General features: G+C 37.5%; 1 protein-coding gene and 1 pseudogene across 2 annotated transcripts; both read right to left on the reverse strand.

Moving 5' to 3' along the window:
• Positions 1-657: 657 nt before the first annotated feature.
• On the reverse strand, positions 658-76,009 carry LRP12 (LDL receptor related protein 12). Of its 2 annotated transcripts, XM_010955821.2 has the most exons (7): positions 74,286-75,998; positions 37,333-37,389; positions 20,940-21,075; positions 13,744-13,946; positions 11,162-12,266; positions 9,755-9,887; positions 658-5,875 (listed from the first exon to the last, which is right to left on the reverse strand). In XM_010955821.2, the coding sequence occupies exons 1-7, from the start codon at positions 74,362-74,364 to the stop codon at positions 5,009-5,011; spliced, it is 2,580 nt and encodes an 859-aa protein (XP_010954123.1). In that variant the 5' UTR covers positions 74,365-75,998; the 3' UTR covers positions 658-5,008. The 2 variants fall into 2 exon arrangements, with proteins under 2 accessions (XP_010954123.1, XP_045373214.1); XM_045517258.2 differs by lacking the exon at positions 37,333-37,389 and having other exon boundaries at positions 74,286-76,009.
• Positions 76,010-106,088: 30,079 nt separating this feature from the next.
• Positions 106,089-113,824, reverse strand: LOC141574960 (pancreatic progenitor cell differentiation and proliferation factor pseudogene; annotated as a pseudogene).
• Positions 113,825-129,079: the final 15,255 nt, after the last annotated feature.

Raw genomic sequence — 129,079 nt, forward strand, 5'->3', positions numbered from 1 at the left:
ATGACAGAGGAGCTGAGTTACTCTGATGTCCTTTCTAGGAAATGAGCTTCTTACTGGGACTGTAGCACTGTTTTTCTGCTTAAAATATTAATTCTGGCAACTTAGTGTTTCCTATACAGCAGGTACTGTCCTGTGGTAGATTAAAGACAGCACAAATTCTTTGCTAAGTCTGTCTGCTATGGAGAGTGGAGTCTATTTCCCTTTCTATAGAATCTGGGTTGGTCTTAGTGATTTGTTTGACCAACAGAACATGGCAGAAGTGACATTCCGGGCCTTCTGAGACTAGGTCTTAAGAAGCTTTTGCAGAGACGTCAATTTTCAAATAGGGGCCCGCATGAGTAAAACAGGTCCTATCGAGTGACTGTCGTCTTCTCCCTGCAGGTCAGGAGGAAGGAGCTTGAATGGAGCTTGCAGGTGCCTGCTGCCAACATGACTGGGTCTACAGTAGGGACTCAACAGACACCTAATGAATACAGTCTGCTCTTTTGTCCTTTATTCTTTTAATCAGTCCTAGGCATTTATTTCCAGTTTAACAGTGGATGATGGCGTTAAGCGGTAACAGCAGCTAAAACCCCAACAGCGCTTCAGAAGACTCCCCTCACCACATGCTCAGTCCCAGTGAAGGACACTAGCCGAGGCAGGGCTGCTGCCCTCAGAGCCAGGCAACACAGCCCTTTATTCCCTTTTTCTTCCTTCATCCCAACACCAGAGCTCTGACAGACAGACTGATAAGGCAGAATACAGTGGAGAAGATCTAAATGACACATGATAAACTGAGAAATACCTACTACAATATATATCCCGTAAACAGAGAACACATTTTTTAAAAAAGTGATCCTGAAATATTTTTAAAATTAAGAAAAGACAATAAACTCCCCACAACAGATATAACACACATAACATTCTCTGGTCTTGATGCCGAAAGATGAAAATTAATAAAAGAATCAGAAAACAAAAAACTACTACCCACACCAAAATGCCATTAACTAGAAAAAATCAGCAAAGAAAAAAGGAAAAAAATCTTCTTTTATATAGTTTGAGTTAAAGAGGAAATAAAAACAGAAACTTCAGAACACCTAGAAGATAGAAATAATGACAACACTAATACATTTAAGTGATTCAGCTTAAGCAGTGCTCAGAAATAAGTCCACATCTTTAATCTATATTTATAATTAAGAATAAATAAAAATGAATGAATTAAATGCTAACTCAAGGAGGTAGGGGGAAAAACAACAAAATAAAGTAAGGAAAGCAAAAAGTAGGAAATTTATTAAAGAAAAATTAATTGGAAAACAGAAGAATTATAGAAGAGACATTCAAAGCATACCATTAGGGGGAAACAAACAAAAACCAACAAAAATAAATCAACTATTAGTTATCTTAATTAAAAAAATTAGGGAGGAAGCATAATACATATTAAGGTGGAAAGAGCCACAGGCACAAAAGAGGAAGGGTAACTCTGCTCAACTCTAGGCAAATAAACTTAAAAACTTGGACAAAATGGATGATGATCCCAGCTAAGACATAAAAACTACACAGACCACGGCAGACACCAAAAGAGCTGTTTACCAAACATCCACCAGACCCAGGTAGCTTCACTGAAATTTTAAGGAAGAGAAAATTCCAATGCTTTGTAAACTGTTCCAGAGCACAGGAAAAGGAAAAAAATGTTTCCAAATTTACCAGCATAAAATTAATAACAAAACTTCTTAAAGATAGTGACCCCCCCCTCCACTGGACTAATCAGACTAATGAATACAGATGCAAATATACTAAATAACATATGAAACAATCTGGAAATATATTAAAAGAATAATACATATGGTCAAGTAGAGTTTATTTCAGGAATGCAAAGATGGTTCAAAATTACAAAATATATTAATAAAATTCATCATATTAAAAGATCAAAGGAGAAAAATCATATGATCATCTCCATAGAAAATGAAAAGGCATGTGATAAAATTCAACATGCATTCTTGACTAATTCTTTTTAAAATAGGGATCAATGGATACTCTTTAACATGATTTAATGTATATATATCAACCCAGTTCATTATAGCCAATATATTTTAACATTATTTTTAGCAGTACTAAACAATGCAACTTAGACATAAAGAGGTATGCAAATTGGAAGACATGACTGTAAAACTGGAAAACACAAAAGAATTAACTGAAATACTATTGTAAACTATAAGAAAATATGAGTCTGGTAGCTGGGTAGAAAATTAACAAAAAAATCATTAGCTTTCCTATATATAGGAACAGTATAGTAAAATCAGACTAAATTATAAACAAAAAGGACTTCCTTAATAATGGTAACAAAAATAATAAAATTTCTTAGAACTCTTGAAACATGTACAAGATCTCTGTAAAGTAAAATGTGAAGCATATCTGAAGGAAACAACAAAAACAGACTTTAACAAATGAGAACCATTTTCAGAAAGGGCACCGTGATTAAGACAGAAGCTCTGTTAACATGGTAATGATGTCACATTTCCCTAAATTAATCTATAAAAGTAAAACTGTCAAAAAAAAAAAGTACTATGGATTTGTTTTGTGGCACATAATGAGTTGATTCTAAAGTTCAAATGGAAAAATAAGCAAGAATTTTTGAGCATTTAAAAATTACAGTTATTAAGACTGTGTAAGACACATACTAAAAAAGAAAGGCAGGTCAATTGAAGACAATGGAATGAGAGTCTGGAAACATATCCACATAATATGAAAATCTGATAAAAGGGCCATCTCCAATAGTGATGAAAGGATAGATTATTTAATAGACAACTTTGCAGTAATTAGTTACCCAGGGGAAAAAAGTGGAGCCTTAAATTCAGGATATATCAATTTTTAAAATGTCAAAAATGAAGTAACAGTTAATACTCAACTTTAAACATTTAAACAGTAGTAGATACACTTTTTTTCAAGGGAAAAAAAGTGCAGAACAGTATGCATAGTATATTACAATTTGTATTACAACACAGAGCATTTATACATATGGATACACTTATGTATCTATATGGTGCTTCTGGGGAATATACAAGAATATGGTATTGGTATCTGTCGCCTTTTGAAAGGGAACTAAAAGACCAATGTCAGGGGTAGGAGAGGGAGTTATTTTTTACTGTTTGAATCAATTAATTAAACAAAAAGTTTAAATAAAGTTAATTAAACAAAGAAATTAAAACACACCCCAGGAAACAAAAACAAAAAACCTATACATGATGGAATATTATTGGACCTAAACAAGGTTAATTTAGTAACCCAAATTCTGCCAGTAAAATGTATAGGGGTCTAAAATGTATCTGAAAATAATATAAAGAGAGAACTGGTTGAGTTACTGCATCTTGTAAGATACATCAACTAAGAGACAGTTTTTTCAAAGGCAAAATAATCCTCAGGTCCTTAAGGATTTTTACCCTTAAGAACTGGTATAAGCTACTACTTTACGATAAGGGAGGTAAGAAAGAATATCCCCCCTTTGGTTTCTCTTCTAGACATATTGCATATTTCATGGCCTGAATTTGTATTTACAACAAATGAACAAAATAAAGAACAACTTGGATTTAAAAAGTACCTCAAGGCAATACAAAAAAAAAAAAGTCATTTTAATTTCTGATACATATTAAAACATTTCAGTCAGTTCTTCCTGACAGCATAACACGACAAATACACAAGACCTCAAACATGCTTTAAAATGACATTCAGCAAAGTATTTAAAATTTAATAAATAGCAATAATCACACACAAATACATTTTTCATACTCAATCATTAAGCTATTCAAACAGACAGCTAAAGAATAAATAAATGGGAACTGATAATAAAAAAATATGTGGGGTTTTGCAATTCACTTTACTTAAAAAAGGGAGGTGATATGAATGATTTAATTTGCTTTTCAACATGTAGCATGATCCTCCCTGTGAATAAAATTTATTGAAAAAAGTCACTTACTTACAATAATGCGATCTTTAAATACAACAAATAAATATGAACCCAGCAAAGCAACTTCAAGTTGTAATAAAAATGCCACCCTCACCCCCCAAAAAGCTATGGAAATATATAGTCATTATGATAGCAATTAATAGTATTTAAAGTGATAGTGCTTGTGCACTAAACTCATCTGAGACCTTGATATGATTTTAGTGCAAATCCCTAGGGTCCAATACAAGCATAACCCTGTATCAGGGAAAGATACTACCAGCTGGAACATATCTTGTACAATTTTTGTACATATCGTATAAAGTTCAAGATTTAATGCATAGTAGAACATCTTCATTTGCTTAATTCTGTCCTTAAATAGAGATGAAAAAAGAAATGACTTGGGATTTTTACCATTTGGTTTGTACCATATTTGAGTATTAAAGTCAACATTAGAAAATCTATAAAAGTTTTGTTTTTGCCATTAATTTATCTAAGTCTAACTAAATTTCACATCACTGCATGTTAAACATAGAAGAAAAAATTTTAGACAAGGTTTTTCCTTTGACAAGCTCGTATCATGATGAAATCCAATACTATTTAGACATGTTATATAAATAAAAACAGGTGAGTATAAGGGCTTTTTTCTTTTTATATTAACAACCTTAACATCTAGTATTTTAAGTTACAAGATGTATTGGCAAAAGCATAAAGGGTTTAATTAAAAGAAGGTATTATTTTGTACAAAGAAACATTTTAACATAGGATAGATAAACTGACAGTCAAATGAGTTTGAGCAGCCATATCTCTACTGTGAACTACAGTACCAGGATGAAAACAATTAGAAACAAATGGAAGAACATTACTGAACAACATGTATACATAATACATTTTTAGCTGCTAAAACGGTAAACTCTAAAGTTCATAGAGTTACAGTTGTTTAATTTAACCATGCAGGCTAATATACGATAATAAGAAGTCACCCTGCATCTTTTTTCTTTTTAAATTAAAACTAGTTTAACTGTAAAGTTAACAAAACAATGAATGGATATTGCTCCGACTTGAATCCAGTCTCCCTGGTGGGACCCGTACCTAACAGAGTAACAAAGCTTCGTCATCACTCGTTTCATTTTTCAGCGTTGCTTCCATGCAGGTGTCCGGTATCCGGGCAGTGTGGACAATACCACAGCGCTCACAGGGGCCATCGCGATTACTTGCCCTCACTGCAGGGTTTGTCGTGCTATAAGGCTGTCTGAACCCCTGCCCTTGATCGGAGGCAAGATCGAGAAGGGGTCTGGAGCAGTCATTCACATCAAAGTCTGGCGCTCCTTCAGAAACTGGAATTAGCATTTCGACATCATCGTCTTCTTCTCTTCCATTTACCCCAGTATCAAGCTGTCTCAAAGGGCTCTGGTTCTGACTTACGGAGCTTGACCGCCCTAGTGTGAAACGTACCCAGCGCAGCCCCTGAGTCACACGACTGAGCGCGCTTGTGAGCTGGTGACGTGCTGGACTCACACTTGGTGGATCCACACTTGTCACATCCCGTCCAGGATCTGTGTGACCACCTCGGGTACTCTGAGTTGAGGAGCTTCCACTTGCTCCCACTGTTGCTTCTACAGCTGTTGTGGGAGGGACTTTTTGGGGCAAAGGAGCTGCAACCCCACCAGATGCTCCTGCCGTATCTCTTCTCTCATTTTCTGTGTCTGTGTCGTCAGACTCTACGGAAAACAAACTTCTGTGAGTATGACTTCTTTCAGGTTCTCTGCTGGTACTCTGACTAGGGACAACCTCATCTCCATCTGCTGAGACCAGAGCCAATGACCCTGAATGGCGTGATCTTGCAAAATTAAAAATACGATTCCAGATATTGCTGGATCTTCCTGCCATAGGAAGCCTGATTGAAGTAAATCCAAGCTGAGATCGTACAGCAAGCCTCAGGTTTTCCAAAACAGAAGCCTGCAAAAAAAGAAAAAAAGAAAAGAAAGAAAAAAAAATCATAAGACAGCTAACAATTGAGGTATTAAGATGGAAAATACCCTTCTATTAAGAATGCGTTGTGGCTAAAAATTCTATTACTGAGTATCAGGGTCTATGGAGGATGAATTAAATTCTCTCATTGATACAGGTTCACCCTACTCCAGAATCTAACCTGTAACTTGAATCATTATTCACTGTGTTTAAGATTTCCTTGATGCTTCATTTCATATATGCAACTTTAAAATGATACTTGATGTCAATTATAACAGTTATTTTGTTTCAAAACCTCACAGAGTAATCTAATCCTAGAAGTGTATGGAAGCTGGAAAATAAAATTATTTGATACTTCTTTAGCTAGGAAGATAGAAGAATCTCTACCATAATTCACTAAATGACCTAAAGGAGTGTGAAAACTAGGCCTTTTATCTGTTTGTTTGTTTTTTAAATATACAACAAGTTAGACTTGATTTATAAGGTTAAAACATTCTAAAACACGTGAAAGTTATATTTCACAGTTGGTTCTCAAGGACTTATTGAATCAGTAGATACTGAGGACTGATTTATATTGTCATAAATAAAGGAATATTTGTAATGCAGCACAGGAAACAAAAAGCCAAAGAAATTAATTTGTTTACAGCACTATACAACGGTATCTGAGACATCTGGGTTCCTTCTCAGTCTTAAAGGTTAAGCCTTATTTTCTATCAGCTTAATGTTAAACATAAATTATATCCTTATTCTTTGAAAAAAATGGTAATTTTTAATTAGTACATATAGGAGGTGACTACATTGTCCAACTGAAAGAAAAATCTACTCTCTCTTCTAGATGATTGACTTTCAGTTTTGTTTTTTTTATAAAAAAAACTACAGCATTTATAAAAAGTCTTTAAGCGCCATCTAGTGGTTATAAAAAGTAGTAATCAAACTTAGAACAAACAGAGCTTTCATCAATCTGGCATTTAGTATTTAAAATACAGTATTCCTAAGAAATAATGATGAGTTGATATACTCCCTTTTACATGATACAGTTTCCCTCGGCCAAAATGAATGACTCTTGCCTTTCCCCCTCACAGAAGAAAAAAAGAAGGGAAAAGAGTAAGATGTGATAGCATACGTTCCCCATCTCTCTTTGTGACTGGTATTGCATTTATTCTTGATTTCCATATAGACCTTTGAACACAATCCCTAGAATATAATTCACAAAAGCTAATAAGCTACTATCACCAGAATATTTCATAGTCTAGCCTTAGTAAACAACAGACTGTCAATAAGAAATCTGAATATCAGCACACATAAATTTACTATACAAATGAGTAAGATTTTCTACCACTTGAGAATAAAAACAACAAACAAAAAAAAAAGTTCACACCTCTATGAACTTCGCCATAGACTTGGTCCTCTTCATTTGGCATTCAAGTTCTCAGGCTTTGTGTGAGCACTGTCATTACATTCAGCAGTGAACAGAAGGCTCTCTAGATATCCTCCCCTTTATGCAGCCAGTCACCCATCAAGATCAAGAATGCCTCCTGCACACTTTAAAGCCAACTTTAACAGTGCAGTCTGTCACAGTGAGGCGAAGCTCTCTACTCATTTCAAAGTCTGTTTAATTAAATGATTGCCAGTTTAACATTAGTGTCTACAAGGGGATCTTATGATTGTTCTAGGAATACTTCTATATACTTCTTCAGTTTATGAAGCAGAAGAAAGCATTCCTCAGAAAGGATTTCTATTTTGAATGAAATGGTAATTCAGAAGGTTATTTTTCTTTTTAAAAACTGCTATGGAAATTTTGATAATTTATTTCCAAAAGTTTCAATATAATGAGAATATAATCTCATTAAATGAATAAAATGTAGTTTACCACCTGCAAACGTATTTTATTTTAAAACTGTTGAAACAGAATTCCCTCACAGGGGCAAATTATGACCCTAGAGAAACGCTACAGTAGGTAGTGAAGAATGAAACCTTACCCAAAGTGAGGTCTGATCTGTGCCCTTTACTTCTGGGATGAGATCTCAGACCTTGGAAGGTCATCTCTGATAGAAGTGTTGCTGCATGGAGCCCTGGACCAGCCAGACAGTAACACTGTGTTTTAGGCGGAGGCTCTGAGCCACACCAACAGTATGAAGTAGCGTGGGGGCTTTGAGTCAGCAGTATCAGTCAGTCTCTGGAGGAGCCAGAGACCGTGATGTGCAGTTAATCATGCCCGTGTGATGGAGCTCCAATAAAACCTCGGACACTGAGTCTGAGTGAGCTTCCCTAGCTGGCAATGTTCCATGCATACTGTCACACATCTGTGTTGAGAGCAACGTTGGAAGGGTGGTGTTTGATACCCTCCTGAACTCTGTCTTATATGTCTCTTCCTTTGGCTGATTTAATCTGGGTCCTTTCCCAGCAATAAAAGTTATACCTTCTTATACTATGAGTATAATAGCCTTCAATGAGTTCTAGTCCTTCTAGTGAATTACCAAACCTGAGGATGGTTTTAGGAGCCCCTGAACTTATAACTGGTGTTAGAAGTGTAACTGATGTTAGAAATGTAACTGGTGTTAGAAGCGAGGGCTCTTTAGAGTGGATTGTGCTCCCTCTAACTTCACAGTTGGCTAAACTCTAGAAGGTAGCCTTAGGGTTCAGGGGTGGTGGGTGATAGGTGGGAGAGTGGGTGGGTGGAATTAATCATCCTCTGAATTCCTGCCTAAAAAGAAACCTTCCCAGTGGCAGGACTAACAATATATAGACACCACAAGGCAGGTTTTTCCTATGTTGCACACAAAATTCCAACCAGTGGAACTTCTGAATTATTTACCTAGCAAATAACATCCAGAGAAATGTTTTAAAACTACAGATTCTCACAAAGATTTTCTAAGACCTTGTCACAAATAAGGTGACAGACTGTAATCAGAAATCTCATTAACCAAAAAGGAAATGGTCTTCCATTTTGAACAGAATTAAATCACTGGGAAAACAATATTTATCAATTTCTCTTAATTCTAAAACTGGAGACAAATTTTAGAAATGTTTCTGGATGAATTTTATATTTTAAATGTATAAACCTTTATGACCTTATGAGCCCTGCTACAATTTTAAGCACTGAAAAAGAAATTTAAAAAGAAATCACTAACAAAAATTTAAAGAATTCAGAAACCTTAGTAAAGAATGAATTATTATTTAAAGAAAATGATACGAATTTTTAAGCACTGTAAAATCCAGCTGTGAAGTTTTCTCTCAAGTCAGGTGGAAATGTTAACTTCATTTCAACTACTTTCATTTTAATCTAGCATGTTACTAATCTATTACTAGGCATATCAACTTTGGTATTCATTCTTCAATCTTCTAAATATTAAGTTCACGTAGAAAATAAGTTGTCAAACTTTACTTTTGAATTTTAATGCACTAAATTATCCTAAGCAGTAAAATGCTTAAGAATCACATAATGAAATCAGAAGTAAAGAATGAAAAGTATTTGAATTTTGTAGTATTTGTTAAAATACAATGAAACAATTAAGAGTTGATCCTTGAACAACATGGGCTTGAACTGCCTGGGTCCACTTACACGTGGATTTTTCTCAACAGTAAACTTAATAGACAGTACTACATGATCTGTGGTTGAATTTGTGGACGTAGAGCCTGGACACAGAGAGAGGGCCGAGTTACATGTGGATTCTCACCTGCATGGAGGGTTGGTGCCCCAATCCCCATGTTGTTCAGGAGTCAACTGTATAATTTCAAGTCCTCCAAATATTTAATTCTTGACTTGACTGCAGAAATTCTGACACAGTCAAGGACCTTTACCATTACATGCAAGTACAGATTTTATTTTAAGAGGTATTGACATAGAAATCATAAATTGTAACATACTTGATTAGGTGAACAAACGGGAAAATCTTCAACTGGTGGAATTAAACCCTGAGCAATCAATTGTCCATAAGAGGGAGGAGCTTCTCTTCTCAACAATTCTGCTTCCACTCTTGACAACTGTGTTTCAAATGATCTTTGCGAGGAAACAGGGATTAAAAGGGTTAAAAAAAAAAAAAAAAAGACAAGCCAAAACAATAATTTTTAAATTATCAGCAATTAAAACAATCTGAATTTTAATATGTTTGATCAATTGGAAAGCTTAGTCAGCCAACATTGGCAGAATATCTACACGACCCTACACTGAGAACACAAAAATGAAGCAGACAGTCTATCCTCATGGGGTTTCACACTAGGGGCCTGTATCACTAAGTTTTAATAAATCAGACATCCCTGTAAAAGGTAAAGGTACTAAATCTTTAAACCTCTAAGAATATAGGGGGCTTGAGATGTTAGGTGAAAGTTTTGAAAACTCTTAAAAGACACTTTATTCATCAAGTCCAACACATTTATTTTTCAGATAAGGAGAAGAGTGGAATGAATTACCACAATTCTTTCTGGAATAACTCATTCTTAAACTCAAGACCTCTCGTCTTCATGTTGCAATGCAGTAAAAAATTTTCTGGCCATTGATACTTACACAAGGAAATGATGCAGCATGGTTATTGAGATACTGTGCATCTATGCTTAGCTGTGTTATAGTTGACGTGACGTTCTTTGTTGTACCTATTATTTATAACTCTCCTGGATCATGGTACCCACAAGAGCCTTCTATGAAGACCTCCCTGCCACCACTTCTCCCAGGACCAGCCTGTTGTCTAGCACATGGAGGACAACTCTCCCTGAAGGCTACCCTTTAACTCTGAACTATTTCTTAACTTAAGTGAGATTTTTGACTTTAATATCACTTTGTTTTATAGCTCTTACAACATTTATATTTTTTGTCATCTAATTCTACCCGTTAGTTCCTTCCTCCCTTCTAACTGTAAACTGCTCGGAAGGTAACTCCTTACTCATTTCTCTATTCACTTGTATACTGCTTTGAACATAGTAGGTTCTCAAATATCTGGAATTGTTGAATTAATATTTATAAAAATCCAGGTTAAATAGCTACAATGGAGAATTACAGCCTGCAAAACTCCTGTAAAACAGATTAATCTGAAAAACAGGAACATCATGATACAGATTGGCTTTTCTCACCTCATAACTCTTATGTATTTATTTATTTATTAGCCTTTTGAGTCATAAGCTTTCCACAGTAATTTTATAAATCATAAACATTATGCACCTCTTTCTACAATAATATAACAAAAATACACTGCTAATCACATTAAAATATGTGGTGCAAATATTTGGGCCATGCTTTTATAGTGGACAGCATAAGCACTGTAGTCTTGTCTTAATACTGACCTTCGTTCAAACATCCTCAGAGAATAAAGCTTACAGGTACATCCCAACGCAATGACCAGTAACAGGCCACAGATCAGGCTCCCTATGACGGCTGCAGTTATGACTCGGGTGGGCACAATCACCGGGCAATTCTCCTCATCGCTGCCATCACCGCAATCGTCCTGAGAGTCACACACCCAGCTTTCAAACACACAACGGTTGTTTTTACAATGGAAGTTTCCTGGCTGGCAAAAAAAGCAGTTTTTTTCATCGGAGCCATTTGGGCAATGATTCTGGTAGTTGCAGCGATCAGAACGAGGGTAACAGACACCGTTTCGGGAACATGGAAACTCTTCCTTTTGGCACATGGTACAGTTGACTTCATCCCTTCCATTTGGGCAATGCCAATATCCATCACAACGCTGCTGCTCTGTGTAACACCCCCAGTTCCCCCCACAGGGTATTTCCCACGGCAGACAGAAGCCGTCTACTTGGTAAGTAGCATTAAATCCCCTTGCGGCATTGACCTTATCGGCACAGAAATGTACCCTTATCTGTCCAGAAGAAGACACAACCGTGAGAGGCGCGTGAGAATCAAAAGCAGTTAACACACGCAAAAGCTTGTGTGGATTCTCCTCTAATCCATCATATATTTTAACATAATCACCGTAACCAGTACCATCAAGTTTAAAGTCAGTGAAGCGCAAGATGACTTTACGATGATCACCAGTGTCTATTAACCAGGTGCAGTTGCTTCCAGGAGGATAAAAGTCTGGATAATTGGGAGAATTAAAAGTACCGTAAAAATATTTTAACCACTGCCCACAAGTTGGCACATCACAGTCTATCTCATCTCCAAGGTCGAGGCAGTCAATGTTCCCATCACATTTTAAAGATTCGGGGAGGCAAGTGTAAACTTTGGTAAACCGAGACAGACACTGGAACTGGTTGTAAGCACAGGGCTGGAAAGAAGCAGATGTTGGAGGATTAGCTTCTTTGGCACAGACCTCTTCATCAGAACTGTCTCCACATTCATCCATGTTGTTGCATTTCCAGGCTGCTGGTATACACTTCCCATTACCACAACGAAACTGGTCACAAGCACAGTTTGGTTCCTCAGATTTCCCTGGGAGGACATCGCGAAGAGGGAGATGCGGAGGTAAGGAGAAAAAAACATACTTTTAAAAAGATATATAACAGCAAGTGGTATTTTTATAATAAGTATTGATTAAGCCCAAGGAATTGTTGGGCTTAATCAAAAAATAAGTTAAGTTCTAAAGGCAAATACTGGCTCACTGATTACTCAACAATTCGATTTATTAAACATTTATGATTTGTTCCATGAAGATCTCTGCAGCTGATCTAAAGAGAAAGGGCCAATTCAGTTCTTTGCAGAAGCCATTTTATTGCAGAATATTTACTAAAATGATGTAAGAAATATGAGCCACTATGATATATTGCCTAAGAATTTCAAATAACCTATTGTATAAACATTTTGAAATGAAGAAAAATTTATCCACAATAATCACTTTTTCAAATACATTTTAAATATTCTTCCGGTTATTTATAGATATACATATACACAGTATTTTGCTATGTATGTCATAGCGTATTTTGTAAGCCCATTATTTAGGCTCAAATTTTTGCTAAGATTATCCTAAGGCTAGTTTACACTATTTATATGTTTCGTGTAACCACAACATGGTACTTCCATTTTATAATTTCTATTATTTTGATACAACTGCAAAATAATTTATGAATCTAAGCTGAAGGTATAAATTTACTCATCAAAATACTAGTGGGAAGGAGAGAGAACTGAAATGTTTATAGAATTCTAATTATCTTCATGTTCTATCCTAAATACATAACAATAAAGAGGTAGGGGAAGAAAATCAAACATTAAAGAGTCCTACGGTCCAAACTGACAATGATGGCCAATACTTACCTTTCCATTAATATTTACTGGTAATAAGTAACAGAAAATGTGCTTCAGAACCTAAATAAATATTACAAAAACTGTGTTTTTAATTAAAAAAAAAGGGAGAAAGCAGCATATATTTGCTAAAGGAGACCATGTAATTTCAGAAAATGTAAAATGATTTTCACCAAAAATGGACCTGACTCTAATGCTCTGAATTGTTCATATTTGTCACTTTTTGGGATAAAGTTTAAGAACAGCAAAAGATGACTTCTGATGCTACAAACTATGAAGGATAAATCGATTATGTCTTTTCTTTGAAGGTGCCAAGACAATGCTAATGCACATATACAAAAATACATTCTGAAGTAACTTTCAGGATCTGGATAAGCACTTGAGGGAAAAAAGTTGCTTTTCAAATACATGTATTTAAAATGTTCTTAAAAAAAGAAGATTGACTTTAGTTTTTAAAATTAATCATTTTCCTAGGATTATACGAAACTCCTTTTTGAGATCCAGCTCTAGGGCACCTGAACACTGGGCCTCTAATTCATCAATCTCAGATGTGTTTTTAGGATTTGGTCACAATTAAATGGATATTGTTTAGAAGACTCGTCTTAAAGTGACTGAGCAGTTAATACTATGGAATCTTGTTCCACAGCTTTCTTCTTATTTAAAAACACACCTGAGAAATACGCCAGTCTGAAACCCTTTCTAGAGACGCTGTCATCGGAGTGGAACCTGATCCAGACGTGGTCTTGTGAAGAAATATACGGTGGTGGGACTGTGGACCCACAGGCTCTGTAACTTTCAATATTCTTGTATGTTTCTATCGTCAACCAGTCCAAACTGCATCTTCTGGACCCTTGAATATCAAAATCCTGAAAACTACAAATAAAAAGTCAGAAAAGGCTATTGAAAGGGGAATTTTGGAAAAATAATTCATAATACAAAGTGAGTGAGGACTTGATTATAAGCTTCCACACATTCACTGATTTTCCTGGGTCTTCCCTGCATATAACTATATCATCAGCCAATATTACTGCTTCTAGGCTCCTAATATTTATACCTCTTTCCCAGGTTCCAGAACAATACTTCGTAAGTAACACCAGACTACAAAATAATGCTATAAAACAGACGATAGTTGGCACCTTTTTTCTTCCCGCTTCTCCCTGTCTGTGTTTAGGAAGGACAACTTCTAATTTATAACACCCTAAACTGTTCTTGGCTTGAACCAGAAACATCTTTCCATAATCCAATAAACTGAAGAACACACACTGTCACTGTCTTCTCTTAGATTAGACTGGCTCTGTTTACTTAATGAAAAGTTTACAGCTTACTTTTTCAGGAGAGCAAATAGCACAAAACTGAGCAAAAAAGGTTAAAAATGAACGAACAAAAAACTTCTTCAGAGAAAAGTCCCTGAGTTTGAGAATACATTTCTACATAAACCATTTATAGCCGAACTACAAGATACTGTTTGGCTATACATACAAAATTAGCCACTGCTATAAAAAAAAAAAACAAAAAACCCCAAAATATCATTTATCAGTAACATTTCTCCCCTAAAAGTGAGATTATTTACCTCTGCCTTAAACCAAACGATAATAAAGTTAATTATCCAAGGATTTTTATACCAGGATATTTCCTCTTTAAATATTCTGAGTAACTATAACAAAGGCTGACAGACAATCTGATTGCGTCCAGTTTTTTCACTGTTATGAACAATGCTTTAAAGAATCCGTATTCATGTTCTCTCCATGTAAAGAATCCTATATACATAAGTAAGTGTTTCTCTAGGACAAATTTTTTGAGAAGTAGAATTGCTAGGTCAAAAGACACAATTCCACTTTAAATTTGATAGTGACACTGAGAAAAATGTTTATACCAACTCAATTCCACTGACTGTGTATGAAAAAGTACCTTATACCCTGTAACTTTGGCAAAGCAAAATATTCTATTTCTAAAGATTCACTGCCAATTAGGGAAGGATATGGAGAAAAGGGAACCCTTGTACACTGTTGGTGGGAATGTAAATTGGTGTAGTCATAAAGAAACAGTACGGAGGTTCCTCAAAAAATTAAAAACAGAACTACCCTATGATCCAGCAATTTTACTTCCAGGTATTTACCCAAAGAAAACAAAAACACTAGTTGAAAAAAGTTTTATGTACCCCAGTTTTCACTGGCAGCATTACTTATAATAGCCAAAAATGGAAGCAACCTACTTCCATAAAGTATAAAAATATACATTTAATCAACTAAAATGTTTAAGATTCATGAAATGAGGGACCTGGTCCAGAAAAAAAAGAGTTAATAAACATCTAATTGTGTATGTACTATTGGGGATTTGGTCTGCTAATATTTCACTTAGGATGTTGAAAATATATTTATAAGTGGCAACGGTGTTTCTGGTTTTTCTTTTTTTATGCTTCATAATAGTTCATGTAACAAAGATATGGTTTACAAACCTGTGCTTGTGCTTCTTCAGAGTACAGATGATTTAGGTAGAGATCTTCAATGTCTTCATGTTTTTTGGTTTAAGCAGCTTTTCCTAAACTTTCATTAAGTCAGTGTTGATAATTTAAATGCTCTTAGAAATTATCATTTTATCTTGAAAGTAAAATTTATTATTGCAAAGCTATACATACTACTTTCATACAATTGTTTAAATTTTCATATCTGTGGTCTTTAAATTCGTTTGGATTTTCTACATAGATAAATGTAATACTGGTAAAAAGAGTTTCATCTCTTTTCATTTATTATACCACTAATCACTACTTATTGGAGTGCTGCATTGACTGAAGGTTCAAGTCCAAGCAGTGAAAGCATGTTCCCCTGTCTTGGTCCTTAGTGCTAAAATTAACTTCAATGTTAAGTTTGGTTTTTAATTTTTTTTTAACAGATACCTTTTATCAGGTTAAAGAAATTCCTTCTCTATTCATTTGGTAAAACTTGCCTGTAAAACTCTCTGGATGTAGAATCTTATTTTGACTGTTGATTTAATTTCTTTAACAGCCATTGCATTAATAAGTTTTCTAATTCTTCTTGAATCAATTTTGGTAACACACATTTAGAAAATGACTCATTTCATCTAATTAAAGTATTAATATAAACAATTCATGATATTCCTTTATGACTTTTAAAATCTCTCTCATTGTTTTCATTATTACAGACACTTTTGTTCTTGAGATTTGGGGGGTTTTTTGGGGTACCTTTCCTCTTTTTTCTTTACTGTTGTCTTGAAATTTGTCTTTGTCTATTTTCCCCAGTCTTTCCAAAAATGAGTTTTTGGTTTTTTGAATCATTTTTTGTTGTTGTTGTTGTTTAATTATTTTCTGATTTTAACTTTATTTTTTCTACTGAAGATTTACCCTGTAGCTGTTCTTCTAAGCAGCTGAGAAAATGCTGAGCTTATTTATTTCCCATCTTACTAATTTTTAAATCAATGCATTAAAGCTATAAATTTCTAAGTACTCTTTCAACATGTTCCAACAGTTTTAATATATAATGCTTTCATGATAACTATTTTAAAATATTTTAAGTTCCACCATAATTTCCATCTTTAATGCAGGAATTATTTAGGAAAATGTTTCTGAATATATGGGCTTTTAATTGGTTTCTAATTTCATTGCATTGTGGTCAGAGAACACAACCTGAAGGAAGTAAAGGCTGGAAATACAGTCAGAATTCCTTTGTGATTTAATACATATTCAGTTTTTTAAAAAATAAATGTTTCACATGTTTTTGAAAGGAATGTGTATTCTCTGTTCACTGAAATAGGTATAAACATTACACACATATATAATTATGCTTCTACTGGATCCAGCTTATTAATTTTATTGAGTCTTCTCTATTTCTACTAATTTTTTGTGCTTAATGTATTAAATTCAGATTAAAAGTATGTTTATAAACTTCCACTATAATTGTGGACTAGTTACTTTTTGTTTGGTAATTTCCCACATTTTGCTTTGCTTGTGTTTCTAGGCTGTTTAACACAATGTTTAACCACGATTATACCTAGTGGATTATTCCATTTGTTACTAATATTTTGTGTCTTCAGGTCAATTACATCCGTTGTTAACCTTTCTACACTAGCTTTCTCCTAATCAGTACTTCCAAAGCTTATCTTTCCCTAACCCCATTTTTCAGACTTTCTGTGTTAGTGCTGCTTTAGGTATGTTCCTATAAGACCATTAGAGGGGTTAATAACACTTAACCAACCAATGAACCTGATCAGTTGGTCTATCTTGCAAAGGTTAAGTCAGTTTTTTTATTTGAATAGTATTGCTATTTGGGGGGGGGGGAGCTCTCATTTTCCTCCTTTATTGTTTTCTTCTGTATTAATAGGTTTCTATTTTTTTTTATTTTATTTTCTTCCACTAGATGCTCAATTTTGTTCTAATAAAGTCTAAGTAAGAGTATTCAGTGTTTCTATTCTCCTCTCAAATTCAGTAGAAAAATGTTTAACTTTATTTTCACCAATCTGTAACTGCAATTTTAACATTTCCTACACTTAACGACTATAAACAAGCCATGAACAGTATTTACAGTCTTTCACATTGTCACCAACAGAAATCACAGATAATTTCATATTACATTTCAGTTTTAACAGATCTCTAAAATAACTATTTACACTCAAAACCACTTTGAAATTACACTAATTGTTAGAACCATCGCTTGCTCACTAATATGTCAACAAGCATATATGTATTATGTTATAAATCTGTAGAAATGTCGGATAGCTATATTTCAAGAATAACTGGTTCCCTCTGTAATGCTATATATTTTGTTTTATAAATTTAAAAACATCCTGGGAAAAGATCTATAGGTTTCATCAAACTACCAAAGTATTCATGGCATAAAAAAAGTCAAGAAAAAAATCCCCTATATAATAAAGCATATATTGTCTGTAGTGAATTTGTGTTCCAGCTTGATTTTGTTGGCTGTTTTCATTAATATTCATTTTTTTCACACATTCTAGAAATTTGGGTTGCAAGCTTTTGTGGAAGTTTTAAAAAAAATCTTCTCTCCCCTTACATTCCCCCAAAGCACCTTTTTTGTGGCCACCTCTACTAAGCCTCCATTGCAAAACCAGCCCTAGCATGGTGGTTCCCAGTGGTATCACCAGTCAAGCTGCAAAGTCAGCTGGGGGCTTAGCTAAATTTCCAATTGTCATGGTATGCCCAGGCAAACTCTCAGCCCCATGAAAGTTCTGGCAGAGGTTAGAAGTTCTTTTAGCTTCCTTTCTTTCTTTCTTTTTTTTTTTTTTTTTAACATTTTTTATTGATTTATAATCATTTTACAATGTTGTGTCAAATTCCAGTGTTCAGCACAATTTTTCAGTCATACATGGACATATACACACTCATTGTCACATTTTTTTCTCTGTGGGCTACCATAACGTTTTGTGTATATTTCCCTGTGCTACACAGTATAATCTTGTTCATCTATTCTACAATTTTGAAATCCCAGTCTATCCCTTCCCACCCTCCACCCCCCTGGCAACCACAAGTCTGTATTCTCTGTCTATGAGTCTATTTCTGTCCTGTATTTACGCTTTGTTTTTGTTTTTTTGTTTGTTTTTTAGTTTCCACATATGAGCGATCTCATATGGTATTTTTCTTTCTCTTTCTGGCTTAGCTTCCTTTCTTGAGCAAAATATCCTGACCCTAGTCCTTGGCTTCAAACAGGGAACAAGAATCCAATCCCCTATCTCCTATGGGTAAGATGGCCCTTGTGTATTCTGGAAGATTTCAAGGGAGAGGATAAAAATGCTTTTATATTACTATCTTTAGCCAGTTTATATTGTTTGTTTATAGCAATTTCATTTCCCTCTTTCATCTAGATTTTAACTATTTTAAATTCAGAAATGAATGCAGTTCTTTTTTTTTTTTTTACCAAAATGTTTTAAAACATCTTAGTCTAGATAATCAAGTACCTTGCTTTGACTTGTTAATATGGTAAATTAATACTTTCCAATATTGACTCATTTATATGTCTAAATGAGCTGCATTTGAGGATGTATAAATTTCTTTTGAATGACTTATTTTAGATTTAACACCAATAAAATGAATTTGTGAATTTCATTTCACAAATGAAACGTGACTTTGTGTATTATGTGGGTCTGTCATCTTCTTAAAGTTTGGTATCACCATAATGATTTCAGTAAGAACTAGGACAATTACTAAAATTACTCTCATTTTATGAGGTTGACTGTGTAAATCCAAATTCATTTACTCTGTCCAGAATTTAGGAAATCTTCTTAGATGTGGGGCTCACCCTCTAATTTTGTCTGCATTTCAGTATTGTGCTTAGTTTTTAGTAAAGCTTTGTGAAATCTCAAGGATCCAACACATGATCAGAACCAGATGGCAGTATTCCATGTAACCTCCTCTGTGCTGCCAAGAATTTCTGAGTTTTACATAACTGAGCCGGCAGGCTACAAATTTAATTTGGGGTTGAATTTTTAGGTTAAAAAAAATTTCCAAAAATTCTAGTTTTATGTTTAAAAGAATATTCAGAATCCCTGTGGTAAAATGTTATTTTGAGCGCACATCTGTACTTAGTCATATTTTAAGTAACAGAAAATTGTTCAGATTACAACACTGGTACTGATGCAGAAGGATAACCTTAATGGTACATCCTATCCATCCATCAGGCAAAGGAATTACACTGCTCACAGAGGAATGTTACAGCTTCTATAAAAGCTCAGCTCCAGTGTTCCAGATGACATGACCTGGGGCAGATGCAAAGAATAAAAAGAAAACAAACCATATGTCCCTGTTTTATGGCTTCCACATAGTAAAGGGGACAGACTGCAATTGTGTTTCTCCAGAGACTGGTTTTCTCATTAGTTAATAAATATAAAAAAGGAGGATGGAAAGAATCAAAAGTAGGCTAAATTTATAATCTAATTTTTTAAAAAATGTAGAATGAAGGGATTTGTGTCTGTGATCTGTAAAGTCTCTCCTAAATCTTAAGTTCCATGATTCTTACCTATAAAAGTGTAACTAATGGAAGCATGTGGAAGATGCCTTTGTGCTGGGTCTGTGACAGGACGGCATTCTTAATTACGTTACAGTCCTTGTTTAGGTACACTATTTTTTTTTCTTCTCCCCTTCAGGAAAATTTTCTTTCTAATACCTTGATATAATTTCCTTAAGCAAGCAGTATCTAGTTACACTGAATATTTCCTCCGTAGTATCTTATTCCCACAGTTTTTCTTTGCAATTTTAAATGTCTTTAAAATAATCTTAATCTTCCTTATTGGTATTTATTCCCAGAATCTTAAACTTCTGTTTATTTTCCCTAAGAATATCTTCCACTTCGTATTCTTAACAAACGTTCTTTTGTTTCATTGTTATGAAAAAAAAAGACTTTTCTAGAACACAGTATTTATCCATCATCAGCTTGTTTCAAGTTTTATACACACATACATACACACAGACGTAGCCTAAAACATGTTTTTACTCACTAAGGTAGAGGGCTCTATTAACAGTTAGACCAAGATTATGGGCTAGATCTCCAAGTGGATTAGTGAGTTTTGTTTACCTGTCTCATGGCCAAAAATTATACTCTTGATCCTAATAAGCTATTTTGCAATTGTGTACCTTTTGTTAAAAAGTGGCCTAGAAGAATATGGATGGTTTGGTGCAAATTCATTACCACCATTAGAAAATATTCCAAACATATGCCCCAACAGAAGGATAAGAATGGGCTGTTACTCTTAACCGCAAGATGGTATCGATAAATATAATTTATTATATTTTCTGAAAATCATCTTTTTATATTACTGCATGATGAGTGATGATACCTAGAAACTGAATTTATATTTTGTAATAAAATATCATGTAATAATACAGAAGGGTATCAGAATTACCTTATAGTGATGATTTCCCCTGGGTTTGCCCTTATGAACCAGCTACAGTTAATTCTGTCAGGATATTCAGAAGGCCAGCCTGGGCTCGTGATTATACCACTTGGTGCTCGGATTTGTTCTGGAGTCTCTCCACAAGCTGGAAGACAGCCAAAGCAACGTTAACTAATTATTACACTTTAAAATAAAGCATTGAATAAATCAGTATTTATTTAAAAAAAAAACCACTTCAAGACATCAAATCATATACAATAAAACATGGTATTACCAACCTTCAAAAGATTTTATTAGTCTAAGGAGATTATTTTACCTTCTTCCCTTTTAGTCAAAGTATCTTATCCTATTTAAGTACAATGTTTGGAAGGCATGGAAGTTTTCAAATTGCATCTTTGAATAACAACGTAAGAGTCAGAAGTGCTAGCTTTAGCCATGGAGATCAACTGGTCCATCCATCTATCTATCTTTCCAAAATGCATCCTTTAAATTTATTTTATTATAAACTACATAAAGTTCAACTTTACTGAACTACTTTTTGTACACCTTAAATAAGGGAATATCATACAAATAGTGTTATGAACAAAATAATTAAAGGAAAGTACATATAAACATATCAGTAAGATGCTGGGTTGTTAAGAAGTTAGTGGATGATTGGATAAAGACAGCAAAACATTACTTCAAAATTTCTTCAAAGTAGTTCTTTAATTTATTCCATGAATACTTCCAAACTTTATTACAGGATCATTAATGATTCCTAAATTTTAAAAATAAAAGCTTGAAATAGTGATTAAAGTATCATTATGTGATTAGATATCTAAATATTACAGAATAAACATAAAATAAATTCAAACTATTGCCAACACTTTCCTGTTATTATTTTCGTTTCATTATCCTGAACTTTCACAGTAATACAGTTAACACTTTATCAATCCAGAATTCAGCCAATAATCTGACAATTTATACTCCCTCAATTTGTAAAAGAATCACTGATTATAAAAAAAAAAAAACGTGATGAATGTTTAAATCGTCAGTAAAATTTAAAATCTTGGAACCTCTTATTTGATACAATTTTGACAAGCTGGATTATCTGATTTTTAGAGTAAGAGCAGGTCAGAAGGAGTAAATCAGAAGTGGGGAGATTAGCTGCCAAAATGACTTTTGTTTTTTGTAACAGGGTATATTATAGTCTATTCAATTTAGGTTAAGTATGCTAGGAAGTATACTATGGGTATTTTACAAAGTTTTTATCCATAATGATCAAAATAAAGCAAGCTATATTGCTCAGAGTCAATCTTCTACAGCATTACCCATTCTCTGATGAAAACATGCAATCGATGTTTTAAACCTCTGTAGGTTCATGCCTAAAATGGGTCTAGCCTGCAACCAGGGTACACTGCCAGAGGGATCTTGTTTTTAATTACTTTTCGAACACAGAAACTCACGGCATAGAACACAAAGATATAATATACCAAGAGCCTAGCATACATCTTAATTGCCCACACACAATCAAAGCTTCGAATTTTTTGTTGTTAAATTTCATTAAGAGGAAAATTTCCCTTGCAAAAATGTTTAATTTGATACTTTAGAAAAAGACTAAATGTACCAAATGTGATTCTATGTTGAGCTTATTAATAATGAAGTGCCAGAGTTTGCTTCCAACTTTGCTCTGAGTTATCATCATAATAATTAATGAAAAGGTGCCCTAAGTCATTTATAAGACCTTTTTTCTTTCTTCACTCTTGCCAAAGCATTCTGCAGCAGTATACAGAATGAATTCTTAAGTTCATGAAGATACAAATATACAAACAAACTGGCAAAAACTATCATGACCTCTTCCCCAGAAAGTAGAAAATTGTTCGTTTTCACTAAAAGATTCACTTACATTAAAGAGAATAATACAAGTTTGAGTTAATCTATACTTAACTTATAATTGACTTATAATACTGTAATGGCATGTAAGTACTCAAATATTTATTAGCTGCTCAAACAGCAGTGGGACACATCCAAAAACTAGGTGGGAATAACTTATGACAAAGCTGATAACTCTTAACCTTTAAATAAATGGAGAGACTAGTTATTGGGAAACACTAGAAAGAATTTTATTAGGTTTTTGTTTTATTAGGTTTGCTTAAAATTTCCTCCCCAAATACCTGATAAACCCATAGGTGGTGCTCTCATACCAAAAACTAAAGAAATTATGGTCTGGAATGGATGCTCAAAAATACTGTTGTGAATATTTTATTTTCACACAACTGCCAAAGGGTAAGACACACCACTCGTAAATAAGAGTGATTATTTAAAAATTCCGTAGTTTACATTTCTAATTCACTAAGTACTTTTATAACATTATCTTAAAATATTAATGATTCTCCCCAATCAAAAAATTATTTTCTATTTATTAGTTATGAATACATTTTGTTTTAATTTTGCACATTTGCAACATGACTGAGTTTGGCATTTTGCTTCAGATGCAGCCAGTGGCTTTTTATCAACACATTTTTATATGTACAACACACAGGGCATGCAGATTAATATACTCTAGCACAGCCATAACTTATTCCCTTCTATATGTGACAAAGAATAAATTCCAATGCCCAAAGAGTATGAGAAACATTAGAAACCATTAAAAAATTTCCCTCCCTTTTGAGTCTACAGTTTGCCTATATATCCTGGCAGATTTGTTTGGAGTCAGAAGACCTAGATGCTGTTTGTCCTATGTGTCACTACTTGCTTTGCCATCACATAAACTACTGAACCTTTTTGGGTCTTGGTTTCCTCATGGGTTAAAATAAGGAGTTGCTATTTGAATAACTCTAAGTACTATTTCAGCCTTAAATCATGCTCCCCTTCATCATATTTCTGCCATATTTCTGATACTTATCAGGATGCACTGATACATTTCAAATGCCCACTGGACATTCCAACCTTAAATTCAACACGATCAGAACTGTGCGTTTCCCAAATCCTTTTCTTTATCCTATATTCTCAATCTTTATTGTCTTAGGTATCGTATTTGGTGAAAGGAATAGTTGTTTCACCTAATTCAAGTGAAAAGGAAACTTAAAAGATTACCACAGGCAATCTCAAGGATTTTTAAGCACAGGAAATAAAGCTCACAACAACTAAAACTAGAAATCTTAAAGTCAGAAGCTGAAGTTGCCTGCATCACGTCTTAAGGAATCAAGGTGTGCTTTATGACCTGCACATCTGCTCCAATCTTCCAACTGGCTTTCTGAGTCCTCTATTTTTTCATTATTTCAGTGTCTTATAATGATGTCCCATTCCCAACTCATCATAACACTTCAGCTCAAGCACCTTCCATCAACTGTAACTTCATTTTTTTCTTTATTACATTTATACTATTATTCATTTTATATTATACCCTTTTACAGAAAGAATTGGAGGTAACTGATTATTGCAATCAATTTGATAACACTTAATCCTCCATTTCCTCTCTTGTAAATGGGGATTAAAGCACTACCTACCATGTAGGGTGTTGCAGGAATCAAATATAATTATTTTGGTAAAGGATTTAGCACACTGCTTGGATTATGGCAAGTTGTTAATAAATAATATCACATGATATGCCAAAGCAGACTAGTTAGCAGCAACTGAGGTGATTACTAAGGCTGTGTTCAGGCTAAATGGGAAAGAGGGCAGTGATCATTTAATATGTGCTGGGTATCATTATGCTAGGAAGAATGAGAAATTATGCCACAACTAACTGGTTATCTGACATGGGTTGGGATACACAAAAAACATTGATTTAGGGAATGAATTTTTGTTTTAAACAAAATTTTTATATGGTTCTGCTAGTTTGAACCTCATCTTTCTAGATTTTGACTACACTCCAATTTAGGATGTACCAAACTTGACCTTTCTTTACCTCCATTTATTCTACCCACACCTTCTGACTGTTTACATACAGTCATTTTAGCTACTGTCTGGTTATTTCTTCAATAGAACTAGTTTATGTGTAATTGGCAAACAGAGGAATCTCGTCAATATAATGCTAAGTAGTGGAAGATTTTATTCCCAGGATGTTAATGATTTGAAGTATCCAGGGGCAGGAGAAAACCCCTACAGCATCACCTTCCTTACTGCAAGAAGGGGTTAATTTTACTGGTTTAAAACTGAACTGCTTGACCTTTCTTTATATTAAGCTATCTTGGGAGACTGCAAGTATAGATGGAAATGGTGCACACATTTCCCTAGAATCAAAATAAAACAGAACACCTTAATTGATGAAGGGTATCTCTGAATTATGTTTTTAGTTTTGATTGAACTGGTCTCCATTAGAAGCATCTACCTTCAAGGATGAAGAATGAACCCCAGAATATATGGCTGCAAAGAATGGGCTGAGTCCAGGTGTAAATGTCAGGAGGTATTAGACTGTGTTGGCGTCTGGATCGATATTTTGTTTGTTAGGGCTATGCTTACAAAGTTACATAGTTGTAAGCACTCTGTACCAACACCACCTTTCTCATAAGCCCTGTCAGTTAAGTGGTCACTTTCGCAGAATGTGAGATTTCCCAGGAACACGTCCATGGCATTATGGCAGAAATGACTGTATTTTAGTCTCTGTTCATTTTGCTTCCTTAATATCTCCCTTAAAAACCAGTGTCATTTTTTTGTCCTCAGAACAGAAATATCTACAAAAAAATTATCTATTTAACTTGCTTTAAATCAGTATCTTAAATAAATGTCCACGTATTTTGGATGATAATGATATATATGTCTACTTTTGATAAATTTCCACCTAACTCCAGAAATAGAAATCCCCAAATTAAAGGGGTTGCAAATGTTCAAAAAATAGTAACTTTCTGGGACATTCTGCTATACAAGAGAAATTGATACACCATAACTGACTATACTTTAATTTTAAAAACCCCAACAAAATAAATAAATAAATAAATTTGAATCAGTGATCAGTGGGAGAAAAAAATAGCAACTTTCGACATGGACAGCATCTTCTTCCTAGGAGAATGCAGTGATTAGGTTATCTGATTAGCCCCCAAAGCCTATTTAATTCACAGTGCACTAGTGAACAGGACATCTGGAATGAAAAATAAAAGAAAATGGCATTACTACGAGGCCAGTGGTTAAACTACACTAAAAGGCTAAACTAAATACATACAGTTTTTAATTCATCATGTATGTTCTCAATTAAGAAAGGGAGAATTAACTGAAGAATAAATAGGTAGAGATTCTCTGGAGTTCTCAATAAGACTGATAATTTCCAGGTTTAAAGTACAAAGATCTCATTGTATAGTTTAGAAAACAGGGCAAAACTGATTGAGAAATACTCTAGACTTCTTCATGTTTATTCTAATACTAGTTCAATGGTCCCACAGAAAAGCAAAAAGCTATGGTTCTAAAACTAGATTGATACACCACACCTATTATCTTTAAAGCAATCATTTAAAACACAGGATGTGTTCAAACAACCTCTATTTCACAAGACACATGGGAGAGAAGAAGACGACTTCAAAGTAATGTCAAATGAACTGCCCTTACTTTGGGATTTCATGGTTTTTAAACCCTGAAAAAACATAGGCACACAAGGAAATTTATGGTTAGAGCTGAACCACTTGTAAAAGAAAAAGAAAAGCATAATTTCCTGTTCCACATATGAAGAATTGGGTTTCTTTTCAAAACTGACAAGGGTTGTTGACACTTTATGACTAAAAGTGACATGAAATCTTTGTGCCTTTTGTTTTAATAAGTCACAAAACTGAAATGCAAGTAAAAATCAGCTATGCTTACTGGCTACCTAAGTGTATACGATACACATGAAAAGCACAAAAGAAGAGCATGAAGAAAATTCATGCTCTCCTGGAAACTATAGTTTTGTAATAATGAGACAGGCTTATTAACTGAATCCAAGAAACATATAAGCAGCTATGAAAGCATACAAGATAATATAGACCCAAGCAATACAATGCATATTTAAAATAATTTTAAACAACGTATATCATATGGCATGGAGTATTACTAAACAGAGACAAAGGCCCACCTTTGGGCCTGCATTAGGTAAGTCAAGTTTACTTGACTATTAACATAGTATTTCTTTCACAGAACTGAAGTACACAGAGCCAGCGTAAAGGGCACATTCCAAATGAGAAGAATTTAATGGCTCAATTCTGTAGATACTAGCCAACTCATGGTAGGCTACTATTAAAAGAAGTGATATGATTCAAATATTTCATAAAGATCTCTTTGCTGTCCTATAACCTACGGGAAGGGAAACTGGCGAGATAAAGAGATTGGCTAATAAGCAAACACAGAAGCTCCTTTCCTTGTAAAAACTGTACTTTATGAAAGTTTCAGTGTGGAACAAAAGCACGCTCACCCTGTTCCCAAGCAAAGGACAGCATTTATAGTCAATGGTGGTCATCATTTGGCTATCTCATTTTTCAGAGTAAAGAGTGTTTTATAAATAGGAACTCCACTGTGGCTGATGAATACAAAAGCAACTCCAAATGTTGAAAATATGAATAAGAAGGGTTTGATTCCAATGAAAAAAGTGAACTTAAAAAAAATCTTCAAAATAAAAAATTAGTAAGCAAATGGTGACTGTTGAATGGCCATGTGGGATGAGAGTAAGAATCATTCTGAGGGTAATAACTGAATCACACAATACTTGGAAAACACTGTGCCCATACATGCAATAAAAGGCATTTAGACACAGTTAGAATGCAGAGTTAGATGATCAGCACAGAAACCAGACACCTACTGGCCCACTGTTAATTTAGGAGAAGGGTACCAGTTTAAAAACTGACAGCTGAGTATGGCGCACAGTGCTGAAGATGAGATTTTTGTTGCAAGTCAGAAGCTCATGGTTCACAAGTTCAAGGCCTGTGAATATACTCAAAGTGAGGAGTGTGTGGTCAGGTCTGTGGAGCCCATGGCTGATGATAATGTGAACACCTGTCAGCTTCTTCCTCTTCTCAGGTCTTTTTGCATTTAATTCTTAGTATCATTATCCCTGTTTAACTGATGAGGAAAAAAATGGAAGACAGAGAAACTAAGGAATTTTCCTTAGGTCACAATAAGGTAGTAAGTGTCACAGCTGAGACTGGAACCCAGGAAACAGGCTTCAGAGCTGCACACCTAACCACTAAGACATACTACTGCCCTCTAGGGGACGCCCTATGACACCTGGGATAATTATCAGGAGGGTGCCTCAGCAGAATTTCAATAAAGGTAAAGTTGGTCTATTACGGGAAAACAAAAACAAACTCTTGGTCTTACACTGAAGTGGAGAGAAAAGGTATAGAATCTACAATGACATAGAAAGAGGGTATAATTAGATTTAAATCAGCTAAGGACTGATTCCTATCTGCTACAAGTCTACTACAGGGCGGGACAAAATTGCTTCTTAGTCTCTTTGGGAGTAAAAAAAAAAAAGACTGTATAAAAAGGATTCTAGAAGTTCCTGTGATAATAAAATATACACACAGACATTAAGTACAGGTAGGCTGATGAGGGCGTGGGCAGAATGGAAGCAATAAGCGTATGCAGCGAAGGCTGAGGAAGCTATTTCAGAGGGAAGAGAAACAGAGAAGGCGAAAGCAGAGCAGGCCAGGCGACTAATGAAAAGTGGTGGTGGTCTTAAAGATGCTTAATACTGGGCAGATGGTAGGCATTTAGACAGCAAGCATGTTGAGTATGAAGTCGATGGGTCACTGAGAACACAGGGTAAGTACCAAGTGAGCGTGAGAATCTGCAAGGTGGATGACACTGAAGTACAATGTTGGAGCCGTCCCCAGTGACACAGCTAAGCCCTGCAACTCAACAGGGAACACAAGAAGCCATGGCCAGGAAGAAACTACTTCAGTTTGAAAGTCCCCTTCTTGCAACTTGACTGGGTTTGTTGCTCACATGTAGCGTCTTGATTTCTTTGACCCTTTGTTGTCCAGACTCCTTTCATACCTGAGCTCTGTCATACTGGAAATGTCAGAGCAGTCAACACACTGAGGATGGACTAAGATAGAAGGAGACAGAGGCTGGACATGCGTAGTACTCCCTTAGAATTATTCCGAATTTCTTTCTAATTTTTTCAAGAAGTCAGCAAACTGAACTTCTTAGGGAAATAATCACTAGCACTCTTAATGGCAATATTTACTAGTCCAAGATGGGAAAGCTTTTAATTATCATTTAAAAGGTAAGAATCAGTGCAAGCAGAAAAATGTATATTAATCTATCACTCACACTCTGGAGACTCATTACTCTCAGACCTATTACTAGAGATCACACATTTCTATGGCAAGCAGGAAATCCTACATCCAGCTGCTTATAGTTAAATGAATATTCCTCTGCATTAGCAGAGATACTTAAGAATGAATGCAGCAATATATTTATTCCTATTAGTCTCAGTGATCTTTTTAAGGACCAAAATATTTCACTTGGTCATTAGCTCTAATCAAGGCAGGTAATCCTTTTTTTTTTTCCAAGGTCACTAATGCACAGAACAAACAAGTAATAATCAGAGGCTACACAGCAGTAAAATAAAATATATTAAAAAGTCAAAAGAGGCACAAAATACAGAAAAAGAAAAAAATGGGAAAAAAATACAGTTTTTCCAGGTCTAATAGGGTCACAGACACAATATGAATACGATGAGAGTATACTTAATGGAAAGATATGACTAGCTTTATCCTAAAATTTCTAAGGGTAAGAATAATTTTGAATTTTGCTAGCAAAGCATAAGATAAAATGAATACAGAAGGTTCAACCTTTTATACCTTTCTAAAAAAGGACATAAAAGGGCAATTTCTTCCTGTAAGGGCATAAAAACGATTGATATGGTACCCATTTTCTAAATTTAAGCACTCCAGATGACTAAAATGCTAAGTAAGCTACTGCTTCTATTTCCGAAATGGGAAAAACTGTTAACTTTTGAAGTTTACTGTGATTCTTGCTGGAAACACAGAAGGGGTAAGGCAGAAATCAGCACCTGAGTGAAGATGAACTGGCCTTGAAGTTCACCATTTTCCAAGCCATTTCTGCCAGCTTTCACATAGTTTTCAGTAACTCACAACTTCCTCTAAGAGTGTTCCAGTCTTAGTGTCATCTGTAAAGGGTGATACCCAAAGATAAACCTAATACTCAGACTATGTTTAAGGGATGTACTTTGTTCTGGATACTGTATTTCTATTACTGCAGCTTAAGATCAAATCAGCCCCTAACCTGTATCGGGCTACTAGTCAACTTGAAAACCAAAGCTGAATTGCTCACCTGCTAAGTGACTAGATTTTGCACAACAGCTGCACAGTACCTCCACTTCAAATCCATGTCTTAGCAAAATCATAGAAAATCAACAAGATACCACACTGAAGAATTATTCTCAAAGTGAAAAAAGGATTATTCTCAAAGTTACAGAGTGGAAAAGAAAATGTCAAATGTTTGAATGCAACTTGTTTTTTTACCTCCACTCGATCTGGTCCACTCACTGAGCAGATAGACTTCACTTCCACCATCAAGGCATCACACACATCTGTCACATCACAACCTGTTCTGTCTAGGGTCCTGGTACATTGAATGTTCTCCTGCTCAGTTCATTTATTGTTTATTATAGTAATATACAATTATAAGATATCATAACCTTGCAATAAATATATAATTGTTCAATAAACAGTTGATAATATATGAAATGCTATGATTATGTAGTATGCTTCCCATAAAATATATTATTGTATAATAAAATGTTATAAAGATTTAATTACATAGCACGTAATATTACATATAAAAGCATATTATATAAATACTGTAATACCACCATCACTTTCTTTTCTAAGACTTACAGTGAATGCTCTACTCCAAAAGCTTGTGTCTCATAAACTCTCTGAAAGCAGGCAATGCCTTTAAAAATTAATAATTTCCTAAACTAATGGATTCTTTTTTAAAAAATGTACTCTGTCTTGTATTATCCACTCACAGTTTCCTTATTTGAACGATAGTTTCTCATAGATTCACACTGTTCTATTTTTATATTCTCAAATCCTAAAACCCCTAAAATATATAAGCTTTATTTTTTCTTCACTTGAAACATGGATAGAAGACACTGTATTGGTCAAAAGAACTGGTGAAATTCTTTTTCATGAGTCGAGCAATAGGTTCAGGTATTTGATTGAATAATTGAAAATAATATTAAAATAACATAGAAAAGGTACAAAGGATCACTTGCACCTGCTGCTTTCCTCATGTAACTTTTCTATATTTAAAAAAAACTGTACACTGTTATCAAATAATTATAGTTTAAGCTTCACTTCCTTTCAAACTTTTTATCTGGAAGATATGAAAATCCTAGGATAATAAAAGTGTTACCAGACTATATATTCTTTCAGGGAAATGTCAGGACACCGTATTATAGTATTTAAGCCTAAAACTGTGGTTAAAACACAAACACCATTTTACTATAGTGCTCTACAGTATTACAAAGTGCTAAGTAATTTGTAAGCAAATTATTGCCATTTAGAAAATAATACATCCTACTTAAAGGTCACAACTAAATTATTAGTTTTAAAAGTCTTACGGGATCAGCAGTGTGCTAGGCTTCTGAGGACTACAATAGGAACTGTAAAATGAAAAACGCTAAAGCAAGGAAGGGTGATGATTCTGATGGAATAAAAATTCCGATAGAATACAGGAAGAACAACGCCCAAAACTACTATTTTCCATACGCTGCTAATTCAGGGAATATGAGCAAGGATTAAGTAAGAAACTTCCCAAGTAGATATTTTCTTTCTCACCTCTCAGAAATGGCAGCCTGGCCTGACAAAAGATTCGAAGTCAAATGTAAAGTAGACTCAAGATCAGGCTAACTTCCAATAGAGATTTTCGCGATGGATGTCGTAAGTAGAAACGTTTAGAAGCTGGATCATTGGTGAATTGGGAATAACGTGTTAAACCTCACATATGAGAACTTTCTAGTTGAGAGAACACATGCCCTAACATCTGTTCCTATTAACAACCAGAAAATCTTTTTAAAATTTCAGGGCAGTTTTCACCTAACTATAAAAGAAAACCAATCTCATTCCTTTATTCTTTGCAATGTCACAACTTCAGGCCATGAATCTAAAGAGAGGTAAACAGGTATATTTCTAAACAGTTTGGGGAAAATGAAAGGTTGAGACTTTAATAGAAACATGGTAAGAAAAAGTTCAACAGGAAAAACATGATTATATCCAAAGTAGTGCTCTTGTACCTTGCAGATAGCTGTGTAAATTGGTACAATCCTTTTTGAAAGCAATCTGTCAAAAGGTTTATACAAATCATTAAATTATTTATGACCTTTAGTAAAGTAATTCCAATTCTAGAAATCTATTCTAAATAAATAATCTTAGAAAATTTTTAAAAAGCTAGACATATATTAATATGTCCCTTGCATGATCCAGACTAGGGCGAACACACTGGAAAAAATCCACTGATATGTTTGAGCACATTACAATATAGCCACAGGATGGAAATTTTATATACAGGTATTAAAATAACAATTATGAAAAAATTTATTCTATAAAATGTTAATTAGAACAGGCAGGAGATAAAATTAGTTATAATTCAAGTGCATATATAATTATTTTTAAGGAATGTACAGAAAAAGGACAAGTGAAATACTACTATTAATTATACTAATAATTCAGGGTTAATGGGTAATTTTCTTAATTTTTTTGCTCTTCCTCAATTTTTCCAAATGTTTAATGAAGCTTATATAATGAATAAAGAGAATCTGTGAAAACAAATAAAAAACTTGATTTGGAAGTAATTAAGGGTAAGGAGGGTATAATCAAATTATTTCTAGAATTATTCTGACTCAAAGACAGATTCTAGAGTAAAATTCAATTTAAAGTAGATATATTTTAAAAATCAACTGTATGTAATGTATGCAAAGGTCTTGTTATAAATCAATCTGACCTAAAAATATTTTACTGTACGTAGGAGATGACAGTTTGTTAGCTCTTTTAAAAATTTAGGCTTTCTAAAAGAACATGAGACATTTAATTTAGACACTTTTAGAAAAGAAAATGAAAATAGCCTTCCTACTCTCTCATATATACAATTAAATTACTTGCAGTTTCTGTGATATAATTTCATAATGATTTTCACATATTACTAGACTTACAAAAATACCATATGTCTTTTCTCCTTTCTCTATTTTATATAGGAAAGCAGATTTAAAATTACAGGTCATCATAAGTTCTAAAGAAAAAATATAAAAAAACTACTTTATACAACTACTTTCTATTATACAATCACTAAATGTATACTTTTTGATAATTTACATTTTCTTATGACAATTCCTATTGCATAAGAACCAGCAAAAGGACAAAAACTCAATTCTCTTAGCAAAGGTTTGAGGAGGAGAAAGATGAAAATGAACAGAACATTAGAAATAGAAAAAATTATCCCAAGTATAAGAACCCAAACTATATTATCAATGAGAAATTATCAATTCCTGTAAAAACTCATACAAGCAAACAAAATTAAGTACTTAGTGCTATTTACAATTAAAGTAAGAAAAATATTAAGTCAACTACATATCAGACATTGTACCTGGGCCTTTTATAAATTCATGATCTAATTTAATATGGTCATTACTTACCATAGATTTACTACACAAGACAGCATTATAGGTGCATTTTCTACACATCTATTTTCTCCATTAACTGGTAAGCTCCTTGAGGCAGGAATGTTTTACTAATTGCATAATTCCACGCTTCCTGGCACAAGGTCCGTATTAGGTGTTTAATACATGCTAAGTGAATTTAATTTATTACAGACAGGGTGACTATACATCTCCAATTGCCCAAGATAGTTCCAGTTTTGCCTGTGGTACCAGCATTATCAAAAAATATTGTATCCTTTTCTTTCAAAGTGTCCTGATCTAAACAGTAAATTACCTGAAAATACTACTGCAGATAATTTAAAGTTCTTTCTAAAACTGTCATTAAAATTTCCAGAATGCAAAGAATGAATGAACTAAGGCACTAAGCACAATCAAATAAAGCAGCAGAAGTGAAAAGAGCAGGTGAGGAGCAGAAACAGGTAGCACCACAGAATACTGAGCCACCTCGCCTCTTCTGTGGCCTGTTGGTCTCAAGAGAGTGCAAGTCCTACATTCAGGGGTTCTTCCAAAAGCTAATTTTGCATTTAGACCAGCACTGAAGGGGTTCTCATTTCAACTGGGGATGCAAGGAATTCAGAAGGCTTATAATATAACAAGCATTACATCTTCTATGGCTCCCTACTGACCAAAGAAAAACTGTGATGAATCTGTATATTCAAAAGCACCTTTGGAAAGAGCATCCATTTATATTTTTAATGATATATTTGGAGTATACTTCATATTATTCTTCTCTTTCCATTGAAGAAAGATTTTATAAGACCAACCTTCAGGAAAAACAATAAGCCATTAATAAGGCTTCACTGACTTCTGAAATTAAGTAATTTATTGATACATAAATACATTTAATTAAAACACTAGTTTTGTTATGGGTTGAACTGTGTCAACCCTAAAACTCCTATGTTAAAGTCCTAGCTCCCAGTACCTCCGAATATGACTGGATTTGGAGACACGATCTTTAAAGAGGTAACTAAATTAAAAATGACATCACATGGGTGGGTCCTAATCCAATATGACTGGTTTCCTCACAGGGAGAAATCAGGACACAGATACACACGGAGGGAAGACCATGTGAGAAGGGAGAAGACTGCCATCTACAAGCCAGAGAGAGGGGCCTCAGAAGAAACCACCATTGCTAACACCTTGATATTGGACTTCCTGCCTGCAGAACTACAAGAAATATAAACGTATGTTGTTTAAGTCGCCTGGTCCATGGTGCTTTGTTATGGCAGCCCTAGCAAATGAATATACATTTCTAAACATATGCCAGAAATACAGAAGTAGAAAATAAACAAGATTAAAGAAAATAAATAAGATGAAAACATGTTTTACATATTCTAACCAGTTAATTTTTTTTAAATAGAAATTTATTTAAGGATAGTTTCAATGCTCAACAAGAACCTACCAGTCTAATTTCAGGCAAACGGATAAAAATAAGATGTAGAATCTGATCTTGATGAGTTGAAGCAAAATTTAGAATTTAAGCAAATACTGGATCTGTCCAAACTTCTATAACCTCTCACATTCCCTATAAATCCACCTAACTCAGCAAACCAGCATTTTCAAATATCTAATGCATATTATAAAATGATGCATGGTGGAAAAAAGATCCATTTAAAGAGCAAGAAAAGCCACTGTTTTTTTATGTAACATAGAACAAAATGTCCACTGATTTGGTTTCAGATTCCCACTTGCAACTAACATTTAAGAAACTACCACTTGTTGAGTTTTGGCATAGTATCAAAGAAGAATATTCACAATTACCCGAAAAGGCTATGAAAATACTCCTCTCTTTTCAAATTACACATAGGTGTGAGGCTCAACTATCTTCTCATTGTTTAACAAAGTAACATGTTACAAAAGGCTGAGTGCAGAAACAGATGTTAAGAATCCAGGTATCTTCTTTTAAGCCAATCTTTTAAAAACTTTGCAAAATTACAAAGCAATACCACTCTTCTCATTGATGTTTTTGTTCTGGGAAGTATATTTTTAATAAAAGTATGTTATGGGATGTAAACATGCAATAGATTCATTATTATTATTGGCAAATTAATTAAGATGTGTTTAAACAATTTCTCAGTTTTAATTTCTAATACAGTAAACATCAGTAGCTATAATCTATATAAACAAAAACTCTTTGAAGTTCTTGTTATGGGCTGAATTGTGTCCCCTCCAAGCTGATCTGCTGAAGCCCTAATCCCCAGTGTGACTGTATCTGGAAACAGGGCCTTTAACGAGGTAACTCCTAAGGGTGAGGCCCTCATCCTACAGGACTGGGGTCCTTAAAAGAGGACGAGACACCAGAGACCCCTGTCTGTCTGAGTGCTCAAAGAGGCAAGGCCGTGTGAGGACACAGCAGGAAGGCACCATCTGCAAGTCAGGAAGAGAGGTCTCCTCAGAAACCAACCCCATCAGCACCTTGATCTTGGACTTCTGGCCTCTAGAACTGTGGGAAAGTAAGTATCTTTTATTTAAGCCTATGGTATTTTGTGATGGCAGCCCAAGCAGACGAACACAGTCCATGGTATTGTTAAAAGAGCTCAGAAGGGGTCCTGAGACCAAAAAATTTGAAAATCACTAAGTGAGAAAACAACCATTTGGCTGTGCAAATTAAGTGTTTGTAAACAATCTCTTTTCATGTTTACAACTTGGAAAAGTAATCATAATTTTCATTAGCTATCCAAAGTAGAAAAAGGGAGAAAATTAATGTTAACTCTAAAATAACCTTTTAAACCTTGATATATACAGTTACACGCCATTTGAAAGCATACGAAAACGGGGAAACACTGTGAAAGAATTAACGCAGGCTATGAAGATGGCTACCTTTCATTTTCAGGAAACCAGCCTTGTCAATCTGTCTGGTCTAGCACAGGCTAACTCTCAGAGTACTTGTTAAAGTCTATTAACTTTCTGAATATAAAATCAGACATAAAACCAAAGAGGAAACCTCCAGTTTTGCTTCATGAGAAAAATAACCAAAAAAATTACAAGGTGACAGGAAGAAATCAATCAGTAAACTGACAAACACACCAAGGGCAATTTTTCTAACCATACAAAACTTACCAAGGCTATAGGGAAATAACACAGTAATAGTAAGAAACTCTGTTTCAGTACATGCAAAAATCAAAGATTTTGCTCTCCTAGTAATGATAGTTTATAAATCAAAAATGGCATCAAAGCTGTGGAAGTCACCTAAGAATGAAAATTTTAATAGTTATGGGCCTTTAATTAATTATTAGGTTATAAAAGCTTAGATTGAGCGGAAAAAAATGCATTTACCTCAACAATATTCTGAATCTCATGGACACAATATGTTGTTGGGTTGCTTTTTAGTAACATATCAATCGTGCACTCAAGTACTACAGTTTTCTGCATGGTAGTCCTCTAAAAATCAAGCAAAATGCTTAATATCTAACGCTCTAATGCTAGGAAGAACATTCAAAATTACATTTTAATAAATTTCATTTCATATAACTTTGTATGGAAAAGAAACACTAGTTCAACTTAAGCTAACTTTTCTCTTGGCTCAATGTTTGTACGGAAAAATTATCATGCAAACCTTTTGGAAAAGTATAATCAATCCATGGGCATGCAAGTATCAATTTTATCTTATGAGAGTTTCTCCATGTTCCAGTTACTTCATTCCTTATTACATGCTGCAAAAAGCAGTAATAATTTTTATAGCCAAATATCACTTTGTAAGATACCAGGTGGCTTTCAATATTTACCATATAAGTCATGCATGAAATTTAAACATTACAAAAAATGACTTACCAGTTGACATTCCTGAAATATGCACATTTTCAGAATGTTCTGCAAGAGCACCATTTCCTAAAATTAAACATAATGAATAAAATAATTTCCAAGATAAAATTTTAAAAAAACTTTCAGATTTTCCCTTTAACAGAAAAACTACACAGAGTTACTTGTAATTTTCAGAAACTAAAGTCTCTTATAATAAAATCTTCAAAACAATACCACAAAGCCCAAAATTATAACAGTAGTAGGGAAAACAAAATGTTTTAGAAATCACAACAATATAGTGTAATAGATAAAAACAAAAAATATAGATCTGATTAATACCAGAAAGAATTTTCTATCAAGTTAATAATCAAAAGAGAACTTAGTACTATTACTAAAAAAGAGACAATCATATACTTTTTAAAAACAGCATTCCTCTGAAATCAGTCCACAACGTGCTTAGTGCTAGGGTAACACATGTTGGTACTTACAAAAAAAATGTTTTGCATTGTCTTGTAAATCTTTCCACATTTTCTCACCAACGACTCTAATAGTCTTTAGACTGGGGACAGAATTAAATCCTATTCTGGTAGCCCCTGATGTTCCTACACCTCCTGCCACAAAGTTGGGCACATGGATGCATCCAAGTAACTTACTTAAGTGAGTTATGAGTGTCACCTAGTAAAATAAAAGTGTTTTAAAAAGACTCCCATTTAAAGTATTGATACTATTTACTCCTTTAAATTCATGTAAAGTGTCTCCAGGTGTTCTTTTTTAAAATTTTATTTAATCATAAATTATTTCTGTCTACTTTTCATGTACAAATTGCTTATCTTTACTTCTAAAGTTTTGTCTCTTTCTACTCACTAGGTCAATTTAGCATCACAAGACCTAAGGAATCCAGCTGACAGAATTCTCCCCAGAGTGGGGCAGGGGAAGAAATTAGGTGATAGAAACTTAGGGCAAAAGCACAATTCTCTTCGAAGGCTGGAAGAGTAGAGACGATAGCAAATATAATCAACTATTCTTTTGCAACCATCACACTTCTATGGTTACTTGATTACTGCATAGCATCCCCCAATGCACTAAGCTCTAGGACAGCAGAATCTGTGTATACTTGGCTCATCATTGTATGCAGTTCCTAGAACAGAACAGGTGCTCAAAGAGCTAATGAATGAATGAGGGAGGTCATGACGATTCAATGAAATCATGCCAATTAAGCACCTGACATAGTGTTTGGCTCACAGCACTGAACAGGAATTCATTTTTGCCACTATGTAAAATATATTTTTATGATTACTAAAGAATAATAGTGATAAAATAAACTTTTTAGTTCAACTATAGCTATAGCCTTCAAGATGAAAAGAAATGTTATGTTTCCCTCCATTAAAAATGATACAGTGGACATGGTAACATAGGTGTGTAAGCCACATTTAGTACACAAATAAATCTGATTACAGTTATTTACTTAAGTACTGTGCATTAATGCTGCAGAAAGCACAATTTATTTTTCCTAGCAATGTTAACGCTACAGACATAGAAATGAAACCACTAAAAAGCTCCCACCTATTTCTTCAAACTGCACACAACTTACGGAAATTGGTAGCATAAACAAAATGGTGTAAGAAACTGATTCAATAAAACAACAAGATTTGCCAAAGGTCAGTATAAATTGCCTAAACCTTTGCTACTTACAAGGTAGATCAACAGGTTATTAATAGAAATGTAGAGTCTCAGGCCCTGGTCCAGATTACTGAATCGGCATTTACATTTTAACAAGATCCTCCCCGATTCCCAGTAATGCGTATGCACATTAACATTTGAGAAGCACTGGCTTAAACCTTCCACTTCTAGAGCAGATATGACTCCAAATTACAGGTGTGTAATTTGTGACCCTAAGGTTTCTAATATTCTTAAGGTAGCATATTAAATTATTCTCAGAGAGTTCCAATATTAGACATTTTATACACTAAATTTTTTTCTAATTCAGTAAAAAAGAGTTAAGACAGGCAGAAGGAAAACAGTAACACAATGTGGTATTTAAGACTATGGATTCTGGACTAGATTGCCAGGATTCTAACCCCAGCTCCACTACTTATTTGCTGTGCAATGCAGGGCAAGTTATACAACCTCTTTGTATCTTAATTTTATCTCGAAAATGAAGAAAATAATATGCCTTACGGGGCTTGGTGGAATTCTTTATTATAGAAGAAGAATTTAATCTACATCTCCATCAGCATGTAAATGACTAAAAATTGCCTTATAATAAAATATTCAATAAACTGAATTAAGTAATTCTGTATGTACTAACTTAGAAAGACATGCACATTAAGTTAAATGTGTTTCAGAATAACATTAAAATACAACCTATTTTTAACTTTTAAATGTTTTATGTATAACGTGCATATGTTTACATAGGCAATGATATATGCATGTATATGGATTTACATACATATATGTATTTTTTGAAGAGTCTAAGGGTATATCAAATTGTGGAAGAAAACCTCTGGAACTGAAATTAGAGCAGATGTGTTTTGTATACTTCAGCATTGACTGAATTTACCGTTACAACAGGCACAGATTTCTTTAAAAAAAAATTTAGTCATATTGAAAAAAACAGAGAATATAGTTCATTTCCCATCATTCTAAACAAACAAAAGTCTAATAAATATTGTGTGAAATATTATAAAATATTACAATTTCAGGGGTATTATTAATTTTTACTCTAATTTATTCTAACTTAAAAATAATCCTATTTAGAAGTTAGAAAAAAAATTTATGCTAATTTCTTTTTTTTTTTTAGAAAGTAATCTTTTTTTTTTTTAATGCCATTCACTTTTTTTTTTAAACTTTTTTTGGCGGGGGGGAGGTAATAAGGTTTATTTATTTATTTATTTTTAATGGCAGTGCTGGGGATTGAACCCAGGACCTCATGCATGCTAGGCATGCACTCTGCCACTGGGCTATATCCTCCCCCCAATGCTAATTTCTGATAACATCAAATAACTATCCCTTTTTTGGGGTACATTAGATATTTCTTATTCTAAGTATCATGTGAAGTAACTGGGTACTTAATTTAGGGGTACTGCCATTCTAAAAAGTATTTTACAAAAATTCCACTTATAAAACACAATTATTTCTATGTTATAAGCAAATAGCACACCCAAATTGCTTTGTTGATATGAAGTTCATTGTATTTTACTAATGTCCTGCCCCCAACTCCTGAGAGAAGAAAACCCATCCATATATGAGGATGTGTACCATCTCCTTACTACAACTACAGTGTAGCCCTGTTAGATATTCTCACTGAAGTCACCCTTTAGAGGCGCCACATACCAGAAAAAGATACAGAAGTAATGTTTCATCAGACTATAGCTATACACCAGCTGCTGACTAATTAGTTAATGGACCAGCTAATTAACAAGAACTAGAAAACAAGAAGAAGTTTTATTATCACCTAAGTCAGGAAATAATTTTCTGTTAACTTTTTTTTTTTAGTCCTACTAACCAAATACCTAAGGTGATCAATTGTCCCCATTTATTCTTCTTCTTGCCAAGCTGAAACACAGTTTTGTAGTTTTTGATTGCAACACAAGAGAAAGAATCTTTTAAAAGATGTATGTTCTGTTTTAGGAAAACAGGCCACAGGGTGGTGAGTGTGAGCTCTGGAACCAGACTGTGGAATCAAACTCCAGCTCTACTATTTATTTAGACATGAACCTTAATTTCTCCTAAGATTTGCTTTACTCACCTAAATAATCAGGACGTCATCATTAAGAGATGTCTAAATTTAGTCTCTGCATCCCTGTTGCTTTGTATCTTTCTTTGTTTATTTTTATTCTTTTCATTTAAGAACTACGGTTCTTAAAGAATAGCTAATAAATACAGCTGAGATTTGAGAGATACGTGCCAGCCAAATCCTGAGTGCCTTACAAGGCTTCCTTCAGCTCATCCTTACATCAGCAGTTCATTTTACCGGTGAGAAAACCAACTTCTAGCAATTTAGTAATTTTTTCGAAGAGCCAGTAATTGGATAGATTGAAAATTCAGATTTACAGTCATTAAGAAGTTTGTCTTCCTTACTTTTTTTTCCCCTTTGAAGAACTCAGACATGAATATACTTCTTGCTTGTAAAAGAAACAGCACTTAGTTTTCAGAGTTAAAAACCACCTGCCACAACTATTCCAATTTGTATGGGAAAGATCATTGATTTAAAAAGTTAACACGGGCAGTTACAAGTAACTTATATGCTCAGCATCTTAAAATCTTGTTTTCACTGTGCACTGAGAACAGTTATCACACACCAAAATGTGTATGTATGTTCATATATATACCCCCAAAGCAAACATCATTCGTATTTTACTTTATTTAAGGAAAAGCCCCAAATCCTAATAATTAGGGCTTACCAAACTCTCCACAATGTGGTTCTTCCCAACTACTTCAGAAGCTTCATCTCTTGTGATCCACATTTCCACTCTCCCTCTTCTCTCCAGAAATATTGGATTTCTTTTAGAAAAGGGTTGATTGTCTCTCTTGCCTTTGTACCTTTGTTTAATACATTATTTCCTTAGAGAAGCATCTCCTGATTCTCCTCATACTAGGTTAGATCATTCTGTTATAGGTTCCTATAGTATCTAATACTGTCACTTTTTGAAAATTTATCACACTTGTGTTATCTGTGTAATGTCTGTTTCCCACCAGATCTTAATCTTGGCGGGGAAGGGGAGTGTACGTGGTGATGGGACATAGTTGGGTTTGTTTGGTTTTGTAACCCATTGACCAGCACAGCACATAACACAGTAGGAAATATTTAGTCCATATCTGCTCAGATGAATGAATGGCAGGTTGATATACAAGGAAGAGGCATAGTCCCTGCCACCAAAGAGCTGATAATCTCTTGAGAAAATAAAAAACAGATGAAGCAGAAGCAAACAATATAAACCTAAAATAAAGTCAGCAAGATTCTTAAGTGAGAAGCCCTAGAAGCTTTTCTACTAAAAATGGAAATAGAAAATATGGTGCCCATTATGGTTACTGATAGTAGCCAGAGCAACTACACAAAGAAAAGACAAATTACAGGCATAAGAACTGGAAAAGAAGAGGTAAAACTGTATCTGTAGATGATATGATCATATATGTGTGTGAAAAACCCAAGAAAGTCAACAGAAAAAGTTGTAAACAATATGAAAATTAGCAAAGTAGCAGGATATAAAATAAGCATACAAAAATCAAATGCCTTTGTAAATACAAACAACAGCCAGTCAGAAGATACAGAAGACACAACTTTTAATAGTAAGAAAAAAAAAAAGATTTTTAAAAACTCAAAACACAGAACTCCTGCTGCTGGTCATGATGGAGCAATGGGGAATGGACCAGCAATGTTGTGAATCACGAAAAAAAATAGCAAAAAGCATAAAAAAAAATTCAGACATAGGACAACAGACAGGGTAAGACGTGATCTCTGAGAAAAGGGAAACAAATTAAAATGAACCTTATTATTGCCCTAGCTTTCCACCTGGAATCTTTCTGGACTGTGACACATTGAGGGAGAACCTAAGTTCTTGTCAGGCTAAGGAGACAGCCTATAGTTTGGAGAGGCTGAGGCAGCTGAAAGCAGCTCAGAGTATCAGAGAGGCAGGTACCTCATTCAAACAAATAAACAATGTGCATCTGGGTCCTAGTTTCAGGCTGAATGCTAAGCTACACATATGTAAGGTAAGACTTCACAAGGACAAAGAACAAGTGCTGGAAGCTGGAAGCTTAAAAACTTCCATCCCTTAGGGTTGGAAGATGCTGAAGTTCTGATCTACAAGAATAGAAAGACATCCAAAGGGGACTTACTATTGACATTTTGTTCATATTTTTCTGGCTGTTTTATAAGCTCCTGTGTTTCTTTTTTCTTCTCTTGCTCTCTTCCTTTGTTATTTGATGACTTTCTGTTATGGTATAAGATTTCTTTCTTTTATGTTATCTACTATAGGTTTTTGCTTTGTGGTTATCATGAGGCTTAAATAAAATATCTTATCAGTCTATTTTAAAGCTGTTGACTTTGCATACTAAAGCTCTACATTTTCACTCTCCCTCTCATTTTGTTTTTGATGTCACAATTTCCATCTTTTTACCTGTGTATTCATGACAAATTACTACAGTTACAGTTGTTTTTAATACTTCTGTCTTTTAACCTTCATACTAGAGTTATAAGTGATTTACCCACCACCATTACAACATTAGACTGCTGTGAATTTAACTATATATTTACCTTTACCAATGAGATTTATACTTTCATATGTTTTCTTGTTATTAATTAACATCCTTTAATTTCAGCTTGAAGAAGTCTATATTAGATGTTATTCTAGTATCCAGACCAAATTTTTCTAAATTGTGCAAAGGGTGTAACAGAATATGTTAGACCCTTGTAGAAGTTAATAAACATTTGCCTCTGACATTTCTACTATCAAACTGTAAAGGATATAAGGTTTCTCTAACATTGTTCTAACCAAATCCATATGGCTTACAGATGTATTTCCTCTCCTAGGTGTTCATAAACCACTTCTTTCATTTTCTATTATCTTCCCTAGGGCCATTATCACTACTTGCTGGTTTGTGGAATTCTCATCCCTCCTGCCCTGTTTTGGAAAATCAAAATTGCATTTGCTGTTACCAGTGACCTGATCTTTCTTTCCTTCCCTCATTCCTTGGGAGTATTTTAGTACCTAAGTCAGAACTCTTTAAGTTGTTCAGAATACCTGAATGAACTATAATCTTTGCACGTATGTCCTTCAAAAAGGTTTTCAGATATAGTTACTCTTACTCTTTCAGTCCGAAGAGAACATTTGACAGAGAGCACATAAACATCACCACTATTACACCATCTGCCCAAGCGGCAGCCCCATATACCTTTCTGTTACTCTTTATTTTACCTAGAAATGTTTCAAAGACCAATTTATTGCCCTTGATATTTTTGTTGAACTCAATCTTGCGTTTTCTCTATACTAGTAATATTTATAATTCATTCTTGATTAAATATCTTTTTTATCTTGCAAATATGTTCTTAATTAGTCTGAAGTCATTGAGCAATCACTTAATTTCTTTAGAATTCTTAATTTCTTTAGGATCTTTTCCTGCCATTCATTTCTTTTGGGGATTGTTTGTGATTTTAATAACCAGAAATTATTTCTGAGATCTTAATAACCTCTCTGGACTGTCTTTGCAGATTTTCATGTTGTGAAGACGTATTAATACTTTTCCTAAATTACTTTAGAATCTATAGGTCTTAAGCTCTGACTGTGCCCAATCTCATTTTTTTAAAAAGTGCTTATAACATAGTTATATCTACCTGGTCAAATAAGGTATAGAGTAGTACACTGTTACGGACTGAACTGCATCCCCCCCAAATTCATATGCTGAAGCCCAAATACCCAATGTGACTATATTTGGAGATAGGGCCTATGAGGGTGAGAATTAAGGTTAAAGGAAGTCATAAGGGTTGCCACCTAATCTAAGACTGGCTTCTTTAAGAAGAGATATCAGAAATCTCTCTCTCCATCTGCACACAGAGAAGAGGCTATGTGAGGCCACAGTGTGAAGGACAACACAAGCCGGGAAGAGGGACCTCACCAGAAACCAGCCCTGCTGGCACTTTGATCTTGGACTTTTAGACTCCAGGACTGCAAGAAAATAAATGTATGTTGTTTAAGTCACCCAGTCTGTGGTATTCTGTTATGGAAGCCCAAGCGGACCAGTATACACACTTTTCCCAGGTTATCACTGAACCAAGATTTTTGTGAATGTTTTGAAAGTATATGAAAAATTCAGTACATTCTTCTAAAGACAGGCTCCATGGGGTCTAACAAACACTTGTAATGAGATGTTTCATGCAGAAAAAAAGGCTAAGAAATCCCTAGGAGACAGTTTACTTTCCTGCTTTATTTAATTACTGGTATTCTAAAAGTATTGCTTCCACAGCTTTTTAATTGCAGGCATTCATTATGGATTTAATAGACTTTTATGAACTGGCTTGAACCTACCTGCCACTTAAAATAATAGTAATGATCATTTATAACACTGCTTTTAATGGAAAAGTACATTCTAATTTTCAAACCACATTCTTAATAGATATTTGGGAGTTCAGTTGTTTTTAGGTTTAGACTTCCCATATTATGTTAGTGAGATTTTATCTTTGAAATGTCTTCAAATAAGGGTATGATGACAATGAACTATTACTCAAAGTACAAATACTAAACACAAGTTCCTAGTATTCAAAGAATGAATCATATCCCTGAAAGAACATGCAAGAGAGCTATGAATCCTACTACTCATCTCAGTGACAGTGTTCACGCAGATGGAAATAATTTTCTTTATTCTAAAATAGCCTGACCCAATGATGTAAGAACTCACAAAATAAAACAGAAAGGGACTTAAAGACCACATGAGTTCATCTAGTTCGAAAAGATACATGCACCCCAGAGTTCATGGCAGCACTACAGACAATAGCCAAGACATGGAAACAACTTAAATGTCCATCAACAGATGACTGGATAAAGTTGTGGTATATTTGCATGATGGAATACTACTCAGTCATAAAAAAGAATAAAATAATGCCATTTGCAGCAACATGGATGGACCTATAGATCGTCATTCTAAGTGAAATAAGCCAGAGAGAGAAAGAAAAATACTATACATGATATCACTCATATGTGGAATCTAAAAAAAAAAAAAAGGACACTATGAACTCATCTACAAAACAGAAACAGACTTGCAGACATAGTAAACAATCTTATGGTTACCAGGGAAAGGGGGTGGGAAGGGATAAATTTGGGAGTTTGAGATTTACAAATGTTAGCCACTATATATAAAAATAGATTTTAAAAAAAGCTTCTGCTGTATAGCACAGGGAACTATGTTCAATATCTTGTAATAACCTTTAATGAAAAAATATGAAAACAAGTATGTGTATGCATATGCATGACTGGGACATTGTGCTGTACATGAGAAATTGACAAAATATAACTGATGGTACTTCAATTAAAAAAAAAAACCACATGAGTTCAAAGGTTCCTACCTGTGATTTCTGTGGTTCACAAGAGAACATATGAAGGTTTGAAGGGATTCCAAATTCCAGAAAAAAACAGAATTATACACCTATATTTCCAAAGAGATTTATTGACATAAACTTCATTTAACATAAAATTCATCTTTTAAAGCGTACAATCCACTGTTTTTTAGTATATTCAAAAAGTTGTGCAATCATCACTATTTTCTCATGCCTGAATGTTCCCATCACCCCCAGAAGAAAACGTGTATCTATTAGCAGCTACTCCTCTTTCTGTCCTTCTCTGGCCCCTAGCAACAACCACTCGTTTCTGTCTCTAGGGATTTTCCTATTCTGGACATTTCATATAAGTGGAATCATACAATAAGCGATCTTATGTGTCCAGCTTCTTTCACCTAACATAATGTTTTCATGGATCATCCATGTTGTACCATGAATCAGTACTTCATTCCTGTTTGTGGTCAAATAGTATTCCACTGTATAGATAAACCACATTTTGTTTATCCATCCATCATCAGCTGACAGACATTTGGGTTTTTCAACTTTTTGTGAATAATAGTGCTATGAATATTTGTGTGTATGTTTTTGTGTGGACATATGTCTCCAATTCCCTTGAGTATATACATAGAATGGAATTGCTGGGTCTTTTGGTAACTCTATGCTTATCTTTCTGAGCAAAGGCCAAAATGTTTTCCAAATGGCTGTACAAATGGCCTTACACTAGCTACGCATAAAGGTTCCAATTTTTCAACATCCTCACCAACACCTGTTATCATCTGTCCTTAATTATTAAAGCTATCCTAGTGGATGTGAAGTGTTATCTCACTGTGGTTTTGATTCACATTTCCTTAATGATGCTGAGGTTCTTTTCATGTGTTTATTGGGAACTTATGTACATTCTTTGGAGAAGTATCTACTCAAATCATTTGCCCATTATTAAACTGACTGGATTGTCTTCTTGTGGTTGAGTTGTGACAGTTTTAACATATTGTGTATATTAATCCCTTATACGCAAATATATATATGATTCACAAATATTTTCTCCCATTCTATAGTTTGATTTTTTCATTTTCTTGACGTATAGGTGTTTGTGACATTGAAACAGGTGTTTGAAGTACAGGTGTTTTTTGATTTTGAGACAGTCCAATTAACCTGTTTTTGTTGTTGCTGCTTGTGCTCTGGTGTCGTATCTAAGAATCCATTTCTTAACCCAAGGTCACAAAGATTTATTCCTATGTTTTATTCCAAGTGCTATAGTTTTAGCACTTGTATTTAATCTCTGGTCCATTTTGAGTTAATTGTTGTCTACAGTGTGAGAAAAGGGTCAAATTCACTCTTTCACACGTGAATAACCAGTTGTCTCATCACAATTTGATGAAAAGATTATTTTCCCCATTGCATTATCCTGGCACTTTTGCTGAAAATCAATTGACCATAAATGTAAGGGTTTATTTCTGGACTTTCCACTCCATTCCATTGAGCTATAATTCTTATCCTTATGCTAGTATCACATAGTCTTGATTACTGTAGCTTGATATTGCAGCTTCTGAAATTGGGAAGTATGACTACTCAAATTTGGTTCTTTTTTGAGATTATTTTGGCTATTTTTAATCATTAGAATTCATAAATGACTTTTAAAATTAGCTTGTCAGTTTCTGCAAAGACAGCTGAAGTCTTGATAGGGATTGTACTGAATCTGTAGATCAACTTGGGGAACATTAATACTAATTCTTAACAGTACCAGTTCTTCAGATACATAAATATGGGATGTGTTTCCATTTATTAGGCATTCTTTAATTTTTTCCCATAATATTTTGTAGCTTCTGAGTATTTGTTTTGTGTTTTCTTTGTTATATTTATTCTTTTTCATCCTCTTGTTAATGGAATTGTTTTCACGATTTTCAGTTGTTTACTGCGAGCATATAAGAACACATTTTTCTTGTATTCTGCTGACTTGTTTATTAGCTCTCATAGGATTTTTTAATATACAAGTATGTCACATTTATAAACAGATAGTTTTACTTCTTCCCTTCCAATTAAGGTGCCTTTTTTTCTTGCCTAATTGCCTTGCCTAGAACCTCCAATACAATGTTGAGTAGAAGTAGTGAGAGTAGACGGACACCCTTGTCTTGCTCCTGATCTTAAGAGAGAAAGCTTTCAGTCTTTCACCATTAAGTATGATGTTAGTTGTGCGTTTTTCATGGATGCTCTTTATGAGGCTGAGGAAGTTCCCTTTTAGTCCTAACTTTTTGAGTGTTTTTATTGTGAAACAGTGCTGGCTCTTGTCAAATGCTTGTGTCTACTGAGACGATCCTGTAATTTTGTCCTTTATTCTATCAATATAGTGTATCATATTGATCGTCCTATGTTGAACCTCACATTCTTGGGAAGAATTCCACTTGGTCATAGTTTACAATCCTATCTATATATTGCTGGATTTGGTTTGCCAGTATTTTGTTAAGAGGATTTTTGTATCTACATAAAAAAGGGAAACTGGTCTGTAGTATTATTTTTCTAGTAGTGGTCTCACAGAATGAGTTGGGATGAGTCTGTGAAGGATATATATATATATATATATACACACACAAATAAATACTCACACATACATTCAGTGCACTGCCACTTATGCATTTTATTCTCATTTAAAGAAACATCAGGTATATTGCTCTGGCTTCTAATTTCTCTCCTTGGTTTACTAAACTTCATAGCTTACTACGGAGCAGGAGGTAACGAGCCTGCTGATTACATTTCTGGAAAGTGACTAGTGGCCTGTTTCACTCTAACGACATATCAGGCACAATATCCAGAGAGACAAATCCAGTACATGCAGTCAGCTTAGCACAGAAGAAAGTGTTACAAATAAAAGGTAATTTCTCTTTCTTTCTTCCTTATTTCCCAACAGGCAAAATCGTTTGCAATGTGGGAGTGGCCTGTGACTGGGGTTGGGAAGGGACAGTAGGAGAAGCCCAGTGATTGAAGTGTTGGATCTTTGTTATCAACTCTAATAGTTGATGGAACTGAAGTACAGAGAGAAGGGAAAGGCAGTTACTTTTTTAAAAACATCAGCTTTGTTGAGGTATAATTTACATGCAAAAAAAAAATTCATTAATTCCAAGTATATAGTTTGATGGGTTCTAACAAGTGCATGTGGTACTGCAACCAACACGACAATCAAGACACACATTTCCATCACCCAAGCAAGCTCTCTGGGCCCCTTTACAGTCAATCCCCTTCCCGCACTCCTAAAGCCAGACAACTAAATGGTCGCAGACAGTCATCTTTTGTAAATATTAGGCACTGCAATGAACCCATGATGTACTATATAATCTTCTGCCGAAAGCCGTAAGAATACTGTTATTCCCATGTTATGGATGAGGAAACTTGACTCAGATCAAGTTAATCATGCAAAATTCTTTAGCTAGTAAGTGGTAGAGATAGGCTCTAATCCAGATATACCTAATTTCAATGTTAAAAATTAAGTTTTAACTTAAAAATACTGAACTTCTTGACTTCCATTGAAAAAACATTTTGTATGAGTCTACCTGTATTCACATATGTAAATCTACTGAGCTCATTTCCTTCAGGAGAACTGTGCACTTTGCAGGTGCCCAACAGCTCCATTACCTTCTACTGTCATTCTGGCACTGACTCCAGGCCCTCTTAGCTCATTTGTGTTACTTTCCTGGTCTTTGTCAACATTTGAAGTCGTGACCTCTGGTATATTTTGGAAGTCCAACTTACATGTGTAGGAAAATGTATGGAATGATACCAAAAAACGTGCTAACAATGTTCACCCTACTCCCTTAACCCCATCCCCGAAAGGTGGGGACAGAAATGATTAGCTTTCATTCTTGATACATTCTATAATGTATGACTTACTAAAGTATATATTACTTTTGTAAGTTAACTCATGTGGATTGAACATTATGTACTAAAATGCTACCTTCTGAAAAAAATCAACACAACATAAAATTCTATAAGCTATAGTTTCAAGTTTTTCTTTTACAACAATCAATTTAAAAATGATTACAGATTCTTTTTTCTTAATATTACTGACAAAATGGTACAAGAACTATCAATATAAATGCTAAAATATATTCACTGCCCTCTTGTATAATAACAGATCACTTAAAAAATGTTCTTAGACATGAGATTCAATAATGAGAAGACTAATGTGTGGCTGCCATCTTCCTATTCCTGCGACACCCGTAATGACTCTAGGGTGTTTATGCAGACTACAGCACACAGGAGAAACAATGCTGCTTCTGCAGTAACAACAAAGATAAATGAGTCTTAATCTATTTGTATTAGCCTGCAGCCTTTTAAAGGCAGAATTACAAACAAAGCAGAATTTTAAAACCAGTAACCATCTAAATTTTTAAAGTATACTTTTAAGAACTATGAAAAGAAATCACTAAACTGTTAAAATCACTGTCAATACTACTTGTAGACTTATGTTTTTCTTGACATTCACCCTGCATTTTTTTTTTTGCATCAAATGTCCACATTGTCTTTTTCTACCCTTATTACTTATGAAAGATGAGATGGTAAGTAATTTGTTTCTCCTTCTAGTCATGGCTAAAACCAGGGCACATGACACTGTGAGTGTTAAGCCTTTCACTGGTAGGGAAGACTGCTCTCAAGTCTGTCAGAGGCCCTATCATGCGAACCAAGAACAGCAGGTCTAAAAGCACTATGGATCCTGCAGCCTCATCAGCCCCTCTCTTTCCTTCCCCTGCAGACCTTTTCCCTCTCTGGTTCCTTTGTCTCCTCTTGATATAGTCAGGTCTTTCTCATCCATAAAAGAAAACCCTTTTTGCCAGTATGTCTTTCTGTTTCTGCTTTCCTAGCTTGGTCTCTACCTTCTCAGCCAAACCGTTCAAAACAATCCATACTCTCTAACAGAGCTTCCTTACCTATCACTTGCTCATGAACTTGCCTAGCTTTTACCCCAGTCCACTTCTGAAACTCATGTGTCAAAGATCGCCAAAGATGTACCTCACAAACACGATCCTCAGAAAACGCACCTCTGAGTCCAGTTCTCTGATATTGGAGAAAACCCTGTAACTAGGAAGAACTGTGTCACCATAAATTCATGGTTTAATCTTATCTGGACACTCATTACTGGAGTATAACTGTTTAATAAAACCTTATTCAGCTCCGTCTCCCCTTCCCTCAAAAACTACACAGGTGCTTCATTCTTCTCTTCCAGCCTCCAAACAACTTCATTGACCAATACGCTTAGTAAATTATCTCCCTTGCCAACCACTCTGGGATCTTTTGGCATATTATCCTCTCCCTTTCTAGAAACTCTTCAGCATATATGTTTAAAGGTTCAAGTCCTCCAGGTTGATACCGCTCAGATGTTTCCCGTAATAATCTCTCTCCTGAGGTACAAATATTTACTTGACATTCATCTCTCCAAAATTCATGGAACACTTACCTTGTGCCAGTCATGGTGGTTGGTGCTTTTCATAGACTATTACTGATCTTTACAGCATCTCTGTAAATTAGATACTATCACCATTTTACAAGAGAAACTTAGACTCAAAAAAGGTACTGCCAGGATTTAGGCAGATTAGTCTAGCTCAAAGTCCATACTCTTAACAGCAGCAGCAACTAACGAGTCTGTACTCTGAGCCAGACGATGGTCTAAGCAATCACCATGCTTCAGCACATTTAATAGTCACAATCACCCTATGAAGGAGCTGCTGGTATCATTTCCATCCTAAAAGCTATCTTTTAACTTCCTCCTGGAACAGGAATTCGGTATTCCCTTAATATCACCTAGCGATCTCAAGCTCATGACGTCTGAGATCGAAAGAACTCCTCTCATCTACCCTCAACCTGCTTCTCCGCTCACACTCCACCTTGGTGAACGACACTGACATCTCCCACCTGTCGGTGGAGAAACATGCCAGTCACTCCAGACTTCTTCGCCATCCCCTTCCTTCCCTTGTGCACTATTATATTATCTTCCTTCTCCCCAAACCTGCGGCTATTTCCTTCCTTCACATCACTGATACCTCTTTCTAGTTTTACTGCATTAAATATAAGCTCCATGAGGACAGAGTGTAGAGTGATGCCTGGCTCACAGCAGACATTTGATAAATACTTGCTGAATGTATAAATTAGTTTACCAGCAAGCTTTCTAACTTTTGGTCTTAGAGTTCTCTGATCCATTCTTCACAATGCTACCAGGGATCTTTTTATTTTTTATTTATGTATTTATTTTTGCTCTTTTAAAAACATTTTTACAGGGGAGGTAATTAGGTTTATTTATTTATTTTGGGGGGAGGTACTGGTGATTGTGTATGCTAAGCATGCAGCTCTATCACATGAGCTATACCCTTCCTCCCCACAGAGATCTTTTTAAAAGGCATATCTGATACGAATCTTCAGCTCATAAATCTGTAATTGGTTCAATCCCTTATATGTATTAAAGTCTTTGAGGCCCACTATAATCTGGCTCTTCTTCTGTGTCTCCTCCCCTTAACCTTTAATCTCATACATATATATTCCTGTTTCATCACAGCTGAAGTACATACAATTTCTGAAACTGTTATGTTTTTGAATGTGAAGTTCTTTCTGCCTGGAACAGCCCAGGGCATTGCCACCTGTCACCCCCCTAACTCCTTCAACTTAGCCTTGGGAAACAGATCTCCATCTTTCTCAGGATGATTACAAGTCCTCCTTGATGTTCCCGGTACGTCGTATTTGTAGTAAGCTATGAGCATGTGACAACCACAGTCCTCATCATCCTGTTTTGCCCATCTTCCACACCACATGCTGAGTGTCCTAAGAGTGAAGGCAGTCTCCCTCCTCCTTTCCTCTTTTTCACTCTCTTTCTCCCTGCCCTCCTATTCCTCAGCAACCATCTCCCACTTTCTGACACAAGGTGAAATTTCAGTAACTGTTGATTTAATGAATCAAAATGATCAGATTTTGAAATTAAGCATGAAACACCCTCTGTACAATTAGCCATTTGGTATAGTTTGCTCAGAGGGTAAGAGGAAAGAAGGAAAAGGATGAAGAAACAAAAATAGGAAGCCAGGTGTTCTTTCATCAGTGAATGAAGTTAGAAAGCCATAAGGGGAAAGAGACTTCAGATCCAAATGCCCATCTGGACCACAGGCTTTAAGAGAGCTATTTCTTACCATAGTTCTTCAAAATGGAAAACGTTGGTAAATGATTATTCAAAGCTCTTGAGCAGCTTCAGTCCTTAGACTGTATGTGACTGTACTCTGCATTACCTTTAGCAACTTGTTGGTAGGCAAGAGAGGACACCAAGCCAAAGGCATGACGCTTTTACCATTTCTGATCTTCAGTGGCACCTGGTTTTCTTAATAGTGTATAGCCCCTAAATCTAAGAAACATATTTAAAGAATTCTTCTTTTCTTCTTTGAGCAAGTGGCTAGCTTTTCACCTACCTCTGCTGAAGCTCCTCTCCTAACTTGCCTATTCTTTCACAGAATCTTAAAATAGCATCTTGCAGCTTATCCCGTCAACTAGGCACTTTCCTATAGAAGTTTCATTTATAAAGTTAGGATTACCCTTTTTACATAACTTTAAACAATTATCCAATGTAACTATATCTATCCTTGCTATATAGGTATGTTTCCTCAGGTGAACAAACAGAAAAAATATTTATTTATCTATTATGTATTTGTTGCTATACTATGAACTTTGACAAATTTTGATTTACTTCATCATCAGAACAAACATTTGAGGTAGGTATTGGCTCCAGTTTACAGACGAAGAAACTGAACTTCAGAAATAAGAAACCACTTGCCCAAGGTGACAGGTCTAAGAAGGAGTATCCAAACCCTAGGTCTATCTCATTACAAAGACCATTCATTTAATTTCTTCACTGTACTTTCCAAAATACAAAATGGGTCATATTTTAAATAATGATTTTATAATTTATAAAACATTTTCCTAATATGTATCTTTTAATTTTAAAACAATCCCAGGATCCTCTGGTTTCTCTTCAGATCGCATAGATCTTTCACCTTTTTAAAACAATCCCAGGAGTAATTGATATTCCTTCCCACATTAAGGCCCAGGAAGTTGAGACTCGGAGACTAAATTGGTAGGACCAAATCTCAGCTAATGAGAGCAGAATCAAACATGGAACACCAGATCTCCCACTACCACGGCCAGAAGATGCAGTTACCCTCTGTTAATGATGTCTAGACACAGTGGAACAGGAAAAGAACCAAGAGTTGCACTTACATTGACAAGAATTCCAAGAGATGAGGGAATTTTAAAAAGATCAGTCAGAAGACAATACTAAAATCTATGATAGTATAGATGGCATGACAACACAGTGGAGAGCATATGAGCCTTGACATCAAAGTCTGAGTATGACTCCTGCTATTAGTACTTACTTTATACTTTTTTTTTCTTTTTTGTGAAGTACGTTAAAGTATATGCCACGTATCATTCCACCTTTATATACTTCAACATGCATCTCTGAAAATACAGACATTCTCATCAACTACAATGCTCTTCTTTTAACAAAAATTAATAATCATCCTTGATATCATTTAATATAGCCGGGTTATAATCAGGTTTTCCTGGCTGTCTCATAAATGTCTTTTTATACTTGGCTCATCTGAAGCAGGATCCAGTGTCTCCACATTGCATCTGGTCAGTGTGTTTAAGTCTCTCGTAACCCACAGTGATACTCCCTTATTTTCCATGCCACTGACTTGTTACAGAAACCAGATCAGTTGTCCTGTAAGAGGCCCACATTCTGTGGTGTCACCTCCTTTTGGTGTCAATTAACTTTGTTCATCTAGCTCAAGGGTCAGCAAACTTTTTTCTGTAAAAGGGCCAGATGATAAGTATTTTAGCCTTTATGGTGGGCCATACAGTCTCTGTCACGACTACTCAACTCTACCGCTGTAGCACGAAAGCAGCCACAGGCAAGACTTAAATGCATCAGAGTGGCTGTGCTTCCATAAAATATTATGAGAAAACAAAACAAAACAAAGCAAAAAACACGCAGTGGGCTGGATGTGGCTCAAAAGCCATAGTTTGCCAGCCCCTGCTGTAGCTTGACTTCACGCAGGTTCAACATTTTTGGCTGGAATATTTTTGCAGAGCTGGTGCTGTACACTTTATACGTATCCCTGCAGGCACACACTATCCACCTGCCCTACTTTTCATAAGTCTGAAATTAATCAATAGGTCCAGGTCGGGTAGCCCAATCCCTCCATTGTAAAGCTCCCACACGACCATCTGTCTAATAGTTTCATTTACTGATCACAGCCTAAATAATTATTTCATTAGGGGTGGAAAAGTGATTTCTCTAATCCTGCCATTCTTTATGCACTCATTAGCTAAACTTCTGCAAAGAACTTTCCCTCAGTGTTATTTTCTTACCTTGAAACACAGTTCATACAGAGAAAAAGGAAGAGAAATACTTAATTCTTTCCTTTTAATTGTTTATTTTCAGAGTATGGAGTTAGTGCCCTATTTATTACCACTGGTATCTGGTAATTTGTTGTAGGGGGTGTGTGCCTGTGTTTGTGTGTGTGTGCGTGTGTTTCTTATTACAAGTCTGTTGACAGGAACCAAGGAGTTTTATATATTCAACCAGCTAACCTTATTATTCTTTTTGATACTTAAGTTCCCTCATCTTTGGCCAATGGGAACCCCTTTCTGTTGGTCCTGGTGTCCTTTTGGCATGAACCACTAGTCTTTGAGAGTTTTCTTGCTTTTTGATACAACAGAATGTCCTAGGCTTATCTTTTGGTATTTTCTGCTCTAGGCTGGAATGAGCCATTCATCCATGACCCCTGGATCCTTTCAAGGTGGGAGGGTATTTATCTGAGTTCTAGTTGTGCTCAATGCTATTGTGTTGTTATTGCAATAGTTCGCTGATGAGGGTATAAAAAATGTATAATCTTGAACTCATGGGCAAAGACTAAAATTGTACACTCTTTCTGGAAAACAAACTATCTAATTGTGTGACCTTAAATTATTTAATTCCTCTACGGCTGAGTTTCCTGTAAAACGGAGTCAAAAACTGGGCCTAGTCTCATAGTTTTGATATAAAGAAAAAATGAATTTACATTTATATATATATATATATATATATATATATATATATATATATATATATATACACACACACACACACATATACATATACACACACACGGCATTTAAAGCAACAACTAGCATGCAGTGAGCACTCAATAACAATCAGGTAGTATTTTTTACTGAGAGCTATGAAAATACTCCAAACTTTGACCCAGTAATTCCACTTTTATGACTTAATCATAAGGAATATGAAAAATTAAGATAAAAATTAATAAAAGCATGTCAATTATAGTATTTATAAATGTGAATAAAATTGTAAACAACCTAATGTTCAACATTAGGGAAATAGCTTATACAGAAAAAGTAACATGGAAAAATGCCCAAGATATATATCAAGTAATACTAATAAACCTATCAGCCAGAGATACCATGTCTACTAGTCAAGACTGAATGCTCATCTCATCGCACCCTAACCACACGTTGATTTTTACGTCCTTATCGAATATTTTGAACACTTAACAGAACAGTTTGCATTTTACATATTTACTAAATTAGTATGTGGTATTTATTTGTATTTCTTTGTGAAGTTAATTTTTGTTTCTAATTTTGCAAAGCAAAATTAATTCAAAAAACACTAATGATATGGCACCTGTGGCTCATCTATCAGTATCACAAGCAGATGAGTTCTAGTAACGAATTTAAAAAAGCAAATATAATCAGGAATTAATCAGTTTGCATGTAAAGTGCACTGGGTTTAGGGAAGTCTCTAAGTAAAACTACAAAGAAGCAGTGTAGTGTAATAGTTAAGAGCACCGATTCTTGAGCCATGCTATCTGGGTTCAAATCTGAGCTTTTCCACTCACGAATTATGTGATCTTGGCTAAAAGTAATTAACCTCTCTGTGTCTCTGGTTCCTTACATGTAAAATAGAAATAATAATAGTATCTAAGTTGATAGGACTGTTACGAGAAGTAAATGAATGTGTGTGTATATAACACACACACACACACACACACACACATACAAACACAGTGAGTAGAACAGTGCCTGGAACACTGTAACTGCTGTGTAAGTGTTTGCTATGGTTACAAAAATGAGTTTATAAATCAGTCCCTTCTTGTCTCCTACTACTTCACACAGCATAGCTTTTTACTCAAACATTACACTGTTTTGCAACTATTTCAAGATATTCCTACTTGAATTAGCTGTGCACAATTTGGGTGATCAAGGGACAATATTTTCAAGTGTTTCTGATGACACAGCAGACATATTTAAAAAAAAAAAACTGAGAAAGAACAAAGCTGGGGGCATCACACTCCCTGATTTCAAACTTTACTATGAAGCTATAATAATTAAAACAGTGTGGTAGTGGCATAAAAACAGACATGTAAATTGAACAAAACAGAGAGCCCAGAAATAAATCCATGCACATACAGTCAATTAATTTACAACAAAGGAGCCATGAATATACAATGAAAAAAGAATAGTCTTTTCAATAAATGGTGTTGGGAAAACTGAACAGCCACATGTGAAAGAAGGAAAATGGACCACTATCTTGCACCGTATGTAAAAATTAACTCAAAACGAACTAAAGACATGAACATAAGACCTGAAACCATAAAACTCCTAGAAGAAATCATAGGCAGTACGCTCCTTGACACAGGTCTTGGAAATAAGTTTTTGAATCTGACACCAAAAGCAAAACCAACAAAAGCAAAAATAAACAAGAAGGACAGTATCAAACTAAAAAGCTTCTGCATAGCAAAGAAACCATTAACAGAATGAAAAGGCAGCCTCCTGAATGGGAGAAAATATTTGCAAATCATACATTTGATAAGGGGTTAATATCTAAAATATATGAAAAACTCATATAAAAACTCAACCCAAGAGCAAAGAACAATCAGATTACAAAATGGGCAGAACATCTGAACAGACACTTTTCTAAAGAAGACAGATGACCAACAGGTACATGACTAGATGCTCAACCTTATTAGTCATAAGGGAAAATGCAAAGCAAAACCACAGTGAGATATCGTCTCACACCTGTCAGAATGGCTATTACCAAAAAGGCTAGAAATAACAAGTGTTGGTGAGAATGTGGAGAAAGGGAATCCCTGTGTGTTGTTGGTGGGAATATAATTTGGTGCAGCCACTATGGAAAACAGTATGAAAGTTCCTCAAAAATTAAAATTAGAACTACTATATAATATATTCAACTCCACTTCTGGGCATTTATCTGAAAAAAAAATCATTAACTCTAAAAGATATATACACCTTGATGCTCACTGTAGCACTTACAATATCCAAGATATGGAAACAACTAAATGTTTATCAATGAATAAATGAATAAAGAAACTGTGGTGAGATATATATACATATACATATAAATAAATATATATAATGGTATATTATTCAGCCATAATGAATATCTTGTCTTTTGTGGCAACATGGGTAGACCTGAGGGTATTATGCTAAGTGAAAGAAGTCAGACAGAGAAAGACAAATACTATGTATCTCTTACGTGTGGAATCTAAATTCTCTCTCCCTCTCTCTTTCTCTCTTTCTCTATCCAAGCTCACAGACACAGAGAAAAAAACAATCAACATAGATCACATACACCACAGCACTAAAGAGGTTTCTAACCTCCCACAGCAGTGCTCTCGAACCTGAATATGAAAGAAAATCACCTGGAGATCTTGTTAAAATGGAGACTCTAATTCAGTATCCAGGGCGGGGCCTGAGATTCTGCTTTTCTAACAAGCTCCTTAGGTAGTGCCAATGCAGCTGGTTCAAGAACAGCACTGTTAAGGGTCATACCGAGCCTTAAGGAGTTCTGGAATCATACAATATCATACACATTTTCTGTGAATGTGCATTTATGGATTAGTTTTTGCGGAAAGGACCTATGTACAGTTCTTACCATATTCTCAGGTGTGGGGGTGTGAGTAGGGGAGAGTGAAAGTAGAGAGTAAGATAATTCGTGGGAGAGGTGTCAGAGACACAAATCAGTTCTTTGGGAAAAAAACTAATTATAAAAAGGAAAAATTATTTGTAAAGGCAATTATTATATATATATATATATATACAAAACACAATTATAACTTACAAGACTAAGCTGAAGAATTGGACAACTCTATATTATAGACAATTATACTCCAGAAAAATTGTAACTTAGAAGACTAAATTGAAGAATCTTTAAATTCTAGATAAAAAGACAAGGATAAGAAACTAAGAGACAAAAAAGATAAAGCCAGGATCTACTACTCACTTATAGGAGTTTTAAGAGTAGAGAACATAGGATAAAGGGAATTTAAAATACATATACATATGTATACATATATACACACTATATATACATATGTGTATATATTCACACATATATGTACACATATGTATTTTAGAAAAATATCTTTAGATCATACAACTAGATATGTTCAGATAAAATGCCCACCAAATACCAAACACATGTAACAATGACTGAAGATAACATAAAAAACATGCCAGTAAAAATGGTAAACTCCAAAGATAAAAAGAAAGTTATTATAAGCTACCAAAAGAACAAAGGAATCAGAATCAAAATGGCGACCTAAAGTTACAAGATAACAAAGCAACACACACAGAATTCTGAATAGAAAACATTGGAACCTGGAATTCTATACCCAGCCAAACCATTATTCAAGTGTGAGGGCAACATAAAGAAACAATTTCAGCTGTGCGCATCTAAGAATATATACAACCAATATGTATTTCTTATGGGGGGAAGGATAGGAAGATAATACATGAGAATGTACTTCAGCAAAACTGAAATATCAGTCTAATTAAAGACTTAAAGAAAACTGACACAGGATAGAAAATGGTAAGGGAGGGAAAAGAGAACTTAAGGAATCAAAATAATTGCTGAGAATGAGGATGCAAATCTTAATGCAATTAATTTGGGGAAGTATTTTAACATCTTTTTTGTTTTCTATGCCAGTCTATTTGTATTTTTTATAAATAAGTTCATTTGTATCATTTTTTTAGATTCCACATATAAGTGATATCATATATTTGTCTTTCTCTGTCTGTCTTACTTCACTCAGTATGATCTCTAGGTCTATCCATGTTGCTGCAAATGGCATTATTTCATTCTTTTTTATAATTGAGTAATATTCGTGTGTGTGTGTGTGTGTGTGTGTAACACAACTTTTTTATCCATTTATCTGTCAATGGGCATTTAGGTTGCTTCCATGTCTTGGCTATTGTTAACAGTGCTGCTATACACATTGGGGTGCAAGTATCCTTTTCAAATTAGAGCTTTTGTCTTTTCTGGATATATGATCAGGAGTGGGATTGTTGGATAATATGGTAACTCTTATTTTTAGTTTTTAAAGGAACCTCCATACTGTTCTCCATAGTGGCTGCACCAACTTACATTTCTACCCACAGTGTAGGAGGGTTCCCTTTTCTCAACACCCTCTCCGGCATTTATTATTTGTAGACTTTTTGATGATGGCCATTTTGACTGGTAGAAGGTGATATACCTCATTGTAGTTTTGATTTGCATTTCTCTATTAGCAATGTTGAGCATCTTTTCATGTCCCTGTTGGCCATCTGTATATCTTCTTTGGAGAAATGTCTATTTAGATCTTCTGCCCATTTTTTGATTGGGTTGTTTATTTGTTTTTATACCAAGAATATAATTCATAAAATATTAGTAAACTGAATTCTGTAAATTAAAAACTTTTGTTTTGCCAAGGGCACTGTCAAGAGAACAGGCCAAAACTTGCACATGAATGTTCACCAGGTGAACTAACTGTGGTACGCCCATACACAATGGCATACTGATCAGCAATAATAAATGGTTGATCCATGCAACAATGTGGATGATCTCAGACATTATGCTGAGTAAAAGAAGTCAGTCTCATACTGTGCAATTTCAGTTATTTGAAAAAGACAAAACTGTAGTGATGAGAAATAGATGGGTGGTTATCTGAGATTATGGGCGAGGAGAGGATGTGACTCTAAAAAATGGCAGGAGGGAGATTTTTCAGGTGATGTATCCTGATTCAGGTGGTAACTACATAAATCTGTATGTGCTAACATTCACAGAGATGTACACCAAAACGATAAAGAATCCATTTTACTGTATGATAATTTAAAAAACAAAAGAAAATAAATAAACAATCATCTTAAAAGTTAGAAAACAACAAAATAATCCCCCCCAAAAGAATTAGGTTAAAAGAAGAAATTAGTAACATCGAAAACAGAAAAATCAGTAAACCATAAAACCAAGAGCCGATTCTTTGAGAAAACCTGTGATAAGTATGTTCAAGAAAAGAATGACAGACAGATATTAGGAATGACAATGGTGCTATAATCACACACATAGAAAATATTTTTGAGAGCACATTATTTACAACCTTAAAGCAAATGTGGAAATACAGATGAAATTATAATATTCCAGGAAAATATGACTTAGCACTTTAAACAAAACTGACTCAAAGAGGTAGAAATTGAAAAGATGTTATTCCTCAAAAGTACCATGCCCTTACAGATACAGGACAGAGTTCTGAAAAATCTTCACATCTTTTACTATTTTAAATTTTATCGTAGCTAGCCCCCTACTTACATCAGGGAAGAAAAGAATAAATTTTTGAAAAATACACAAAATAATTAAAAAACAGGGACAAATCATGTATCCATTCTCTGTAACACACTCCCATACTTCAGTCAAATCAAACACTCAGTTCCTTATTGTAATGCAGTGGAAAAAGTAATGTGGAGTTGAATTCTATTCAGACTGAATTTGTGTGATTTTATGTATACTCACTCATATTTTTCATATGGCCCCTCAATAAAATCATAATATTGGTGCTCCAAAAAAACTTCTGCACCAATGCTCAGAGCAAACAGGATGTTTTGTACTTAATGAAAGTATGCTATTCAGCTTTGAATATACAAAACATGTATACTGTAATCTAAGATGGTTTCAGGGATTTTCTAAAGAACTGCGTTTTAGCCTTACTCACTGACATTAGACCTAAACTCTGTGTAGTGATTCCACTCCAGCAGCACCAAGAGTAGGCTCTCCCATCCATCTCCCACTCTTTGTAACAGGGTGAATACTCTTTAGTGCAAGTAATCATGTCAGTGACACCACAAGGTCAAGTCTTACATAGTACTAGTGCCATGTTTTGGTTAACTTTATGGTTGTCACCTTTTGAACAAGTAAGTTTGGTCTTAAAGTATCATCATCCCCAAAAGACGAAAGTACCCAATTGGCAGAACACAGCAATCCTGTCCCTTGACTTGAGCTCACTCTTCATTTAGCGTCTCCGTTTTACTCTACAGACCTTCCTTTGGATGTGAATTCTACTTCTCATCCAATCAGTCCATCTCCACTAAAGTATCTTATTTGCTCATTTGGCCATAAGGCTCATTCATGAAAAGGATTTACATCTTACAGGCTCATCTCTATTATCTTACTTAGTGAAACAAAGTTTAACCACACTAGGAACGAAAACATTTCTCCCGTCAGCAGGACAAAGCTGTTCATTTTTGCTTTCTTACTGTAACTGTAGCTATACAGTTCATAAACACTCTCCTTTTCTAATCTGAAAAGGCAAAATAATCACAACTTGAACCCTAAAATGCTTTACACTGTTCTTGACCACTGAAATCAACTTAAAAAAAGGTTTAGCTATTATAAGTGTATCTTAAAGCACAGATTAAGAGATATGAAAATCAGGCAGAGAGAGGAAGTCAGGTTACAGGAGAGAGAAAGAAAAGGGGTGGAGGGAGGTCTGACTACAGACTGATCTCAAAGATAGAAACACTAAGCCTTAAAACAATTAGTACATGTATTCCAGCAGATTAGAAGATAATATATCATTACCAACTTGATGTGGCCTATCCCACAAATGCAAAAGTAGTTCAACATTAGGAATCATATGAATGTAATTTATTTCATTCATGGGTAAATGAACTTATTTATTCAACAAGTACTGTCTGGTATTATGCTAGGTATGATTCACTCACATTATTCTGGCCCTCATAAATACCTTATGATCATTTTGGAAACAAAGAAACTTATGTGACAAAATTAAACATCTATTCTCAAAAACATATTTTATACAGGAATTTAAGTTGTATCTCCAATTTGATTAAGAGTATCAGAAACCTATAGCAAATTTACACTTAAAATTAAAAAATAGAGAGAGAGAGAGAAAGGGGATGGGGAGCCAGTAAAAGACTTAAAAGATATCAATGATTGCAGAGTATGGAGCTTACTTGGATCTTGATCCAAACAGTTTCTAAAATATCATATTTATATGACAACCAGGGCAATATGCATATGGCTAGATATGTAATAATAACTAGGAATTGTTAACTTTTAAGTGTGATAATGGTATTGGGCTTAAGTTTTGTGGGTTTTTTTTTTTTGGAGGCTTTCACATGTTAGAGATAGATACTGAAATACTATTAGATTAGTTATTTGGGATTTGCTTCAAAATCATTTGTGTTTAGGGAGCGGGTGGAAGTCTAGATAAAACAAGGCTAGCCATATACTGATCATTTGTTGAAGCTGGATGTTGGGTATATCAGGTTAATTATACTAGTGTCTCTACTTTTGAATATGTCTGAAATTTTCTGAAGTACAAGGTTTTAAAATTATTTTTAATTATCTGACACAATGGGAAAAAATTAAACAAAAAAGAACAAAAAACACAAAACACTAGAGAGAATCTACATTATCAGGAAACCTTCTATGGACATTTTATTCAACATTATTTGATTTAAAAAAATTATTATTTAGTAACTTTCAATTGAAATATACATACAAAAATGCACAAATTGTTAAGTTTCTAGTTCCACGAGTTATAACCCAAAAAACCCCTATCTGTGTAAACCACCACTTAGGTCAAGAAACAGATTTGACCAGCAGCCCAGAAGCTTCCCTGGTACCCACCTCAATCACTGTCTGGTCCCTGTCTCGCCCCAACAGATAACTACTCTCCTACATTATTCTAACTTCTCACATTATAATTGTACAGTAGCTATAATTTTGTGTCTAACTTCTGATCAACCTGTGAAATTTACCCATGATAACTGTAGCAGTAGTTTGTTCTTCCTTTTTCTTTTTTTTTTTAGTTTGTTCTTTTTCATTACCTTGTAGCAAGTTACCTTCAAAGTGTGGTCGGTAGACTTCTGGGAGTCCCCAAGACCCTTTCAGAGTTTACCAGAACGCAGAAAGTTCACTGATAAGATTTCAGATTCCATGTTGCAACTAAACTTTAAAAAACTACTACTTATCAAGTTCTGGTGTAGCATCAAAGAATATTCACATTTATCTGAAAAGGCTACTAAAATTCTTCTCCCTTTACAATTATCTACGTGAAGCCATAGTTTCTTCCTAATAAAACACATCACAATAGACTGACTGCAGAAGCAGGCATGAGAAATCAGCTGTTTTCTATTAAGTCAGACATTACAGTGATTTGCAAAAATGTACAGCAACACCACTCTTCTCACTAAACCTTGTTTTTGAAAATCTAATTTTCATTTTACATATTTTAAAAATGTATGCTATTTACAGTCACATGTAATGGGGTTTCTTATCATTTTAAATGGGTTAATAAATATCTTAACAATCTCTCAACTTGAATTTCTAATATTATTTTAAAACATACATATATGCCAAAATGCAAATCAAAATTACAATGAGGTATCACCTCACACCAGTCAGAATGCCCATCATTAAAAGTCCATGAATGATAAATGCTGGAGGGTGTGGAGAAAAGGGAACCCTCCTACACTGCTGGTGGGAATGTAGTTTGGTGTAGTCATTATGTAAACAGTATGGAGATTTCTCAAAAAACTAAAAATAGACTTACCATATGATCCAGCATTCCCACATCTGGGCATGTATCTAGAGAGTACTCTAATTCAAAAAGATATATGCACCCCAATGTTCATAGCAGCACTATATACAATAGCTAAGACATGGAAGCAACCTAAATGTCCACTGACAGATGATTGGATAAAGAAGTTGTAGTATATTTATACAATGGAATACTACTCTGCCTTAAAAAAGAATAAAACAACACCATTTGCAGCAATCATGGATGGACCTGGAGATTGTCATTCTAAGCGAAGTAAGACAGAAAGAGAAAGAAAAACACCATATGATATCACTTATATGTGGAATCAAAAAAAAAAAGAAAAAGAAAAAGAAAAAGAAAAAGAAAAAGAAAAAAAGGACATTATGAACTCATCTACAAAGCAGAAAAAGACTCGCAGACATAGTAAACAATCTTATGGTTACTGGAGAAAGGGGGTGAGAAGGGATAAATTTGGGAGTTTGAGATTTGCAAATATTAGCCACTATATATAAAAATTGATTAAAAAAAGTCTTCTGTGTAGCACAGGGAACTATATTCAATATCTCATAACAACCTTTAATGAAAAAGAATATGAAAACAAATACATATGTATATATATGACTGGGACATTGTGCTGTACACCAGAAACTGATACATTGTAACTGACTGTACTTCAATTTAAAAAAAAATTTTTAAAAGAAAGGAAAACATACATATTTGCCATCTAAAAAATTCATTGAATTACTCAATAATTATGGATCCCTGAGTCCCAAAAACTTAAGAACTGCTGCTGCACAGTTTTCCCTTACAAGAATATACCATAATTTATTCATCCATTTTATTGCTGATGGACATATGGGCTGTGTCTAGTCTGGAATTATAACAAGTAAGGATGCTATGAATATTCTTGTACGTGTCTTCTGACGCACATGACGTCTCTACTTCTGCTGAGTTCATATCAGGAGCAGAACTGCTTGATCATGGGGCATGTTTACACTCAGCTTTAATAGATACTGACTGTTTTCAAAGTAGCTATTAACCATTTGAAATGTGGTTAGTCTGACTGAGATGAGCTGTAAGAATAAAATTTACACTGGATTTTGAAGACTTAGTATGAAAAACATAATGCAGACTATCTCATTAATAATTTTGTATTGAATACAGGTCAAAATGATAATATTTTAGATATACTGAGTTAAACATACGATTAACATCAATCTCACCTGGTTTTTTTTTCTTTTTAATGTGGCTACTAGGAAATTTAAAACTATGTATATGACTTACATTTGAGGTTCACATCATGTATCAGTTGGATAGCACTGCTCCAGGGGAACACAGAGAAGTAAAACAGGAAAATACCAAATACTGCTTATAAGAACAGTCCGAGATGCTTAGGAGATGGGCACCTAGTTTTGAGGAACCAGGAAAGACTTCCCAAAGGAGGTAACATCTAAAGGAAAGCCAAAGGACCGCAGGAGTCAGCCTAGGGAATAAAGTGGTGGAGGAAGATGGCTAAAAACAGGCAGGGGGAACAGTGTATGCAAAGGCCAGGAGATAGGAACGAAGACAGGAACATGGGCCAGGAACATGGGCATGGGTGGTGAAGGGGAGTGACAAGAGACAAGGGAAAAACCAGCTAGCTTGTGAAGGGCAGAGTGATGCTTCCATTTTAAGAATAGGGAACTACTGGTAGGCTTTAAGCAAGAAAGTTACATAATCATACCTTAACTTTCGAAGAGTCACTCTGCTGCTCCTATGTGTGATATGAGTAAATCAGGACAAGACTAGAGCCAAGACAAGTGGGGCTGTTACAACAGTGGAGATTAAAAAAATAATAATAATGGGCCTTTACATGAAGAGAACAGCAGGAGGGAGGTGTGAACCTTAGGCAAACCACTACTATCAAAGCTTCAGTTTCTTCTAATAATACCTACTTTGCAGAGTTATTTTGAGGATTTAAGCAAGGCTTTTTTTTTTTGGTAAAGGAGTTCTGTATTCTAACTCTCGGTAAAAGGTTTTAGTGCCACTAGAACAGGCAATAATAATTTCAAGAAACTAAATTCCATTTCAGAATATACCAGATAAAAAGTTTCATCTTTTCTCCAACGTACTAAAACCTGAAAGATACTTTAACAATCAGTGAAATTGTTAGATAATTACATTTGAATAGTAAATTCCAACTACTAAACATCCTACTTTGCTCCATTTAACCTCAATATGAAAAGATCAGCACCATGTCCTACATCTCTAAAAACTGAAATTTCAGAGAATTAAAGGTTAGGTATCAAGCTAGTCTCATTCAACAGTAAAGACATGAATGTAAAACAATTTCACTTCTTCACCAAACTGACACTAGCAGGGTAGTGAGTTATCAATTCTAGCTCTCAATTCTAGTTCAGAGAGTACTGGAAAACTGTTAAGTCAGCTTCATTTATTTTGAAGTTTTGGGACCTTCTAACGTGGTGCCTTCTATAAATAAAGTCTTCAACTCAGGGGAAAAGGTAAAAAGTCACTTTATTTTTCCAAAAATTTCTTAAGAGCTCTAATCCACCAATTCATTCTTGACTCTCCTAAGATATAAAGCAACCTTTAATTAATCACTTAGTACAAAGCATTTAATTTATGCAAAAAGTCCTTGAAACCTAACTTTTCCACCCTTTACTTTCTCCCTGGAATACTTTTACAAAACTGTAGGAAGTTTTGTTTTCTGTACTTATTTCATTGACAAAAATGATAGTCCTTAGAACTGAGTTCTCCGCCGAACCCTTCTTAAGCCTCCCCTTTGTAACTTAAATCCCCAACTCCTGCTGTCACAGCTATTCACTGCCGTGTCCTTCTTACACTGAGCCTTCTTAGCATCCTCTCTTCTAGATTAAAAAACAAACACTTAACTTCCTAGGGGTCTAAACTGATTTACTGAATTATGGAAACAGAAATCTCCCCCAACCTCTCATCCCTTTCTTCACTCTCACCTGATGATCTCATGTCCTATTACTTTGAGAAATCTCCATCTTTCTACCCCAAAACCTACAGACCTAAGTATACTTGCACCAATATTTTCCCCCTTCCCTCTTGTGACAAGAGAGGAAATACCCCACCCCATCAAAAGGGCAATCCACACCCTTCTTTCTCTCTCTACTATCACCTTGGTCCAAGCCGTTTCTCACCGGCGTTACAGCCCAAACGTGATCACCCCATCAATACTGGTGCCTAGTTAACAATCCACATAGTGACAGATGCAACTGTTTCAAGACATAAATCACACGATGTCACTTAAAGCTTATCAACAGCTACACTTAAAATACACCCAAACTCTTTACCACGGTTTCCAGAGCCTTGAGTTCCTGCCTAACATTCTAGCCTCACCACGTCACTCTTACGACCACTGTGCTCAGGCTCCTGCTTTTATTCCTTTACCTGCAATGCCCCAGCTCTTCCACATCAACTCTTTCCTAACTCTGGATCTTTCAGTGTTGTTCCCAAGTGGAAGGCTCTCCTATCGCAATCGTAACATGGGTAGCTATCCTTGGATCTTTTATTCTCTCAAGAAAGCATCCTTCCTCTAATTACCCTGCGTCTGTTACCATCTCTGCCCCTTGTTTTTCTTAGAGTGCTTACTGCAAGCTATTCACTAGACTGTGAGATCCACGAGGGCAGAAACCATGTCCGTCGGGTTACCATGCCTTACACAGTGCCAGACATAAGCAAGTGCTCAACGAATATGCGCTAAATGAATGAATGAGTGAAGAGAAAGGTCGGGGTTGCAATTTCAGCTCTACTACTTCCCAGTGGTTTGACCTTAGATAAGTGACGCCTTCTCTGAGCCTCAATTTTCTCTTCCATAAAAAAAGGGATAAACATGAGACCTAATTAAGATTAACGGGCAATGAATAAAGACCCAGCACAGTATTTGAACTTAATTTAATAAATGTTTGTTTCCTTCCCTTCCTTCTCTAGTTTAGACTGTGAGAATTCCCTAAGCTAATTCAGTATTGAAACTAAATAGAAATAGACAGACAGACCTATCTATCTGTATACACATCTATTTAAAAGACGAATGACATGCACCTGAACAGATAGACTGGTAACTTGTATTGGCAGGATCTAATCCTACACCTTAGAAAATGGGAGTAAGTAGCATAACATCTATTACTCACCCCCCTCCTTCCACAAAGGACGGGGTGGGGTGAGGAGAAAATGAAGAGAAACCGTAGGGAAAGGTAACTATAAAAATTAGAAATCATTAACTCAACTTCAATTCCTAAGTTAGAACAACCTTCATTTACCCATAAAAACTTGTAGCAAGAATGGGATTAGTATGCATTCTAAAACCCTGAAATAAAACATTTTCTATTTGCTTAAATCTACACAAATCTCATCTATAGTAAAGATATTCACCTTCTTTTTACCTTTCATTCTTTAAAATGTAATTTCATTGACAAGATGTAAGAAAAAAACAAGAACAACAACAACAAAAAAACCCCAGACACAAAAAGTGCCTTGGATCAGAAAAACAAAAAGTTCTCACTATTGCCTTAATTTTTTGATAAGCTTTAAATTTTCTAACCACAAAAGATAAGTCCTTTCCCACATTTTTTTTTAAACTGCTGATCACTTTTCAGCCTGACATCATGTTTATGTTTTCTTCAAAGATTTTACTTTCTAGGAACCTTCTAAATAATTTACCACACATCATTCAAATCTCCTCCATACTGCACCTTGGAACATAGCTACCCCTCTGAAAGTGGCCATTTAATACTTTCTGCCTGGTAAACACCTAGAACTTTGTGGAATGTCCACATACCTTTATATTCTCCCTAGGGTATGGATACAATTTAGATTCTAAACCCAAAGAAGGGTTTATATTAAGCAATTAATTCAGTTTTAGTCAACATATTTTATGTAATCAAGCTTGACTTTTTTAGAAGTAATTGGAAGCCGGTTTAGATTTTTTTCTCATATTCCACTTATTTCTAAAAACTTTCTAAAATTGGAACTTCTAGTCTATCCTTAAACTGAAGATTTATAAAATGCTGCTGAAAGTTCCATAAAATTCACAGGAAAAGATCTACCCATTAGACATAAAATGCAAGAGTAAGAAGAATATTTTATGCTCCCACAACATCTAGAACAGTAGTGTGTACAGAAAGGACTTTTGACTATAATAAGCTAAAAACCAGTCTAAAGATTAATTTTCTCACAGGTTAGTATATGTCAAGAAAAGTTCTTACTGCTCCCAAAGGTTCTAGCAGCAAGTAACTAAAGACTTTACCATCTGCAACTTCACAAGGCTACTCTAAAATGATACACAAATACAGCAAACATTTTAAATTACATTTTAAGGCTTCATCTAGGGCAGTGTTTCACAAACTAAGAACTGTATTCTATTAGTGGGTCCAAAATCAATGAGTCCAAACTAGCAAACGAAGAAAGGAAGGGGAGAGAAGGGAGGTGAAATACAGCAAAATGTCAACGTGCATTACAGGTAGTATGGGCAAGTATTATTTCAAGAGCTTTGTCTTGTTCTTTTTACTGGCAGTGACATAAAATGTATTTTAATGGGTCTGAATGAAAAAAAAAAAGAGATTAGCAAACACTGATCTGGGAGACAAACAGAAGCAGAAAAGGATAGATCAATGGAACTGCCATAACTACTAAATTATGGCTTGGGAGGTGATTAGGACTAACAGCTTCTGTTGACAAGGAGTCAGTTTGGGAAATCTCTACATATCTTAAAACCAGATATTCCCAAGTGAGATGTGAAGAAGCACCTTCCCCGCTTACAGCAGGCCTAAAACAATGCCCAGCAAAGCTCACAGTCACCCCACTAAACTTTATCCCTTCAAACTTCCAATAACGGCAGAAGTCAACCTTCACCTTCTCCCAACTCTCAGGAACACAGTGCAGGTAAGCTAATGAAAAATAATTATTGGTCTGTGAACAACTAGTCCTAGAAAACATTAACTGCATTCCATATCATAATTTAGAGTTTCAGATAAGGCTTTGGCATTCAGAAAAGCAACTTGAAAGTAAAATAAATGGTCACATTTAATAGTCACATTCTCCACTAAAATGGTCATGTGAAGAGAATAAACATCAGGAGGGAGGTGCCAAGACGATGTTGTAGAGAGACTCACAGCTCGCCCTCTCCCACAAATACACCAGTAATTACATGTACAAACCCACTAAATCACACAGAACACCTACTGAACTCTGGTAGAGTGTTTCTCGCTTCAAAATACAGGATTCTCACAAAATCCGATAAACAACAGATTCATACCGTATAGCACAGGGAAATATATTCAATATCTTGTAGAAACTTATGGTGAAAAAGAATATAAAAAACAAATGTATGTATGTTCATGAATGACTGAAGCATTATGCTGTACATCAGAAACTGAAACAAAATTGGAAACTGACTATACTTCAATAAAAGTATATAGATACAAAAAAACAAACAAAAAAGAGAATAAACATCAAAGTAAAGATTTTTTAAGGTATATGAAATATTTCAAATATTCAAGGCATGACTTAGAGTCCTTTAACACTGCGATTATAGATAAGAAAAGAGTCACTCTGTGAAGAGTTAGTATCAAAATTGCCCAAACATTGGCCAATTAACCTGCATTTTTTCACTGGGTCTATGTTAAGAGTTACTCTGATCATTCAATTGCTTTAACAGGGATTCCTAATTATTTTTGAAGCCACTTAAAAAAACACACACACACTTTTTGATGTATGAGGGACAGTTTAATAAATTATAGCTAATGTGTTCTAAAGGTTCAGAAAAGTTGATGGATATCTCTCAGGATGCATCTGCTACTCATCACAATTACTGCATATTCAAGTAAAACAAACCCCACCCCCTCATACTACTGTTACAGCTTTTTTCCTCTAATATAAATCCCCACACAACTGGAGAGACAGAAGAAGACAAAGTGCAGCAATAAAGAGAATTTATCCAATTGCAGAGTGAAGGGTTCCTTTAATCTCTGCTTACTCTTTAATGTTCAGCCCGGCTCACTATCTTTTTCTTTATACTTTTAAAACTTGCTGTGTGGCTTGAGATATCAACCCTTGGCATAATTACTTGCTAATTTTACAATCTCACCCCATATTGTTGGAAAAAGGAGTTTTAGTTTTTGCCTACGAACAATTCCTCACTAAACACAAAATTCCTAAAACATAAATCTCTGATAAGCACCTACCAGAAAGTCGTTTTGTGTACAATTACAAAGGAGTGCACCAAGACAAATTATGGGGTTCACAGCCTCTTATCCCTAGAGGCAAAAAGACTTTTAGTCCAAACATTAACGACATAGCTTTTAATGAAAGAAGAGCTAAAAGAATCCATTTATTTATCCATTCTGATCAGATATTACTAAAGCTCAATTCTGATTATAGGACAGGACAAAGCTCGACACTCTCAATCACCCTAGATTAAAGATGCCTCTCACTTTCTTCTCTCTCCTGGACCATTACACCAAACTTAGAGCAGAACTAGACCCACCTTCAGGCTAGAAAAAACACATAATAGCTTATTGATCTCTGGTGCAGACCCAAACCCACAAGTCACCAGGCGAGTAAGGATCACAGCCACTTGATACAACTAACAATCAGAAGTCACGCACTGGGTTTTCTGGTCACAAATAAGCATACCATTGGCAATTACCACATCAAATGTGGACCAACTCTTCTCCTTCTCCCAAACAAACAAAAACAATAATATATTAATCAGGTCTGGGAGTAATACATCTGGAATCACACAGAAAAACTATTTCTTGGCTGTCAGTAAATGCCAATTTCAGTTCATCAACTTCTTCATTCCGTGTAATTTCTCAGGTTTTAAAAGTCACCATCACATTCAAGTCCACATATAAATACTTTTCAAAGAGACACTACTTGCTCGTAAGTTACGTGTTGCCTGAACTCCATCCCACCACTATTAGTGGAATTAATGTTTGTGGCAAATGACTTAGACTTTTTATAAGTAGAATTTACCAAAAAAATGGTAACTTCTAATTATTTTCCTCTGAAGAATTCAAAGCACCACTCCGAAAAGTAAAGGTTAACTGTGTTCTCTGGAACAGCTATTTATGTTTTTAACTGATGAACCAAGAACAGTCAAGTCAGAAGTGGAACTCAAGTCTCTCAAGGAATGAATGTTCTTTCCAATTAATTCCATGTAGCTCTTGTTCTGACCTCAGTGTAATACATAAAGCTTGGTTCTAGTCTCAGCCCTCTCTTAACCTCAAAGGAATATATGTAACACAACCCACAGATTGGAATAAAGCAACTGTGACAACATTAGCGGACAGTGATGGATGAAATGACAAACGAACTAGGAGTCTGGGCAGACACGTACGCCCTAAGAGGGAGAGACTGAGGTGGGGCTGGAAACTATTTTCTGGCCTTCTTCCGCGCGCTGCTCCAGGAGAAGGGACAGGATCCTGCACGCCCGGGATCAGCAGAACGTCGGCCCCCGAGGTGCAAGGATGGAAGACGATAGCGGGCTGCTTTTTCAGGGAGTGGGGAAGGTGGGGGATCCGTGCGGTGCGAATTTCACTGGGAAGAGAACTTCCTGACCCCGGGAAGGTCGGGGTGGCAGAACCCTCCGGGCCAGCGGCGAGGGCGACCTCCCCTTCTTTCTCCCACAGTCGCACATCTTTGTGCGTGTGGAGTATGCAAGGGGCTACGAGTCCTCGAAGAGCCGGCCGCCGGGGCCCTCTAGCCCAGGTCGGTAAGTCCGCCCGCCACACTCTCGCTCCCCGGGGGCTCCCCCAGCCCGGACGCCCCAGCCCCCCTCCAACACCCTGAGGGTCTGGAAGCGGGCGAGTGGACCAAAGCATCTTTGTGTGGGGACACCCCTTCCGCTGCATCCATCCCTCGCCGGGTCTTTGTCCCGCCGGGGGCAGGAGTCTCTCCCCGGTTCTTCGGGTAGCCCCCGTCCTGGAGGCCTCGGGGCCCAGGGTCGCCCCAGCTTTGTTCGGTCAGCGGGGTGCGGAGACGCGGACACTTACCGTACACCCCGGCGAAGAAAAGCAAGACCAGCGCAGACCTCCACCGCGGAGACTCTTTTGTGCTCCAGCGACGGGCCATAACCACAGCAGATGGAGGGAGCGAGGAGGAGATGGAGGAGGAGGAGCAGAAGGAGGAGGAGCTGGGGCCAGACGCCGCCGCCGCCGCCGCCGAGCCCCCGGCTGCTCCCTGCGCTCTCCGCGGCGGCGGGAGGGGAGGGGGAGGGGCCGCCGCCGCCCGCGCGCTCTCCCTCCCTCTCTCCCTCCCTCCTGCCCCACCTCAGCAGCTCGCCGGCTCCCACCCCGGGCGGCGTGACAGCCCTCAGCCGGGCGGCCCTCCCGGGGACGGGGACAGGAACAGGCAGCACGCGCGCGAGCGCGAGGGAAGGGGGAAGCGGACGCGCGACTCGGGCCTCGCGCCGCACAGGTTAGCCCGCGCCGCCACCAGCCAGACAGCGGGAGCCGGCACCCGCGTCCATCCGTGCTATCGGCAATCCCCTGGCCCGCCTGCCTTGGTTCCCGCCCCGCGCTCCGCCGGACTTTCCAAGTCCTGAGGCCGCTTTCTCCGCGACTGGAGTCGGAGGAGCAAGGCAGTGCCAATCGATGAGCGAGCGCGCGAACGCCGGCCGCGGTGTTGCCCAGCTCTGGAGAGCCGGGGCCAGCGTCGGAGCTCCGCCGCAGTCCAAGGCCCCCGGGCTGCCCCTGCGGGTGGCGTGAGAGCGAATTGGGAGGCGGAAGGTGCCTGAGTGTGCGAGAAGAGTGGCTGGTGGGAGGCTGGGAACTTGGGAGTTCCTCTCCCCTACCCCTCCCTGTCTCTACTTAATACCCGTGCGGAGCTGGGGATGGGTGGGCGCAGATTAGTGCGGGGACCCCAACCGCAGGTCGGTATGGATGCCTGCTGGGGACCTGGGGCTGGCCGCCCCAGCTCCACGTGCCCGGGAGGAGTCGGGCAAGGCCGGAGTACGGAGCACTTCCAGTCTGGCGTGGAAGCCGCGGGAGGCGGGTTGACATCCCGCTGGGGAGTTGGAGCTGGGGCAGGATGCTGGGCTGGAGCCACCGACCGTGGGGGTCAAGAAGTGGGAGAAGGATTCACCCAGCACTCCCTAATTTCCCTAAACATCTTCCCGGGTCGCAACAAGTGTGGCCCTCCTTTCTTTTACATTTCCGCGGCACTTTCTAAGTACATTTGTAGTAACACCGGCACGTCAGACCTTCCGCCTTGTAGTTTTAAAGTGTTTGTCTACCTGTCTTATCTCCCCTATTGGACTATCATGGGCCTTTACACTCACTTTCCGGTTTAGTCATTGAAGACGTATAAGGCACTATGCTGTCCTATTGACATAAATTAATCTCTTTTTAATCCCTAACAACTTTGTGAGATAAATACTATTATCCATATTTTATAGATAAGAAAACTAGACTCAGGCTAAATTAACCAAAACAGTGTAAATAGTGTATGGTTTGAGACAATTTTTCTCATTCCAAATTCAAGACTGTTTCCTCTCTGCTGCAGCATACTCTGTATCTGTTTAAGATTTTTTTTTTTTTTTTTTGCAGGTGCATTTAGGCTTTCTCTCTATCCCCTACCAATTTGTCCCCTTTTAGATTTTTTTCCCCAGGAAACGGAAGTACAAAATATGAAATAATGATTATCAAACCATACAAAATCCAATGATAACAAATCTTGTATCATTTGGCAAAACAAAGTCCGTAACTCCAAAAATGTTTTCCACTCTCATTGGAGAAAAAGGAGGAGCTTCAGTGTTCTGCCTTAACCTGCAGTTGGTTTTCCTAGTTTTAGGATTCCAGACCATACTTGCTTGTTTTCTGAGATCTCTTGTCATAAACTGCACTGCCATGACCACTGTGTTTAGGACAGGCCAGAAACAAAATGAAGAGAGACTGGGCTGCATCTTTCCCTCTCTACTTTCAGTACCACTCAAGGAACCCTGTCCCCAAGACAAGACACACAATGCTCTCCTCCATCCCTTGACTCCTGCCTTCACACCCTCTCACCCCTCGACTTACTCATCCACCCAGACCTGTCCTTTGAAACTTAACTAAATTCTCAAACTTTTTGATCTCAGGTTGATTTAAGTACTCACCACACTTAAAATGTGGTGAGTACTCCAAAGAGCTTTTGTTTATGTGGGTCATACCTACTGATATTTACCATTTAGAAGTTAAAGCAAGCTTAAAGTATTTGTAAATTTACTTTAAAAATGCATTACAGGTTAACTATTCCCCCCCCCCCAAATTAGTGAAAAGTGTGGCATTATTTCCATCTTTGTAAATCTGGCTTAGTAGAAGACAGTTAGAGTCTCATGTCTGCTTCTGCATCCAATCTGTTGCAGTGTTGTTTTTGTTGAAGTATATGAAGAAAATCCAGATTCACACAGATACATAGTTGGCAAAGAGAGGATCTCATGTGCCTCCACAGGGTCCTTAGAAAAAAATTTGAGAACTATTGATATAGGTGTCTATCTTAACACCTTCAAAATTCAAGTATTTTGTTTCCCATTGGAAAAAAATCTAATAAATATTCATTCTAAGGTATTAGCAGCTGAGCACTTCAGTGTTCACCAACCAAGGGTATTTATGTTTCATGAGGGAACATTTTATTTACACAAAATCTAATCCTAATAGAATATCAGACATTTGTAAGCAACTTCACACAGAGTAGGTGTTCAATATTACCCTTTTTCTTACCTAATCTATTGAGCTCTAGATGTCTACTTCTAGGCTAATACATCAAATAACTCAGATGCGAGAAAGCACTTAGAAATCTATAAAAACTACATAAAGTGGTTAGTATTGGTAACAGTTCTATTGCAGCTGGAGTGCTGATTTAACTTGGCCAACATTCCTGTCTGTACCCTATAAAGCATAAAACATGCTCCTGAGACCCCTGGTTCTCAATCTGGGTCTATAGACCCATAGCTGTACTTCAAGGATCTTGAAATTTATGAAATTCTGTGCTCACGTATTTTTATAGGCAGAAGATTTGTTATTTTCAGCAGATTCTTGAAGGGCTGTGTCAATCATTAAAAAAAAAAAAGTTTAAGAAAAATTGAATGAGGCAACTATTTGAGTTGCTTCTTAATCCTTTTTCAAATGATTCTCAGACTCCTCCAGTACATGCATTTGGAAGTGGAGAAATACATGGACTATTTCTTTTTCTCTTGACACATTCTGAAAAGAGCCATGCTCCTCCACTTTATGGAGATGTGCTCTCAAATAATCTTTTTGATTTTAAACTTCTCTTTCCTGCTTCTTTGGTTATCACCACATACGATGGTTTAATTTTTACTTTTGTCACTAATAAAAATTCCCTCCTTCTGGGTGTAGACCCTGCTCCATTTAGTAGACTTTGAGAATGTCATCAACAACCAGTGAGGTTAGACTGGGAATTTAACCACTCTGAGCATTGTCTTTTATTGGAAAGAAAATTGATGGTAGTGTTTTTTCTACTTGGCATGCTGCCAGGCAAAGCTGAATCTTTTAACTCCTCCTCCAAGGAATATTATATTTGAAAAAGAAAAACAAACTTGATAAACACATATAAATAACTAAAAGGGAGAGAAAATTTTTTTAAGGATTGAAGTTAAATAAATGAGATCTTTACAAGCAAATTGTAATTTCCATTGGAGTTGAATAATAGAGGGCAGCAAATGGAATCCATCAGTCTAGTCAACTTCTATACCAGCTCCCTAGCACATTTATTGTGGTTATTAGTTATTATGTTCTGTGCTCTGACAGTCTATACCCAGCACTGTACCAAGCAGTCAAAGACATAATCCTAGCTCTAAATTAAATATGCCCAGTCCACATAGATTTAGATTTACCCTCATAAACTGAACTTCTTAATTGCAAAACCTGATTGTAGACCATGCATGAATTTACAAGGCTAATAACATCTATCTCTTGTAGCCATATGAAACATTTACCCCTTCAAAGAAAAAAGGAGGGAAAGGGGAATTAGCTACAAACATTGGCATTTAAAAGGGATACTCTGAGTGTTTGATTGTTGTTTAATTGCTAGGATTCACAATGTACATAGCTGTTGTTTTTTTTTTAAAGTTCTTCCCATGATTGATTGAGAATATGACCCAGAAATAATTGTAGGATGGAACCATATTCCATATGAGCCCATCGTAAGTGAATTTAGCAACTGTGATGGCAACCCAATGTTCTTTATAGGGAAGTATTGCTATTTTCAGGCATATATAACTTAACTGTTTGTACTCTGTCCAAGTGCAAAAAGGATTTGAGGTTCCCAGTGTATTTGGCAATAAAGTATATTGTAGTCGTTAAAAATACAGGTCTTAAGAGTTTAACGGAGCTGAGTTTGACCCGAGTGGTTAACCCTGGTCAAGTAACCTAAGTACTTCATATTGCCACCTATAAAATGGGAAGATATAAGAGGGTCATTAGATTATCTGCATGCCTCAAATGAGATAATAATTGCTAACACATATTGAGTACTTATGGAATGCTATACATTTTGTCCTCAAATAATCCTATGATGTCAGTACTATTATTATCCCCACTTTTCAGCTGAACAAACACACAGAGAGAGATTCAGTAATTTTCTCAAGATCACACAGATAGTAAACGGTCAGCATTTAAACTCAGGCAATCTGACTCCACAACATGCACTGTTAATCATTCTACCATATTGTCTGTAAAGTACTTAATACAATGCCAGGCACTTAGTAGGCACTCAATAAATGGCAGCTACTGTTATTAAACACAAATGCCATAAGCAAAAGAGTCCTTATTTTCTAATCTCATACACTTTAAAATACAGTATGTGTAATAATTTTCTGTCTTCATTTATTTCCTGGAAGTAGCTGATACTATCCTGAGTTTGGTTTAAGATAGACGTAAGCCTCTTTTAGATTTCTTTTTAAAAAGAAAAATCACTTTTTAAAGTTTTATTTCCTTGAGTTTTGGAAAACATCAAGTGAGTATCAGTTAGATGAAGTGTCGTAAGTCTGGCTTTTTGCTGCTTGTACTAAAAATTTTTTTCAGTGACCTTGTAGTCATTATTTATAGTTTCCTTTGAAGATCAAAAAACCTTAGGTTGCTTACTGCCCTCATCTTCAGAAAAGATCTATGACAGACTTTTCTGATGCCAAAGAATAACATCACATCATACGAAACTGCTCAGTTATCAGGCCATGAAAACAGAGGTCATTTCTACTAAAGAATAGATTACTCCAGCTTCATCATGAAAAGAATATTCTCCTTGGAAATACCCAGGCGGGTTTGCATTTTGAATATGTACCAGCTGTGATGGAAAAGAACAGTCTAATCCTTTGGATTTCTGTAGTCTCCTGCTTCACTTGAACAGCAGGGGATGTGAAAGAAATGGTGTCAAAAAGCATCTCAATATAAAATTTTTATTCTCATACTCAATAAAATGAATTAAGCAACTGAAAAAAAGTTAAGCCCTTCAGAACATTAAGTCCGTTGGTTCTAGTCACCAGAACACTTAACTCTAGTCACCATAACTTTTTTTTCTAGCTAGCTCTGCTTAAGGATAGACACTCCTGAGATGGAAACCACAATTTATAAACACTCATATATACAAAATTAAAAAAAAATACTTTTGCCTTTTAAATGCTTGACTTAAGGGCAATTAATGTCAGCTGGCAGGTAGAGACCTAGTTATGTGGCGTGTCAGCAGGCATATGAATGAGAAAAAGGACACAGTTCCGGAGCAGCTGTGCTGACCGTGCTCTCTCTGGACCAGAATCCCTGCCATGCTAACCTTCAGCACTCCAGGGACCAGGATCTGTGGGAGGATGGTGTCTTCCAAGAAGTCTGTTCTCAGTGTGGTCCCTCCTCATCAGAACAGTTGACCTATTTTCTCAGGAGATTCCTTCTAGTGCAGGTTTCAGATCTGTTCTGGCAAACCACCTCCTGGGCACCCCTCATTAACTCAGAATTGAGATGTGGGCCGGTCTCTGAAGATGAGAGAAGTCACTAATCTCATCTGTGGCCCCTGGACTGGTGCATTTGCTAATCTGAAGAGTTAAACCAGCATAGTCAGATTCTGCCATCTTCATCGATGGAGGTGGGTAAAGAAAGGGAGGGAAGCTCCAGTGAGACAGGGCCTTTTATCTCTTTTGGTCACTACTGTGTCTTCAGCACCTCGAAGAGGGCCTGTCTCCCAGTAGACGCTCAGTAAACATTTGTTGAGTGAATGACCAGGGAGTTCAGGAATGCAGTAGATCCCTGGGGAAAAAAGAGATGCAAAGCTATTGGTCAGGGTAATATTGAGGAGAAAGGGCCCATGCTTGTCCTGCAATTCGTGCCCAGGTGGCCTGCGGAGAAGGCAGTTTGCTTTGTAGCCCAGGCACAAGTGGAGTGCAACATCAATGCTTGGTCTTCTAGGAAGAGCCAATAAACCTCACTTCCAGGTTGAGGCCCATATAACCTTGTGTGCTGAGACTCAAGATACTGCTTAATGAGGTCTAAAAAACCTTAATGAGGTTTAAAAAAAATTCTGGTGTTGAAGCCAGTTTTCTACAATTTTATTGCTAGTGTTTAGTATTTCCAGTATACCGTAGGTTAAATGGACTTTTATGGCCTCAGCTGGCCTTATATGCTCTATAAGTTGGACACTACTTATTTTATTGACTATTAAAATAAACAGGACCTTTGTTCTCTAATCTGGCAGAAACCCTCAGAAAAGAAGACTTTTTAAAATGTTCTTCAGAAAGCTATGAGCTAACACTTTGCTTCAGACGTGCAGAGAAATTCCAATTCCACTGCCTGTGAAGGTAAACTGTTCCTTAACGTCAGTCTAAGAGGTGATGAAATCAATATCCAGTGTAAAGTCAGGACCAGAGGGCAGAGAAGGAAATCTAGAGGGCCAGTATGAATTCAAGATTTGTTTAATGTATTATGAGTTTCTGGGTCATCAGACGCTCCCATATTAAAACGTAAGTACAAAGAAGTACAAAGAGTACTTTCCAACTTCCAACTTCCAAAATAAATTATCTTTATTGTTTATAATTTGCTATTATCAGTATTGTCTTCTCTCCATTAATGTATATTTGCTGAAGTTGATTGTTCAGCAAAATAAAACCAATTCTCTAAAAATTAATATTGTTGATATTGTCTAGAATATTTTTTGCAACTTTAATAACATTTCACTTTATGTTTTGAATACTTGAAATATACTTAAGATTAATTAATGGTGGAGGTTCTTCTACTCTGCCAGACATCACAGACACAAAGGAGCTTATAATCTAGTGGGGGAAACAGTTATACCAATAAGTACAAGCAACACTCATTCAGTCAACAAATATGAATTGAGCACTTACTGTGTGCCAGTTGTTTTTCTAGATGCTGGGACTGCTCAGTGGACAAACATGGTAACTCCATGGTAGAGGTACATGCACATAAGAAATTCCAGAACCACAGGGGGGAATCAGAGAAAGCCTCACAGAGGAAAAACACTTGATTTGAGGGAAAAAAAAACATAAGTAGGAGACTGACAACAAAAAAGGAGGGAGGCAAGGGCTGATGGAAAAGCATTCCAGGCAAAAGAATGTTAAGTGGACATAGGAGAGGAGAATAGGGTATGTTCTGGGGATGTAAAATAGTTTGGTATTGCTGATTTCAAAGGGGTGTGTGTGTTGGGTGTAATCATAAATTATACCCTGAAAGGTCTTAAATGACATGCATACGTATGTGTAGATTTTATTCTGTAACACGCAGGAGATGGGAGCCTTGAAAGAACTGGAACGGGAGGGGAAGGGACTGGAAGAGCTGTGAGGAGCGTACTGCAGGAGCGGGGAGTGGGATGCACTGAGCAGGGCCTACTGGCAGTAGGAGTGGAGAGTAGGTAATGCCATCAATAGTTCTTTAGAAGGTAAGGATCCATGACCCCCAGGTTTCTAGTTTGAGCAACTGGATGTTAATACCTTTCCTCGTGAATAGGGGATATGGGAGAGGGAGTGTGATGGAGAGAAGAGGTGAGCATAACTTTGAGGAGCACGTTCAGGTAGAGAAGTCCAACAGGCAGATGGATATACTGTATATCGCAGAGGAGAAAAACGGGCCCAAGATAGAAGACTATGGGCATTGGTAAGACTACTTTTGGAGAGGGTGAATTTTCCCTTAGAGGATACGAATGGCATTGGTGATGCACGGGGTAGAGGTGGTAGAGGAGGTAGAGGAGCACACATGGGAGGAGCGTGGAAAGAAACGGCCAGAGGGTGGGAAGAGATGCAGAAGAGCTTGGTATCACAGGAACCAAGCACAGAGAAGTTTCAGAAGAAAGGAGAGGTAAAGGGTGTCCACGCCAAGGAGACCTCAAGTGATAAAGGGCCGAGGTGTGAAGAGGAACTAGCAGAATTGGCTACAAGAAAGTCTAATGCTCCTACCTGAAGACTTCTGCACACATCTATTTGGCTTTAATTTAGGTCACAGCTGAATTCTTGGTGATTTATATATTCTGTTCTTATATCTTCAAGAATTTTACCATTTTCTCCATAGTCTGTTATATCCCAGCATCATCGATTTAGAATTTAAACATAAGAATTTCTAAGTTCAGTCTGGACCCTAGACACAAACATTAAACTTCATCAAGTCCGTCTTCACCACCCAGTATTCCTTTTCTTAATTTCCCCTCTCCCCTCCCGAGCCCTGCTTACATTCTTTTCCTCTGACCACTGACTCCTGACATGTTCGTGCTTTCTGACCCTCAGCTTTCCTCCATCAGAAATGATTCTCAGGAAAGAACTTTATAAACAAATCCATCTTGAAGGCCAGATACGGTTTCTCTCTTAGGAGGACAGGGGAGAAAATGGTAAACATCCTTGGTGGATGTTTCAGGGCTGAGTGTCAGTGGACGGGGGAGAGACTTGGGGCCTGGGAGGTATTCCCAATGGCCCTCTAAGGTGACCTCTGTCCACAAGGCAGTCCCTGCCTGAGGTAGAAGATATGGCGGTGCAAGAATGCCTAATTTTTCCTCCTAGAACCATACTAAGCCTTTAGAAGATTGAAAGGTCACAAACATTTATTATATCAGTAGTGTTCTTTTTGGAAATTATATTTTTGGCTGATAGTATTTCAGTGTACTTATTTGCTAATGTAATAGCCAAGGAACACATCTCCTTTATCTTGTTTAATGCCAATTACTCTGTCACTATTTTGCTTGGAGCTTTTGGAATAACTTCAAATGTAGTTTGGGACAGACAAGTTCAAGTCCACAGAGGCCATATTTCCATGTCCAATGAATCAGCTGTTTCCTATTGAATTTTTTAAAAATATTAATGACTGACTTCTGTACAGCCAAGTAGCTTGATCATGCTTTTCATTTAATTCAGTTGTTTAGGAAAGGGAAACAATCCCATTAATCATTTTTTAAGATTCTGTTTAAGCATGTGATATAGATACCGTGTTTCCTGAAACTGTCTTTGCTGAAGTTTTTTGATTAGGAAAAAAAAAAAGAGTAGCTCAGTGAGTAAAAAATTTAATTGTTATGAACTTCGTTTCTAAAAGTAAAGATAAATGACAAGAGGATTTGCGTATTCTGATATGTAATGGAAAACTATATTAACTTTTGCTCAGGATATTTATTTAAAATGTGTTATGCTTTCATGGATATGTTTGTATCTCATGTAAATTAATTAAATGCTCTTAATCCTTTATTTACATTTAAGCCTCAGGTAACAAGTTTCCTAATAAATGCATTGTGTAAAAATATTCTCTTACTGAGAGAGAGGAGGACATGGACAAGCCCAAATGTCTCCTCACCAGCAAAGGCCCAGTACCGGAGGCATGTGTGGGTCCTGGCCAGAAAGTTTACTGACAAGCTGCTGAGGGGAAGGAAGCAGTAGATTAGCAAGTCTTTCCTTTTAAATTCAATTTGTGTCTTGTAAGCAACGCAGATGGAAGATCTTTAGCACATCCCTTACTGGTCTGACTAGAATAAATTGAGTGAACCAATAATAACTAGAGTATTTAAGGAAAAAATCCTCCCTAAGAAATAGAAATATTACTCCAAAGGAATGGTGAGAAATTGATCATGAGGAGAAAAAGAACTAGGCATAGATATGTAGGAATAGAAATACTTCAGGACCTGGTGTGATTTTATTTTCTCTGAGGTGCTGCCAAGGACCATTAAATGGAAGCCACATTTATAGGTGCATGAGACTGTCAGAGCTGAATGGGTCATCTCTAGTCCGGTCTCCTAATTTTACAGGTGGGAAAACCCAGGCTCATTTATACAAAGGTGATAATTCTCTGTGAATTCTGCTAGAGGACCGGCATTTGGGAGTAATGAGAGCCTAGACCAACAAACTTGGGTGGAGATGGAGGAGGAAAAAGGGACTGGCTTCCAGAAGAGAAGCCCAGTCTCATGGAAAGAACATGGTACAGGAAGGGTAGAGCGACAGAGACAAGGTCATATCCTGGAAAAGTAGCTTCAGCTGGAAGGACTGAGGCAGCAGGGGTCTTCGTTAGATGGATGGCTGGCACTGGGAGGCCAGCACTTGGGACTGGAAAATCTGAGGAGGTAGTACCTCCCTAGCAGGTAACTTGTACCCTAGTTAATTGATCTTCCATCCAGAGGCAAGTGTCCCGCCCCTGGAAAAAAAGGAAGCTTCTCAAAGCAAGATAGGGCTTCAATCCCAGAAAGATACCTAACTGGGATGCTAGTTAGGCTAAAAACATGTAATCAGCATTGAATTACCTGGATGTTCAAGTTGTGTATCTGCAGCTTTAGAATAAAAGGGAGAGTCTTAGTACCAGGGCACAGGGTGAGAGCTAATATAAGCAAAGTAGACAAATGGTGTGTTCTGAAATGCTAGGCTACAAGCCCTACATTCCTCTTAAGGAAGGATTTTTCTAAGAAATTCTAGTTTGTGGAAATCCAGTGGTTCCAGCTGAGAGGAGAAGGAGGCTTCAAGTCCCATGAGAATACATTCAGTCACCTCTAACACTGCAGACCCAATGTCACATAGAACACGTTTCTGCATTATCAGGTAACTTCACATTTAGTAAATGAACCTAATCTAGAGATTTCACCTGAGCAATTCTCAAATATAACTTACATTAGCATTATTGTGATGGAGAAGTAGGAGAAAATTTGTCCTTTCCTTCCTCATTAATAATACTGATTGTTCTCACACATGCGTCTAATCCTAGAACTTTAAATTATAGCTCTTGCTTTTGCTTCTGGCACAAAGAGAAAAGTAAAGAACAATGTAATTGGAATATCATGCAAAATTTCAGATGAGTGGGATAATCTGTGTCGTTGAAAAGTAATATTCAGTCCAGCATTTACTGAGACCCTACCATGTGAAGGAAGGTTAATATGGTAGCATGGTTCATGCTATAGGTCAACTTGGCTAGGTTAAGGGGCCAAATTTGGTGTTGGTCAAATGTCAGCCTAAATGTTGCTGTGAAGGTGTTTTTGGTATGTCATTAACATTTGTATCAGCAGACTTTGAGTAAAGCAGATTGCTACAATATAAGTGCGCACTGTTCAACCAGTTAAAGGCCGTAAGAGCAAAGACTGAGGTTTCCCGGAGAAGAAATTCTCCTTAAGACTACAACATAGAAACTCTGCCTGAGCTTTCACCCTGCTACCCACTGGAATTTGCACTGCAGCATCAACCCTTGCTTGAATTTCCAGCCTGCAGGCCTGGTCTACAAATTTTTTGATTTATCAGCCCCCACAATCACATGAGACAATTCTTTACAATATCTATCTATCTACCTACCCACCTACCTACCTATCTATTATCCATCCTACTGGTTCTGTTTCTCTGGGGAACTCCGACTAATACACATGGCCTATTCTAACACTGAGAATCAAATGCAGAAAAATCTTCAATACCTCTAGTAGCTTGATCTGGTTAGATAGCATTCAGATTTTTTTAAAAGTGTAATCAGGAAAACAATACATCTCAAAACATTGTACTTCAGTTTCTCATGCCAAGGCTTGATTCGTTTTGTCCAAATTCAAGTCACAATAAATTTTGCATCTGCTGAATCTCTGCCATTTTTCCTTTCAGGAGCTCTTCAAGCCAGGTTTCAGTGGAGACATGTGAAAATATCTGTGAGGCCCTGGTAAGAAAATCTGAGAACCTGAAGGGCATTTTGATGAGCAGCCTAGATCATTATGAATTAACTGTTGCCAAGTATTTATGTAAAAATGGCATCAAGTTAAGCTGTTGATTTACCGTTTATTGTTAATCACAACACATTTAATTCAACTATGGATTGAAGAAACCCTTTTCCACTCATATTTTTATGATTTCTTAAAAGTTGACGCAACCTAACTATGGTTACCAAAGGGGAAAGGGTGTGGAGGGATAAATTAGGGGTGATTAACAGACACACATTACTATTTTATAAAATAGATTAAAAAAACAAAGACCTACTGTTTAGCACAGGGAACTGTATTCAATTTCCTGTAATAACATACAATGGAAAAGAATCTGAAAAGAAACATACATATATATGTATATGTATAACCGAATCACTGCTGTACACCTGAAACTAACATTGTTAATCAACTACACTTCAATAAAAAAAATTTTTTTAAAGTTGATGCAACCTAAAAGGATCTCTAATCTTACTGGCTTTGCAAATGAGGTACAGAAAAATTAAGTGACTTTGAACACTGATTTATTTTTAACTAGCAGCCAGAGTGAATTTTTAAAAACATGTCAGATCATGTTACACCTACTCCAAAATATCCAAGGACTTCCCAACATTATGTAGGGGGAGCTTGACGAGGCAGGAGAGAGGGGAGAATGTTGGGGTAGATGAGAGGATAGGATCAGTGGGTCAGCGGAGGGGCTGATCTCAGACAGGAGCACATGGGGAGGAAGGCAGACACTCTGGAACAATAGCTTATACTATTGGATGGATAGGTTCTGGTGGCAGGACCCTGAGAAAGTTCTTTTCTGGTTGCTTCAGTTTTCTCAGTGAACTAGGAAGCAAGACCATCAGCTGAGGGAGAACGGGGGAGAACACAATTTGTTGGAGTTTCTAACTTGTCTTGTGAGTGGGGAGTGGGAGAGAGATCTTCTATTAAGGAAGGAAACGCATTATTGAGATAAACGGAAATAGGGATCTGAATTGGTTGGTTTGAAACAAAATTAAATGTGACCTAATCATGTGCCCCAAGCTGGGCACAAGTTCTTCAGAGAACTTATAAAATTATACCAATAGGAAAAGAGAGAGAGAGAGATTATATTTTAAGGAATTGTCTCATGCTCATGTGACTTGGAGCTGGCATAATTGAAAGTCTGAGATCTGCAGGGCAGGCTCGCAGGCTGGAGACCCAGGGAGAGTTGTCTTTGAGTCCAAAGACAATCCAGTCTGGAGACAGAATTCCCTCTTCCTTGGGAAACCTCATCATTGCTCTTAAGGCCTTCAACTGATTGGATGAGGCCCACCCACATTATGGAGGATAATCTTTCCCAAAGTCTACTGATGTAAATGTTAATCTCATCTAAAAAATACCTTCACAGCAACATCTAGACTGGTTGAGTGAATATCTGGGTACCATGGACTAGCCAAGTTGACACATCAGAGTGGTAGAGTCTGAATTAACCAAATTAACCATCACTGATTGACCATAATTACCAAATTAACCATCATAGTGGTATAGTCTGAAGAAGTGAGAATCAAAGTTAGGGGGAAATGAAATGGAGAAGAGAGGAAAAAAGTTGTCGAAATAGCAGTGGGGAGTGAGGAGGATTCACCCCATGTTCAGTCTGAACTTAATGTTGGGTCAATTAGTTACTTAACTAGAGAGTTTTATTTTCCTGTTATACAGGAATGAGATTGGTTTTAGAATCAGGAACAAAGGTAGCTAGCAGATAGGTATAACATGGTCTTCAGCTGTTATAGCCAGTAGAGCATGATTGCTGTGGCCATTGTAGCCTCATGTTATTTTGTTTGTTTGTTTGTTTTTGGTGTGTGTGTGTGTGTGTGTTCTGATTTTTGGCCACATATATTGAATATACTTGCCTAATAGTTATAACACTTTGCTTCATTTTTCCTCTTACTACATATAAAACATTAAACAAGGTGTGCATCACATATAATAGAACAAATGAACCCTCTGTGCTTCTTTTCATTGAATATATGTATTTTTGTATTTTCCCTACTTCCTGTTTTTAAAATACAAAAATAATTTTAGGAAATGTCATGTGATAATGAATACTGGGTGTTTGATTTTAATAATAGCAACAATGGAAATGATTATGATCAATTTTCCTATGTCACCATAAATTCCATTACAAAGGGAATTTGTAATGGAATTTATGGTGACAGATGTGCTATTTCTAAAGTGAGATGCTACTTCTATCAACTTTACTACAGCCAATAGAACTGGGTATCTCACTATATAATCTCCATCCTAGCCTAGCAGGTCAGACCAACCTGAAGATACCACCTTCATTTCTTGGAATTACATTATGCTACATATATATTTCCATTTTTGGCTTTGGATAATAAATATGTTTGTTATGATTATGGTGAGGGTTACTCATTGACTAAATCTGATTTCCTTAGGAAGAAATATGTGAGTAACTTACCAGTTGCTATTTGGCAAAACTACCAGCAGAAGATTGTAGCTGTGAGACCAGTGAACTTCCTTTTCATTTTGTAAATTTTGCTGGCATATCGATAATTTTGTTATGGTCATAGATATGTTCCTTTCCATTGCTGTTTTTCCTGTTTCTTTAGAATATGCTTTCTTCTTACTCTTCCTGGTAAGGCTTGAGATAGAGTCTTCACATATCTCTCAATTCTACTCTCTTGTAAGTACTATTTGAGTAATGATTTTTTTTTTTGCAAGTTAGTTCTTTTAATGCTCATAATAACCACCATTTCTTGAATGCTGCCTTCTGTTCCTGCTATTTTTAATGCTTATAATTTTGATTTTTGCAGTTAAGGTAACTAAGGCTCAGAGAGGTAGAATAACTTATGTAAGATGTCACAGCCAATAAATGGCAGGGCATGATTTGAACCCAAGTTTGTTGAACTCTGAAGCCCTTCCTCTTTCAACTATGTTATGCTGCCTACACCAATTCCTTTTATCTTCTCAATAATAATAAGAACTGACATTTTTAAAAAAACAATGACCGGGTACGTATTTCATACATTTGGCACGTATTATCTCATTTAATCCTTAAACAGCTTGACAAGGTAGGAAGTATTACTAGCCTAATTTTGTAAAAAGAGGAAATGGAAGCACAGAGGAGTTAAGTAATGTGCCCAAATCAACCTGTTTCTGGTGGAGGTTGGATACATAAGGGAGATGTCATTATGGTTCCCATTTTACAGATGAATAAAATGAGATTCATAGAGAGCCATGATTTATTTATGTTTGTAAAGCTGGTATTTGGCAAAATTGGATCCTGTGGGTTCAAATTTCATAGGTTTAACAAGAGTAGTGTAAAAGTTATGTTTAAAAAAGAAGAGTTATTAATGGCTCTTGAAAGATATGAGAGCCGTGTAGTGAGAACTCTAAGCATTTACTGTATATGAAACTTAAAGGAAGTGAATGCAAGTGAAGGGTACAGAGGAAACCCATTAAGTACAGTGAACAACCATTTCAGACCGTGAAGGATAACCATGGATCGTTGAGAAACAGTAATAAAAGACAGTCCAACCAAGCATGCAGAAATCAGAAATTGGATTGCTCTTTGGAAACAAATGTCACTAGCAATTGCAAAGATATTTTTTAATCTGTGAAGTAAGGATAACCTTTTAAGTCTACATCTTTCTTGTTCTCTTTTCAATATTTGAAATGCAAGCAATCTTGACTTTATCATATAAAGCTATGAAGTTTGTAACCTAAAATGTAAGAATCTAAAAGAGTCCATTTCTGAACTCCAAATTCTTCCTAGCGCTTTTCTTTTTAGGAGTGAGTGTAACTATTTACTACCAACAGTACGTTTCAGCAATAAAAGAATTATTGTAGAGGCACTTGATGTCAATCCCGGTTATCTGGATAATGTGCTATTTCCAGTAGCCTGTGGTCCAACTGGTAGAAACCTGCCCTCATGCATGCACATGTCACACGGACCAACAACAGCAACATTTGAGACAGACAAACAAAAAATAACCAAGAAATTTATACTCTTGTAGGAGTTCAGATTTCAGTCTTCAAAATCTCCAAATATTATAAACATTTTTTTAAAAAGAGATTATCAGTTTGGTAATTGAAGGGTTCTATGTTGCTAAGTTTATAATTGAGTGTTATTGAGTGACAATGTGTATGACGTGGAGTGTATTTTATCATCGCTGATCCTTTAGTTTCTATGTGGAATCAATTATGTGAAGCTCAAAAATGCAAACATAGGAAAACTGAACAAAGTTCCCCTTGTTGATCTTCTAAGCCTCTTTGAAATGTATGCACGTGTCTTTGTGTAAGGATGACAAAACTTTAAAGGCTGTTTTGTTTCCTTATGTCACTATTAGGATAGGACATTTACTTTCAGTAAGATTACCCATCCTGTAAATACAGCTCTTTGTTTTCTCAAATATGCTAGTAAAATATATTTTGTGTGTGATTTTTGGTGTACGTTTATAGGAAAGAAAGCATACGCTACTGCATCAGCATGTTAGTAGAAAAAGGATTGGAATTGATCCAGTCTGGATGTTCAGCAATTTAAGAAATAATCTTTAAAAACTTGATTAAGCCTCTCACAAGATCTCATACCTCAACTCTTCAGAGTATGAGGAGGATCGGTGTTGGAATTCTAAGAGTTAAAGTTCCAAGTGGAGGAAGAGAGGTCCACTGAGGACACCGAGAAGGGGTAGCCAGAGAGAGTGGGGGAGTTTAGCATCAAAATAAAGCAAAATGGAATCATCAAAGAAAGAGGATCATATTTTAAAGTTACAAGGACATTATTTAAACATCCAGAGGAAGGCTGAGTATACCAGACAATTCTCTGCACAGAGAAAGATTCACAGTGGAATTCCCTAGGAAAAAGTAGTGATAGTAATCTATTAACATCTTTTAAAATATTTTAAGGAAAGTGAGCATAATGAAGTTTTAGGGCTTGAAGAGTAGAAAGGGCCTCTTCAAGTGGTGAACTGTTGAACCAGTTAAGCTACATCTCAGGGAAAAAAGTGGCTGATAACCTTGTGGGGTCAAGTGTGAGATAATAATAGTAGTATGAACAGTAACCATATCCTACGTGCCAGACACTGAGCAAGGTGTTTGATGTACTGTGGCTTCGATTTTCACCAACACCCTTGCAGCAGCTTCAAGGTCTCCCCATAAGCAGGGACTTGGGAGTCCAGCAGTGGAGTTCCTGTTATGACCTCACACCTGCCTGTTATTGGAGGTTAGGCCTCTTCCTGAAATGTTCTGCCTGATACTGACAGACCATCTCTCCCTATCTCTACTTCTGAAGCGCTATCCAGTGATTTCCCCCTTGGATCATGTAATCTTTGATTTCAAGGAACCATGTCTGAGACTGGACTTCATCTGCAGGTAGCACCTTGGTTTTTTTTTTCCCTTCCAGTTTTATTGAGATATGATTGACAGACAGCACTGTGTAAGTTTAAGGTGTCCAGCATAATGACTTGACTTACATACATTATATGAGCAATGGTTACCACAATATGTTTAGTGAACCTCCATGATTTCATATGGATACAAATTAAAAGAAAAAAATACTTTTTTCCTTATGATGAGACCTCCTAGGATTGACTCTCTTAACTTTTATATATAACATAAGTCAGTGTTAATTATACTAATCATATTGTATATTACATTCCTAGTACCTATTTATCCTAGAACTGGAAGCTGGTGCCTTTTGATCACCTTCATTCAATTTCCCCTCTATCCCCTGCCTCTGGTAACCACAAAACGGATCTCTTTTTCAATGAGTTTGTTGTTTGTTTTTTGAAGTGTAATTGACCTATAATACTATGTTAGTTCCTGGTGCACAACATAATGATTTGATATTTCTGTATATTACAAAATGATCACCACTGCAAGTAGCTCCTTGTAAACCTTGGTCTCTGATCTCTGCCACGAGGGACCACCCCCCCCCCCCCTTTCTGGCTCTGTTTTTGTTACTCTTGCTAAATTTCAATGAATTCTTCCTTACTTAGCTGCTCTCTCCCTTTACTTATAGGATGTGGTGCATGTCCTCCTGGAATTAACTCTGAGAATGAACTAAAAGTCAGAGCAAGAAATGGGTCAGATTCAGGTAGTCAAACTAGATTCAGGAAGGAAGAGAGAGTTAAGTAAGGCAAGGTCATGAGTGCTGGATAAGATTTTCAATAGAATCCCAGTGTGGGCTTGACTTCGGATCACGGATGCCTTTAAAAGCACAGAGTGTTCATGTCAGAGAATGCCGTTCCGGCTCCTGGCTCTCTGCACTCTTACGCAGCAGCCGCCCTTTGATGCCTCAGGGCCCACAGGTGAGCAGCTGTAACCTGAGGGAGCACTCAGAGGCCAGCAGGGCCGCACTGGTTCTAATAGGGCAGGAGCAGAGGGGCTGCAGTTCATGGAAGGAGCCTTACTGGATTGTACAGCAAATCTCCAGATAATCATAAAAACCCACGCTTACCATCTGCCTTGGAAAATGTTATTCAGTGAGAATTTAATATTTCATTATTGTTATAGTCAGAGTTGTAGTCTAAAGGTGGAACCAAATTTTGAGGTAGAGATGAGTGTTGATGGAGTGAATTTTTAATGTGCTATATTATTGCCATTTCTAGACAAGAAGGACTATCTCTGGTGATAGCTTTATTCTCCTGACAATGGAAGGGCCAGTCAGTCATTCAGCAAGCGTACGTTATTGTCAGCTATCTGCTGCACACTCTGTGCTGGGAGCAGAAAGACGAACAAGTTCCAGGTCTGACATCAAGGAACCTAAAATCGAGTTAGGGAAACTTAGAATACTGTAGAATTATCTTAAGGTGCAATGGAGTGCCTGGAGTGGCTTGGCAGATGTCAGCATAGAATGTGTTGGGAGTATGAGGATGAGTCGTCAATTTTACGGAGTTGGGCAGGTTAAGAAAGCTCCATGGAAAATGTTATCCTTGAAATGTGCCTGAAAAGTGAGTAAACAAGGACTAAGACACTCCAGGCCAAGGAATGTGGGTGGGCCAACACAAAAGTATAAAGAAGCATGGCTTAGAGGAACTGCCATTTGAGAATAAACCTTCTGACCATAACACGGTAGGTGGATAGAGGGGATGTGAGATTGGAGGTGGAGAGAGCCTTAGAATACTGTTTCCAAGGGCTTGAATAAGGTGGTAGCCTCAAGGATAGAAAGGAGACAGATTGGAAAAATGATTTTGAAAAGATAGAGTCTATAGGACTTTGTCGTGGGTTGGGATAAAGAACAGGGAGGAATCTCAAAAGATTCCCAGATTCCTGGCTTTCATGACTGGATAGAAGGTCAGCCGTTCACTAAGACGGGGAAAGTTTAGAAGAGGAGCGAATACAGAGTACAGATTGGAGATGGTTTTGAGGTGTCTGTGAGCAATCTAGGCAGTGAAATGGGTATTTCTGGACCACAGGAGAGAGATCTGATACAGAGGCTCGGATCTGGGTGTTACTAGCATGTAGGTGTCAAGCTATTGTAGCTCCAGGAACTGATAAGATCACAGAGGAGGCTGTTAATATTGGAAAGCAACAGAGAAGTCATCCCTGGCAGTTACCACCCCTAGAGGACTAGGGAGGAGATGGAGCTGGCAAATAAACCAAGAAGGAATGGCAAGACTAGTAGCAGGGGACTCAGGAGAGCTATTTCCACTTGACCAAAGGAAGAGTTGTTCCAAGCAGGAAGATGTCAATATGGTCAGGTGATGCAGAGAGGTCAAGATTTCCAATAATTTATAGGTGTCAGTGTGTTAGGATGTCAAAGGTGACCTCTGCCAGAGCAGAGTCAGGGGAGTAGGAACGGCAGAATCTTGACCACAGTTCACTGAAGAGTCAATACGGGAAGAAAAACTCTTCTTTGGAGAAGCTTGCTGAGAAGGGACAGGGATTGCTAGTGTGGAATTCAAAGCCAAAAAGTGAATATTTTCAAGGGGGAGCTTGAGCTGGCTTAGCCTCCTGAAATGAGCCTTTGGAGAGAGCAAGATGTTGAAATACAGGAGAAAGAGGAAATATCTTTGCAGCAAGTTACCAGAGGAGATGGGAAGAAATGGCTTCAGGAACCCAGGTAGAGAAGTTAACCCAGACCAAGAAGGACACGTGTCCCTCTGAGACTCTGGGGAAGAAGGGGAGATCTGGCATGACCACCTTTCTTCCAAGTATCCTACACAGCATCCTGCAAAGCATTCCAGTCCACATTTTCCTTATTGTTTTATCAGGATATACTGAATCATTGGAATGTTTGCTTCAGGTTTTCATTTTTCTTCTGATATTTAATCAAATATTGGTGCTTGTTTATTAGTTATATTTTCATTTGTTTTTGATTTTTGTAAAGATGCAGTCTTTCTGGCACAAGCATTTGCAAATTAAGTGCTATTAAATCCACAAGAGCTGAAAAACCCTGATTGCCAGCCTTAATTATCAGCTTTAATTCTCCCAGTAGCATGAGTGTTGGTGTCATAAGGCAAATCCCAAATGTCTGCTTACAGAAGTTCTTCTGTTATAGTCTTTAAGAGCTATAAAAACTGAAGCTACTCTCCTTATGTAATTTTCTGTGAAGGTTTCCTGAGAATCAAGCCCTTAGTTTCTGGTCTTGTAGTCTGTCTCTCCTTCCTTCCCTCCCTCTGGCTCCTCTTCTCTCTCTCCTTACCTCCCTCTTACCTGGCTTCCCTCCCTCCTTCCTTCCCTCCCTCCCTTCCCCCTCCCTTCCTTCCTTCCTCTCCAAATCACATATTTTTCTCTTTTCTATGTTGTAAACAATTCTATAATCAGTAAATCATTGCCAGTTCCTCCTTTCTGACCTTCAGCATTTCTTGCTTTAATTGTGGCAACAATTTCCCAACTAGTACTGCTGCTACAAGTCTTAATCCTCCCCAATCAACCTACCAAATGTCCACCAGCATTGTTTCTTTTTTTTTTTTTTTAAGACTTTTAAAAGCACTTATCTGCAAAAATGGAAACAGCTGTGGCCTTGACAATACTAGCTCTAGTGGAGCGGGGTCGCGAAAGCCGGAAGGACTGCGGTGGTGGATTGTCTTACTCTCTTCAGAGCCTAATATGACTCTCACTGACAACAGGATAGAGACCAAATATATAACCTGTCTCCAACTTACTTTTTAAGACTTGACCCCTGCAATATATCTTATCTCTACCATATATGTGTATAACTGAAATTCTACTTTTTTGCTATCCTGGAGTATCTTCTTTTCCCAGAACATTCCATGTTCTCTCACATCCTCATGTGCCATTTTCCTGAAAAGCCTCCCATATTTTTCCACATTAAAAAACAAAAACAAAAAAACTCCTACTTATTCTTTAAGGCCCAGTTCAAATATCACCTTATCTGTTGTCTAGTGTCATTTTCATCCTACTGTGTTGTCGTCAAAGGAGGTGCCAGCAGTTATTTCAAGGAAAGCAAAAAATGGCTAGGAGGAGGGATTCCTGTGGTTTGACCATGCCTTATTCTCAAGATAAAAACTTCTGCTGACTGCATTTGAAGGAAGTGAGGCATTATCTCAGTGTTCCATTTTAGTTGTCTACTTGTCTTCTCCTGCTAATTAACTTTTATATTCCAGCCCTTAGCTCCTAGGAGACACAAATAAATGTAGAATAAATAACATTTAACTGCACAAATAGGTGATCCGTAAGGATCAGCTTTGTTCCTGGATGACAAGAGATGCTAAGAAGGAGTCCAGGAGATCCGCAAACTCTAATAAGCAATGTTGTATAGTCGTAGTTTGAAAGTGACTGCAAGGTGTTTAGTAACATGGAGAGATGAGTGGTTTCTTACTCTAGTCAAAGTTCACCATTGACCCAGTTTTTATAAAGTGCACATGTGGTTTCAGGGCTCACAAGGGAAGTACAGCTCAGCAGTTTGGGAAACTTGAGGACGAGCCCTATAAAAGACTCTAGGTCTGCTCAGTTTACTGTATGAAGAACCAGTCTCTCAATCATACATTTTAAAGTCTTTTAAAACAGATACTACTTAGCAAGTACGTGTGTGTGTGCGTGTGTGTGTGTGTGTGTGTGTGTGTGTGTGTGTGTGTTTGTGTGTGTCTGAGGGATGCCAGCAATAATTTTGTCCACTAAAAGAAGATTGGCTATAATTCTTGGGCTCGTTTATTTTTTACATAGCAAAATGAAAAACTAATCTACATAGCACAGAAACCAAATAGACAAAAAGTGGGTTTTTTGAAAGTTGTTGTTCAGCGGTATTAATAACAGCTACTATTTTTATCAGAGGCTTGTGACTGTATCTTCTGTTGTGGAGAAAACTATAGAGTAAATCTGTTTTAAAAGAATCTAAAATTGTTTTAGAACAATTTTTGAAAAGTTACTGAAAGAGTTAAAATGCAGAGAAATACTTCAATAGCAGGAGTAATGCGGATAGGGGTGAGACCTACCATGTTTGAAAACAAATTTCAAAATGCAGTATTTAAAACTGTATGATACTACGATGACAGACTGATCAGAGAAACACAATGTGTTGACCAGAAACAGATACCATTATATGTAAGAATTTAATATACAACAAAAGAGGCATTACAAAAGCAGTGGAGAGCAAACTGATTGTTCAACAAATGGTGCAGTAAAAGGCATTGTTACATGGTGAAAAAAAAAATCAATTTAGTTACTCACCCTGCACCATACACAAAAGTAAATTTCAGGCAGATAGAAGGGTTAAATATAAAGTCAATTAATGGATAATCTAAAAGAAAGTAGAAGCTACTTTTTATCAGGCTTCTAGAAAGTGGAGGAGACAGACTCTGGAAGCTTAGAAGCAAAATAAGAAAACACTAAGGAAAAGATGAACAGCTTTGTCTTGTGTAGCTAAACGTGCACAGCCTCTTTAAAAATCAAAGACCTAAATAAACTGGCGAACAATAGGGTAAGATATTTTTAGCAAATTTAAGACACAAACGTTTAATATCTTTCCTAAAGAGAGAAAATATACAAATCTCTCTAAAAAATTAACTTCACATACCTGCAAAAATAAAAACCTGATCAACAAATAAGGGAAAATATTTGTCTTCATTAGCAACCAAAGAAATATAAATTAAAACAAGAGTGAAATGCTGTGTTCACATATCAAAACTGCATATATCAGAATTAATTAAAATAGTGATGGAGAGAGTATGGTGAATAGACTTTTTCTTACAGTATTGGTATTTACGTAAATTGTTTTCTGAAAGCTATTTAGTAATTTTCATTGAGCCTAAAAAAGTGGTCGTATATTTTGACCTATAATTCCATTTCTAGGAATCTGTGCAAAGAAATTAATTGCTAAAAGCAAAACCAAACAATCCTATGGGAGAAGATGTGTATCAGTGTTTGTATTAGGATATGTGGCTGCTTTAGCAAATTGCCACAAACTTGGTGGCTTAAAACAAAAGAAATTTATTCTCTTACAGTTTTGGAGGCTGGAAGTCCCAAATCATTATCACTGGGCTGAAATCAAGATGTCAGCGAGGCTGTGTTCCCTCCAAGGTCTTGAGAGGAAAATCCATTCCTTGCCTCTTCCAGCATCTGGTGGTTACTGGTTTTCCTTGGTTTCTGGCTGTATCACTCACTCCCATCTCTACCTCTGTGGTCACATGGCTTTCTTCTGTCTGTAGTCAAATCTCCCTCTACATCTCTCCTATAAGGACAATTCTGATTGCAGTTAGGGCTCACCTGGATAATCCAGAATAGTCTCTCTGCCTCCAGATCATTAATTGATTCACCTCTGCCAAGACCCCTTTCTTTCCCCTATAAGGTAACATTTACAGGTTCCAGAGATTAGGGCTTCACTATCTTTGTGTAACAGGGAAGAACCAATCTGACTCCATATTAGATCTGTTCCTTTTGCTCTGACCCTGTGCTCTCTTTCCTGAGCTTAGTCACACTGGTTCTGCACCTTTTACAAAAGAATGTTGCCTATAGCCTGAAATTTACAGGATAACCCATTATCAAGGCTCTGACCTTAAAGGGGATAACATTGTTCCACTCATATAGAGATAAAAAGTTGCAGAACAGAGAATAACATTTGTTTCATGGGAGGTTTACAGGAACATGGCGACCTGACCTACATGAACTGCGGCAAGAACAAAGGATTTCAACACTAAGAAGTTTGCAACAAGCAACCACACCCCTTCCTCTTTTTAGTATCAGGGTGTCTGAATTCTAACTTGGGTAAGATGGTTCTCTAGGTCACTGGTCCCCGCCCCCTCCCATCTTCTTGGTCTGCTGGCTTTCCGAATGAAGTCATTATTCCTTGCCTCAACACCTCATCTCCTGAGTTATTGGCCTGCTGTGCGGCAAACGGAACGAACCTGGACTCAGTAACAAATTTTGTGAAGCCAGCCTGGAGACATGCTGCTCATGGCCAGCTGGCCCCAATTGGAGAATATTTGTGTACGGCCCTAGCCGCTACCAAGACCGCTTGTTCTGAGATCTTCTCTTCAAAATTCCCCCAAGTGGCAACCGCTGCCCCAGCTCTTGGCAGTTGGAGCAAGGAACCGACCCTGGGAGCTGACGGGCTCCAGACAGTAGGGTAAGTTCCCGGTGTGTACAGCCGGAAGCTTTATTCCTCTCCATTTGGGGCTTTTCTTCCTCTGGAATAAGCCAGGTGGTTTTGTACTTGAGTCGGGTACCTTGTTGGAGAGGGGAAATAGTTGCTGGACTTTTACCTGATTTATGAACTGGTTTGTTTCTTTGGATGCTAGCATTTGTGTGCGCCATTTGTGTTTTGTTTGTGTTGTATTTCTGTCTTTAGAAAGAGGGGAATGTTTCAGTTACCCCCAAAGAAGCGCATTTTGGATAAGTGGTCTGATTACAGCTATGAACTCATGCTTAAGAGATGGACAGTGTGTGGTCACAAAACCTGTTGTGCTCGTCACAGGGGTTTATGTGGGGTTATCTCCTTATACTGCCACCCTTCTGTTAATTACGTCATTTGTGGTCTCCCATGTCATCGGTATACGTGAAACCCGAAGACCAAACTTGAGCATTCGTTTAGGGTTTTCTGTTTGTCCTTTGGGCTTTTTGTTTCGTTTGGTTTTGGTACCATTTCTCCATTTACAGCCAAGTCAGTTTTGTGATATTTAAACTTTTATTGATGTCAAATGGATATAAGGAACAGAAAAACAAAAAACAAACAAAAAAAAACCCCAAACAAACCCTGTCTGTTCTTGTTCAAGAGTGGGATGTTCCCAGGGAGAATAGAAAGATTCCACTTGGTTCCTAAAATCACCACATGCCCCAGCCCAGAATTCAGCCTGGTTGGTTGATGCCAAGACAAAATGGTTAGAGAGAATCAGTTGCTATTTACGGCTTGACAATAAAATGCTGAGAAACTGTGGCCTTTGCAATTACAGATATTCTGTGAAAAAGCAGGGAAGAATGATGAAATCCCCTCTGTGCAAGCATTTGTGCTGTTACATCAGGGAAAACAAGAAAAGCAAAGGAACGGGAGCTAGGATAGATTGTTTCAAACCTTAACTCCTCTGGCTGAGGTCGCTGTCCCAGCCGCTCTGGCCCCTCTGCCACTGTATCTACCCCCTCCACTGCCTCCCGTTCCTCCACCGCCAGCCCAGTTCCTGACATTGAGGGTCAGGAAGTGGTCGGACTGGCTGCCCTTCCTTATAGGGATCAATTAGAAAATCCTGTGTTCATTCCTGGGGCATGGGAACCTCATCTGGTTTTACCATCTAAGACCTGACAGGGCAATCAGTTTGGATCAGGAGCCACACCTGACACAGAGAAATTTCCCCTACGCCATTATCCCATAGGGGGCCTGAATGCAAACAGCCAGCAGGCTGGGTTAAACAAAATTAAATCCAGCAAAAAATGAATAAATCCTCTCTGAGTTTTTGGAAAGGATTTATCAGATCTACAGAAGATCCCAAGGCCCCTGAAAATGCTAGAATGCTAAATATGAGAAAATTGCAAAAATTAGATTGTGCTCTTGGAATGCTTCTCAACTGCTTCTCAACCTTCGATTTTAGCCTGACGAGGTGTTGCTCTGTGCAATCAAGTTTCTCCCGGGTGCTCTGTGCTTTCCCAGCACTCTCTCCTTCCCCTGGCACAACCCTACACCCAGTTCTAGCTGCCTCTCTACTTGTACCTATTCTGCACGAATGTGTTACTTCTGAGAGATCCTGGTTTATGTCTGTCTTGGTCACTATGGCCATGCAGGCTTACTATCTCCTAGTAGAGTATCTGGCACATACTCCATTCCAGTAAGTGTTGAGTGAGTGAGAGAATGAGGGAATTAGGGAATAAATGAACACAGCTGGTGGGGAACTTCTAACTAAGAAGCACTCACTTACCAATCCTTTTTGCATGGACTTTTTGTTAAATATGCAGCTTACCAAGGTAGACTAAGCACTCGATTTGACATAGGTCAGTCAGACGCAGGTTCGAGATTTGTTTTTCTGCTGTTCTTAAGTGTGTATCTCTGTATCGCCTAACAACCCTAGGCCTCATTTCTGTTATTCCGTCTATAAAATTCAGAACCTGGATATATCTAGGTCTCTATCCCGCCTTTCCTTGATTATTGCCATTTCCCAGTCAGACTGTTTCTTTATTCATGCACTTCTCTCTTTGGAAGGCTTTTTCTTGTCTCCCCTGGGGACCTCCCGATAACCCCTTCAGGCATAGCTCAAATATCTGCTGCTCCCACTTCTCCCCTGAAGCTGGCAGGACTCCTCACTCCTCTTCCCAGAACACTTTACAAGCATCCCTCTTACAGGACATAGCACACTCTGCACAACTGCTTATGTATTTCTCATTCCACTCCCTTCCCCGGCCCTTCGCCTTCAACTAGGATGACAGTGCCACCAAGCAGGAATGAGTTTTCATGTTTTAAATCTCTTTGTATCCCTACTCCTGAGTGCGGTTCCAGCATCAATTAGCAGTGAATGTAATTGAATTCATTCTTTTTCCTTTCTCCCATGTTACATATGCGCATTTGGGAACAGGAGGTAAGAAGGTAAGAATGATGTTAGTATCATGGCAAGTCAGTAGCAATTTGGTAGCAGCAGTGCATTGCAATCCTGTAGTTTACACAACTGCTCTGTTCTGCTATGTAAATTCAGTCCAAATGGTTACTTGGTGTAAATGTAATTTTTAGTATCTTATAAGCAATAGATGGACTAGGCTGAGGTTGTTCAGAGCAGGGAAAGGAGGCACAGCTTACTTCTTACGAGGAAGTAACAGGTAGTAACCTTTTTGAGCTACCTGGATCCATTCAGTAATTTACCTTTAGTGAATTGCTTCAACAGAACCTCAGTGGCCTAGAAAGTTAGCACATCTGCCTAAAAGTAAGCAATTGACTCTCTTCTCAGTGATGGGATTAGTCCTTAATGGCCTCTTTAAATCTTAATGACTTCCTCAGAGTGTGGAACAGCGTAGTCTTTATGGTATTCTAACTGAAGCATTTCAAATCAAATCACATATATTTACTGAGCTCTGTGCAAAGCAGGCACTTAGCTGTGGGGCATGCAAAGATGAGTAAGATATAGTTGCTGTCACTAAGGAGAGTACCGTCTTATTGGGCACACAGGACAGATGTGTGATAAATTAAATAATAATACATGATTTAAATAACAACTTGAGAGACTCGTTGAAAGGATTTCACAAGGCAGTCAGTGATTAATTGACAAATTAATTATTCAGAGTACATGTAGTAGGCATTCTGGTGAGTGGGGAAGAACCCTTTAGGTTATGTAAGGCATTATGAAGAAGGAAGTATTAGAGTTAGGCCTTCAAAAAGGTCTGGGAAGGGAGAAAGAATTTGTATTATCTGGGGACACGAGTGGGAACGACCTGTTACCTGGCTGGACAGGTAAAACTCTCAGGAAGTAGTAGGTGGTAGGTTGTCTTCGTCCATTTGTGCAGCTACAACAAAACGCCACATACTATGTAGCTTGTAAATAACAGAAATTTATTTCTTAGAGTTTGAGAGGCTGGGAATTCTGACATCAGGGTGCCAGCTTGGTCAAGTAGGGGCCCTCTTTCTGCTGCAGACTTCTTGTATCCTCAGTCCTCAGATGGTGGAAAGGGTTTGGGAGGTCCCTCAGGCCTCTTTTATAAGGACATTCATCTCATTCATGTGAGCTACACCTTCATGACCTAATCACCCCCCAAAAGGCTCTACCTCCTAATATCATCACGTTAGGATTTCCACGTATGAATTTGGAGGGGGACACAAACATTCAGACCACAGTATAGGTCAGACACCAGGATCAGACAGGGAAATTACTGGGAGAAAGAGAGTTCAGTCTGTAATATAGCATCCAGAGGCGAACAGCCAACACATGTGACATGGTCTTGGCAGGAAGTCAGTATCGCGAGATTCAGCATAAAGGAGAAAGATGTCAAGATAATTGATTGTACATAGGTGATAGTTAATTATAGCAACAGTGACAATTAAACAACAACAATGGTGGCAGCAGTAATCAACAACTTTTGGGTACTTGCTGAGTGCCAGGCACATACCTGTGATCTCATTTCATGTATTAATTCTTCTAATCCTCACTAATTCATTGGTTAGGTACTATTATAATTCCCATTTTACAGGTAAGGATATTGAGATATCAATCCACAAGTAGATGATATTTACCAGTCAAATGGCATAAAGAAACTCTGTCCACAGATGGTGCCGGTGCCTGGGCAAGAGCTGCCTTGGCAAACGTCTTAGCTCTCCAAGGATCTGAGAATTTTAAGCAGGTTTTTAGGAGATGGTTTAATACACAGGGGTCTTCAACCTGGCCTGAATCATCCATTCACCATGTACTCATCAGCCCAGGAATTTAAGCTGCGACTGTCCGATGGTGTCTGTGCCATTTGGCTGTAATTTCCCAGTACTTCCTCACTCAGACTCGATTTCTGCCCTGTTCTACCCTTCCAGCTCTGAGATCTCTGCCTCGATTCTTGCCTCCAGCTTCTGCATTAGTTTTGAACTTAATCTCTCTGGTCTTAAAACTCTGTATTTACCAGTAGACATTGACTATTGTCTTAATTGTTGGCCTGTCTTTAGCAGGAAGTTCTAGTTTCCATTTCAGCCCCCAGACTCAATCTTGTGAGACCCAACATTGTCCTTAGCCAACATTCCACACAGGCCAACCCCCATGGCTCCTTCCTCACTGTTCCCCTAAGTGGGGATAGGGTGGTTGGGCATATGGGTGGGTTCAGATGTGAAAAAAACGGAGCCATGTTTGGGAACCCGTGAATTTGCCTGGAGCAGAATTCTTCGAGGAAATAGAAGAAAAGTATGATACAATCCTTCGAGATTGAGATGGGGAGGGCCCTATCTTGAAGTACTTGAAATGTTGCATTTCTAGCAATAAGATTTAATGTGAAAATAATCACAAAACTAACACAGAAATGTGTTTCAAATGCTCCAACTCTGGGTTATATTTGCAAAGTTAAAGTCACACGTGGGGTCTATTTAAGGTAAATTTTTCTTTCCTGTTTCGAGGAATACATACAACTTCAGGATATCTTGGATTAATGTTTCTTAAGGGGTGATTCATTGGAATATCAGGCTCAGACATATAAAATGAAGATTCCAAGGGGTAATAGATTTTTGGTTCTCACCTCAGGTGATTGTTGAGTACACCAAATTTTTAATGAGAGGAAGATCAGTAAACACCACAGCCGCATAATCAGGCTTTACAGAAAAGTGTAAGAACTTTGTGATTCAGTGTGATGCTACTGATAGTTTTTGTCTCTTTAGCAGTATTGTTATTTATCTTAATATCTCACCACTATGACTCTGCTTTTTTATTCTCTACAGTTACATCTGTAGCCCTTACAACTGGTACTGTCTATTCTCCTACTTGCTGCCTGATTTTTGCTTGTTTATGGTTTCTACTGCCTCAGGCCTTATTCTTCCTGCCTTTTCTCTGGATTTCTGTCCGCTCTGCTCTTCCTCTCAACTGATGGTTTTGTTATTGTTCAGGCAGAAGTCTTAAATCAGAGATGAGGGGATCTCTGCATGAGATAATGCTCATAGTTTTTGTTTCCTATCCTCATGAATAATTTTCATATTTGGAGGATTATAGAAGAAATAAAACTGTGATTTCCATTTCCCAGGTTATGTAATTAAACTCACATACTCTATTGCGTCTTCCCCATCTCCCTCTCACGCTCAAATGCCCTGCATTTAAACTCTACAGCAGAGAGATCCTGATTTATTTAGTTGCCCACTTTCCCTGGTAGAGAGTAGCTCTGTTAGCAGAGGTCTCACGCCGTTTCAAGTGTCCCTTGCCAGCCTTGCGTCAAGGACCCATCCTTGTTCCAGTTAACTGTAGCCAGAGTAGTAAGGTCACATGACCAGCTCTCCTGATAATAAGAAACTATGGACCAGCCAAGGACTTAGAACATAAACATCTCTCTCTAATGTGCAGCCACATCGGTTGAGTATTTGGTGATTTGGGGCTTTGGGGATAGCCTGTTTATTGTGTGTGTGTTGTATTTGCGAAAATATAGTCTAATACATCACTGCCTGCCTCAAGTATTTGGATTCACTTGAGGATGGCTCTGGACACAAAAGGAGCTCACCGTTGGCTACCTCACTGGGTATTTGTCACCGTGGCTTTACAGTAGAAATGCAAAGCGAGGGCTGGCATATTCCAACAGTCACACACTACTACTTCTCCACTCCCCAGAGGCTGGATGCATAATAAAGATTCATGAACCTTTATCTCAAGTGCTGGCTAAAAACAAGACAATAAAGTTGGCTGAAGGATTCCATAGATATAAAAAAAAAAAAAATCACAGCCCTATAGCTTCCTCAGACCAGAGAAACAATTACATGCTAGGTTCCTTGAGAAACCATGCATTATTATTTATAGCAGGCATGTCAATTGATTATTATGGATTGTACTCAAAAAAAAAAGAAGCCTTGATTTATAGGCACCTGTTTTCTCACTGTGGATATGAAATGCTGCTGTCCACTGTGTTCATGAGACAAGAAAAGTTATGCAACACATGTCATGAGGGCCCTATTACTGAAAAATCTAAATGGATAATTATTTCCCCCGAACACTGGCTGTTAAACATATTACATGGAGCATGACACTTTTATTCAAAAAGAATTGCTCCTTGCAAAGAGGAGATTCAAAGTTTATATTCTGTAAAATCTTTTCTACTGGCATTATTGTGAATATTTACTAAATACAGGAAGTTCCCAACTATCCACTCAACAAATATTTATCAAGAGTCTATTATGTCCCAGACCTTATGTGCCAGACACAGGCAAGATACAGTCCCTCTTTCGTGGACCATACCTCCCAGTGGGCGAGAGCAGGAAAAAATAAGATGATTTCAGATAGCGGGCAGTGGCTGGAAGAAAATAAATTAGAGTAATGGACAAAAGGGTAAGGGGATGGATGGAGGTGGGGGAGTTAACTAGACAGCTACTTTAACTAGCAAGACCAGGAAAGGATGCTCAAGAGATAAAATCTGAGCTGAGATCTGGACAAAGAGCAACAGGAACTTTATTTAATGCTGGTGAAAGCATGTATTTTCAACTTGGTGCCAGGCACAGGGTTATGAGGTGTCAGGAAGGCTCTCATGTGGCTTGGTATTAAAGAACCTGTTTCCGCTGGCTGTAGCCTGCTTAGTCTTGGAGAGGGGAGTGGTGGGGAGGGGGGCTCTTATCAGCCCAGCGTCTTGGGAGGAAGCCTGGCAGCTGGTGCGGCCACTCAGGACCGGGGCCTGGAGCTGGTTTTGCCAGGCTGACCGCCGGGCTGATGCTTCCCCGTGGCTTCCCAAGCCAGGTCACAGGTGATCGCGCCAGTGGAGGTCTGGGGCGATTCCGCGTGCTCTGGGGACTCCAACACTGTGGCCATGAATGGGAGAGTGGACTTCCCGAGAAAGAAGCTAGCCCACCAGTGTGCCTGGCGGCTTTGGGGAGACCGGGGTGTTGGGGGGTGGCTTCCCCAGGGTACCCTGCACTTCCACAGGAGCTGTTACTGGAAGTGGAGTCCAGGCGGCACCGGGACTAGTCGTGGGTGGCCACGAGCAGCAGCTGGAGAGAGTGGCTGCCTGGCTCCTGCTTGTGGGCTGGTGAAAACCTCGGCGGTGACCCCTCGCGGGCCTCAGCGCGCGATCACAGGTGGCGGGGACAGGGACGCTAGGCCACCCACCAAGCCCATTTGCAGAGGTGACCGCGAGCCACCGCTCCACGACCCAGGCGCGCGGGCGCCCAATACAATATTCTGGTGTAATCTATGGGAAGTTGAGGACACACTCCCTACAACTGAGAAATTCCTCTCCCGGTTGTATACTCAACAGAAAAACTAGCAAGTTTGTACCAAGAATTATGTACGGGGACTACCTGTAATGAGGCTACTTAGTAAGGAGGCTCACACCTGTGCTGGCCTCATAGTGCTCAATGCAGAGAGCATGGAGTTGGGATGTGTCCTAGGACCTTTCTGACTGCTGTTGACTTACTGAAAAATACACTGCTCCAAACACCTACAGTGTTTCACAGTCTCAAACTGTGAATGAGCCACATGTCCATCCACAATAGGATGCATAAATAACTTGTGTTACTTTGTACCATGGAATACTTCACAGCAATGAAAGTGTATGAATTACATCTACATACCCATCCTGGATGAATCTCACAAACACAGTGTTAAGTGAGCCTGACAGAAAAGAATATGTGGTGTGTAATTTCTTTTATATAAAGTTCAAAAAGGAGGCAAAATTCAACACTGGGGTTTAGGGGATGTAAGCTCAGGTGGGTAGTCTGAAAACAGGCGGAGAGGTAACTACCGTATAGTTCAAGATAGTAGTTACGTCTGGAGGAGATCGGGGTTGGTGTTGGGAAGTGGACAGGTGGGAGGCTTTGCGATACTGGCTTTGGGGCACTGGTCTGTTGACCTGCAGGATAATCTGCCTATCCTGACAATCTCTATTGACCTGGGTTATAGTTATATAGATCTTCCCTTCGTGATGCTTCGTTGAACTTCATGTGGTTATTTTCTGCCTATAACTATTTGTTATGTTTCACAGAAGAAAAAAATTCCTAAAAGCACAACCCATGCATAATTGAGTACTACTTTTACAATAGAATGAGAACAAAATCAAAGCTTACTATTCAAACTAGTTTTTAAAGCATATGAAATTTTAAAAAATTATTGATGGGATTTTTATGTTGCATTTAAAATGTTTTAAATTATTTAATATAAATATGAGTTTTATCTGCAATAGAAAAATCTTATCTTTCATTAGTTTTTAATTTGCTACTCCGTTGCTGTTTGCCTGTGAAAGATGGTTATTCTTAACCTTAAACTATACCAGGAGGTATTCCAATCATTAGATCAGCAACAGGAATGGAAAGTAATGTTTCATATAACACCTTTTATGCTGAGAATGCCTTCAGGCACTTTACAGAGTGAACATGGGTAATGAGTAACCTTGAGCACATTTTGCTCTTGTAATGCATTTAAAAATCTATACATATCAAATAAGGAAATGTTAGCCAGAATGCAAGGCTTTTGTTATTATTAATATTTATTTCCATGCCTACTAGGAGTGCATATATATATAATAAAACACCATGCTGAAATAATAAAGGTCAACAATCATAAAAACAAAGATTTACATGCCTACTTATCTACATGGTAATGATGCTCCTATTTGTGCTGACATCACCGTGCTCAGTACTAAGCTTCAGGTGTTGGGATGTGTTATACAGTGTTGCCAACAACTATCGATCCATGAAAAACTTAACACTCAATCCACCGTTATGCAGGAAACTGCCAGGGTGTACAGCAGTCTCATGACAAAGGAAAATCTTGCATGTTTTTCCTTAGTTCTGCTATACCATCTGTAACTTCTTTTTCCCTGGGTGTGTGTTTGTGTGTGTGCATGTATCTTCCCACAAAACGTACTGGATCTAAAGTGATAAAATCTATTCGCAGCTGTTAGCCACACTCTTGCTGGTACCTCAAACGGGAAGCTCAAAGTTCGCTAAGACAGGGGTGAGCTAAATTGCATTAGGAACCCAGGGACACCCCAGGACAGAAGAGACTGAGATACCACAAAAGTCAGTGTTATAAAACCCTGTTGAGCTAAACTTGTTGGTCCTGAGTAAGGCCCAGTGGTGGAGTAGGTACAGAAACTTCACTGATGAAATTATGAGATAAAATTACTATAGTAGGTAAATAGACTTAAAACTAGAGGACTGGCTTGGGCGACAAGATGGACAGTTAAAGAACAATGATTTTTCTGGGGTCTGTGAGGCAGTAGATACCAGAACCTATGTATACCTTTGGCACACTTGGGTCCTGGGGAGGTGTCTGAGTGGCAGAATCTAAAACTGCAAGGCAAGGAACCCAGGCCAGAGCAGGACCTTCCTCTCTCACTCTAAGAAGAACAAGTACAATCCAGCCAGGAGTCTTCGTCACAGTGCTGGCTCACCCAGCTCTCTTGCTTTAGGGTGGACCAGCCAGGATTTATGCCCTTAGAGAAGCAACAACAGAAACAAATGGAGAATTTCTTCAGACAGTCTTGGGAAGGGGCTTCCCCGAGGCTGCTGTTCTGGGAAAGTATGGTCCCTGGAACAGGAGCATTAGCTCACTTGGGAACTTGTTAGAAATGCATGTTCTTAGCGGCTCCCCACTCCCCCCACCCCGAATGCGGATCAGCATTTTGTATTTTAACAAGTCCTCCAGGTCACTCTGATCAAGCGGAAAGGTTAAGAACCACTAATCTAGAGCCACCAGCTTCCGGCAGAAGTGGTAGAATCCTCCAGCTTCAAGGGTCTAACAACAGGGTGAGAACCACCAGGAGTGGCCCTTTAAGTCACTACAGGTGGTGACGGACGATGAGCTCTTGTGGTGGTGACAGCATCGGCAATCAGTGATAAGGTCAGGGGCCAGTGCGCTGTCTAGATGATGGTGGCAAGAGCAGCATGTGTCAATTTCTAGAGAAACCCAACAACCTTCATTACTGCTGGGCTTCCAGCAGCCTGAAGGGAGCTCGGCTTCAATGTGACTTAAGAGTGGATCAGTTGGAACTTAGGATTCCAGAAAGCAGTCTGGGGCGGGGCGGCTTTTTGAACATTCAGAAGAGGGAGATCCAGGAGGAGGAGAGACTGAGCTCTTTCTAATCTGTGATGAGGGGGTCCCAGTGTTGCATGGCGCAGTGTCAAGGGCTGCTTTTGTACCTAAACCTTTGGGGAGGGGGCACCCTAATAATGCAAGGAGGTATTTTCATGTATTAATTTACATTTTTAGCCCATTTTGTTTAACATGTTAAAACTTGAAACATTTTTATTGAGTAATTAAATGATCAGCATCCTGACTTGTGGTATTCCTGGCTCCACGTTTGCATTCTCTATGATGGCCTTCTGTCTAGTAGATGTTATCAAGGAAGGAGTTGGTGCTCCTATCTGGAAGCAGCCACTGGGACAAAGCACTCAGCGGAAACACACTGCTTTAGACTCTCAGGAGAATAGGACTGAAGTCAACGTTGCCTTCAGGAACAGAACTGAATACTCACTACAAGAAAGATGACAGGGCCTTTGTCATGCTTATCTATGGCTTATGTTATAAGAGTTAACATCTAAAAAAATGAAAAACAGTGTGAGGACATTATTAAGATCTCGTGTAAAACAGTGCAAAGCTGAGATTGGAGAAGATTGAGGAAACTACAGGTATTTATGGAAGGTCTCCTCTGCCTTGATTTTTAAATACCTTGTGCAATTTCTCTCTCCTCTAAGGAAGATGGGATAAAAAATTGAATTCTCATACCTTAATATAAAGATACATCCAATGTTTAAAAAATGTTGTTATAGCTAAGCTTGGCACCATTATTTTGTATTTTACATTCTCATTCATTAATTTCTCTCATTTTTCTGCAGCCAATGAATATATTACATCATCTCCATATTAAAGGACTGTGGGAAGCTATAGACTTCTCTGCAAAGTTTTTGAAAGGGTGGAAACAGCCATACTCATAAATTGATAGTGCTTAAAATGATCATAAGCTGTAAAATCTTACTTTAATGTTAGCATATAAATGAGAGCAGAATTTGTTCTGAGAAAGTTATTGCTATACTGGCACTACTTCGGTGGGGCTGTTGGGTTCCCTGTTTCTGTACGATTGTCTATACCTTATGGTCTAAAATAAGCCAATAGTATATTTCTTTATCTAGTCAAAATCTAGATGGTCTCACAACTAGTAATACTGACTTTTTTTTCAGAATCATCCACAAACAGCAGATCACTATGAATAATTCTGGTTTGAAATGTAGTGAGATCCTGAATCCAGCTAATTGCAGAATAATGTGAGATGCTTTTCACATATGCCTTCATATATATCCTCACCCCTGGAGATTTTGACTTAAGTCTAGGAAGGAACCTGAGAGTTTGAATTAAAAGAAAATTCCTAGGTGTTTCTGTTATTAACCAGACTTTACAACCACTAAAATACTCTGATTATCTATCTGTCTGTCTGCCTGCCTATCTATCTATCTATCTATCTATCTATCTATCTATCTATCTATCTATTTATCTATATCATCTATTGGTTTATATCTACATAGATATACAAATTATGTTTAAAACTTGCTCATAACTATAGTTTACAAAATGTATTCTGAGATAACTGTATGAACTGCATGATAAATGTTGAGGCAAGTAGGGAAATTTTAGGCTAAAGACTTGAGGCTCAGAGAAGATCTCAAGCTGAGGTTCTGTCTGTTTGAGGTTGGCAGGACTGGGCTTCAAACCCATAACTGCAGGGCTACAGTAAAGTCTTGCCACCAATTCAACACCATCTTTCTCCTTCAGGAGGGTGTGATTAACCCAAGCTTTTGCAACTGAGAGAGGTGGGAGGAGATAGGGAAGAAAAGTACCACTTTCTTTCCTTTTTCCAGAATAACCCAGTGGTCTGTGCCTTCAATAAGGTGATAACAAAGAGTATATAGTAGTATATGATTATACTAGGGGTACTTGACCTGGTGGGAAGGAAAATTCCAGAAGATACATGTATGAGTGTCAGAAGGTCTGTGAACCTTCCAAAATTATATGTAAAATTTTATATTTTCCTACAGTTGAAACATTAGGGTTTTTTGGTACTCTAGTCTGCTGCATTCCACATTCTTTGAGTAAAATAGTGTCACCCCATGGATGAGTTACACTCTTTTGGTGTGCAACTTTGTGTTGGAAGCACTCTGGGAGGCTCTTAAGGGAGGCACCCCACTCATATCCAGCCCAGAACTAGGTATATGACCCATGTTAAACTAATTAAACATACATTTTAAAAAATCTGAGTAATGAAACAAGTAATACAAGACTGAAATCATTTGGACTTCATTCTTTCAAGCAGAGTTGTCCTGAGCAGTCCTGTAACTGGGAGACTTTAGAATTGCTTGATTCCTAATTTTCAATCTGCGTGCCTCCCCTGTGTATGTGTGAATTCCTTGTATGCTTCCATAAATGACTTTTGTTTGTGTCAAATCAAAAGTTCTGTGACTTGCAACCAAAGAGCTTTAGTGACTGGATAACTTTTTTTTCTGGGGAGAAGATTCAAAACTTTCGTTAGATCTTCATTTCAGTCAGTGGCCTCAAGAAAGCTAAACGTTGCCAGTCTGGAGCACCGGAAAGGGATTTGACACTATTCTAGGAATGGGTGGTGGGGAGAGGGCTGCAGTGGGTTCTCGATACAATTTGAGTGGTGGGAGCAAAACCTCACCACACATTACCCCTTCCTCTTCTGAGCTGCCTCTCCATTTTAGGTGTGATTCTGATGGCCCAGGTGGCACCAAAGTGAAACAGTGCTTTGCCGAATCACTTTTTGTCTTCACATCTCCTGCCCCATTCCTTATCTCCCATTGGCACACGAGTGAATCTATGTTTTCTTCCTTGCATAAGAAGTGCTTATCTAAATCAGTATTTCTCAGAGTGTGGTCAGGGGCCCACCCACATCAGAATCACACAGGGTCATGAAAAATCTATATTCCTGGGCCTTTCCTACTGCTACAATGGATGAACGGTCCCTGTTTTTCTGTATGGCAATTCTTCTTCTCACGTTCTGGGTTTTATCACTTCTAACCCGCCCAAGAATTGTGCATCACAGTGACCTCCTGAATCTTGTGCATCATTAAATTCTGTCCACCGGATCATTCCCTGCAGTGCAAACATGTTATGTTATCTCCAGTCTTAAATCCTCTAGACTGCTATTCCCATGTAGCGACTGCCCCGTACCTCAGCTCCCCTTTTAGCAAACCCCTTTGAAAAACTCTTTCCTTTTTTGCATTCTTCCCCCAGTCAACTTCAATCAGGCTTTTGTTCCCACTACTCCAAGAAACTTTTCTTTTTCGAGCTATGAAGGTTACTAACAATTTCAGTTTTGTCAAACCCCACGGTTGGTTCTTACCTTCCTGGCAGCTTTTTACCAATTGATCACTTTCTTATTCTTGGAAAACTCTCCTCACTGTCTTCAGAGACAACATGCTGATTTGGTTTCTCTCTTGCTGCAGTGGCTCATTTTCCCTTGACTTCCCCCCTTTTCCTCATCTATAAGTTGCAGAGAACCAAAGAGCTCGTTCTTCTGCTTTCTTAATCTATTCTCACTTCCCAGGTGAATTTTTCCTACCCTACTTGTAAGCTGTGTGAATTTCAAATATTCTTCATTTTATCAGGTAGACGTGTAAAGTATATCACACTTGGACTGAAATAAATCTTGTTAAGAGAAAAATCTGTTAGGAAAGCTTCTTACCTAGTTTTGTCCACTCTGGGATCCAAGGATCTTTATACGTACCAGCTAGAGGTGTTCTTTATCGTGCTTGTGAAGGTGACAAGAGGAATTTGTGGAGAATTATTCAACCTATAGTCTATAGTGACTAGAATTTACTACCTGCTCTTCATATGTGTATATCTCAAACTAAAAAGATTCTGCTGTCTTCAGTCTTCTCACTTTGGAAATAAAATGAGCCCTTTTCCCATGCTAAGGCAGCAGTCCTGGGTTCTCTTCTTACTTGCCCTTATATGTTTGCTTCTTGAGAGGGACCCTGATGACCTGATCTCAGCCTTTGTTCGTGTATTTATCTTTCATCTGAGTCTCTTAAGACTTGAATCTCAATCAGAGGCCATGTAGGGGAGGTTTTGCTCCCTTTCAGTGTAATCTAGAAATTGTTAGTTATGGTTGTATTTTTTCACTTCCTGCTTGGAAGTGGATATCCCTGGTATTGGTCAAACATGTCAAAATGATTGTGATGACTTTAAAACATGTCTGTAAATTCTTTGACCCTTCTCCGATCAAGGGGTGAACTCTTATTCCCTTGCCCTATGGAGTGGCCATAGTGATTCACTTTTAAAGACTAGACAGACTGTGGCAGAAGTGTTTCTATATGAAATCTAGGCTGGGTTAGAAATAGCCTGATTTTTCTCTTTGGGACACTCACTTTGGAATCCGGCGCCATGTTCTGAGAAAGTCCAGGCCATATAGAGAGTCCCAGTTGACAGCTTCTATCAAGATCCCAACCAACAAGTCAGCAGCAACCATAGTCATGTGAGTGAGAAGACCTTGGAGGTATCTCTACAGCTAACCACTGTTTGACAGCAACTGCATGAAGAGTGGAACCCAGCTGACTAGCTGAATCTGGTCAGCCCTCACACCCATGAGAGGTAACAATGATGACTCTTGTAGTCTGACATCCCATCACTTGGGGTGATTCATGATCTAGTAATAGATAATTGGAACAGCCAGGGTACTCCCTTGGTAAAACCTCAGTTTGTGCTTCTGACCTTAGCTTTTTGCTTTGTGAAGCCTGTGCCTTTTTCCTCTCTAAAGTTTGTGATGCAAAATGCTGACTCATGTTGAGTAATGTTTTTAGAGCAAATGGGCATGAAAGGGAATTAGTGACCAAAGGAGACAACAGAGTGTCACCATTTTTCTTCAACATAAAAAGAAGTGACTTGGGAGCTGCAGGGAATTCAGATAGAGAACTCAGGTGAAAATGGTGGTGGAAGGAGAGTCAATTACTGGGCATGGCCCTAGCAGGTGTCTCCACCTCTTCTTACCTCACTGTAATCCAGTGTCCTCACTGTGGCCCAAAGAATCTTTCTAAAGCATCCTTCCCATCACTCACCTATTTAAAAGTCTTAAATTCTCCCTGATACATTGCCTTAAGGATAAAGCCAAGCTCTTTGCACAGCACACCAGCATCCTTATGAACCCTGGCCTGGACCACTGCCTGTCTCTGTAGCCTCAGGACTCCTCCCTCCCTCCCCCTACACTCTGTGCTGCAGTTATGTTCCTCATGACTGCACTTTCCCTGCACTTAATTTTGTACTTGGCTCTTCCTGATCCTTGGAATTGCCTTTCCCCTTCTTTTTTCCATAGTCAATTCCTATTCATCCTTTAAGTCCAAATTAAATGTTGGCTTCTTCAGTGTTGGTGGTATTACATACACATTCTGTGAATTCTCTAGGCCCCGTGGTTCCTCTGTCCTAGGACTTTCTGTCTGGAATTGTCTTTGCCCATCCCCTTACCCAGCTGTGAGCTCCTTGAACCCAGGGGTTGTTATCTGTCAGAATCCCCAGAGCCCATCAGTCCAGTGTGGTAAACACTCATGCATATTCCATGATATATCAACTGTAGTGGACAGTAAGTAGGGGAGAATAGAGAAAGGTAAGCCGTTGTTCCTAGTCACTGGGTGGAAAGTGTTATTGTGATATTTAACACTGGCAATTTGACTTCTTAAAGTTTAGAATAAAGTGAAACACATGGGGTCTCAGCTGTGAAATTGCTTTGGGGTAGACTCCAGATGGGAAAAGGATGGGGAAATCAAGTGATTATAAGTAAACTTTATCACAGTAAACTGGCAGAATCGTTGTACCTACAGGTGTTCTCTTTCCATCTTCTATGTTATAGTGCACAGAACGTATCTGTTATAAGTGAATTTAATTTATTTTGTATCCTACACAATTGTGTGTGTGTGTGTATGTGAAAAAGAAGGGTAATTTTGTGGGATGATACAGCCAACGGCATGCTACGGACGCTCACATGGCTCACATGTGCTTGTAAGAGACAATTGTTAAATTTTCGGGAGTCTTGCAAGTTGGTTATTAAACACAGCTTGAAATTGGCCAGGGTGGCAATATTTACATCCTACAAACGAGCAAGTGCTGCAGGTCTGGTTCTCCTCCCCCTGTACCCAGCTGGTTGTTACACATTTACTAGTTTATTACTGGTTGCAGTCCTGTTTAACTCAGTAGTATTTTCATGCTCAAAGGCTGCATAAACTATGTCCTTTGGAAACTCATGAAAGATGAAAGATGATATACCCATGTGTGGGCAGAGGACAGGGAGAATGAGACTGTCCCCTTCACATATGACCAAAACTTGAAACTTTCAAGCATAATAGAAATATCACTCTGGTTTTGTGTCACCAGTATATTCTGTCTATATTGTCAATTTGGGGAGCACGTTCTACTGAGATCAATGAAAAGGAGAAAGAGCTATGTTTTTCTGAAGTGAAACTTTTCATACTATGACAGTCAAAACAACTTTTTTATCTTAAAAAAATCTACAATAAAATGCTAAATAATTCAGATGCAAACTTATTATTAGAAAACTTATCCATTCTGTAAACATTCATTGAACGCCTATGATTGATGAAAGAGGTCATACTGAAGGGAGGATAAACACAGGTCTGCCCTTGTGGAGTTCACGAACTGGGGAGACAGTCAGCAAGTAATTACCTAACTTGTGTTAAATGTTATGAAGAAATTCAGAGGGAAAAGGAGGAACTAAATATGAAGCTGATAAAGTTTAAGCTTCAGGATGCAGTTGGCACTCCCCATGGATGTGTAAAGACCCTCGGCGTGTTTTACAAACTAAAACGAGGCCAAGGTGCCTAGACTATTAGATGAGAAAGAAACTGGCACCTGTGAGGCTAGAAGGTGGGACTAACATCACTGAGCACCCTCGGAAAGGGTTAAAGACCTTGGACTTTTTCCTAAGTATGATGGGAGACCCATAAAGTATTTTAAGCTGAGGAGTGACGTGTTTTAAAAGATTGCTCGGAACTGCTGTGTGGAGGATGGATGAGGGGGTGGCACATAAAACATAATGAAAGATGGTTGTGTTGTGAATTGGGAAAGCAAGAGGTTTCCCAGGAGAACGCTAGTGGGATTATTATTATGAGGCCACTTACACTGGATGTCCTTTTTAATGACCTGGAAGAAGTGATAAAAATTATTTGATTACTCTTGCAGGCAGTAATACAGAATTACCCATAAAAGTGGGAAAAGGCATCATTTTTAAAGCTCTAGAAAAATTATAACCAGTTATGAAATAAAGCCATATTAATCCTGAAAGTCTGTGTGCACATACGTAAGAATTTGTCGGCTCTGATGGAAAAACGCCTTGTGAACAACAACGCGTCTTGCCCAGTGCTGCTTTGATTCTGAGAGCTCTCTACCTGGTTTAGCAAAGCAGCTGTTCCCGGTCAGCTCCTCACGCTTTTAAAATCTACCTCTGCCAGAATGACGACTGACTTAGATGTCTGCTTAGAGCTTGCAGGAGGACAGCCTTCATGTTAAAAATTGGGAACAGCCTTGCTCCTGCCATGAAAGAATCAAGAATCCCCTGTGGTATCCACAGTCAACAAGAAGCTCTCTAAACAAGATGCCTTCAAGAGTCTGCCCAGAACGGAATTACTGAATAACCTAACTGGCCGAGGAAGCTTTATATAATGTTTGTTGCTTCTTATCACAGATGAAGAATGGAAGAGTGACAAAATGCAACAACCTAACGTTCAAGTGCGGAAGTGTGAATATTCAGCTTTCATTACGTCCATGGGAGACAAAACTATCCAACTGAAAAATCCAACTTGAATTGCTCTGGAAAAAGCACTAATTTAAGTTATATCCTTGGAGAATATTCTGTTCAGTTCCTCCAGATGAAAACTCATTTACCTTCTGTTTCATAAGTTTAAGTCATACTGACTAGAAACTGGCTGCTTCTTGTCTGAATTCCACTTATCAAATCAAACGGAGCAGATGGTCGCCTTAATGCAACCCATTTCATTCAGAGTCACCAACAAATAAACAATACGGTTAGTTTGGCATATAGGGAAATTAGTGTGCTGATGACTAGTCATTAGGTTTGCAACTGCAGTTTATTAATTTTGATTTTTATGATTATTACATTTGTTACCAGGAGAGTAGGGTAATTGCCAGAGTGAATAGTGTCCATTTTGCCCTCACTAAAAACTAAAAGTGTTATCAGTGCTGCTACAGTCTCTTTTCCCCAAGAAGAGAGATGCAAAACACTGGGAATTTTTTTAAAAAATGTTATGTTTGAAGAGAAATAGTATAAACAATTTGTGATGCTGATGGTTTGTGACGTGATGAGATTAGATGCTTGATTAGAAAGGTGGCTAATCCTACACAGTTGCCTGGTTTACAGACAGAGTTGGGCAAAAGATTTTTCAAATGCTGTAGTGAATTCGCCTATTTGAAAAATGTGTTACTCAGTCTTTGTAGATGGGAGGCCATGACACTACTGAATCATGTCCCTCCATGTGCTGGTTGGCCAGGACCCAGGCTAATGCCTAAAAATGTAACCCAGCGGGTGAGGTAGCATCCTGGCTTTGGTACCATGGAGGGTACTTTTCAGGTAGCACTCAGTCTAAATTCTTTCTAACGCTTGGGTAAGTCTGGGAAGGAACAAGGAGGGGAGAAGTGGAGAGACAGGGAGGAAAGAGGAGGCAGAGGTAGAGAATTCCTAGGTAAATGGCAGCAGCAGACAACTTGGGAGAGTGGATATTGGAGGAATGTGAAGCTATTTTAAGCCTCATAGTGTCGAGGTCTGAGTAGTAGCAGATTGAAAGATATACAGGTGAAGCTATGAGAACAGGATTGGAGGTAGTAAACTGGAATGCATACGGGAGCCAGGCAAATATCATAAATGTAAACAGGGACCAGAAGGGTCCTATAAAAGTGTGCAGCAGGCTGCAAGTAAGAGATTGGTGTCTTTATTGCCACTGAGCAGAACACCCGTCAGGTTATGATGCCTTTTAAGATACAATTTGAGCTAAGAGAAAAAAATTACCCTATAAAACACACTGAGGTTGATTTGTGACCTCTAAGGTTCAGTGCTTAGACTTTGAACTTGAGCATGATGCAGGGAGAATTTTCTACAATGACTGAAAAAACCTGAGACCAGGAATTGTTCTTTCTAACGGAGGCAAGCAAGATAAAAGAAGAATATTTCAGAATCATATTTTAAAAGTATGCATGGCTAAGGGTTTTTGTTTTGTTTTTGTTATTTTTTCAGTAAGTTCCCAAATGGGGAGGGGTTAGACTTAATAGCAAAAGTTCCTTTTACGTTATTTATTCCATGTGTGTATGCACTACATATTTGCCCAAGTTAGCGCTTCAGTAAACTTTTCACAATTCATTACTCAGCATGGAATTAGTCATTGTCAACTCAGCCCTTTTCTGTATAGTGTTCCATTTCCAAGTTAAGCTTATTCCCCATTGTCTCTGCTTTGAATTCTTGTATTTTGCTCTCACTATTTTTTGTTTGTTTGTTTTACCTCCAGTTCCTACTTCCCTTAACTCATCATTTCCAGCCACTTTCTTAGAGAGAGTCTGGGACTGGCCCAGTTGGGACTTCCATCAAGGGGCAGTGGTGGTAGCTGAGTGTGTGAAGGCAAGACCAGCACAAACTCTTCTGCCAGAGGTGGTCTAGAAGTGGAGGAAGTAAATAGTCACAATAGTCCATTGGAGAATGTGGAGACTTAAATGTTGGAGAGTCCAAATACCAAGGCCAAAGTGTGAAAGATAAGTTCAAAGTTGGGGATGAGTGAAGAATTTAGAGTTGGGTAGAGCTAGGTCAGGGGGTGATCACATGAGAAACATACATCGACAACCTATGGTTCATGTCCATTGGTCACTGGGGGTGTGCGTGGTGGTAGGAGTGTCAGATTGGGGCTGGGACAGGATATATGTTATCCTCTTCACTGCCGTTAAAGGGGACTTGCTAACATATGAATTGCATCATGTAATTCCCTTTCTAACAAACACGCTTAGAATTCTGCTCAGAACCCTACTGCTTGCTGTAATGCTGTTTGATGTGGAGTCACAGTGTCCTGGTGAGTTGCAGTGAACTATGTGTGCAGTCACTTTTAGAGGTGTCTCATGTAATCTGTTGCTTATAATAAAATGCAGGAATTTGTGAAGCACTTTTTTCCCCAATATGAATTAGAGCAGATTGATTCTCCATACTTTGTCAGTCTCTCTTGCACTTGAGGTGGTTTCTCGAGTAGAAATGAGAGGTACGATGTTACAGGTAAGTCTTGGGGGATTGCATATAACCTTAGGCTGCAATCTCTTGGAAGCAACTACCTTTCCTAACGTGCTGATAGTTAGCTATGATCAAAAGGTGACTGTGAATTATTTTAGTGCTGGGCTTCATCAAACTGTGATGTGCCCAAAGGGTGTGTTGTCAACGAGAATGTTATCCGTCATATCTCTTTGGGAGAAAAACAGGTTGAGGCCTGCTAGCAAAATCCAAGCTTGTAGTTGTACTGTCTGGTACAGCTTCCTCTTTCGCTCCCCTCTCAGGTGTGTTAGACTCATCTCTCTGGCTATAGAGTCACCTCTCCGTGCTTTCACTCGCCCGTCCTTTTGCCAGGAATCTGGGGCTGCTGTATTGTCTGACTCTACAGAGCACAATTTCTGTGGCATGCTTGAGCTGTCCTTTGGGAACTGGGCAGGGCGTGGCATTCACCTAGGTGAACGATGTCCTTGATCTTGTACTCGGGGGTATTTTTCATTATGCTTCCTTTCTCTCAGAGATCTGTGTATGTACATATATATATTTTTTTCTCTTTAAAAATGTGTTATTAAAGTCCTCTTCTAAAATTATATTAATTATATATGATCAGTTAGCTTTTGAAATAGATCAAAGCTTTCTACATTTTAGAAAATAGTCATATACCTTCATCATGTTTCCATTCTCATTCTCACCAGGCTGTCAATGAAAACAGCCCTGTGCCAAAAAAAAAAAAAAAAAAAAAAAAAAATCAGAAACTTTTTCCAAACTCATCCAAGTATCCAAATGTGAATGTCTACATCTATAGCTGTATCTTTGGCCATTGCTTATTTTTCAAAAAACAAGATCCTCTAAGACAGTTTCTGTACAATACCCTAGACTTTCCTGTCGCTCCATATTTATAGACAGAACTCATTATTTTCCAGGGCTGCATTTAGAGTTCACTGGGGAGCACTGAGGGTTGTGTTAGGATAACCAAGTACCAAACGCTAAAGGGCCAAAGATAGGTTCAAAGTGAGGCCAGGAATTTAGAGTTGGGTGGGGATAAGTCAGGGAGAGATCAGGTAAGGAACAAACTTAGGTGGTGCCTGGCTTCTGTCTGCTGGAAATGGGTGTTTGTATGGTGATTAGAGTGTCAGCCTGGTCTAAGGGATCAGCTTAATAGTTATTGATCTAGCTCATTCTTTTAAAGCTCTGCATTCTTAGCTTGAATGTACCGCGATTCATTCAGCTCTTTCCCTATGCGGTTTTGCCAACTGCCTCAGTGCTATATAACAAAGAGCCTTGTGATGTGCCCTTAGGCTCTGCAGCTTTGTCTCTATAGAGCCCCGGAAGCAGGACTGAGAGGTTGAAGGTCGTGTGTATATCATGTTTATTTCTCTTGCCAGGCTGCTCTCCAAAGTGGCTGCAGCAATTCTCATCCTTTGGATATTTTCTCACTGAAAGAATATACTTTTAAATTATATAGGCCATAATCTTATCTTTGCATACTGGAGCTCATGCTTTGAGTTTGTGGATCAAAAACTAAAATTGAAGCTGTTTACAAGAGAGAACACTTACTGACCTTTTTTTTTTTTTCTGTTGGCAAACATAACCATTAAGCCAACAGAGGAATAATACAGTGATCACCTTGGAACTTGGTCAAAGTTAATTTCATTAACTTCAGCAAAATCAGATAGACTGGAAGATGCTAGCACCTGGAAAGCCCACCCAGGTGGAAGTGAGAAAGGGCTCACACCTGGCTGTGACAGGAGGACATCCCGTCCGGGTGGTAAGTCGTGGAATGAGGAGGCTCATTCAACAGAGCAGTGGGAGTTAGAGCCCATGGCACCAGGGAGGCCCAGGGCTGAGCCCAATAAGGGAAAATTCAGGAGCAGAGGCTATTCAAAGAGCAGTAGGCAGGTAGTTGGCATTAGGGTTGTTTGTTGGAAACAAGCAAGGATCCAGTCACAGGACTGGGCAACAGGGAACCGTGAACCCCTGGGAGAAGCTCAGTTTCTCTAAAGCAGACAGTCTTGCTTTCAAATGCTGGCCTTGCTGCTGACTAATTCTTTGACCTGGAATTCTTTCATCATAGGTCTCAGTTTCTTTATCTGTATTGCATTTCAAGGACTTGGCTCAGTGTGTAGCACAGACGCTGTGTACAATGTTTGTTGGCATTTCTAAGACTGCTGAATTTTTCCTGTGACAAACGCTGCATTAGCGGACAGTGTGTGAAATGAACTGATGGTTGTAAGTCCAGTCTCCAGTGCGCATGTTTACCTTGTCTTCCTGAGTAGCACTTGGTTGCCCCATGGGAGCTGCAGCTGTATCTCAATCTTAATTTCCTGGAATCTCCTGCCAGTGTCCTCTACTGGGAAGTTTTTTGGAAAAACTACAGGGAACCTTGAGGCTGTCATTTGCCTAATTTCAAGTAACACCAATGCCTGGAAGGCCCCCTTGCAGGGCTCACTTGCTGGAGTAGCCTTTCTTGGATATTTATTTTAAATGTCCCTCTCTCTCTAGTACTAGGTTCTGGTCTGTCTCTTGCCTACTCACCTACTTTCATAAATTCTCAAAATATTTCCCAATCAAGCGAACCCGAGTTATGACCCAGGGCGGAAAGGAGGCAAGTCCAACCCCAGACTCTGATGCTGATCTCAGAGTGTTGACCTCACACCCGTGGAAACCCTATTGCCTAATGGTCTTATTTGGCCCTCAGGTAGGGAGTGGTTTAGCCTGTCACTCAGGGGGCTGTAGACATCGGTAACCATTTAGTGCTTGGCCGTGTTAATGTTTATAACTGGATATTCATTGCCTGAAAAGTATGTTATACCAAGTACTTTTTGTACTGGTTAGACAGAGTAGATGCTAATGTCCTATGAACAAGAAGGTCCTTCTAGTATTTTACGAATTTCTATGATTTGTTATGTTAACAGCAAACAAAATAATCAATTGACACATTGTGACTGACTTTACTTCAATTAAAAAAAAAAAGAATCAGTGGCATAACAAACAATAAAAGTAAGAAACTCACAGTATGTATACCTGCTAATTTTGCTCAAATTCCATTGTCCTTTCTCTGGGAAACTGTATCTCAATTTTTCCTTGGATCCCCCCCCCCCCGCCCCCAACTATGGGTACCTGCCATGAGCAGGTGGCCCAGGTCCTGCCAGTCAGCGTATTTCAGTTGCTAGTCATGGCACTTAGTTCAACAGTAAACTGATCCAATAAAGTTCAGTCCCAAGGTTTTTGCTGGAACTATTGGGAAGGAGGTTGTCTCCTTCTGCTGTGGAATTTGGCTGGTAGAGCATAAGCCTGGAGGTGCTGGTGGTCATCTTGCCAAGATATGGGAGGAGCCTGTGTAGCCAAACTGTATCTAAAGCCACTGCCTCTGAGCTTTAGTTACATGAGCCATTAACTTTATTGCTTTGTTTGAATTGGTTTCTGTTGTATTTCCATGACTTACAATCACAAGATTCCTGACTAATGGATAGGTTCCTGAAGTTTCGAAATCCAAAGTTAAAGTGAATGCTATTGAACTGAAGACTCTTCTAAACTGCTAAAAATTCAAGTAACATAGTAGTTTGTATCTGCTAATCCCAAACTCCTAATTTACAAACTACTATATATAAAACAGATAAACAACAAGTTCCTACTGTATAGCACAGGGAACTTCATTCGATAGCTTGTAATAAGCTGTAATGAAAAAGAATATATATATGTATAACTGAATCACTATACTGTGCACCAGAAACTAACACAACATTGTAAATCAACTATGCTTCAATAAAAAATTTCAAATAAAAATCTGGGGAATGAATGTAGTTTCTGTTCATAATTGAGACAAAAAATTCTGAGCTAAAAATATCATAATACTCCTTCCAACATTAAAAATGATATACCATAGCAAAAAGAACTTACAGGACTGAAAATTTCAGTGGCATTACTATTACCTTTGAACATCGAAGGTAAATGCCATAAATTCATCTGAGATTAGATGTTTATTCAGATTATTTCTAGAGTACTTTCCAATTCTATAGTTGTAGACAAATTATATAGACAAGAGGGTATGATTTGCTTTGTTAAAGGTGTTTATGTAGAGAGGATTGAAAGGGAGCCATGACCATGTGGGTAACATGATATTGTACAATGTACATAGATTTTGGAGCCAGGAAGACGTGGATTTGAATTCTGCATAAAAGTGACCTGGGGAATTTACTTAAGCACTCAGCTTGTCAGTTTTGTCATTTGTGAAGTGGGAATAGCAGTGCCTACTCCACTATTAAAGACCAAGTGAGATACCCAATGCTTATATCCTCTTTTGTGCTTGAGGCATAGAACTTTAGTTTTTGTTCTAAAGTTCTATGAGAGTGACTTAGTTATACATAAACCTTTTATGTTTTTCTGTACATGACTCCTTTATTCAAACCTAGAATTAAACTTTCTGTTGTAAATCAACTATAGTTCAATAAAAAAAAACAAACTTTCTGTTACATATTTTTGCACGTAAGACTTCGCAAACAGGTATTGTTTTAAGTAGTACTGAGTTTAGATTTATTTGAGCAAAACAAGTAGCAATAGCGGGAAATTGAGGTTTAACAAAAACTAATTTGGGGAAAAATGCACACATAACTCTGGCTCACGTTGAGAACACAACCATTTAAAATGCAGACGCTAAGACCGTTGGAAAGAAAGTCAAGGTGTTTATAATGCATGATGTTGAAATGGTATGTGCTGTATTGATTTCCCTGCTGAGTGGATGTTTTGCTTTTTGATACGCTCTGTGTTTTTAAAGGTTTTGTAATGTGAATTATAGATGATACCAAAGTATTTGCTAAGCCCCAAATAGCATTTCTTTCTTTCCATTTGATTTTTATTTTCGATGGAAATGTATGTTTTGATGATGCTAAAACCATAAATCTTTTTCAATAGTGCTCTGTTGGTTTTCCTAAGTAGTAGCCAGGGCCGGCTTCCTTTCACAGTTGCTGAACGTTAAACAGCATTGAACATGTTAAGTTGTTAGATAACTGACTAGTTTTGTCAAAGCCCCTCTGGGAGGCTGAGAATTAACCAGGCTTCTCGCTCTCCTTTTCACACTCCGAAGGGAATATGCTAATTCACTATGAACTTAATGGCAGTGGCTTAATATTCCATTTCTTCTAATTCATGATTCACTCAGGAACTTGTGCACAAGCCCTGTTTAAGTTGATTTTACTCCATCAGGAATTCACATCTGGAGAGTCGGGCCCTGACTCCTGCATGGTACCTGGCACGTAATAATAATAGTAGTAATAGTAACAGTAATAGTAGTAGTAGTAGTAATAGTAATAATAAAAACACCTGGCTCAATGGATATTTGTGGAATCCATGAAAAATTAACCACTGTCACACTTTGCTATGATGTTTCTGCTCACAAAACATCCAAATAGATTTAATTCAAAGGAGATGGAGAGTAATGTTGTGAACGTGAATCCAGGCCTGTTAGTTTTCCTAGTAAGGCTCCTTGATGTATCTTTCAGGAGCAAGAACTTTGAGACCCTGTGACTCAGGAACATGGCAAATCCTTGGGCCGGCAAGGCAGCATCAGGATCCTTCTGGGACTTGCATTCTTTTTTTCTGGAGGCTTGATGTCACTATTTTTATTCTCCCTATTCTTTCCTGACCCACTAATGCTCATCTGTTATTCTTTTTCTTATTTGGCCTGTGGTTCTTATATTTTTGCTGCTGTAAAGATCTCAGATATTTAAGGTTTTATGAAAAAAGTCCCACGTGGATACATGAAAAAAACATCACATCGTTCTGAGTTTCTCCTGTGTTATTCAAAACCACATGAATTTATCATTTTTCTTTTTTTCAGGTGGGTTAGAAGCCTCTGGTCTGTAGATGGCTACCATTATTTATTTGATCAACTAACTTACTTTGGCCTAGGTAGTCTATGTACATTTCATTTTCTCTTTAGGCCTCAACAATCACCAGTCCATGGAACAACTCTGAGGCATGCGTATTTCCATTTATGGATGAGAATATAGAAGCTTAGAGATGTAAAAGTCCTTTTTAATTAAGGACAATATTTTTGGTTTTTAACAGAGATGGAAGGAGATATAATCAAACAGACAGAGTGCTGTGTCCAGACAAAGTACTGTAGGACAGGACACCTCTTTATAGTTAACTTTCCATCTAGGGCATAAGATGTTTCATTATGAAAGTATTTAAATGCATTTGTTTTGCAATCCTATAAATATCTCTGAGCTACTCCGGGGGCTTCTATAATTTGTAACTTGATCTTTTAATGCCCCATTTCCCCTTTCTTCCTAGAGCACCACTTACTTTCCAAAGTACTGAGGTCTCCTCTCAGATGTTACCCCAACGCTGCCTTCTAAGACAATTCTAGACTCTTCCATCACTATCTATTCCAATGCCCTATTTCATTTCCTCCATAACTTTGATGGTTATTCAAAATCGTAATTTGTATTCATTTGTATCTCTGATTGGAATGGGAGCCACTTAGGAAAATGGCTTTTATTTGTCTTACTCAGCTCTGCCTCCCTGGTCCCTAGAACAGTGCCTGGATGAATGACTGCATGTTCTTCAAGACACAGACCAAGGCAAGTAGCATGACTCTGATCCTTAAATGGTGAGGGACGGGTGAGGGCAAGAGCCGGTGGCCCCAGTCACAGCGCATGGCAGACGTGACGAGGCAGTGCTCGTCTTTGCCAGATGCTGTGTTGTCCTTCCTGCTCAGCCTGCTAAGGTGGGTGCGATTAGCTTTCAGCGTCTGTCTAAACAAGTGCCCAAGTCCCAACACGAAGTGATCATTATCTACGTCCCTACAGGCATTGCTGGTTTGTATGAAGCCAGAGCAGCCTCCGTAGTTACTCATAACTCTTGGGAGGTTAAATCAACCTGAACTAATCCTGGGGATTTCTGTTTCAATGTAGGATATTTGTAGATTGCTTTAAAAAATGACCTAACTCACGGATCCCTGCAGATGAATGCGTACACAGGTCCAGATAGAACCCTACTAGTCACCAGGCACTAGGCTAATTATTTTAATACCATTTGATTTCATCTTCAAACATATCTCGAAATAGGTGCTTTTATTGTCCTCATTTCTCAGATGAGAAAACCGAAGCTTGGAGAGAAGAAGGGACTTGCTTAGGGTCCCACAGCTGGTAGAGGGGGGATGCAAACCCAGCCTGACTCTTCCCAATGTTGGTTCTTACTAATTAGCAAAGATCTGATGCTCCATTCTGATGTAGCTTCTAACCGCTAGGAAAATTGTGTCTGTGTGCTAGGAGTGAGTGCTCAGTCTGAGGATGGGCCTAATGGGCACGGGCTTAGAAGTTAAGAAAGAAGTCAAGTTTCAAATCATCATATTTAAGTCCTAAAAAATAAAGGTCTTATGCAAGTCAGTTTTTGAAAAGAGTTCATCTTTACTGGTTTGAATTATATATGTACTTCGGAGACAGATAGACTTGGATTCTAAGCTCACCAGCAATTTAATAGCTTTGTAATCTCCAGTAGTTTGTATTTTGTATTTTTTTTAAAGAAAATTCAGGCTTTTATTTTTTTAGTTTTATAATTTTATTTATTGTTGGATTGAGTTTGCCAACATTTTTTTTAACATTTTTTATTGAGTTATAGTCATTTTACAATGTGTCAAATTCAAGTGTAGAGCACAATTTTTCAGTTATACGTGAACATACATACATTCATTGTCACTTTTTTCTTTTACTGTAAGCTACCACAAGATCTTGTATATATTTCCCTGAGCTATACAGTATAATCTTGTTTATCTATTCTGCATATGCCTGTCAGTATTTACAAATTTTGAAATCCCAGTCTGTCCTTCCCACCCCCCCCCACCCCCTTGGCAACCACAAGTTTGTATTCTATGTCTATGAGTCTGTTTCTGTTTTGTATTTATGTTCCTTTTTTTTTTTTTTCAGATTCCACATATGAGTGATCTCATATGGTATTTTTCTTTCTCTTTCTGGCTTACTTAACTTAGAAGGACATTCTCCAGGGACATCCATGTTGCTGCAAATGGCGTTTTGTTGTCATTTTTAATGGCTGAATAGTATTCCATTGTATAAATATACCACCTCTTCTTTATCCAGTCATCTGTTGATGGACATTTAGGCTGTTTCTTGGCTATTGTAAATAATGTTGCTATGAACATTGGGTGCAGGAGTGTTTTTTTATTTTAAATCCTTGTAAGACAGTGTGGATTGTAATGCCCATCTCACAAAGTTTTTGCAAGGAGAGCAGCTAATTCAGTGCCTGGCACATAAGATGAAGTGCAAAAGATGACAAAATTGATATATAATGTTATATTAGTTTCAGGTGTACAGTACAGTCATTCAATATCTGTATACACTACAAAGTGATCACCAAAATAAGTCTGTTTACCCTCAGTCACCATACAATTGATCCCCTTCATCAATTTCAACCACTGCCCCCTTTCCCTCTCTGATGACCACCAGTCTGTTCTCTGGGTCTATAAGTTTTGTTTATTTGTTTTTTTGTTTATATTCCACATATAAATGAAATCATATGGTATTTGTCTTTGAGTTCCTTTTCTTTAAATATTACAGTCGGGAATTTTTTGGTTGTGAAATTTTATTTTTCCCCAAATTCTGTGCTCTCCCTAGCATATATGTTAAAATTTTGTTTCTGTTCTTTTCATTCCTTGTCTCAAGTACTGCTTAAGATTTTCATTAATTTCCCAAAATTTATGTATCACTTCTCTGGAAAAGCTCTTGGTAAGGTTAACTTTTTCTCTTCATTGAATTTTCCCAGACCTCATCCTTGACCACAGTCTTTGTTTAATAGCTGACATTTCACGCTGTTAACCATGCATGAATCTATGCCACAACTTCTGACATTGTCTGAAAAGAGTCCCTCTCAAAGCACACTTCTGAAAAGATGGGGCATAAGACCTTGAGAGAATGCTTCTATTACCTTGGAAAGTTTGGATTGCTTTTGGATCATTTTTATAGCCATCGTATAGAAACGTGTGTAAGAAGGGAAAATACAAACATGCAGTGGCTTAGTCTTGGCTTGTATCAGTAATGGAAACAAGGGCCATTAACTTGGTTGGAACATATGAATCTGAGAGTGAATTCAGATAGAAATAGCTGACTCCATGCGTCCACGCAAGGCAGCAGCTACTTCCAATATGAGAGGGGCAATGTAAAGGCAATAAAGCGCGGATTGTCTATAATCTCTCTCTTGGAATAAGATCATGTTCTTTACGCTTGACAGGCTACATCTAGTAAAATTATCTCAATTTTTGTTCTATTTTTAAGGAAAAACAAGCTGTAGAGCTTGCATATTTATCACAGATATCTCAGGACACAGGTGCAGAATTATAATAAACTTACTCTTCTTTTTAAAAACTTCT

Source organism: Camelus bactrianus, chromosome 25 (assembly GCF_048773025.1).
Source record: "Camelus bactrianus isolate YW-2024 breed Bactrian camel chromosome 25, ASM4877302v1, whole genome shotgun sequence".
Classification (NCBI taxonomy): Eukaryota; Metazoa; Chordata; class Mammalia; order Artiodactyla; family Camelidae; genus Camelus; species Camelus bactrianus.

Bases quoted from the DNA above. Each gene is read 5' to 3' on its own strand.
- LRP12 (XM_010955821.2), bottom strand. From the start codon at position 74,364: ATGGCCCGTCGCTGGAGCACAAAAGAGTCTCCGCGGTGGAGGTCTGCG. The intron at 21,076-37,332 runs GTAAGTCATTTT...GCTGTCTTCCAG, and splicing joins TATTTCAGGAATGTCAACTG to CTTGTGGAGAGACTCCAGAA. The intron at 13,947-20,939 runs GTAATTCTGATA...TTTTATTTGTAG, and splicing joins GGGGAAATCATCACTATAAG to TTTTCAGGATTTTGATATTC.